The sequence below is a fragment of the Rhinatrema bivittatum genome, chromosome 9, assembly GCF_901001135.1.
Source record: "Rhinatrema bivittatum chromosome 9, aRhiBiv1.1, whole genome shotgun sequence".
Lineage (NCBI taxonomy): Eukaryota > Metazoa > Chordata > Amphibia > Gymnophiona > Rhinatrematidae > Rhinatrema > Rhinatrema bivittatum.
The window spans coordinates 32,407,517-32,517,590 of NC_042623.1; the positions used below are offsets into that span (position 1 = coordinate 32,407,517).

The window sequence follows — 110,074 nt, forward strand, 5'->3', positions numbered from 1 at the left end:
TGATCTTATTCGTTTCCTTTAGTTCTTCTGAACGGCGACTCCTCGGGTTGAAAAGTCTGAGGGTGGGAACCTGCTGACCCAGCCAGGCTCCCACTGAGGAGGGGGTGGCCAAAAAAGCTCCTCACAACAAAAGATAGGCTTTCTTCTATAAAAAATCTTGCTAGACTGGTGTTCGTGCTGTCACAGGTGCTTGCCACCTTCATGGGGTGAATGGGCTCCCTGGTCTTCGGCCCCTGTACTCGGAGTTCAGTCAGCAAGGATGACCTTCTTCAAAGGAGCAGGGTTACACACAGTCCCTTCTACATAAGAGCTCTCCCGGCCTTCACGCACCTCGCACAGCCCAGCCTGACACAGGTGCTTGCCACCTTCATGGGATGAATGGGCTCCCTGGTCTTCAGCCCCTGTACTCGGAGTTCAGTCAGCAAGGATGACCTTCTTCAAAGGAGCAGGGTTACACACAGTCCCTTCTACATAAGAGCTCTCCCGGCCTTCACGCACCTCGCACAGCCCAGCCTGACACAGGTGCTTGCCACCTTCATGGGATGAATGGGCTCCCTGGTCTTCAGCCCCTGTACTCGGAGTTCAGTCAGAAAGGATGACCTTCTTCAAAGGAGCAGGGTTACACACAGTCCCTTCTACATAAGAGCTCTCCCGGCCTTCACGCACCTTGCACAGCCCAGCCTGACACAGGTGCTTGCCACCTTCATGGGATGAATGGGCTCCCTGGTCTTCAGCCCCTGTACTCGGAGTTCAGTCAGCAAGGATGACCTTCTTCAAAGGAGCAGGGTTTAAACACAGTCCCTTCTACAAAAGAGCTCTCCCGGCCTTCACGCACCTCGCACAGCCCAGCCTGACACAGGTGCTTGCCACCTTCAGGGGGTGATGGGCTCACTGGTCTTCAGTCAAGGCGTGCAGGTCCAAAGGGTTCAGGCCAAAAAGATATCCTTATTGTAACTAAATACCTAGAACCCACTGGCAGGCTGTGCACAGCGAATTCCCCCTCTAAAAAGAGGACACTGGGGAGGCCTCACCAGGGAGGGGAAAAAAAATAAATCTTCATCCAGTCTCTCTGGGGTCTGCTGCTCTGATCTGACTCTAGCCACACCTCCTACTCCAAAATGGCGGTTATAAAGAGCCTGAGCAACCAATCCTGGCTCTCCTAGATGGGAGGAGGGCAAGAGGGGATGGAAAGCTCAGGCTGTTTAAGAGGGGTCCGGTCACACTTAGAAACATGACAGCAGAAAAAAAGACCACGTGGCCTGTCCAGCCTGCCCAACTTATCCAGTCCTTACAATTCCCATCCCTTCCTCAGAGGTAACCCCTGTTTTTATCCCCTGCTTTCTTGAATTCAGATACTGTTTTTGTCTCCATCACCTCCGCCAGGAAGCTGTTCCATGCATCCACCACCCTCTCTGTAAAGAAATATTTCCCAAGATTATTCCCGAGTCTACCCTCTTTCACCCTCATCCCATGACCCCTTGTTCTAAGAGCCTCCTTTCTGCTGACAGAGGCTCGCCTCCTGTGCATGGAAACCTTGGAGACATTTTAAATGTCTATATCTCCCCTTTCCTCTAGGATGAGATAAGATAGAGAGACTTCTCTGTTCTAAAACGTCTTCTCAACCAGCATAGAACGCCATCATGCAAACGGTCTTTAGCAGGAGTGTCTGTCTACTCAGCGGTTTTATTCTCCTGGATGTCACGTCCAACCCCTCCCTCTCTCTCTCAGGGCAGAGCTGTTCTGTGGAACTGCAATCGATCAGGGGAAGAACGGTGGCCCATGCAGGTCTGTGCTTCGCAGCTCGGAGAGGAAAGACCCCCGCTTGTTTGCGGGGTACTTCGTTGTCTCTGTGATCTATGCGGTCATCACATGTGGTCCTACAAGCCACAAGGAGTTTGAAAGTCACAATCTCTGTAAGAGCTCCAGTGTGTGGTGTGTGTCCAACTCTTTCTTCTGTGATCTACAGCACTCAACAGTAGACTCCAAAAAACATTCAGTATCCTTAATGAAAGAAAGCTTTTTTAATAAATTGCTTAAGGTTGATAAATGAGTTATTAATTGCATGCTCTTATTGCATTTCATGACTAATTACTATATGGATGACAATGAATTAAGTTATTTTAAGACAATTCTATTTTTATTAAACAGCAACACAAAGTCGAGAACAAGTCAACATGATACATAATCTTTCCTGTTACATACCAGATTACAAAAGCTACGACGTTCTAAACAAATCAAACCGTCCAATATTTCTCAACCCTCCCCACCCCAAGTCAGTAGCGAGTCAGAGACCATAAAACAAACTCAAGCTCAAAGTAAAACATATAGGGTAAAATAAAAAATCATTGAGAAGCAACCTCCAGTGACTCAAGATGATCTTCACAAGACTTTCCTAATCCATAATATCCGGAACTTACTTCCAGGTGGAACATAAGCTAAATAATCAAATAAAGCCGTGTCTGCAACCAGTTTCAGACAAAAACTCACCACCCTCTGAACAAAGTTAAAGATTCCTGATAAGATCCAAGATCCAAGATGGCGCACAAGGGAGAGGTCGGCGTTTGGTGAGCTCCTCGGTCTGACGATTTTACAAGCATGCCTCATAGGAAGAGGAAGGGCAGGGTGCGAATGGAAACCTCCATACCCACCGTACCTACCCCTTCCCAACCTACAATCGAGGGGTTTTTCACGCCAACAAATGTTTCCACCCCGGGAAAGGAGTCCGCGGAGGAGCCAACTACAGGACAAGGTCAGGCCCTCATGGACGAACAAGCTTCGCTAAGCCCGGGAGCACCTGAGACGCCCTCTCCTCCGTACCAAAGCAAACTTCCGGAGCAGAATCGAGAGCCGCGGCAGTTGCAGGCCGATGGGGGGGAATTGATGGTGGAGGCTGGTACCGGAGGTATGGCAGTGGACATTCTTTCCTCACCCGTGGGGGCCTCAGCAAGCAGTATGGGAGCTGTGATTACTGGAGATGTAGGAAAAATCGTGCCGGGCCCGAGCGGAGTATTCAACAAGCAGGAGAGGAGAGAGGACATGGCAGACAAATCCTCGTGGATAGAAGAAGTCTGTCGGCAAAGTGGGGTAAGATAGCGTCTAGCCTTGCCAAACTTATCCAGACCAAGTGTGATTACTCTTAATTCTATATGGAATGCGCTAGAAAAGTCTATTTCCTCTTTAGTTACTGTGGTGAATAGTACACAGCAGTCGATTCAGACTATGGAACCACAGATTAAGACCCAAGAGAATAAGATGACTGAGCAAATAACATATATAAAGGAAGTACAAACAAAATTGATTCAAGGGGAAGATATAGCAGCAAAAAGAATTGAAAATTTAGAAAACAAGCTAAGGTACTTGAACCTTAGAGTTTGAAATTTTCCTTCTATTAAACTGGTTCCGATTAGAGATCAATTTAAAAAAATACCTAGTTGAAATTCTATCAGTGCCTGCAGATGCGATACCACCAGTTTCCAAAATATTCTTTGCTGTAACACCAAGAAATATGAATGATTTACCCCCACCTTTGCAAGCTCATGATTTGGGAAGTGACCTTACCGCTTTTTTGGAAACTTCAATGGAAAATCAAATAGAGTTCTTAGGAACGTTACTAGGGTCTTTCATATTTCCAATGGATAGAGACATTGTTGCAGCCCCGGTCACCACCTTAGCGACCGGGTCCTTACCTCCACCGGGGTTCTCTCCGCACTGCCGTGAGCCGCGGGATTCGGGGCCGGCCTGGCCGCATGGCAGCGGCGTCTCCACAAGGGAGACGCTGCCGACGCTGCCAAGGCCCAATCACGACTCCTCCCCCTGCAAGGAACGCGCGCGCGCGAGGGCCGTCCTTTTACAGGTCCAGCACCCGGAAGTGCTGAACCGCCCTCTTCCTGACGTCAGCGCCGGCGGGGGATTTAAGTCTGCAGTGCTCCTTCCTGCTTTGCCTTGCAACGTGGTCGCTCCTGAGTGTTAGTTGCTGTTCCTGATCCTGCCTGCCAGTTTCAGCGTTCCTGTTCCTGTTCTTCTGACTTCTGCTGCCTGCCTTGACCCCAGTACGTCTCCACGCTTCTGACTTCTGCTGCCTGCCTTGACCCCAGTACGTCTCCACGCTTCTGACTTCTGCTGCCTGCCTTGACCCCAGTACGTCTCCACGCTTCTGACTTCTGCTGCCTGCCTTGACCCCAGTACGTCTCCACGCTTCTGACTTCTGCTGCCTGCTTTGACCTCGGCTCGTAGTCTCACCTAAGTCCCAGCGGTCAGGGTCCCTACGGGCTCCTCCTGGGGGGACCTCGGACTTCCAGGGCGAAGCCACCTAAGCCCTAGCGACCCGGGCGTCAACAGCTCCTCTGGGGGCGTCACGGGTTTCCAGGTGAAGATCCATCTTCGGCTGTGCGTGTTCTGCCTCCTGACCGTCTCTCTTCGCCGGTCGGCCTAAGGATCCACTTCCGGGACACAACAGACATGATATTAAGTTTATTCTTACGAAATAGGAATAAGCTATTTTTCGGACAAAAAGTCTGGATATATCCAGATTTGATCAGAGAGACACAGGTGCGGAGGAAACGTTTCCTTGGTATGAGTCAAGGGGTTAGAAATATAGGCGGACAATTTAATATTAGATATCCATGTAAATGTATATTAAAACTAGAGAATAATAAATATATTTTCTTTGAAGCAGTTAAATTAAGGCAATTGTTGGATAATCGCATTGGCGGAGGCTTGCATTACCTGTCAGGTGCTATAAGTAGGATAAGAAATGTTAGCCTCCCTATTTCTTTGAAGAATGTTGTAAAGATGTTTTTGTTCTGATAAAGTCTTGCATCTCCATATTACCTTATGACTTTACTTGCAGAAAAAGTTTGCAGATTGTGAAGTGTTAAACGGTAAAAAAATGTGTATTTTTCTTTTCTTTAAGCAATATATACCTTAATTGATGTGACGTGAGTTTATATACTCTGATACTTTTCTGTTTTGTAAAAATTGAAAAAGGGAATAAAGAATTGAAAAAAAAAAGTTAAAGATTCCCTTCCAAAAACCCTAGACTCCCCCCTTCACAGAACCAAAAGGAAGGTCTCAGGTTATCAATGTCTTTATTACATGTAATGCACCACTCAGATTATACAATTTTTGCTAAATAGGCTTGTCGTTGTGTACAATAAAATCAAGACAAATTTATATTGCGTCTCTTAAGAGGCAATAAATTTATCTAATGGTAATCATAGTTGTAGTTCCTGTGTTCATTGTTGCCAAATTATTTTATAAGCAAAGTCTCTAATAATGCTATAGATTTATGTAATGTAGAAATTTAATGTCTAGTCAAGTCTTCAAGATTAAAGAACCTTCATCTAAGTGCATTGATAAGTGAGGAATCCAAGAAAAGAGTATACTACTCAACCAAGTTGGAGGAACCCAAGAAAAGGTTATAATATCCAACCAAGTCAGAGGTACCCAAATAAATCTTTTGAGATGACAGAGAATCTACGTTGCACCGTGTCAATACAAGAACATGCCCCTGATCATCTAAAAGTTGCCCTACAATACATAAACCCAACCTAAAAAAATACTAGGATGCATTCTTGCTTGAAAATATTCATTACCCTTAATAGATAAGGAGAACATCTGTAATTCAGCTGCAGTCTCAGATATTACCATCTTCAGGTTTTGAACGGGGGACCAGTAGTGCGTGATTTCTAATGTGTGAATCAGCAATTTCACCATGGTAGCATGTCATATATAACATCAGTGCTTCAATTTCAACGGGAGAGTAAAAAACATTGTACTCGTTAGCCAATCTCCAACATGATGCAGGTTTGCTGCTAAATTATAAACCTTAAATTAGCTAGGCCCAAGCCTTAACTGAAGGGAAACACAGGCCTTCTTGACTTGCCATAAAAAAAAATGCCTAATCATTCTTTAGAGTATATCAAGATCTTTCCTCGCGAGGCAAATTGGGAGAAAGTTAAAAACTATATATCCAATGGGGGAGAATAATCATTTTCTAAAAATGTATTTTACCCCAAAGAAAAAAATAAGGTCCAGGCTCAAAGATTTTTTTCACTCAATCCATCAAAACAGAGAATATTCAGTTTTTATACGTTATATCTGAGAGGGATCGCTTGGCAAAATTATACCCATATATTTATCTGAGTTCTCAGCCCGTTTCAGAAGAGATGCTGAGGCCTACAGCACCTTACCCTAATCCCCAATAGGTAAAGCTTAAGATTTATCTAAAATGCAAAGCTGATACCTCCCCATATTGCCCTACTTCTAGTAAGAATACAGCCAATGATGTTTCTGGGTTAGTAAGATGTACCAGAATGACATCTGCAAATGCCGCTAATTTAAATTGCTGTCTACCCACCTGTACTCCAGTAATTCCCCCACCGAGACCAGTTTTCCTCAAAAGAGAGGTTCCACAGCACGAACAGAAAGGTAGAGGAAACAGAGGACGCCCTTGCCTGGTGCCTCGATGCAAGGTTATAAATGACTTATTTCAAGTACACTTGTCATATCATTAACAAGTTGTTGTTTTTTTTTAATACTGTATAAACTTGTAGTACTCTGCATTGATTGAATAGATATTGTTTTAAGTCACCTATTCCAAATATCTGTGCTGCTGGACTTGGAGCCTAGATCACCGCAACACTGGGCACAGGAGCTGGCCTGCATTTAGGGAATTGGCAAGCAACAAAAAAAAAAAAAATCAGGTAGACCTTAGATGTAGGGATACTTTTATTTGCTGTGCAGCTTAACAGGATAGAAGCACATGCGGCCACATTTACACGATAGAGTCACATATCCCTACATCTAAGGAGACCGGTCTACCTGGTTTTTGTTGTTTGCTCACTGGCTTTGTTAGATCGCCTTCCGTCTTGTTTTTTTAAGGAAATGGCTCCAGGGCCAAATTATTTTCATGCACCCAAGCATTGCTGCAGTGGCCATCTGGACCATAAGAACATAAGAAATTGCCATGCTGGGTCAGACCAAGGGTCCATCAAGCCCAGCATCCTGATTCCAACAGAGGCCAAACCAGGCCACAAGAACCTAGCAAGTACCCAACACTAAGAAGATCCCCTGCTACTGATGCCAGTAATAGCAGAGGCCATTCCCTAAGTTAACTTCATTAATAGCGGTTAAAGGACTTCTCCAAGAACTTATCCAAACCTTTTTTTAAACCCAGCTACACTAACTGCACTAACCACATCCTCTGGCAACAAATTCCAGAGCTTAATTGTGCATTGAGTGAAAGAATTTTCTTCAATTAGTCTTAAATGTGCTACTTGCTAACTTCATGGAGTGCCCCCTAGTCCTTCTATTATCTGAAAATGTAAATAACCGATTCATATCTACACATTCAAGATCTCTCATTATTTTAAAGACCTCTATCATATCCCCCCCATAGCCATCTTTTCTCCAAGCTGAACAGCCCTAACCTCTTCAGCCTTTCTTCATAGGGGAGCTGTTCCATCCCCTTTATCATTTTGGTTGCCCTTCTCTGTACCAAACCATCGCAACTATATCTTTTTTGAGATGCGGTGACCAGAATTGTACACAGTATTCAAGGTGCAGTCTCACCATGGAGCGATACAGAGGCATTATGACATTTTCTGTTTTATTCACCATTCCCTTTCTAATAATTCCCAACATTCTGTTTGCTTTTTTGACTGCTGCAGCACACTGAGCCAACGATTTCAAAGTATTATCCACTGTGATGCCTAGATCTTTTTCCTGGGTGGTAGCTCCTAATATGGAACCTAACATTGTGTAACTACAGCAAGGGTTATTTTTCCCTATATGCAACACCTTGCACTTGTCCACATTAAATTTCATCTGCCATTTGGGTGCCCAATCTTCTAGCCTCACAAGGTCCCTGGTATCTTATGTTTTTCACCTACCATACTTCCCTGGGACAAAACCAGCCTGATCTTCATGAATGAGTAAGGGTGCTACCTTTCCTAATCTCTAAGCCAAGACTTTAGAGGGAATTTTCAAATCCAAATTGATTGACATAGGCTGATAAAAACTACAAAGCGTAGAGTCACGGCCACCTTTTGCCAAAACTAATCCTCATTACATGCGCTCCTTGAGCGATATGCCCACTCTCCCCTCAGATAATTGAATATAGCTCCCAAAGGGCTAATGGGATAGTGTTTGAAGATCTTACAAAATTTGGCCTTAAACCCATCAACGCCCAGAGCTTTACCCATTTTTAACTCTGAAATCACCCCACCAAAACTTGGACAGTGATTTCCGCATTCAAGTGTTGACAAAATTCCAAGGGAGACATGGCAAAGTAACAGACTTAAGATACTGCTCAGTAGACACTGCAGTAATGTCATCAGGCTCAGTGAGCTCTTCATTAAATTGAACAAATCTGTTTGAGATCTGTGCTCTCCTGCAAGCAGTGACACTTACAGGCCCCTATGGTGCCCCATCCCTCACTTGGGTTTCCACGGTAACCGTGAAGCCCTTGTGGGAGCAGGGGACAGGACGCCCCAGGGCCCGTGAGAACGTGGCTGGCTCGCAGAGGCCTCGCGCTGAATTTGCTTTGCCCCCCCCCTCCCCGAGTTTGCTGCTGCCGTGGGAAGGCGCAGGTGAAGAGGGACACCCAGAGAGGGAATGATTTGGGCAGGAGCAAATTGTGAGGGAGAGGGTCCCACAAGCTTCGCATGACTTCCTTCCCCGGCTGTCTAGGTATGGGTGCCCACAGTTTAAATCCAGCCCTGCACAAGAGGAAAGAGGCAAGCGTTGCAAGTGACGGGGAGGGAGCAGGGGATTCCTGTGCTTGCCACACTGGGGGGTGGGGGTGACAGAACAGAGAAGAACCGGAGTGCTGGATATAGGGAAAGAGGGGAAGACTGCTGATGGGCACCGTTTCTGGGCTTTAGGGCACCTCCTTCGATCCCCGCCCTTCCTGTGAGTGAATATGGCCTAGGTCAGACATCGCTATGGGCTGCCCGCTGGCTCAGATCCTGGGTTCCATTCCCGGGTCAGGCTTTCCTCTCCCCTGGTCAGCCGGGGTTGGGGGGATACTGCAAAGGCAGCATATGTGGTCCCCGCAGGGTTAGTCCCAGTCATTGTGCAACGAGGGCTCCTCCTGGTCAGATCGCAGGGATCTGCAAGGAGCCCTGCTGTATGACCTCCCGGCTGGCAAGGACGGAGCAAATAAAAGACAGGGAAAAAAAATTCCTGCACCATTGTGAACGAGGGCTGCTGATGCCATAGCTCAAACCGAGACCAGTTCTGACTGAGCTGGAAGGTCAGAAAGATTTTAAAAATAAATAAAGTTGTACGTTATGTGTGTCAAGGTGGTTTATGACAAAGATCATCAGTGGAACGGTGTCCTTACAGTGACATGTGGCTATAAAGAAATAGTCTCCAAAGACATAAAAAGTGCCCCAGCTATTCTGGCAAATCTTGATGCAATACCATAGAACGTAGCTGGTCTGAGGCTGTATCCTTGCTCCCTGGTATTTAAAGATCCTCTCAATAACCCATAGATTCTGCAATTGTGTTTTTTTTACCACCTCCACTGGGAGGCTGTTCCGTGCATCCACCACTTCTTTCTGTGAAGAAATATTTGCTCTGCTCATGCCCGGGTCTATCCCTTTTCAGCCATCCTTGTACTGGAGCTTCTATTCCATTGAAAGCTGCTTGCTTTGTAGGCAGTAATGCCTCCAAGGTGATGGAAGGTCTCTCTCATAACCCCCCATATTTAAATATAAGTCATTATTACAGAACTTGGGGTGCAGAATCTGCACCATTCTGGTTGCCCTTTTCTGGAATGCCTCCAAGCCATCTCTGTGCTGATGAAGACACAGTACGCCACATGAGGGCTCACACTGACCTATGCCAAGGCATATCACCTCCTATTTCCACTGGCAGTACCACGCCCTATTCAAGTCATCATTTCCCCTTCAGATCATCAGGTATGATTACCCTGAGATACAGCTTAGATGCCATAAAAATGCCAAATAATGATCTCTCATATTGACCTCCCTCCCATCCAGGACCTCTCTTGTATTTCAGCGCCTGAATGCATGACACTGCAAATTGTTTGCATTAAAGTTTAGTTGCCAAACTCTTGATCACTCCTCAGACTTTCTTAAAATCACCCCTCGTTTGTTCTGTTCTACCTGGAATGCCAATGTCCGTCCTGTAACAGATCTTTGCATGATCTCCTAAAAAAGAAAAAAAAAAAAAAAAAAAAACCAACCTACAATATCACTAATGAAAATATTGAACAGATCCAGACTCGGGACTGATCCTGAGGTATTCCATGGATGATTACGGACCCTGCTCCCTTAGAGCAAACTCCCATTTGTCACTATCCTGAGTTACCTATTGCTCAAACCGATTTCTAACCCAGTTTCCCCCATTCCTAGGCTGCTCAGCTTGTTTATACAGTAACAAAGCAGATGACAGCAGTTATTCCTGGTTACAGTGCCAAGGCTATAGCCCAGCTGCCAGCCGCAAAGCACGACAGCCTGTAGATATTGCTGCTTTCTACCCAAGACAATTTTGTCATCTTCCTCCAGTGTACCTCTCCCTCCTGGGAAACTGAGCCTGCAAGATCCCATTTATAGCTCACACCTAGCAGCCCTCCCCTCCCATTTCCAACCACAAGGTCCCCTAAGAATCCAAACAGCCACCACACCAGCAGAGTTTTTACCCAAACATCTGGCCTCCCAAGTGCCCCATGGCCTTTCATGCCAGCACCCTGCCACTATCTGGCCTACCCTCTCTCCCATGCTGCGCTCGGCCACGTGGTACCATCCCCATCAGACAGACAGCCACCTGGATGGAAGCAGGCACCCTTCAGTCATGGCTGAGAGCGCGTCAAGAGAGTCCTCCCCCCTGTATCCTGGTGGTACCCTTTAGGGAGGCACAGAGCAGCTATCCCTAGAGCCAATCTGTCCATAGTCCCGAGATATTCAACAACCCTATCCCAGCACTAATTAGTTTTCAGACACTTTTCCATGCTTATCCACAGCTAGTCAGTTTCCAGCTGCCACTCCCTCATCCAATCTCCAGGCTCCCTCCACCACTCCACATCCAGCCAGTTTCTAGTTGCTCTCCTGTCACTGCGGCAGTCCCAGCTGCCTCTGTTGGTCTGAAAATCACCACCAAACCTCTGCCCCTTGCTCTAATCCGTGCTGCCTCCATAATGAGAAATTACTACTTACCTGATAATTTCATTTTCCTTAGCTCTGACAGATTGATTCAGAACCAGGGGATTATGCACCTCTACCAGCAGATGGAGACTGTGCAAAGCTGACATCACGGCATATATACCCCTGCAATGACATCAGTCCACCAGTATTCTCTGCAAAAGCCAACGGTGGACAGACTAGCAAAAACTTGATTAATAACAACCCTTTCAGTACTCAGCCAACAGGAAACACTGAGCTCAGACAAGAAATACATTAACAATAGTCTAGGGACTGGACTAACACTTACCAGTAACCCCTGCAACACGTAGCAACATCGGAGGACCATAACACAATTTATTTATTTATTTATTTAAAGGCATTTATATACCGTTTTATAAAAATAGATTTTTGTCAAAACGGTTTACAAGAAATAAAATAAAAAATAAAAATGAAGCAATCAAAAATAGAAATTAAATTTAAAAATATACATAAAATAGCAAGTAGCTAGATAAAATACTAGCATAAACAAAAAATCATATACTAAATAAAATAAATTCTTTGGCAGCCAAGGGTGGGAAGCTGAATTCATCTGTCAGGGCTAAGGAAAAACAAAATTATCAGCTAAGTAGTAATTTCTAATTGCCTAGCTCCCAGACAGATGAATTCAAAACCAGTGGGATGTACCCAAGCTACTTGTGAAGAGGGTGGGAGGCTGCCCACGGTCCTGTCAAAACCACACGTGAAAAGGCTGCGTCCTCCCGTGCCTGTACATCTTGGAAAAAAGTGAGTAAGGAGGACCACGTCGCAGCTCAGCAAATATCGATGGGAGACGACAATCTAACTTCTGCCCAGGACTCTGCCTGAGCCCTAGGGGAATGAGCCCTAACCTGACTGGGTAATGCCTTTTCAGCATCCACATATGCAGCTGAGACTGCCTCCTTATTCCAGCGAGCTATTGTAGCCAATGAAGCCGACTCGCCCTGCTTACCACCACTATGGAGGACAAACAGGCGATCCATCTTACGGATAGACTCAGAATCCTCCACATACCTCTCGACATGTCTCTTAACATCCAAGGGCCGCAACAGGCGATATTCCTCTGCATCTCTTTCCCTATCCAGGGTCAGCAGGGAAATGGACTGATTCAAGTGAAAATCTGAGACCACTTTTGGCAAAAAGGAAGGAACAGTACACAGCTGTATCGCCCCTGGATTCACGCGAAGGGAATGGCTCCCGACAAGACAAGGCCTGCAGCTCGGAAATTCTACAGGCAGAACAAATCGCCACAAGAAACACCATTTTCAAGGTCAATAACCACAAAGAAAGATTACGCATCAGCCTAAATATAGGTCCCGCTAAGAAATTCAACACCAAATTAAGACTCCACATGGGCACCGGTAACTGCAAGGGAGGACGAAGATGTTTCACTCCTTTCAAAAAATGGGACACATCTGGATGAGCTGACAAGAGACCACCATTCACCTGACCCCAGAAACAGACAAGAGCCGTTACTTGCATGTTTATGAAATTAATGGCCAGCCCTTTATTCAACCCATCCTGCAAAAATTCCAAAACAAGCAGGATCTTAACCGAACGAAGAAGAACACCCCAATCCTCAAACACTCGCCAAATCCGCACATAGGCTAAGGAAGTGGAGAATTTTTTCATTCTTAAAGTGGAAATCACTGCAGACGACTATCCATGCTTCAGCAAGCGAGCCTTCCTAAGGACCATGCCTTAAGGCAAAACCAAGTCGGATCTTCATAAAGAACAGGTCCCTGCCGCAACAGATTCCTGTGTGCCGGCAATCAGAGGGGGGGAGTCCACCAGGAGATGCCGCAAATCCGCATACCATGATCTCCTGGGCCAATCTGGTGCCACCAGAAGCACCATCCCTCTGTGATGTTCGACCCTTCAAATCATTCTGCCCAGCATTGGCCACAGAGGAAAGGCATATATCAACTTGTCTTCTGGCTATTCCTGCACGAGAGCATCGATGCCCAGTATCTTCAGATCACTCCTGCGACTGAAGAATTGAGGAACCTTTGAATTGCGAAAAGTCGCCAGCAGGTCTAGAAACGGAAGGCCCCAGTGATCTAGTATCAGCTGAAATGCCTCGATTGACAATACTAATTCTCCTGGATTCAGACTCTCCCTGCTAAAAAATAAGTCCACTCTCACATTGTCTTTTCCTGCTATGTGCAAGGCTGAGATCATCTGAAGATGCACTTCCACCCATTCCATAAGTTGATCTATTTCCTGCGACACTTGCTGGCTCTTGGTTCCTCCCTGCCGATTGAGGTAAGCCACTGTCATTACATTGTCTGACATTATCTAGACCGCTCAATCCTGCAATCTGCCTCCGAACTGCAAACATGCCAACTGCTGGCCTCCAGTCGATTGATGTTCCAGAGCATTCCACTCCACTCCAGAGCCTTTGTGCTGTCAGCTCCTGACAGTGAGTTCCCCAACCATGGAGGCTTGTATCTGTTGTGATGTTAGGGAAACTCCCTTCCTAGATGATCCACTTGTAGCCAACACTGCAGTTGGGAGGAGACTTCCATCGGCAGGGGGTGCCGAATTGAGTAGTCCTGAGAATGTGGATTCCACCAAGACAGCAGGGAACGTTGGAGCAGCATATGCGCCCTTGCCCATGGTACCTCATCCAGAGTTGCTGCCATTAAACCAAGCACTTGAAGATAAGTACGTCTCCATTGTATAATTTGATTATCCTATGTTTACAGGTTTTAATTGATATGTTATGTTTCATGCTAAATTCATTTGATTGTAAAGCTTGTTGCTGAATTATTGTTCATTGTAAACCGAGGTGATGTTTTCTTTAACGTGCCGCGGTATATAAAAAAACTCCATTTAAATAAATAAATAATAATAAATTATTTACATAGTTGGGCGAATAGTGTTCATCAGCAGATGCAGCCGTGCCAGCAACTTCTGAATAAGAACTTCTGCCAGGAAAACCTTACCCTGTTTCGTGTCGAACCAATCCCTGAGATACTCCAGCGACTGCTCTTGGCTAGATTCACCACCCAGCCAAGCTCCTGCAACAGGGAGATCACCTTGCAGGTCACCAGACAGCTCTCTTCCAGAGACTTGGCATGAATCAGCCAATCGTCCAGATATGGGTGTGCTAGGATCCTATCCTTTCTCAACTCTGCCACAACCACCACCATTACCTTGGAGAAGGTTCTGGGGGCAGTGGCCAGACCAAAAGGCAGCACCCAAAACCGATAATGGCATCCCAAAACTTTGAATCACAGAAAACGTTGGTGCTCTAGTTGAATGGAAATATGTAGATACGCTTCGGACAGGTCCAGGGAGGTCAGAAATTCCCCCGACTGCATGGTCATTATCACTGAGCACTGTTGTAAGGGGCGTGTTTAGTGTGCCCTTGGGCCTCAGCCCGGACCCAGACCTTCAGGGCCGGGCCGAGGGTTGACGGTGGCTCCGCATGGCTGACGGGCTGACCCTCTGCCAGGCCTGCAAGCTCCCACAGCAAACAATATATGATGTTGGTAGGGGAACGGTCCTCCGACTGTTCCGAGCCCTTTCGGACCTGCCGCTTGATTGGCATTGGAGCAGCAGGCCTGGCCTGAGGTTGAGGGCAGACGGAGGCCTTGACACGCAGACAGGACTATGGTCAATGCGACGGCATCCTTGATGTAGACACAGGGTTGATGCGACGGCATCACGGGCATGACGAGGAACTTGACATCCATACAGGCAAAACACAAGGCACGACATTGGCACTGTCTCTCAGGATGATGTCACTGCAGGAGTATACTGAGGGATACTGAGGGAGCTCAGAGATGTGCTGGTGGGTCCGCTGCATGACCTGTTTAATACATCCCTAGAAATGGGAGTGGTGCCGAGTGATTGGAGAAGAGCGGTGGTGGTCCCACTTTACAAGAGTGGGAGCAGAGAGGAGGCTGGAAACTACAGGTCAGTTAGCCTCACCACGGTGATGGGAAAAGTAATGGAGTCACTGCTGAAATAAAGAATAGTGAACTATCTACAGTTAGGAGGATTGCATGGATTCATTAGGGGAAGGTCCTGTCAGACAAATCTGATTGACTTTTTTGATTGGGTGACTAGGAAATTGGATCGAGGAAGAGCGCTCGATGTCATCTACTTGGATTTCAGCAAAGCTTTTGATATGGTCCTGCACAGGAGACTTGTAAATAAAATGAGAAGCTTAGGAGTGAGTGCCAAGGTGGTGACCTGGATTGCAAACTGGTTGACAGACAGAAGACAATGTGTGATGGCAAATAGAACTTACTCTGAAGAGAGAACGGTGTTAAGCGGAGTGCCAGTCCTTTCAATATCTTTGTAAGCGACATTGCGGATGGGATAGAAGGTAAGGTTTGCCTTTTTGCGGATGATACTAAGATCTGCAACAGAGTGGACACGCCAGAAGGAGTGGAGAGTGGAGAGAATGAGATGGGATTTAAGGAAGCTGGAAGAGTGGTCGAAGATATGGCAGCTGAGATTCAATGCCAAGAAGTGCAGAGTCATGCATGTTTATTTATTTATTTATTTATTTAACACTTTTTTATACCGACCTTCATAGTAATAACCATATCGGATCGGTTTACATAGAACAAGGGAATAACAAGAGCAATAAATAAAGTAAAAACCAATAGAGGAGAATAAGGCAAAGTTACATTTAACAAGGAGTAAAAACTTGGAAGCTTAAAAAGCTGGAAGAAAGGTAAGGCAAGTAGTTGTAGCATAATACGAAAAGAATATGGGTTAAAGCTTAAGGTGCTTTAACCTGGGAGAGCTTGAGTCCATCGTTCGAAGGGATAGGAGACCATTCGTCCATGTGTGAATAATGACGACTAGTGATTGTCTGGAGGATCAGAGAAGGCTTGGTGAAAGAGCCATGTCTTGAGTTTTTTCCTGAAAGTAATGAGGCAGGGTTCTAATCTGAGGCTTGAAGGGATGTTATTCCAGATAGATGGACCTGCTATTGAAAAAGCTCGGTCTTTGGTTGAGGAAAGGCGTGTGGCCTTGGTTGGGGGGAAATTCAGAGTACCTTTGTGGATATCTCTAATTGGTCTGTCAGAGGAGTGTAGTTTAAAGGGGATTTCAAGGTCGAGTTGGAGTTGATGATGGATGGATTTGTGTATTAAGGTGATTGATTTGTAAAGGATTCTAAAATACACTGGTAACCAATGTAGATTTCTGAGTATGGGGGAAATGTGATCGCCACGGCTAGTGTTGGTCAGTAATCTTGCTGCGGCATTTTGTATCATCTGCAGTGGTTTGGTGGTAGATTTGGGGAGGCCAAGGAGAAGGGCACTGCAGTAGTCTATCTTGGCAAATAGCAGCGCTTGGAGGACTGTCCTGAAGTCTTGAAAAAATAGTAGTGGTTTGAGTCGTTTTAGAACCTGGAGTCCATATGGGGTATGGAAATCCGAAAGAACTGTATTTGATGGGGGGCGAAGGGCTGATGTGCACGGAGCAGGAGAGAGACCTTGGGGTGATTGTATCTAACAATCTGAAGTCGGTGAAACAATGTGACAAGGCGATAGCTAAAGCCAGAAGAATGCTGGGCTGCATAGAGAGAGGAATATCTAGTAAGAGAAAGCAAGTGATGATCCCCTTGTACAGGGTCTTGGTGAGGCCTCACCTGGAGTACTGTGTTCAGTTCTGGAGACCGTATCTCCGAAGAGACCGAGACAAGATGGAGGCGGTCCAGAGAAGGGCGACCAAAAGGTGGAGGGTCTTCATCGAATGACTTATGAGGAAAGATTGAAGAACCTAAATATATATATCCTGGAGGAGAGGCGGAGCAGGGGTGATATGATACAGACTTTCAGATACTTGAAAGGTTTTAATGATCCATGGTCAACAACAAACTTTTTCCGTTGGAAAAAAATCAGTAGAACTAGGGGGTTACGATTTGAAACTCCAGGGAGGAAGACTCAGAACCAATGTCAGGAAGTATTTCTTCACGGAGATGGTGGTGGATGCCTAGAATGCCCTTCTGGAGGAAGCAGTGAAGACTAAAACTGTGAAGGATTTCAAAGGGGCATGGGATAAACACTGTGGATCCATAAAGAACAGAGGATGGAAATGAAGAGAAGAGCCATGGGGGTGGCTTGCTGGAATGGAGGCTACTACCTGATGATTACTACTCTTACTCAATAAACCTTCACACGGTTAATGCAACTCCAACATTGCTCTCTGCTTCAACGGCAAGGGGAATGGTGGAAAAGAGGATCTGCATTCAGATAACAACCAACAAGGACTGATAAGCGTGGGGGTAGCTTGCTTATTGCGGCGGTTACTACCCTAAACCAATTAAGTCTGATACATCACTTTGAATGCATATACAGCATTGCTCTCTGCTTCTACTGCAGGGAGAAATGTGGAAAGAGGATTTGCATTCAGACAACATCCAACAATGACTGAACCACACAGTCTGGGTAAACAAATAAGCATGGGGTAGCTTGCTTATTGCGGCGGTTACTACCCTAAACCCTAAGCCTGATACTTCACTTTGAATGCAGGGAGAAATGTGGAAAAGAGGATTTACATTCAGGCAACATCCAACAAGGCATTGATATGTGTAGTCTGGGTAAACAAGCATCAGGGTAACTTGCTTGATGCGGCGGTTACTACCCTTAACCATTAAGCCTTATGCTCACCTTTGATGCAACTCCAACATTACTCTCTGCATCAATGGCAGGGGGTGGCAGGAAATTGAATCAAACAGTTACCAACAAGGGCCCTGAACTTGGTGGTCGGTGAAACAGATAAGTATGGGAAACTATGTGTGGGAGCTTGCTGGGCAGACTGGATGGGCCGATTGGGTTTTTTTCTGCCGTCATTTCTATGAGTATATGTACTTTGATGTCAGCTTTGCTCCATCTTCATCTGCTGGTAGAGGTGCATAACCAACTGGTTCTGAATTGATCTCTCTGGGTGCTAGGAAACAGCTGTTGCTTTCTAGCAACAGGAGTGTGCATTTATTTTCAAATAAAATTAGTCATGAAAAACTCACTTTTTTTTTTTTTAAATATAAATGAACTGAAAAAAACGAAATTCAGGGATTTTTTTGGTTAATGTTTGTTTGGAAAGTCAGTGAAAAAAACATTAAATCAACCAACTCTAAGCGCTGCCACCACCCATCCCACATGCAAGTTCCCTAGGCCTGCCCCTAACTACCCACCCAAGACAGTAGCTTGCCCTAGCCATGGGGAGGGGGAGGGATCATAGCAAACAGGGCAGAAGCAATCCCCAATTGCTACTGCCCCACTGAGTCCCTGTTGCAAAGTGCTGTCGGCGCGAGGCTGGTGCCATTTTGTTGTATGGTAGTACAGAATGGGATTGCTCCTGCTCCAAGGAGCAGGAAAGTTACTGCCTATGAGAAAAGATGAAGGACTAAGGGTTTTTTTTTGGGAGGTGGGAGGTTTAATTACATCAGCAATGGGGGGGGGGAACTCTCCATATTTGTTTCTTTCTATTTTATGTTGCTGGTTTTTGTTTGTTTTTTTCGTTTTAAAGAAACAAAATTAACATAAAATGAAGAACTCCTACCCCCCAAAAAAATTGCAGAGGCATGTCTCTATCCAGCACCGTGCAGCTTTCAGCGACTTTGAGCCATGCAATATCTGAACTCCCAGCTGAAAATCAGGAACTGCAACACCTCAAACTCAGAAAACAAAGATCGACAGTGCTGGCAGGAAATGAGTAATCAGATTAGAGGCACTGGCAGAATCAGTACTTAGCAACGTCCCTGTTATATCGTAGATTGTATATTTAAGCAGCCACTTCAAAGCTGATTACAATAAATTGATTAAACTTTCTTTTTATTGGACTAGTTATCACCTACAATTTCTCCTAAAGTGTATTCCTGCTTTTAAAACAACCACAAAAAAAATTTAAAACGAAGGGCTCGTCCGGGATTTGAACCCGGGACCTCTCGCACCCAAAGCGAGAATCATACCCCTAGACCAACGAGCCAGTTGTTGAAAGAGCTCCTACATAAGTAGAAGTAGGAAATTGAATAGCTCGGGTTACACTGTGCTCTCTTTCGTAATGTTACCGAACACTGCTGCCAGAGACATCTGCACTTGTTTCTCTCCGAAACCACCGTGTTAAAAAAAAATGTGCAACAGGCACACTGTAAATAAGAAGGCTGTTGCCCAGGAGCTCCATCTGTCCCTTCCAAGGGGCAGCCCACATTCAGCTGTCACTTACGGTCTCAGAAAAGCAGACACACAAGCAGGGTAAAGAAGCCGTTCACAGAAAACACAAAGCCGCAGCTACGGTGTAGTGGGGAGCTGGATTAAGTGCCCGTAGAAAATGCCACCTCCACACCAAAACACCTCCTCTAAGCAATAGGCAAAAAAATAGAAATAAAATGAAGAGACGTCCCTAAACCAAAGAGTGCAGATAAAACAGAGATGCAAACTACTAGCACGAAGGAGCTGTTTTTCAAGGTGGCCTGTGGTAAACTACAAACCCCCAAGCACATCAAGCATTTAAAGAGGCACACGCAATCTTTACAGGGGCGATGCGGACCGAGGATTCCCTCAGGATATGTAGAAGTTCAAGACCACGTGAGAGAACAAAACAAAAAGTAATGTGGCAACTGCACTAAACTAAATATACATCCTAAAATAAATAAGCAACGAGTATGAATAAAATATTCAAAAGCAGGGGCCATGGAATGCTCCCATCAGCGGCAGCGGGAAGGGAGTGATGGCGCCTCACCCTCAGCCATGTCCTCCTCTGCTACCTGGTCCTGCTCAGCACTGCAGTGAGAAAGAGAGAGAGAGGAAGCCGCTGACGCAGAGCTGCTCTCCCCTTCCTGCTACTGCCTGCCCAAATCTGGATCGGGCCAAAAAAATTAGTAGTGTTAAAATAAGTTACTAAATCCTAAACAAAGAAATGATGTGATGATCATATATGTGGAGTAACAAATGTGAAGTTAGGATGATCAAGCACTTTGAAAAAAAATTTATTTATTTATTTATTTATTTAGAAACTTTTATATACCGGTATTTGTGGGGACATCATACCGGTTCACATAGTAACTGAAAAGATTGGAAAATACATTGCAACAGGGGAATGTAACTGGGCGGGGGGAAGAACAGAAAGGCAGTAGGAAGGATAGGAGAACAAGAAGGTAATAACCAAAACAATTTACAATGAAAGTCTCCTTAATATAAGGAGGTCACCTGAAAGGGGACTGCGAGGGGGAGTGGAAGGAGTTATTCTGTGTAAGCATGGTTGAATAGGAGAGTTTTTAATTTCTTTTTGAATTTAAATGCACAGGGTTCAAGTCGCATGTGGACAGGTAGTGTATTCCATGAGGACAGGTAGTGTATTCCATGAGTAAAAGGACTGAATAAGGATAGAGGTGCCCTCCCTCAGGACTTCTCCTAACTATCCTCCCATCCAAGACAGTAACTTTCCCCATCCGGATATCGTAGACCCCTTTCAATGCTACAAAGTTACTGTCTCTCCACCTCTGGCAGTGTACCCCCCCCCCGGGGCCGATGCTTCCATTAGGCAAATTAAGTGATTGCCTAGAGCACCAATATTTTGGGGGTCCTCAAAATCCTGCCAGAGGGGTGCTGCTGTGCCAGAGTCAATACCACCAAAGACGGGAGGGAGCACTGTGCTGGATCCATTGCCACCACGAGGAGAGAGCCCTGTGCTGGAGCTGCCACCAACAGTTACATCGAGGGGGGAGGGGTGCAAATGACCAAAAGTTCACCTAGGGTGGCAAATATGTTTGTAGCAGAGGCAGATAGTCTCAAACCTACCTGTCACTCTACTGTTTAAACCCAGTGTAACCCCACTGTTCCCTCCCCGACAGGAGGAACCAAAGCGCCTCACAGACGTATTAAATCAGTCCAATAAAAAGGCATCACCTATAACTTGTTTCTTGGACCTCTAATTCCATAAATCCTAAATGTAAATAAATAATAATACAAAAAAGACAATCCCCTAGGACGTCCAACAATTGCCCGATCTCTTATTAGAGACATATTCATCCACGAAAAATAGTGAGCTACTATAATAAATTAATAAATCCTCAATTAGATAAAAACTCAAAAGTCCATTTTAAGATTCTGAGGAGAAGCAGCTTTCTTCTATTCCGGCAGCCACTCCTCTCCGGCTAATAAATAGTTTAAACAGGGCTTTTTCCTCCCTGTTGCCACTGTTCTGCAATGAGCTGACATTAAAATTGAGGGAGGCAACTGCTGAACAGTGATATTATTCTGAGGAGGTGAAGAGGATTTCATGGCATTCTCATGGATGTCTTGTTGGACAAATTGTAAAACGTTTGCTATTTTATGTTGCACTTCGCTTAGAGTGATTTTATCAGTTAAGCGATAAACAAATGATTTTTCAATGAACGATCCTTTCAACGCCAGAGAAGCACGATGCACCCTTGTCCTCAGGTGCACCCAGATTCAGGCGCGCGGCGAGCCCGCAGCCAGGCTGCTTTAATGAGGGTGGGGGAGGGGAGTATTTAAAGTCACCGCGTACCGGAGCTCGAAAAAGAACGGGATGAGATCTCTTGGATTTCTTTCTTTCTTTCTTTCTTTCTTATACAAGGGCCGAATACAAATGAATAAGGCGGCCGAGAAAAATTTGCAGTAGAGGGGGAAGGGTGAAATCTGCAGGGATAGAAAACAGAAAGAGCGAAAGGCAAAACAATTTCAAAGTCAGGGACGGGTTTGCCTCTGCGTTTCCTGTTGTGTGCAGGGCTAGCCCACCCTCTCCCTCCATTGCTCTATTACAGAACAGCAAATCGCCGCTCCTCCCCCATCCCTCCTGCCCTGGCCTCTTGGTCCGGGTGCATGTTTTTTTTTAATTATTATTATTTTATTTTTCAATAAAGATATGAAAGGCTGTGCTTTCCAATCCCTGAAGCGCCCATGCCCTTGGCAGGGTGCTTTGGCAGTGCATGGATGAATTCCTCTTGATGGCAGCAGCAGTTTCTCTTGCTCTCAGTTTTCGTACTGCAGGAGTCTGGTGGACATCAGATAAGGAAGGGGGCGAGCACTGCTCTAGTTATGAAGGAGGAGCTCGGTCAGTTCAGTGGACAATGGCGTTGTTTATACGCACAACTCGGACAGCTCCTTCCTTCCCGGTTAGCTATAAACCTTCGGCGCCTCTTCCTTAATCAATGACATAGGCCAGTGTATGATTATTATTATTATTTTTTTTTTTTTTTTGCAAATTAAAAGTCATTTATCTTTTTCTCATGACAAGTGACAAGTGTTATCTCTTCTTATCTTGTCATGAGAAAAAGAGAAGTGACTTTTAATTTGCAAAAAAAGAAAACAATTCAAAAACATCGTAGGTTGGCCTCTGATTAAGGAAAAGGCACTGAAGGTATCTGGATAAACCTGGTGGCTACTGGCACTGGAAGGCAGGAGCTGTATCCGTTGCCTTCCACATTCTTCCTTCGGTGACTTTCACCAGTTCCGTTACCACTTCGTCGTTTGATTTACAGACAATATCCAGACAGACTTGTGCCTGAAGCCTTCCTAAATAAAGAATTAATCGTGTAACACATTACACAGCCTTCAGCAACACACAATCGTTCATCTTCCAACAGATTATATACACATTTCAGGGAAAACAAAAAAAAAAAAAAGATTTTTATCTGCAGGACAAAAATATGCCTTGGCCATCTGAGTGTAGGTGTTTAGAAAATGTAGATTTCAGTGTTTATTTTCCAGCTAATTCAGGATTTTTTTTTCCAGGATGCTTAAAATCGGTGTTATGGGGGGAGATTTGCATTGCGAGCACCTTCATTGGGTAGCTTTTTCTGTTATTTCACAGCAGCTCCCGCTTGTTCCCACATGGCCCCGGTTTATACTTAATTTATTTAACTCTTTTATATATCGACATTCACGAAACATATCATATCATATCGGTTCACCTGGAACAGGGGTATTATAAGATAACATTAAAGAAGAAGAAAAGTTACAATCAACAGGGGTCATGTGAACTAGGGTAACTGAGAGAGCAGAAGACAAAGGTTTAACAATATAAACTTAACAAGGTAAGTACTGGTTGTGCCATGGATCACATATGGAGCACTCTATAACTAAAATGTAGATATTATTTACAAGAAAATACGTGTGGCTACAATGCAATGCAGCAGCTGTACTGGAGGGGGATTAGCAAATGGATAAGGTTGTGACTTTCCACGGAGCACGGAATTAGGAGGGGGGGGATTATGGGAGAAAGGATCGGTTATGGGAAGGCTTGAAGTTCGCTTTTCCCAGAACTGTCCCCAACAATCCCGGTGCACTCTTTCCTCCACAGCACAACCCCAGCACACTTGTGGTTTATTCCACTCGGTGAATCGCTATTTCTTACAAATTGGATTTCAAAGCGATGTATGTAGCAGTAATGAAGAGGCATCAGGCAGCTTTCATGGCAGGCAGGTAAAAAAAGGGACCTGAGCACACCTCTGAGTCCTCCTTTATTGTACATTCATACAAAGGCAGATGATGTGTCATCACATGATTGGCTACTTTCCCCATAGCAACAGACATGTCTCTACACTATTGGCTTTGGCTCAGGGGGTGTGCACAGATCATCTCATTGGCTGCTGAATTCTATACCTTCTGACTTTGTCCTGCCTCTGTCTAGGGAACACCCAGCCCCTCCCCCAGGAATTCAGGGCCAAGCACAAGCCAGAGAAATACATGATAGTCAGGTATCCTTTCCCAGGCAGAGAGGCTTAAGCACAAGTGATGCTTTTATTCAGGCAAAGGTCAGGGAGAAGGGAAGTTAGTGTTTAAACCCTGATGAAATGGCTTGCTGGCAAAGCTTATAATTCCCACAATGTACAATCAGATTTTATACATTTGCCGCCTTCCGCCCCAAGCGCCCCTATATTGTATGCTTGTCAAATTAAATGTCCATTTGCAGAACGTTAATATCGTTCACATTTCGGAAAACCTTTATATTTTAGTGTCCAGGAATAAAAGAAATATTTCCCAGACGGTTAAAGAGAGTTCTCCAATACAGCGGATTCAAGGCTCAAAGGGTAATCACGCTCCATTAAAAAAAAACAAAAAAAAAAACCTCAATGACACACCCGCCGGGGTTTCTGACTCACTTCACGGGACGATATCTCGATTTATTTGGGAATATCGTCGAACGCGTATTAAACGTAGCCGGTTATGGCTTCCCAAAAAAAAAGGGGGAATGGCGCTTCCTTCCTTTAGGGTTTATTATTGGCTGCTCGATGTGGTATTCTTTACAGCAGCTGCAATCCGATGTGGTTGACTTTATCCCACGCACGTCCCCGTTAAAGACGTAGGGTGCCTAGAACCAGCTCTGTCTTAGCTCATACTCTCAAACGGGCCAATACAGTAAAAATCGCTGGAGAGCAGGCGAGCGCCCACTCTCCTGTGCGCGCGATACAATCATTTAATTTATTTAAATTAGGGCAGGAGTGGTGGCTGTCAGCGGGTTTGACAGCCGACGCTCAATTTTGCCGGCGTTGGTTCTCGAGCCCGCTGACAGCCACGGGTTCGGAAACCGGACGCCGGCAAAATTGAGCATCCAGTTTTCAACACGCGAGCCGCGGGCCTATTTCAAATTTATTTATTTATTTATTTATACTTTTGGTAACTTTCGGGACCTCCGATTTAATATCGCCATGATATTAAGTCAGAGGGTGCACAGAAAAGCAGTTTTTACTGCTTTTCTGTGCACTTCCCTTGCGCCGGCAGAAATTAACATCTACCTTTGGGTAGGCGCTAATTTCTTAAAGTAAAATGTGCGGCTTGGCTTACTTACTGAATCGCGCGGGAATACCTAATAGGGCCATCAACATGCATTTGCATGTTCCGGGCACTATTAGGTTCGGGGGGGTTGGACATGCGTTTTCGACGCGCTATTACCCCTTACTGACGGGCCGATACTGTTAACCCGCGATTGGACGTGTGTTTTGGACGCGCTAGCTTTACCCCTTATTCAGTAAGGGGTAATAGCGCGTCCAAAACGCATATCCAACCCCCCCCGAACCTAATAGCACCCGCAACATTCAAATGTATGCTGATGGCCCTATTAGGTATTCCCGCGCAATACAGAAAGTAAAATGTGCAGCCAAGCCGCACATTTTACTTTCAGGTAGGTGCTAATTTTTCCGGGCACCGGGAAAAGCAGTAAAAACTGCTTTTCTGTGCATCCTCCGACTTAATATCATGGCGATATTAAGTCGGAGGTCCCGAAAGTTAAAAAAAAGTAAAAAAATGAAAAAAAAAATTGAAATAGGCCTGCGGCTCGCAAACCGGATGCTCAATTTTGCCGTCATCTGGTTTCCGAACTCGTGGCTGTCAGCGGGCTCGAGAACCGACACCGGCAAAATTGAGCGTCGGCTGTCAAACCCACTGACAGCCGCCGCTCCTGTCAAAAAGGAGGCGCTAGGGACGCGCTAGTGTCCCTAGCGCCTCTTTTTACCGCCGGCCCTAATTAAAATAAATTAAAATACTGTATCGCGCACACAGGAGAATGGCCTGTGCGCGCGCTGGGAGAGAGGGCGCTGGCTCGCTCTCCTGCATTTTTACTGTATTGGCCCGTGAATAAAGGGGTAAAGCTAGCGCATTGAAAACGCACGTCCAATCGCGGGTTAACAGTGCGCTCCGCCAGAGCACACTGTACTGTATCGGCCTGAAAGTCTGGCAGCAAGCACTGAAATATCTGAAGCTGGATAATGTTTCCTTATCTTTGCTGGCCCCCTATCTGTGGGAAGTCTCGGGTCTCACGTCCTCTCCTGGTTTGAAGGAGTGGAGGGATCATGGCTTATAAGGCGTTGGTCCAGTTGTGGGAGGATAGGCGGTTCCAACCCCTTTGTTCTGAATATGAGCTTCCTGTGTCCACGCACACCCTTTACTTGCAGCTCCAGACTGTGCTTTCTGAACTATGGACTTAAATAGCCCTATACCAGAGCTTAACGGGAGGCAGGAATATCTCACCGATCCTGAAGCCTTTCCAATGGGCATAATGCTTCTATACTGGGGTATTTTACAAGGGAAAGTGGGCTGTGAGACCCCCCACAGGACCTAATAAATAACTGGAATGAGGAGCTGGGTACCTCTCTCATGGCCTAAACCTGGAAATCCATTTGGTCCAACACTCGTAGCAATTCTATATGTCAACGTCGGGTTGAATTTATGGCTCTTTTATTGCATATAACTTATCGCATGCCTGTCTTCTACTCAACTTTATTTCCTGCTTATAGTTCACAATGCTGGAGGGGCTGTGGGGATCGTGGCTCCTACATACACATGTGGTGGTATTATGAGGGGATTAAGCGATTTTGGCTTAAAGTGTCCGAAGAAATTGCGGATATAATTAATCTCCCTATTTATCTAACGCCTGTTTTGGGCCTCTTGGGTCACTGGGAGGGTTCACTGATACCTCAGAAGCATAGATGCCTAGTAGGTCAGTTTCTATTAGCGGCGCATGTTACTATCGCCACCTCTTGGAAGAGAAACCATTGCATTGCCCATTGGCGCGCACACGTATGGAATATTGCTGACATTGAGTGCTTAAGATATGCAATGAGGCACGAGCCGTTTAAGTACAATGCGATTTGGGCTCCCTACCATAAACATATTGCAGACACTGTAGCCTCTGTTTAAGCCCGTTGATAGAGTCATCTTTCCTTGTATTAGGCTCCTTACTCTTCTAATACGCTGATATTTTCTTCTCATCATGACCATGTGCCGTGATCTTACTTAATTTTGCTAAGTTGGATTGTGTTTTAGCTATATGTAACTGGCCTGTTTTGCTCTGTGTATCATGCAAAAAACATAAAAATAAAGAGTTAAAAAAAAACAAAACAATGACAAGCCCCGTCAGTGTTCTGAGGGTTAAAGTCTTCACAGGCATAGTGTGAGCATCAGCTGCAGCACTATCAGAGTTAAACCATCCACACTGCCCCTAGGAAAGAGATTTTTCCTTAAAACATCTGTGATGCTGTGTTTAAAATCAGAGTCCCCGGGTCTCTCTCGGTAGGCCCAAGACTTCTCACATTTTCCCCTATCGTCTTCCTCCTAAAATGTCCAGCCCTGCAGTGCAGGTAAGATAGGCCTCAAGGTCCTTCTCTGCAGTCAGGTTCCGTTTGTATGTCATGGATGAAGACACTTCTCGTTCCCTTGAGAATCCTCCCTCTCCAGCGCTGTCACCTGTCGGCCTGTATGTGAGTAGTAAAATTATTCTGATGCTGCCTCAGGAACTTTCATGCACTGATCCTATGGTGCATTCATTGAGTTGCCACTGAAGGAATTTATATAATGGGGGAGGAAGCAGAACTCCAAGCTGAAGCAGGGAAAGGGGCCAGGATGTTGGGAGAATATCTCCACGATGGGCCCCTGGGATGGACCTTGGCACGACACTGACCCAGGATGGGCCTTTTACTTGCACACTACCCCCATGGCATTGATTTTCTTTCTCAGGATGCCGTTTAGTGCCATCGTGCTGGTGCTCACCATGAAATCCAAGAAACTGTGGCAGCCGCTTAACTGCATCCCAGGGAACATCTCGCTGGTGGGTTTCACCTTCTGTATCTTGGTGTCCAGCTCCCAAGGTTATTTAATCTTCGGCAAGACTGCCTGTGCGCTGGCAGCCTTCTTGGGATTAATATTGGGAATCAATCCAGAATATCCCTCCTGCGGGTTCCCTTCCTTTCCTTTCTGTTTTGGAGGGAGGGTTTTGTTAGCACTTCTCAACGTGCCAGGCTCATTGTACTGGCATCGGCTTGATCAGTGCGTCTTCTGCCTGACATGAATGGTGCAATCTGAGGCTCTTCCCAGGCCTCTGTGTCTCTCAGGTTCATAACAGTTTTTACATGTTGCTGAAGGGATGTAGAGGTTCAACATTTATACCATTTATGGGGTGTATGCCATCCGGTCCAGGTGATTTACTACTCTTCAATTTGTCAATCAGGCCTACCACATCTTCCAGATTCACCTTGATTTGGTTCAGTTGATCTGAATCATCACCCATGAAAGCCTTCTTCAGAATGGGAATCTCTCCAACATCCTCTTCAGTAAACACCAAAGCAAAGAAATCATTTAATCTTTCCACGATGACCTTACCTGCCCCCTTGATCATCCAACAGTCCAACCGACTCCCTCACATGCTTTCTGCTTTGGATATATTTTTTAAAGCTTTTATTGTGAGTTTTTTCCACTATGGCTAACTTCTGTTCAAATTCTCTCTGAGCCTGCATTATCTATGTCTTACATTTAACTTGCCATTGCTTAATCTTTATGCTATTTTCTTCAGATGGATCCTTCTTCCAATTGTTTTGCCTTCCTTAATGCATGGAATTCAGTTGTGGGAGGATATTGTTTTGCCTTCCTTCCACCTTTCTTAATGCATGGAATTCATCTGGACTGTGCTTCTAGGATGTGTTTTGTTTTTTTTTAACAATGTCCATGTCCAGAGATCAGACTCATTCCAGGTTCCACAGCGCACATATTTTTAGCCCAGGGGTGGCCAACTCTGGTCCTCAAGAGCCACAAATACATCTGTTTTTCAAGATATCTTCAATGAACATGCATGAGAGAGATCTGCATGCACTCCCCTGACTGTATGCAAATCTATCTCATGCATATTCATTGGGGATATCCTGAAGATCTGGCCTGTTTGTGGCTCTGGAGGACTGCTTTAGTGGCTGAGTTTAGACCGGTGAAATAAAACAGGTTGGTATAGGCAATTTGAGGCTGTGTGTGTGTGTGTGTGCACAGTACATGGCCACGTTAGTGCACCTAGCACGCAGCTGCAACTTTTCAAAGGGAAACAACCCGGAGCTGGACTTAAAGGACCATCCACTTCCCTGGAAGAGACTCTGGTCAGGGCCAACCCTAGCTCCTTCTCCACTGGCTGACTACTGCTGGGAGTGCTCACAGTCCCTTGCATGTCTGTCTGAGGACACTCAGATGGCACTGCTGTGATACTTGATTTGCAGTTGCTGCCTTCCTTCTCTCCCCCAAACCCATATAACCTACATTTTGTCCCTCTCTCCCCCAGTTTTCCTATCCTTCTCCTCCACCCCCTACCTTTCTTCCTTCTTCTGCCATCCCCCTGGGCCCTGCTTTGAGTAAATACGAATGATTTCCTCCAGGACTGCCAGCCAGCACCACACGGCTTTTGAACATAACTTAGTTTTAGCCACTGCAGCTGGAAAATGTACCAAAGACCCAGACCAACAGCCACTAGAGGAGGGAACACAGGAGGCATCTGGTTCAAACCCAGCTTCTCCCTTCAATCAGATATTTTGTTCTAAATATGTTAAGTGGAAGTTAACAACACAGGAAAAGGAGGGTTTGAGAAGGGTCTTAGCTTGCATTTAAAAAAAACAAACCAAAAAACCCAACCACACACTACCTCAAAGAAATGTGTGGCCTATAGTGCCATTACTTACTATTCATACATTAAAATATTTGTTTGAGGTTTCTGTTTTTTAAATTCTTCTAAACTTGCTTTCCTGCAGATTTCCATGAAGCATTCAAGGCAGTACCTAGGTTTGGAAGAGTTCTGAAGTGTGCGGCCATGACCAATTGGGACCAAAGTGTGCATGGAAAATCATGACAATTCCCAAAATATGACTTCTTAAACTTGTTTGATACAACACTCTCAACTTTGAAAGGCAGCACAATGCTCCAGCACCTGTGCTTTCTGGAAATAAATAAATTAGCAAAAAAAACCCAAAAACCAGATATCCTGTCATTTTAAGCATGGCCGGAAGACAGGGCACAAATATCAGGAAGTTACATTCTGTGATTACAATTCATGCACATACATTGTCCTGCTCAGGGCAAGCCCAATAATAAATTCAAAAAATACAATTGCATCAAATCAAGGAAATACATTTTGAGGTGAAGTCAAATCCCTCGCTCAGCTGACTGTAAATGGGGTTGCAGTTGGCCATTTGAGCTAGTTTGAGCTAAGGAGGCACCTGTAGGTTCTGGGAAACCCAGTGATGCAGAGGAATGGCTCCTGCCCTCTTTGCCATGGGCAAATGGAATGTCTGCAGGGGCCAATGGCAATTGTCCGGGCATGTTCCATGCAGCAGGGGGCGAGCAATGAGCACTGACCAGGATAGTGACAGGGATGGGGTGGAGAAGTTTAAAAGCCAGCCCTATCCTCCCCGGCCTATGCACATCTGGTCAGCTGCAGCAAACTGAGTGGTTAAGTTCAAAACTTGTTGCACCGAGACTCTTTCAGCAGGGCCAGGGTTTTTGTGACCTGTGATCCTTTTCAAAGGCTCAACACTAACTATATAAACAAATGAGCTTTTGTGACCACAAAGGTCCCTTTTTCAGGTATGTCAAACAGCAGCATGACAGAAGCTGACCCCATTCATAGAAAAGGATTTGGGCATTCGTGTAATCAGTGGCACCTTAGGCTGGTGCTCAGGGCCAGCAGTTTGCGAGCCTCCACCCTGACCTTCCTTCATCTGCTGCTGTCCCTCCATCAAATCGAACCAAGATCCCCACCAGCACCCCACATTTCCTCACTCTGCCAAGGCAGCTGGGATGGCCCACGGCCCCACTATCTGTGCATAGCAGCAGCATCACTTCCTCTCTGGGTGCAGGGACTATAAGTTCAGGCGCATGACCCCTGTGGCAGCTCCGTGTCCTCCTGCCCAGGAATCCTGAGGAGGAAGAGGTGGGGGGTGGGGCTCCTGTAGGGACTGCGAGCATGCACTGGCACACAAGTCTTCTCATGCAGGAGGGTAGGAAGTGGGGTTGCTGCCACAGCATTCAGCCAGTGCTGGGGCCATCTCCACTGCTTTGGAAGAGCAAGGTGGTGCTGAGTTGGCAGCAGGCGCTTGCCAGTCAAGCAGATGCATAGCAGTGAATGGGTGGGGGAAGGAGGTGCCAAACTGCTGGTTCTTGTGTAGCCTCATCCCTTTTTCCCTTTATAATAAAGCTTTGTGAGGCATGTTGGTTTTAAATTCTGTGTTGAGGATTTCTCCTTGGACAAGCTACCGCTTCCTTTGAGAGTCCTTCCTCTTAGGGAGAGAATACCTACATTTTACAGAAACCAATGAGAAAGCAGCATGTCCCTGCCATCATCACCACACCACCACCACCACCATTAAAGCAGTAAACCTCAGGGGGGGAGGGGGGGGTAGAGTGCTGGGGGATGTTGCCATGATTGAGTTGTGTGGTGAGACACAAAGCCAAAGGATGAGTGCACTCAACCACACCCCAGCAATTATCCCATTACAATGTATAGGCCAAAGCACTTCATTTCAATTATAATTTCCAGTTCCAAGGATATGCTTTCATTATGAACACTCAAGACCAGGTTGGGCAGTGCCACTTCTTTCTTTACCATTGCGCTAGGTCCTGGCTTTAATTCTGTCTCACTGCATACCCTAAAAATAGAATCTTACCTTCTACCAACCTGGGGGCTTCCCTCAGCTGAAATGGGAAATTGCCATCAAAACATTCATTGCTAGCGACAGCTTTAGCACGGGGGTGCAGTTCAAAGAGATTTGTTCTGTCGACCTGATACAATACATAGCTCCCTGTAGTCTATGAGAAAAGTATTTGCTTTGCTGTGAGGGGTTAACAGTTTATTCATTAAAAGTCAGGCTCACACGCTGTCTAGTTCCATGCCTGCATCCTTGACAGCATGTGTGAGAAGCCCATGCCAGATGAGTCAGACACCGCCAGCGCCAAAATAACTCACTCCTGTCTCCTTCAGCCAAGTAAGCACCAGCTAAGCAGGCTGAGGGAGCAACCCAACCATTACCTTCATCAGAGACAGACACAGGAAAAAGATTTGCACAGGTACTTTGGCTCCCACCCACCCCAAAGCATTCGCTGCTCTTCTCGTTTCTCACTTCAAGGATGTCATAATGCCTCTTTATTATTTACTCTTTCGGATAACAGAAGGACCAGGGGGCATTCCATGAAGTTAGCATATGGCACATTTAAGACTAATCGGAGAAAATTCTTTTTCACTTAATGCACAATAAAGCTCTGGAATTTGTTGCCAGGGGATGTGGTTAGTGTAGCTGTGTTTAAAAAAGGTTTGGATAAGTTCTTGGAGAAGTCCATTACCTGCTATTAATTGTCTTAGAAAACAGACACTGCTATTACTAGCAACAGTAACATGGGATAGACTTAGTTTTTGGTAACTTGCCAGGTTCTTATGGCCGGGATTGGCCACTGTTGGAGACAGGATACTGGGCTTGATGGACCTTGGTCTGACCCACTATGGCTTATTCTTATGTTCTTACTACTTAAAATTTCTATAGCACTACATGGTATATGTAGCACAGTACAAACATACAAAAGACAGTCTCTGCTCAAAAGAGCTTACAATCTAATAAGTCAAACATGCTGGACAAGAGACTTGGAGTATTTCATATAGCAAGATAATGGTTAAAAAGGAAAGTTAGTTAACAAGATTAAAAGCAGATAATCAGACAGAAGATTTAAAAGCAGTTTCAAAAAGATGGGTTTTTAGATAGGATTTAAACATGGCAAGATGCAGCTGAACGCACCAGTTCAGGAAGACTACTCCAAGCACACGGTGCAGCCAGCTAGAAAGCACAGAGTCTGGTACTGGCAGTAGAGAAGGGCACAGATAGGAGTGACTTATCCGATGAGCAGAGTGCATGAGGTAGAGTGTAGAGAGAGAAAGAGAGGGTAGTGAGGTACTGCAGAGTGAAGGCATTTGTAGTTGAGAAGAAGAATAACGTCAGACAATGCAACTGTGGCTTACATCAAGCAGGGTAGAATCAAGAGTCAACAGCTGTTGGAAGAGATAGATGTGCTCATGGTGTGGGCAGAGTAACATGTTCTCGGCCTGTCCGCCTCTCATCTTGCCAGAAAGGACAATATCAGAGCAGAGTTCTTCAGCAGGAAAACTTAGACCCAGGGGAATGGGAACTGGAGGACAAAGCTTTTCAGCTCCTTGTGATCCGCTGGGGCCTACCAGACTTAGACCTGTTGGCAACCTTCAACAACACAAATGTTCCATGCTTTTTCAGTCACAGACAGGACCCAAACGTGCAGGGAAGCAACACTCATTTGGGTGAGGCCATGTGGCACCCTGCTGTATGTGTTTCTGCCCTGGCCTCTGATAGGAGGTTGTCTGGAGGATTGCAACTCGATCCAACACTGTCCTTTTAGTGGCTTCAGCTTGTGTTCAGAGGCTGATATAGGGGCAGGACTATCTGTGACATCAGTGTTTGCCGATTCCATCCATGGACAAACTGATTATACTTGAACATTATCATTATCAACCAACCACTCATGCTTCCAACAGTTCCCCAGAATTTCAACAGATGGAAAGTAATCCATCTAACACATCAGAATGGGGGTGTGATTTTGGTTGGATAGGTTAATTGCTGAAGTACAAAAAAAGATTTATAAGATAGGGGAATAAAATGCTTAAAGGCTTCCAGCTGAGATGTGCTTCTGCTGCAGTTAATTACCTGTTTCTCAGGGCAGTTACAAGGTGATGTTTGATTCATCTGCAAAAATAACACACTTGATTGTTCCTTCCTCCAGAGATCATTGAATATTAAATAGGAGCATTCCAAACAGCTGCCCTTTGTGGGAGCCGTAGTCACCATATTCTAACTGGATTATGTGCCATTATGGCCTACTGGTGCCTCTCCTTCTAGTTGTTCCTTGCTCATGATATCCATAAACCGCATCTTCCTTTATTTGAAAATCTGCCTTTCATGTGCTACCATAGCAAAAAAACAAAAAACCATAAGGTTTGCCCTATTGGGTCAGACTGAGGGTCCATCAAGCCCAGTATCCTGTTTCTAACAGTGGCCAAGCCAGGGCACAAGTAGCTGGCAGGATACCAAGACATAGATAGATTCCAAACTGCTTAACCCAAGAATAAGCAATGGTTTTCTGCAACTCTACCTTAATAATGGTTATTAGACTTTTCCACCAAGAACCTGTCCAAATCTTTTTTAAACACAGCTACACTAATAACTTTCACCACATCCTCTAGCCCCAAATTCCAGAGCTTAATTATACATGGAGTAAAATAATATTTTCTCATATTAGTTTAAAATGTATTACCTAGTAACTTCATTGTGGGTCCACTGGCCTTTGTACTTTTCAAAAGAGTAAATTGATTATGGTGTACTCCTTCCATCCACTCATTTTATAGACCTCCATCACATCTCCCCCTCAGCCATGTCTCCTACAAGCTGAAAAGTCCCACTCTCTTTCTTTCATCATGGAGGACTTGGTCCATCCCCTTTATCATTTTGGTCACCCTTCTAAATACCTTTTCTAATTCTGCTATCTCCTCCTTGAGACATGATGACCAGAACTGACCACAATACTCCAGCTGAGGACACACCATGGGAGCAAGAGAGGTAGGATGATGGTCTCTGCTTTATTTTCATTCTTTTCTTAATAATTCTTTGCTTTCTTGGCTGCTGCTGGATACGGAGCAGAATATTTCACTGCATTTTCAACACTGGCACCTAGATCCTTTTTCCTAAGTGGTGACTCCTAAGGTAGACCCTTGCTTTATGTAACAAGAACATATTGCTACATTATGTAACAGGACATTGGGGGGGGAGAGAAAGGCAAGTACTGCACCATATCAATTACATAGTAGCACAGCGTAGTGATAAGGATTGAAAGGCCATCAGCAAAAGACTAGATAAGTTCTTGAGTATACTCAATGTTCAAATCTCATTTGTAATATTTACAGATTGCTCTCACCCCACCTTTTAAACTTCTTTAATAATATGTTCAACCACCCTCAGTGAAATGCAGTGATGCTAGCATGTGTTTTATCAATCATGGCTAAAGCTGCTTTGCGATTGCTTGATCCTGCATTGGATGCTGACACATAACACTAACATAGCCCACAATGCACCAACTCACAATACCTGATCCTTCCCAACTAACTATATAACTAGATGTAGCACTCCCAGCCTTGTATGCAAATCTATCTCATGAATATCCTGAAATGGAGAAATTACCTGATAATTTCATTTTCCTTAGTGTAGACAGATGGACTCAGGACTAGTGGGTTATGCGCCCCTACCAGCATATGAAGTCAGGTTTCAAAGCTGACGTTATCCTATACAAACCCCTGCAGTGACCTCCAGTATTCTCTTCTAAAAGCATGGTAGACATACTAGTGCAAAAAGCTTGATTTAAAAATACTCAATCATAAACACTGAGCCTCAGTAAGAATATAGGGGCCCTGATGTAGGGACTGGATGAAGGCTTACCTGTAATCTCTTGGATTTGATAGCCACTCCATGGGCAAAGCCTCGGCACTGTTCTTGGGCAGCTGAGGGCGGGATGCTGAGTACATCTGTCTACACTAAGGAAAACAAAATTATCAGGTAACTTCTCCATTTGCTAGCATGTAGCCAGATAGACTCAGGCCCAAAGGGATGTACAAAAGCTACTGCCAAGTGGGACGGGAGGCTGCCCACAGTCCAGGCGATAGCACCTAGAAGGGTGAAGGAGGACCAAGTCACCACTTGGCCGATATCGACAAGGGACAGCAGTTTAACTTCTGCCCATGAGACTGCCTGAGCCCTGGTGAAATGAGCTTTAACTTGAGAAAGTAATGGCTTTCTTGCCTCCACACAGGCTCCCATGACCACTTCCCTTAATCCAGCTCGCGATGGTAGCCCGCAAAGCTGGTTCACCCTGCTTCCTTCCACCATGAAGGACAAACAGGCGGTCCATCATTCAGACCAGTTCTGAAACTTCCAAAATACCACACCAAAAAAGTCTGCCATCCAAATGACGGAGGAGGCGATATTCCTCCGTGTCCTTGTTTATCTAGGGATGGCAACGAAACTGATTCAAATGAAACTCCGAGATTACCTTTGGCAAGAAGGATGGAACGGTCCGAAGCTGCAAGATAGCGCCAATCAGGTTGACCACATGGTGTTCCTAAAGCAAGGCATAGCCCACAGGGGGCTGCTCAGTCCGCTCAGAGGTCCAATTCCCCTTACCTCCACAGGAGTGGTAATGACATTGGGACGGTGCGCTGAGCACAGAGACCAGAGGAAACCTACCGGAAATGCCTCCAATTGTCTCTGGATCTGTACATTTTTATTTATTTATTTTTTTAAACTTACCTGGATTCAGCGCTTACTGGCTGAGTACAGAGATGGTCTCCGGCTGTGGGGTGAGAGGGCTTTGGCCATCACCACCATGCTCGGCCTCCTGCACCCACTGCTTTTCAGCTACTTGAACAGCAAAGTCCACATCGGGAACCAGCAACCGGACCAATACACACCTCTGAGGGATCTCGGAAATCACCTTAGAATTCTCAACTGGGGAGGGACCTTTAGGTAACACCGCAGGAGAGTGGGGCTTAAATTGTCTTCAATTTAGAATGTAGAATTTCTCCTTCCAAAAAGTACAGCAATCCCTGAATGGAGATGTACATCCACCATCTGCTGGCGACAGAGAAATACTGGAAGGCTGAGGTCACTGCAGGGGTATGTATAGGGCGATGTCAGCTTTGAAATCTGACTCCATCTCCATCTGCTGGCAGGGGAACATAACCCATTGGTCCTGAGTCCATCTGGCCTGTTTTGTGGCTCTCAAGGACTGGAGTTGGCCACCCTTGGTATATACCTTAGGACATGTATAACAAAACAAGCCTGCTGTGACCACATGAGCACAGAGCTGAGCACTGGAGCCAAACATGCCAAGCCTACCTGAATGTAAACCGTTTTATTGAGAAATAAATCTGTTGTCCACCATACAGAATATAAAACTGTTTACACATTTATGCCTCCCACTTCTCCACCCCCTGCCCCCATAAAAAAAAAAAAAAAAATGAGACAAGGCCAGGGGGTGTTTAGAGGAAGGAAGGCTATATGTACAGAAGAGGGAGCCTGTCTGCATTAAACAAAGGGAAAAAAAAAAACCAGGAGGGTAGGCTGGTAAAATAAGCCATGCCTTAACACACCATGGCCCAGGGACCTGGGGATCTCCAACTGGTTTTTATTGGTTCATTCATCTCCCTAGCAAGAGCACCCAGTCATCCCTGCCTTGTAAATGTCATGCCAAAGTATGAATACCTGAACTCCAGGGGGGAACCATGATAGTAGAGGCAGAGGGACTGCATGGCATCTTACATATAACCCTGCAGGTAAATTTTACTGCAGGTAAAATTATAGTGTTATTTAAAAAAAAACTACATAAAGCAAGAGTTTGAGCTCTTGCAAGGGCTGAACACAGTGTCTGCTTACTAATGGATATAGTGATTGAGGAAAGTGATTTCCGGTGTAGAAAGATAGATGGTCAGATTTCCAAACCTCTACTGGAGGCACACGTAACCAAATCTTGAGTTTCAGAATAGCCATAAGAAATATGCGTGATATCTGCATACACTGGAGATCTAGTGTATGCAAATCTAGTTCATGCATATTCATTGAAAACTTGACTAGCTAGGTGTGCCTCCCAAAGTTTGGTAAGCTCTGTATTATAGATGAATGCCTAAGACTGGTGACAGCACAGCCAGTTGGCTTTTAAGGATAGCCACAATGAACAAGCATGAGATAAATCTGCATATATTGTATATGCAAATTTATCTAATGATTATTTAGTGTGGATTTTCTGAAAACCCAACTGGCTGTAGGGTCACAGGACAGGCACATGTAGTTACTAAAGCTCATCTAGAGGTCAAACTTTAGGAAACTGTCAGAAGTTCATTTGCACTTGTCCCAAAATAGGCTTATTCCAAGCACGTGCATTCATATCCCTCAGCGCCCCAGCGCACTTTACAGCTTTACCTCAGGATCATACACACGGTGAGCCCCAACGTGGATAGTCAAGCCACCAATTCTGGCACCTAACCTGTCTGACAGCTTCTAAAGGGAAGCGTGAAGAAACAAAGCTCTTAGTAGTAGTTATAGTTTGGGTAAACTGAGGGAAAGGAGACAAACTGACTCGCCCAATCATGCAGACTTACAACAAAAGCAGAACTTAAACTCAAGGTCTCACCGTTCAAGTATCTGAAGCCCTTACCAAGCCTTGCCTTCAGCATCCCCATTTTGCTCTGCTGTGCTTGGGTTAAACTGAAATCTTTGAGTAGCCCATATGGCCTTAGGCTGACTAAGGCTAGCGTTTTATTTTACTTAAATATCCCCCACCCTATCACCCTGATTGAAAAGATCACTGAACAGGGGAAGGTTGATAAAAATGATAAAATATGGGGGAGATATTTGAAGAATATGGAGACTGAGGGCTCATCCATAAAACTGTTCTATACATACCCTTTGGTTTTTACGTTATTTCATGGAGGATGTGTTGCTGTATCTATGCACACAGACTAAAGGTTGTTTAGTTAAATAAAAAGTTAAAAAAATTCCCCCTACTCTCACTTGTATATTTTGCTATTACACACAATAGCTTAGGAGTAAATATGCTTGTGACAACAAAACTGATGTCATGAGCAGAATGCACAGGTTTGACTGAAGGATGTTTTCAAGCTGAACTCAATGGCTCACAAATGTGCCAAGCTGCTCCAGGGTAGCTGATGACAGCAGTTGGTTTCCAGGCCATAACAAATTCAACATGTGCGCTCTTTCTGTGAAGGCCAAAGAGGCTTATTTGATTATGTTTCCCTCCTTACCACTATATGGCTGTGCACTTACAGAAAGAGAACCTTTCAAGGAACATGGACAGGGAGCATGAAACATTGGCCTAATGCGGTACAGTGAGCACATGAACTTGGAAATGCAGCGCAGTCCTATCTGCCAGCAGGGGCTCTCATTCACACAGCAGGTTTTTACCGATGAGCAGGACAGGCTAGCGTTTTCAGAAAAGGGACTGCCCCATAGCCTAGCCCAACCTTCTAAAGCCTTCGGGATGCTTTGAACAAGCAGCCCTGGAGCCAGATTTGACATTATGCTCACTGCTTTTGAAAGTCAATGGAAGACAACTGATTTAACAGTTCATACTCTTGTTTTTCAGAACCTCTTTTACAAGTGTTAGAAACAAACTCCAGACCAGTTAATGTAAAATCCTGATCCATATGTACACCTGGCTCTCTCTCTTCCTTGCAACCAAAGGAGGATAGTGCTAGTACTTTCATAACCCAGAGAAAGCCAGTGGGTTACAGTAAAAATGGGTGTGATGCAAGGTGCAGAAGCCCTGGCTCAGAAAGCCTTAGAGAGGCAGCTTGGCACTAAGTGGCAGTAAGCCCCAGTTGGAGGAGCTGGGTATTAATCCAGAAGTCGCCAGTATCATGGCTTTCACTCAGAGTCACTACCATAACTTTGCCTTCCTCTGCATTACCATACCAAGATGGTTGTAACATTTTTAGCACACACAGATGGACCTGAACTTCTGATCTCTAGTCAACCTAACCAACTATGCAACTCACTTAGGGAGGATAGAGAGATATTGTAATGTGTTTCTTATAACAATATTTGTTGTGCAAAGGGAGAATGGCTACCAGAATCTTTACTGCTCAAAGGTGGCCATGCAGAGAAATGTGCCTCCACCCTTACTGTGACCCTGAATCTGACTACTCCCATTCTTCTCATCTTCATTTTTGTAGGCAAAGGTACTTCAATGAATCATAATTTAAAAAAAAAAAAATCCATTTAAGAACCCACCAGTGTCTGGAAGGCTGGCCTTAGTTCCTGGCAACGGTTGGCATACACACAACCGGAAAGCCCACCCTTTGAAGAGGTGTTCAGGATTTAGTTTGCTCCCTCACTCCATTTCCTTGTAAAAGAAGGAAATTCCAACAGAGTAGCCCCTGGCATTGTAACCCTGGCTTGTGCATATCAGGGTCCCTCCTGCCCATGAGGAAAGTGACTGGTTGTCTTCCAGATAGGGAGGAACTGCCTGCACAGCACCGAGCCGTCCAAAATTAGAGAGGTCCATATTATTATGCCAACAGCTGCAGGCAGCAAGCTCACCTCCTTATGCCATGACAAACCCCATACTGTAATTAAAAGCCATAATACTGTGTGATTTACTACAGTGCAAACTGAGGACCCCCCCCCCCCCCCACCAGAAAACAAAGCATTATATCCTTCACAGGGAAGCATGTAAATCATATGAGCCAGACTAGCACTCTAGGCTTTAGGAAAAAGAAAAACATGCTTGTGGCTAGATTACACAAGGGCCTACTGCAGCTGCCTTTGGGAGCAGCAGAGTTTGTGCAAGGGCTCGAGCGAGGGTTAATCATCCCCACAGCTCTGAAACCTCCTTGTCAAATTGCTCCTCTAGCAAATCCAGCACAATGCACAAACTTCTATCAGGTCACTAAACTCTATATAAGACTCAGCTATAGCCTGGTGGCATTTATCATTCTCCTACTTTACCTAAAATTAAAAAAAAAACAAAAAAACAAAGTTATTAAAGGGACTAATGTTGGCTATGAGCTAAAGTGTAAGAATGTTCATTCTCCTTGTTACACTCAATCCTCCCCCCCCACACACAACATATATATATATATATATATATATACAAAAATAAACAGACGTGTGATACAAAACCCAAGAAGTGTAGATCTAAAAATAATTCCACGATGGTATCATGGCTGCATGATTTGTTTGTGAAACGCCGCCAGCTCCTGGGCCCCCGTGTGCAGGGAGAAAATGGAATGGGATCCACCCCCCCCCTACCCACCCACAGCGTTGGGAAGAGCAGTCTTGGGAGCAGTCTGGTGTTACGAACAGAAGCTGTAAAAAATAAATAAAGTGTTCCAAAGCAAGTGACGCCTCAGAACTCATCGTGCCGCACCAAGGCCTCGCCAAAGTCCGTGGCCTGGCTACCCACAAACAGATCGTACTTGTCCACTATCTCCTCTCGTGTCAGTTTGCCATCCTTTAAAAAAAAAAAAGAAAGAGCAAAGATAAGAAAAGATCAAGCCAGGACCCAAGAATCATCACAGCTCACGTAACAGCCCGTCAGCCAGAGGCTGAGGCACAAGGTCTAATTCACTCCCATGCACATCAGATAAACTTTCTTGCCTCCTTAATCTCCTGCAAATCTATTTCTATTTAACATCCTTCAAAGATCTCTCTTCCCCACTCCTTTTTAGATGGGACCCATCAATAATCACAATCTGATTTTAAGTAGAAGGTTGTCGCTGCCCGTTGACATTTGCACACTTATGTCTTCAGGGAGCTCATCCAGAACTTCACCACCCTTTTCTGTGAAAGCAAACAGCTGGCCCATCTGCTGCGATTCCTAATTTTTTGTTTCATGAAACCACTTAGTTCTTCCTACTTGAGTCAAACTGGAACCAGACTTGGGATCTGGCACCATTTGTGACTATCAGAGGATTTTTTCAAATATTTTTATCTCCCCTCCCAACTCACTGACCCCAGTCACTGCAGCGACAGTTCTCAGCTGTGGGCTATGCACCACAGTCCCTGAACTTGGCCAGCAGGTGGTGCTGTTTACAATGGCTCCCTCTTCCCCATGGGCTGTAAGCGCTGCCTCTGCAGCAATCCCAGTCCACCTGGAGAACAGAAGACTTGAGCCAGGACCTTCTGCATGGTAGCGCAGAGCACTGCAGTTAACAGGGCAGCTTTTACTTTTATTTTCTATTGACATTATGTTTCAATGATTTCTCAGGATGCTATTACGCTTTACAAGTTTCTGGCTAAATCACCTGCCACACATGCACTGCTCGGTTCCCCTTTTACCCTCCACTCAGTGTCTCCCAGATCCATAGTGTGATTAATAAGGTGTTAGCTAATATTAATGAGCCACTCTGACCAAAAGCCCTACCTTGTTCTGGTCAGACTCATAGACAAGGTGGCGGGCTTCAGCCTCAGCATGATCGTAGTCAGAGGGCAGGATCCAGTCCTTGGTCTCTTCCTTATCCATTTTTCCATCATGATTCTTGTCTCGAAACTCGACAAACTGCTCTCGTTCTGTCTTCACCCACTCAGGCTCCTCTGCATCACCATCATGGCTATACATGTCGCCTACAAAACCCCATTATCAGTAATTATCACTCTTATCCCCTCAGATTCACAACATGCTGTATGCACCAACATAGGGAGAACAACTCTCAAAGATCTAGGCTCCTAACCCCAGACCCCTGGGGTGGAAATTTGTCCCACGAAGTTGCACAGTGCGGCTATGTTTAGCTGCTTTTCAATTAGGGGAGCCAAGCTCGTATAACTGAAGTTTCAATTATCTGCGTGTAATTTCTCCCTTGGAATCCCAGCTGCAGGGTCAAAGTCCATGGACCTTCTTGAGAAGCTTCCTTTTGAACATTGGCTAAAGGCAATGCAGGTCCAAAGGCCCCAGGAGACTATACCGCTATGCAGCTTATTGATATTTTCTCTCAGTATCTACTACCATTGGTACCCACCAATCTCAAATGCCCCATCATACCGTATACAGTGCATACACCCAGTATACAAAACATTTAACGAAATGCAACACTGCTCAGCATTTTTTTGGGTAATCTTTGCCGCATCTTATCTTTCCTTTGATACATGCAAGGCTGGAATAACTACCATTAAACACAATCATTTCATCATTGTGAATTTCAAGAACATTTGAGTTAGTGTTTTACCTTCCTGGACCAGTAAAGGCAGGGACAGTGATTATGCTGATAAAAAAGCTAGGACCTGCTCACCAATGTATTCTTCTAAGTCTATGACTCCATCTCCATTCTTGTCAATATCTTCCATAGTTTCCTGGAGAGAAAAAAAAACAGTAGACAGGATTACAAATTAAATTTGGCAGCCCCTTCAAGAGAGAGTCATAATCACTGTTTAATAATTACATCTAATATCTGTATTTAGGGCTGAAGACGGTCGTTGCAATGACCTGAGCTGAATAATCTGGGAGGGGGGTATAAAATTGAAGGCTCATGGCACCAGATCCTAGACTGGGTTCCAGTTGAGCTGAACACTCATAGCAATAGGTTTCCAAGCCATAAAAAAAAAAAAAAAAAAAAAAAAGGAACGATGTAGGTCCTACAAATCTAATCACTCGTCACCTTTCCAGTTTCTCACGCCAACAAATCATTCCTCCCCCTCTGTCACCCCCATCCCTCTCCGCATACCATCTTGCCTTCCCTTGCCAAGTGCAACAGACTGTCATCCCTCTACCTGTTCTTCCTCCTCCCCTCTGAATAACCAACGGTATTTTCCTTGGATAGCAGGATGAATTAGCCAAACTGTCTGGGACGTCTGGGCGGCCAGGAGGTGAAGCTTCTCCAAGAACATATAGTTTTAGACTGTGCGCGCCTGCATATGGTTTCCCGCACGGCTCCCATCTTGCTTCAGTCTGTATCAAAGCTTGCATGGAATCAGAAGCAGAGACTGTCCGGGGAGACGGGCGGGTTCAGAATGGCTTAATTCATCCTACTATCTACGGAAAAGGAAAATTAGTTTCTTACCTGATAATTTTCGTTCCTGTAGTACCACGGATCAGTCCAGACACCTGGGTTGTGACTCCGCACCAGCAGATGGAGACAGAGCAAGACCTGTCGGGCACCCCTACATATAGTAAGGCGCCACCCACAGCCCCTCAGTCTTACGTAATGTCAAAGCAAAATTGAAAGAACCAAACTAACTATACCGCCCTAAACCAGGGCCGATTCAAGAAACCCCCAGCTGGATCAGAACTCCCAGAACCAGAGGACAAACAAATTACAATCAAAGTCAACCTTTAAGTCCAAACGAGCGGGCTCTCCTTTACTTCAGAAAAACAACACAGACTACTCGGGCGGGCTCCTGGACTGATCCGTGGTACTACAGGAACGAAAATTATCAGGTAAGAAACTAATTTTCCTTTCCCTGTACGTACCCGGACCAGTCCAGACACCTGGGATGTACCAGAGCCAAATTACTGAGGGTGGGAACCAGAGAGTCCCGCTTGAAGTACTCTCTCTCCGAAACCCCCCGAATCTAGGCCCTGAACATCCAGCCGGTAGTGTCTAGCAAAAGTATGCAATGACTTCCAAGACGCCGCTCTGCATATTTCCTGAGGCGACACTTGCGAAGATTCCGCCCACGAGGCGGCATGGGATCGCGTCGAGTGAGCCCGAAGGCCCACAGGAACTGTCTTCCCTTTCAGTATGTATGCCGAAGCAATGGCCTCCTTGAGCCAGCGTGCAATCGTGGTCCGGGAAGCTGCACCACCTCGCTTTGGGCCCGACCATAAAACAAAAAGGTGGTCCAAGACACGGAAAGGGTTCGTTACTTCCAGATAATGGAGCAGAACCCTGCGGACATCAAGTTTCCTCAAATCCTTAGCTTCAGGAACAGAACACTCCCCTTCCGGAAAAGAGGGAAGCTCAATCGACTGGTTCAGATGAAACGCCGATACCACCTTCGGTAGAAAGGAGGGAACCGTCCTTAGGGAAACACTGGAATCCGAGATGCGTAGGAATGGCTCCCTACAAGATAGCGCCTGTAATTCCGAGACTCGTCTCGCCGACACGATTGCAATGAGGAAAACCGCCTTAAGAGTACGATCTTTTAGCGTTGACCGCTTTATGGGCTCAAAAGGCGACGCGCACAGAGTGGAAAATACCCAATTGAGATTCCAGGACGGAAAAGGATGACGTAACGGGGGATGCAAATGCTTAGCTCCCTGAAGAAAACGCGCAACATCCTGATGATGTGCCAGAGACATGCCTTGCACCTTCCCCCTGAGGCACCCAAGTGCCGCTACCTGGACCCTAAGGGTACTACAAGATAGACCTTTCGCAAGCCCCGCCTGAAGAAAAGCGAGGACATCAGACACGGATGGTAACACGGGATTCACCTCCCGAGTTCTACACCAGTCCTCAAACAACACCCAAACTCGAACGTAGGCGAAGGACGTAGAACGCTTCCTAGAACTCAGCAAGGTGGCTACCACCGCATCCGAATACCCCTTATTCTTCAAACATTTCCTCTCAAAAGCCATGCCGTGAGACAGAAGTGATCCGCATCCTCCAAACAGACGGGTCCTTGATGGAGGAGCGCTACAGCCCCGCGAAACCGGAGGGGGCTCCCTTGCCAACTGCAGGAGGTCCGCGAACCAAGGCCGCCGTGGCCACTCCGGCGCCACCATGATCACATCAGACGGATGCATCTCTATCCGAAGGACCTTGCCTATCAGGGGCCAAGGAGGGAACACATACAGGAGCACGTCTGTGGGCCAATGGAGTACAAGCGCATCTACTCCTTCGGCCCCTCGCTCTCTCCGTCGGCTGAAGAACCGTGGAGCCCTGGCGTTCTGAGCGGTGGCCATCAGGTCCATGTGTGGCGTTCCCCACCTTTTGCAGATGAGGTGATAAGCGACCTCCGCCAGTTCCCACTCTCCCGGATCCAGCCGATGGCGACTGAGAAAGTCCGCTTGGAGATTGTCTACTCCGGCGATGTGGGACGTCGCGATGTTGCTGAGATTCCGTTCCGCCCAGTGCATTAACTGCTGCGTCTGCTCCGCGACAGACCGGCTCCTCGTACCTCCTTGGCGATTGATGTACGCCACTGTGGTTGCATTGTCCGACAACACTCTGACCGCTTTCCCTCGGATCAACGGGAGGAAAGAATGCAGCGCCAATGTGACCGCCCTGGTCTCCACGCAATTGATGGACCACTGTGACTGAGCCCTGGACCACTGTCCCTGCACAGAGCATCCCATGCAGACCGCCCCCCAGCCGGATAAGCTGGCGTCCGTGGTGACTACTGTCCAGTTGGGCATGATCAGGGACACTCCGCGTGTCAGATTGTCGGGCCTAAGCCACCACTGCAGACTGGACCTCACCTGATCCGTGAGCGGGAGGTGAAACTCTTCCAACACCGGCCACCATCGGGAGAGCAATGCGGATTGCATTGGACATAGATGAGCGAAAGCCCAGGGAACCAAAGCGAGCGTTGACGCCATCGAACCCAACACTATGAGATAATCGCATACCTGAGGACACCGTAGGGACAATAAATGTCGCACTTGACTCTGAAGCTTGCACACACACTCCTTGGACAGAAACACCCTGCCTCGCTTCGTGTCGAACAGCGCTCCCAGATACTCCAAGGCCTGGGTGGGAACCAACCGACTCTTGGCGAGATTGACCACCCATCCGAGGGAGCGCAAGAGCTGCAGGACTCTGTCGACCGCGACTTTCGGATTTGGCCTGGATGAGCCAATCGTCCAAGTAGGGGTGTACCAGAAACCCCTCCCTCCGGAGCTCGGCTGCCACCACCCACCATTACCTTCGTGAACGTGCGCGGAGCGGTGGCAAGGCCGAAGGGGAGAGCCCTGAACTGATAGTGTCTGCCCAGGATGCAAAACCGAAGAAACAGTTGATGATACGGCTGAATGCCGATGTGAAGGTACGCTTCCGTGAGGTCCAATGATGCCAAGAATTCGCCCGGTCGGATCGAGGCTATCACCAACTGAATCGTCTCCATTTTGAAGCGTGGAATGCGAAGACACCTGTTGACCCCTTTCAGGTCTAGGATGGGTCTGAATGTGCCCTCCTTCTTTGGCACGATGAAGTAAATGGAGTACCGGCCCCGGTGTTGCCCCGGGGGCCTGGGCACTATCGCGCCCAGGTCTTCTAGCCGCCGAAGCGTATCCCTGACCGCTACTCGCTTGCTTGGCCCCTTGCAATGGGAAACAAGAAATTTGTCTGCCGGAATCCGTGCAAAATCTAAAGCGTAACCTTGACTTATCACGCTGAGGACCCACTGGTCCGTAGTTATTCTGGTCCATTCCCTGTAAAAACACGCCAACCTGGCTCCTACATTTGGCACGACCGATGGAGCCAGCCGCGGGGAATGGACCCTCCGCGTTTCATTGAGATGCTTTTGGACCCGTTCCCGACGAGGGACCGCCTTGTCTCCCAAACTTTCTCCCTCGAAAGGACTGGGACCATGACGGCGATCTCGAGGAACCATATCTGTAAGAGGCCCCTGACGATCTCTGCGGCCGCGACTTTCTGGGCCCTCGAAAACGGGACCTATTGGAGAAAGATGTTCGAGTCTGGTGCCTGTCCTCCAGTAGCTTGAAAGCCTTGTTTTCTCCGAGCAATTGCATCAAGTCGTCCAGCTGTTTACCGAACAACAACTTCCCCTTAAATGGGAGCGAGCCAAGATGAGCCTTCGACGATCCATCTGCCGCCCAATTGCGGAGCCAAAGGAGACGGCGCGCGGAAACCGCCGAGACCATGGCCCTGGCCGAAGTCCGCAGGAGGTCATGCATAGCATCCGCGCTGTACGCGATCACCGCCTCCAGGTGGTCCGCCTGTGCAGACTCCTCTCCCGAGAGACCTGCATTGGCCTGAAGCACCTGAGCCCAGCGCAAGCTGGCCCGCAAAGCAAAGTTACTACAAATAGCCGCGCGGACCCCCAGAGCCGAAGCCTCAAACACCTTTTTAAGATGGACCTCCAGTTTTCGATCCTGAATATCCTTGAGAGCCGTGGCTCCTGTGACCGGTATCGTGGACCGTTTCGTGACCGCCGACACCGCTGCGTCCACTCTGGGAAAACGAAGGAGTTCCAGCATGTCATCCGGCAATGGATACAGCTTATCCATAGCCTTACTCACCTTCAGGCCCAATTCTGGTGTATCCCATTCCCAGAAGAGAATATCAGACGCCGAGAAGTGGAACGGGAAAGCCACCGCCGGCCCCGTAAGGCCCAACAGCACCGGGTCCATCTTGGAATCTGTTCGAGATCCCACCGGAGCGTCCACCCCCACTTCCCGAAGGATAGCCAGGATAAGCGGCGCCAGTTCCTCCTTCCGGAACAAGCGCACCACTTTGGGGTCGTCACCTTCCACCGCTGGCGTTCCCTTGCTGGTCCCAGGGTGTACCGCATCCTCTTCGGTGGGACCTCCGGGGCCCCTACGTCCGGATCCGCATCCACCGATGAGGCCGAATCGGAGTCGGTATCCTGGGGAATCCCCCGTAAAGGACGGCGCCGCAGGTCTCCGAAGACCCTCCCCCGCTTTCCTCTTCCGGGGTTCTGATCGACCGTCCGAACCCCCTTTAGCCGACGACCTTCCCCTTTTCCTTTTGGATCTTTTATACTTCAAAATCTTCTGGAGAAGCACTGCAAAATCGGAGGAAAAGGAGGCCTCCGAATCCGAGGAGGCCTCCTCTAGGCTCTGGTCCGTCGGCGAAGCAGCCCCCCCCCCCCCCCCCCCCGGGGGCCCGCTGCTGTGGAGAAAGCGCGGGAGGCAAGCAGGCATCTCCCGCGGCCTTCCCTCACAGTATCTAAAATGGCCGCCGTTCCCGCGCTAAGCGGAAACGGCTCAGCCCTGCCTTCCTCGTCGGGTGCGGCGGCAATCGCGCCGGCCGAGACCGGCCCCCCTGACCGACCTTGGACGGCCCCTCGCCGCCCGACACACAACTCGTGCAAACACCCTTGCGCAACACCCGCACGCGCGGCACGAAGCCCCCCTCAGCATGCGCCGCACTGCCCCGGCACATTGAAGAGAAAAGACAAGTAAGTTCAGCAGCCCTGCCCGGCGAACGGCGAAAAAAGGGCAGACAGCGAGGACGGCGAGCCGGCGAAAACAAAAGTAACATTTTTTTTTTTTTACTTGCCGCTGACCCTGGTCCTGATCCTTCTGCTCCAGCGGGGATGAGTGAACCGGGCTCCCCGGTGTCACCCCCGACGCTGCTGCCAGAGACAGGCCGGGTCCTCAACCCTCAGCAGCGGCCTCAACCAGGGGGGGGATGGTCCCCTCAGAACCTTGCAACCCCCCTGGGAGGCTCTCAGGACTAGGGAGAACTTTCTCTTCTTTATTGCTGTTTTCTTTTCTTTTTTTTAAACCAACAAATCCCTGACTAGCTAACCCAACTAACCAGGGACCATCAGAGACTGTGGGTGAACCTGCCCCATCTGTTGGAGACAGAGTAAGACTGAGGGGCTGTGGGTGGCGCCTTACTATATATGTAGGGGTGCCCGACAGGTCTTGCTCTGTCTCCAACTGCTGGTGCGGAGTCACAACCCAGGTGTCTGGACTGATCCAGGTACGTACAGGGAATACTGTTTTTTTCTACGCAGAAGTTAGTTTGTGACTTTTGCCAAGGGCTCCTGCAAGTGGGTTCCAGACTGCCTGTGCCGAGACACCAATGACAAGTCCGAAGAGACTCGCGAGGAGTGTGAAGACCCTGTGGATCCATATTTGGAATCCGGATCAACATCCGAGCAGACTGGTTCAATGACCGGATCAGAGGCTTCCTGTCGTCCTTCCAGCGAGAGGGGCAGCTGCGGAGATCTGTCAATAGTATGAGTGTGTGGAACTCCCATGCTCAGTGGGCCATTTAAGCATCGAGGCAGATAGTGATGAACCCTGCTTCGAGCCCCTCACTGGTGACATGCTGTGCGTCGATGTGTCGACCACCGAAGCCTTTGTGCTTGGATGAGGAAGCATGTGCTGGTGGCCTATCTGATGGGGTGCATACGGGTGCCGGAGCCAACCGGCGCTGGTGCCCTCTGAGGCAGAGGCAGCGCATCTCCCAATGCTCTATGCACTGGTGTGGCATGGGTGGGGCTTCGGCTGGACCCCAGGGTCACCTGAAGGACCCACCAAGGCAGCCCTTTTAGGTTTAGATGATGGATGGTCCCGGCTAGGTCTGGGAGATGACTGGGCCAATTCAGTGATGAGGGCGTAAAACCCCCAATGCTGCCTCTGAGCTGTGTGTTCTTTGCGGCCCATTGGCTTCGGCCCTGGGAGACATGCGGCTGCAGTCCCTGCATGCCATTAGATTGTGGTCCGGACTGAGGCAAAGGTAACATTGGAGGTGGTCATCGGTCAGAGACATGATTTTGCCGCACTGGCAAACAAAGCCAGGTGGCTGCGGCATTTTTCAGCTTTTTAGTCTTTTGGGTTTTTTTTAGGAGGAGAAGCGCTCCGCATGCGACCTGCAGCACGGAAGAAAAGACTGCAGCAAGATGGGAGCCACGTGGGAAACCACACGCAGGCGCACACAGTCTAAAACAGTGTTCTTGGAGAAGCTCCGCCACCTGGCCACTCAGAGGACATCCCAGACAGCAGGGCTAATTCATCCCTGCTTATCTACGGGAAAAACCATTACTTCAAGTCACCCCTTCCCCACCAAGTCTACCTGCCCAACTACTTCTGTCTTTAACCATGCCTTCTTCCTGCTGCCTAACCCACTACACATTCCAGCCCCTCCCTAGCAAAAAACTCCATATGTGGCACAATCACACATTTCAGCATTTAAAGCAGAAAGGGTTAATGGTGCACTCTGCATATACGCTCCCTTCACTACCACCAACTACAAGTTTGCCCTAGTGAGGCCGAAATTTCTTTATGTTTGTGGCAGAGCACGGATATTTGCTTTGCAGAGTATGAAGATAGTGCTAGACTGACCCTCAGGTCTTGTCTCTACAAAACCTACCAGGACCACAATATCCTTCATGTATTCAAACTCCTCTGGGTGTAGGAAAGCTGTAAATTCTTCCTTTGTAGCAATCTGGTCCCCGTCCTTGTCAGCCATTTTGAACCTCCGCTCATCTCTCATCATCATCTGCTTATAGTTAAAGCCATCATCAGGGTCAGGGTCATCTGTGCGGGACAAAAAACAAAAAAAGATTAATGGTTACATACACCACCACAATGGAAGAAAACCCATTTAAAAACACTGCCGCCCCCCCCCCCCCTTCAAGAAGCTCTCATTCCCTGAACAAAGGGAGCCTGCATGAACTATGCTGGCAGCATCCCATGTGTCCTAGTCCTGTCTTTGTAATACAACTCCACAAACTTTAGAAAGTGGAGTCCTCCCCTTTTGGCAGAATCTTCCTGCATGGAAACCAAGATGTCACCAGGTAAGAACCACTTGGTCCGCCTGTACCTGTCGGCTATGCTGTCAGAGAATCTATTTGATCACTGGCCCATTAAGGCCACACTGTCACCCCACTCATGCTTGAATTCTGCCGCTTTGTTGGAAGCCTGTTCCAGGTATCCACCATGCTCTCAGGGAAAATATATTTCCTTGCATTCCCTTTCAAGCTCCCTCCTGTCATCTTCATATGACAACCTCTTGCCTTTATACCTTTTAATGCTATGGAAAAAGCTTCTTTCTGGTATCTTACTGAGGCCTTCACTGAATCTGTATCATATCTCCCTTTTCCCTCACTTCTTTTAGAGAGTACATCTTAAGCTCCTTAGTTTCTCCAGGTAAGGCATGAATTTTGGTGGATCTATTGAACTGCCTCAGCCTCATCGATGCCCTTTTGTACACATAGTTTCCAGAATTGGACAAAATACACAAAGTGGGGTCCCACCAGAGATCTGGAAGCAACAGTGACAAGATGAGACCAGTTGCATATAGTGAAGGGAAACTTTTATTAAAAACAAATGCAAGTATAAGTTGTAGATGTTGTACTCCGGCACATGAATCAATGAAATTTGGCATCTTTTTTCATAATTAAGAATTAAGTTAATCATTTTTTGTTTCGATATTTAGAATAAGGCATGACGAAATGGTTAAATGAATGCCACGTATACAGCTATGATTGATTGGCAGGTTAGCTTTATATTTTTCATTCATTAGGGGAAGTGGGTAAAATACATATTTAAGAGTTCTAACATTTATCACTAAATTAGTAAGTAGTTTACTTAATACGGCATGCTTTATTATAAGTGCTGCCGCAGTGTAATTAACATACTGATTTTGGACATGTAGAGTTGTAACTCTTGCAATACTAAAATTATTTTTGCCCATGTGGATTTTAATGTTCTTAATATGCGATATGTTCTTTCCAATTAAGTAATACAGGAACAATACACTGAGTTAACATCGATATATGCTGTCCTTGCACGGGACAACTGAATAGAAATAATTTTTGGATATATAAGTTCAATTATTCATGATAAACATTGTTTACCTCTCTTCTGAGTAAGTAATGCCATGTACCAGATATTGCATGAAAGATACATTTTTTTTTTTAAATCTAATAGTTTTTTGATTAAAGTAGTAATGTGATGAACTACTTACTTTGAAGTACCCACTTTCCATTTTTTAGACAGTTCTAATGAAGGGGCCAATGCAATAATTGTGCGCTGAACAGTCAGCACCTGCTTTCCTAACATGTCCCCAGGCGCCCCTCCTGGGGGCGCCATGCAATAAGAACATGCCATACTGGGTCAGACCAAGGGTCCATCAAGCCCAGCATCCTGTTTCCAACAGAGGCCAAACCAGGCCACAAGAACCTGGCAAGTACTCAAACACCAAGAAGATCCCATGTTACTGATGCAATTAATAGCCTAAGTAAACTTGATTAATAGCAGTTAGTGGACTTCTCCTCTAAGAACTTATCCAAACCTTTTTTGAAACCAGCTACACTAACTGCACTAACCACATCCTCAGGCAACGAATTCCAGAGCTTAATTTTGCGTGGAGTGAAAAATAATTTTTTCCCCGATTAGTCTTAAATGTGCTACTTGCTAACTTCATGGAATGCTCCCTTGTCCTTCAATTATCCGAAAGTGTAAATAACCGATTCACATCTACTTGTTCAAGACCTCTTATGTTCTTAAAGACCTGTATCATATCCCCATCAGCTGTCTCTTCTCCAAGCTAAACAGCCCTAACCTATTCAGTCTTTCCTCATAGGGGAACTGTTCTATCCCCGGTGCATACATGACAGCAATGAGCATGCTGTTGTCCCCCCCAGGGAAGAACAGCTTTGATTTTTGATAACTGTGGAGCTGGAAATCCTACCATATCCCTCAACAGACAAAACTCTAGGAGCCAATTTTTTATTTCTGTAATATATAGCAGCACATCGTCCGGGTACAGCGATATCTTGTGTCTCCTGCCGTTAATCCCGAACTCTACGATCTCTGTATCCGACCAAATAACCTGTGCCAACACCTCCAAGGACAGGCTAAACAATGGGGATAAAGAGCACCCCTGCCTCATAAAAAATGCATCTGATATTCATTAGTGAGAAGCTGGCCATGGGATGCAAGTACAATGCCCTGATCTAGCCCACAAACTCCAGGTCCATGTTAAGTTTACTTAGCAACTCAAACAGAAAAGACCAGTACACTTTGTTAAAGGCCTTCTCGACATCCAGGGACAACAATAGGCCCTGGACCTTACTCCTACTAGCCATAGAGATAATATGAAAGGCCCTTCTAGTATCTGCCCGAGAAAGGTGCCCTTTTACAAATCCCGTCTGGACCTCTTGTACAAGCTGAGAGATAATCCCCTCCAGCCGCAGCACCTTATTTGAGTAATGAGATTGGTCTGTACGAACCTGGGTTCTTCCTCCTCCCAACCCGTCTTGTGAATTAGTACTATGGTGGCATCTGTCATTTTATTCTGGCAGGACAGATCCTACTGCAAATATTTGAACAAGCTTGCTAGGGGAAGGGCAAGATCCATAAAAAAAAAGGACTTATTAAAATCAAGCAGGAATCCATCTGGACCCGGACTCTTGCCCTTTGGAAGAAGCATGACCACCCTGTCCATCTCTTCTAGTGTAACTGGCACCCTTATGCACTTGCTGCTGCTCTGATATCCCAGGCAGTGTCACTTTACCTAAGTAATCTAGGATCTCCTCTTGCGTATACAGCTCCCTGCCTGCATATAGATCCGCACAGTAAGAGCAAAGTGTCAATTACTTTTAGGTTGCTAGACAGGCCCCCATTTGCAGCTCTAACTAACTTTGGTAATGAGCATGCCCCTTGCCTTGTTAGAACCCTCTGATTTTAGATCAGTGCTTCAAGCTCTGTTATTTGCTAATCTTGACTATTGTAACGCTTTAATGCTTGGTCTACCTCAGCCTACGATAAGACCTTTACAGGTTTTTCAAAATGCCGCAGCTCGGATCCTGACAGGAAAAAAGAAGTTTGAGCACACTACGCCAACCTTGATAGAATTACATTGGTTGCCTGTGCATTTTAGAATACATTATAAGGCAGCATGTATAATACATACTATAATTTATGGTGAAAGAACAGAGTGGCTTAATGCCGCTCGTCAATTGCATGTACCACAAAGAAGCCTTAGATCTGCTAACAAAGGTCTTATCAAGTCCTTCTATTAAATCTGCACACCTTAGTCAAATACGAGAGGGGGCACTATCTAATCGCAGGATCAAAGCTGTGGAATTCATTACCATCCCAATTAAGAATGCAACAGGAAAAAAATAAATTTAAAGCAGAGCTTAAAACTTGGCTATTCCATGCGGCTTACAGTGGAAATGAGAAATAAATATGCATGTAACTGTACAATCACAGGTAGCTTTGTGTTTTTATCCTTAAATACTGGAAGTATGTTTTATGCTTTTAGTATTTATTGGTTTAATATTTATGGCTTCTGATATTTTTAGTATGTCTTTATATCTTTTAAATTTTATCTTTTGTTATTTTAATTGTTTGTAATTTCTTTTATTGTATTTTATTATGTTAACCGCTGTGAAGGCTATGCTGAGACAACGGTATATAAGCAATAATAAAGCTTAAACCTTTTTCCTCAACAAGTTAGACAACAGCTTTCCCGCCTTGTTCCCATGTTCATAGAATTTCTGGAATGTAAAGTGCATGGATTTCTCAATCTGATCCGTCTGAAGCAGTTCCAGATCTCACCTCCTATCCATAAATTGTCTCCATACTCTTCTAGAACACCCCTGCTTGTGAAGCTGATCCAACTGTTCAATGACTTCTCCCTGGCCTCCCACATTTTTTTTTTTAGAGTAACTTATTATCCTGCCTTGAAGGACAGTCTTCATAAACCTCCCATAGGATTACTGGATAACTTTCGGCATTTGTGTGTATTTCCTCAAAACCCTCCCACCCCAAAACAGATCTGTTAAGCTACCATGAACGATTCCCCGGTAGTGTCTGCATGATATCCATCGCGATAGGGCTATGGGTCTGACTCCCAGCACCCTACTTAGCAAACTTTTGGCACACAGAAAAAAAGTTTATCCGACTAACAGGCCAATGCAATACCATGCGCTGCAGCTAGCACACGCCTTAACATGCGACTGAACGCATGTTTTGGATGGGCGTCCATTACCCCTGATGCAATATGGGGATTAGTGCGTCTAAACCACCGCGTAGCTAATAGTGCTCATCACATGTAGATTCCACTTCGATGAGGCTGTTAGCTAATACCCACAATTCAAACAATTTCCAGCGTGGCCAATGAGCCCATTGCAACGCGGCAAATTTTATGCCAGACCGAGGCTAGCGTAAAGGTATTCCACACACACAAGGGTCATAGAAAAAAAACCCAAAAAACAATCCTGCTTTCTCTGATTCCTCCTATTAGCACTGTCACAATACTAAGCAGGAGGGATCACAGAAAGCAAATTCAGGTTAAAAAAAAAAAAGTCTTGGGGGGAAAAAAGTCTGGTGAAAGGTATTTTGTGTGTATATATTGTACCGGTGGCAGGAGAAAAATCAGACGCTCGTACTAAGCATCTGTTTTCCCAACCCCACGCTGACAGCCACCTCTTCTGGGCGCCTGAAGCTGAGGCAGCGCTAGGGAAGCATAATTTTCCCTAGTGCCTCCTTTTTAGCACAACCCCTCATTTAAATAATGCATTGTGCGCCCAGGAGAGGTGGCTGGGCGCACATTAGGAAAACAGGCGCTCAACATCGAAGGGCCGCTTTCTACGCACAACTATCGCATCGGCCTGCGGGTTATGCACCATAGAAAATTAAGGGTAGTCTCTGCTTGTTGGATAGCTATTCCTCCAGACGTCTGGAAGTCGACCAGATCCGCCCCTTGTATGAAGGCACTGAGCCCTCTGTTGGATTCCGACCCCATCCCACCCCCTCGTGGGTTTGAGTCAGGCTTTCCAGTCACGCACTGTCACTACCAAGGGAGGAAAAAAGCCAGCCAGTTCTACCCTAATGTGTAGCTAGAAGGCGTGCTGCTGTTTATTAGGCCCACACACGCTAGCCACTACAATGCACTGTTCGTATAAAGAACTCTTAATAGACACATATCTGCCTTTCAGGGCCCTTCTAAACTGTGAACCTTGAACGGGAGGGCTTTATGTATCAGTATGCAGACCCCATGGCTCTTGGTGTTGTAGGATTTGTAAAAGACCTGCTCCACATAATCTCTCAAGCTTTTCAGGTTCTTCTGTGTCAGTTATATGCGTTTCTGTAGCAGAGCTGTGTTGAGCACTGCTTTAGGAAGTGAGAAATGCACTTTTGCTTGATGGGGAAGGAACACCATGGCCATTCCAGGACTCCAAGCCAATTTTTTAATTAGTCACTCTCAAAAGTCGGGTACCAACAGGTCTGATCAACCTGAGATTTCTACAGCACCAGGTGCCCCGTCTTGAGCATTCAGCCTTAGTAGTAAATGTCCTCTCCTTTTCTGCTGTGAGAACATTTTAAAAACCCCAAAACAGACCCTCTCTCCTAACCCCATATCCATTCAGGGTTTAGGGATGACAGACCCCCCCCCCCCCCCCCCCGGACAGTACTCTCAAGGCCAGAGTTCTGCCACCTCCCTCCAGACTGATCCATTCCCTCTTTTAACCTTCCTAATACCTCCCCCCCATACACATCCTTCCCTCCCCCAGTGAATACCCCCCAACGCACTGCACCTAATTCTGAAACAAACCCTCAAACATTACTCTTCCAGCCACTTTGACCCCTCCCCCCAGGCCCCTGCCCTTTAATATCCAGCCTCATCCCCACCCCCCACTACTTTGTAAACTCCCCGGGAAGCAGGGCCGCTTATGCAACCAACGTGGGTGTCTTTAGCTCCATTGTTATAAACCAAATATTTAAGCCCTGACCATGTTAAGTATACAAGCAGACAGTGTGCAAAAAATACATAACGCTATACAGTCTCCCACCCACACAACCGAGACAGCCTATACCAGGACGCTAGCAGCAAGGCCTACCGATGCCGTGCCCCCCCTGTATTTATTTGCTCCGTCTGTTTCTGCCTGCCAAGTTCTCCAATCTGGCACCGACCATCTCCAATTCCTCCAGGCTCGCGCGTTGCCACGTTCATGCTGCCATTTCCTCTTTGTTGGAAAAGCAACTTAAATTTTTGAACGTATATGTTTACATGCTACACAGTTCAACGTGATCAGAATAAGTACAATAGGACAAACACAAAGGCCAGGGCCGCTGAAAAGCTCGCCCCGATCCTCCCCCACCCCCCCCCCCCCACTGACCAACTGCACCATATAATGGGGGGGGGGGGGGGGAGGCAGCAGAAAAGAAAACCCCCAGGAGATCACCCCCAAACCAGTAAAACAATGAGAGCTCTTCAGAGTCTGCTCAGCTCCCGCTACCCAGTAATATAATCGCACCCTTTTAGGCATTTCTTAGTGATCGTCTCTCAGCTGCATTTCCAGCACAGCCTTGCTTCTGACTCTGTTGTTCCTCCCCAGGCTGTCCCAAATGGCGCTGGGCTTCTACCAGCGATTCAAAAATCTTGGGTTTATTAGGGAAGACGACCTTTACATGCACAGGATACTGGACGGTGTACGAACGTCCACAGTGCTGCAGTGTTTTGGGTTTTTTTTACTGCAGCAAAACTGGCCCTCTTTTGCAGAGCCACTGAGAAATCCTGGAAGAACATGACTTTACAGTTTTTATAAAGGATCTCACATTTGATCATGGGGCCTCCATAATTCTGTTAGCATCTGGAAAGGCATGGGGCTTGCATTAGGACAGTACAAGGCCGCCCGCCCGGGCCCAGTTTTGGTGCCAAAAGCGCTATGAGCAAGCTCCAGCCTAATGTGGCCCTCACTTGCTGATAAATCGAGCACCTCCAACAGCCCCAACACCGAGCACCATCTCCCTGATGCTGCAGCGGCAGCCCTGGTTTTCTAAGTCGTCGATTTTGTCTGTTGCCTCCGTAAAGACCATCTTGCGCCACGCCTCAGTCACAGAGACCTCTAGTTCCTCCATTTGCATCTCCGACTCCAGCCGCTCTGCATTCTCCTACACAGATGCCACAAACTCTGCTACCTTCTCCACTATGGCCGCAAACTTTGTTAATTGTCGAAGTAATTTTTAAAGAGATAGTTGAACATAATCTGAAGCTGCTTTGGCATATCTATAGGGGTTGTCAGCGCGAGCCACGTGTCATCCGAGGCCTGCTCCTCCGCCTGCACTCTTCCACCCCGTGAATTTTTGTTGCCAGATTTCAGCAGCTTGACCGTCCTTTCCGCTCACATATCAGGCAGTAACTTGGAAGGCACCTCGACATCTGGGCACAGATTGGGTAAGAAGTGCTTAGGATGTTATCAGATTTCAGTTCTGGGGGAGTGAGAGCCTCAGCTACAAGCGTCCTCTCACTTCAGCACGGTGACTGCCAATTCTTGCCACTTCCAAACAGTACACGAATCTTGGATTTCTGTATCCTAAATATGCAATTTTACATAGATTTGTATTAAAAGAAATGGTGCCCCTTAAAAATTCTTCGTGTTCTTAAGAACATAAGCAGTTTCCTTCTGCTCCTTTGGGCTTCTAGTTCAATCAGAAACAGGACTGGGATCTGGCACCAAGAGCTTTCACTCGCATCTACCTGGGGATTTTACATTTTATTTTACTACTAAGTGATCTAATGTAGATGATCTTGTATGTAAAAATGGTTAGTTGTCTAGGAATGGTTGATAAGTGCTTTATAAATTCTACAAATAAATCCCCTCCCAACACATCCAGCACATTCATCACAGTGAGAGTCATCAGGGCCAAGGGCTATGCACTGGTGCGCCATACAATACCCTGGAACTGTAAAAGCACGAAATCCAATCACTCGGCAAATCTCTAGGGGTTAAGAACATAAATTGCCATACTGGGTCAGACGACCAAGGGTCCATCAAGCCCAGCATCCTGTTTCCAACAGAGGGCAAACCAGGCCACAAGAACCTGGCAAGAACCCAAACACCATGAAGATCCCATGCTACTGATGCCAGTAATAGCAGAGGCCATTCCCTAAGTCAATTTGATTAATAGCAGTTAATGGACTTCTCCTCCAAGAACTTATCCAAACCTTTTTATTAACCCAGCTACACTAACTGTGCACTTCCTCTGGCAACAAATTCCATAGCTTAATTGTGCATTGAGTGAAACAGAATTTCCTTCGATTAGTCTTAAATGTGCTACATGCTAACTTAATAGAATGACTAGGGGGCACTCCATGATCTGAAAGAATAATAACCGATTCACATCTACCCATTCTAGACCTCTCATGATTTTAAAGACCTCTATCATATCCCCCCTCAGTCGTCTCTTCTCCAAGCTGAACAGCCCTAACTTCTTCAGCCTTTCCTCATAGGGAAGCTGTTCCATCCTCTTTATTTTGGTTGCCTCTCTGTACCTTCTCCATCGCAACTATTTTTTTTTTCAGATGCAGTGACCAGAACTGTACACAGTATTCAAGGTGCAGTCTCACCATGGAGCGATACAGAGGCATTATGACATTTTCCATTTTATTAACCATTCCCTTTCCCTGGTTTGAGGAAAGGCTTTTAAAACCATCTATTTTTTGATGATTTGACAGTCCCAATTCAGCCTGTAAGAATCTTGGAGTATTAATTAATTTAGACTTTTCATTTCGGGAACAGCTACGGGCAATAGTACGAACTGGCTTCTTTAAGCTTCACAAATTGTGACATTTAGACGGGGTTGATTTCAGAGCTGTAGTTCAGGCATTTTTCTTCTCTGCTTTGGACTATTGCAATGCCCTATATGCTGGCTTGCCTAATTGCCATCTGAGGGAATTGCAACTAGTCCTGAATGCGGCTACCCGCTTGCTTACAAGGTTCCCTCTCAGGGATCATATTACCCCCGTGCTGAAGTCCCTGTGCTGGCTTCCAGGTAGCCAAAGAACTAGATTTAAGTATTATCTTTGCCTCATTGCACAATCTATGGGGAAAGGCAAGAGTATATGAAAGTGAGTGGCTTGGTGTCTTCCATCTTGGTTGCTGAGTTCTGAGGGGGGCTCGATTATCTGTTCCTGGAGTAATTAAAATTAGATCACAGGAAACTAGGAAAAGGGGCCTTCTCTTGGGTGGTGCAGTCTTTATGGAATAGTCTCCTTGTGGACATTCGACACTTACCGGACCATATGGTTTTTCATAAGCAGGTGAAACCTTTGGTTGAGCTGCTAGTGTTTGTATCTGTTTTTATGCTGTTTTGCCTTTTTATGGGTATGTAAACTTGTAAGCTACCCAGATCAGATGTCTGGTAATTGGGTGGGTTAGAAATTACTATAAATATATTTCTGTTGTGCAATGACTGACTGCTTGCCCCCAGGGATGAATACTGCCTCCATGGCATCCAGCCCAAGAAGCAGAAGACCTAACCTGAGAAGCAAAGCCAAGCCTTTGGCATGGTAGTGCCCTGCATTTGCTACTTGACCAGCCTCTCCCACTTTTTGCTTGTCCTTTTTCATTATATTGGCAGAGGAAGAATCAATTAAAGTTACAATATGATTGATAGGTCACTAGGTGTGATGAAATCAACAATTGCCCATATTATAGTAGCAGTTAGGAACCCATAGGTCACACTTTCCCTAAAAATTACCGCACTTCTCTGGTATACAGTGAACTCAGTCTTTTGCCTTTACAGTGCTCAACTGGCATAATGCAACCATGAGGCAAAATGCTCCCTGTAGTATCTTAATGCTACATTACTTTAAAAGAAGCCAGTTAGGGTTGCTACCTCCTCACCCAGATCAACCCAAAAATGCTGATTCAGTCCTGATTTTGCTCCACTGTGCGCACAAAAGTATAGTCCTATACATATATATATATTTTTTTAAAGGAGCAGGACTGATCAACCTGGATGAGATGACAACCCAAACTACTGTTTGCAGGAACATGAGCAAACATCCCAACAATATGCAAAGGAAGAGTAGGGACTGCTGAGGAGCAAATGTCCACATGTACAAGGGCAAGAAACAGGGAGGGCATTTACAGGAACACCCATGAGTGAATATTGAAAAGTTTCACTCAGCTAAAAATCTGGTTTCAAGCAGGCAAATCTACCAGCATAAGAGTCTGGCTCTTTTAATCAGCCAACTCTGTTCAATTAAAAAGTCACAAGCTGTGCACATTTAGCTTGGTAAAAAAAAAGAGAGACCAGGTCAAAGGCATTCCTGGAGCTAGCTTTCAAATTTAGCCAGTTAGTAAAATATTCAACATTAGATACATTTAGCTGGGCAACCCTGGTCACATAAATGGTAGGCTTAAACTCCCGCTCAAATTGTAAACAGATTTAGCCGTATATTCAGTCATATGTAAAGTTAATTGGGTACATTTACCCAACTACCTTACCAATTCAGTGGGTTTATGACTATTGACCACGAAGTTTGCAAAGCTGTTTCATGTCTGCATGACATGCTGTAACTAATTGGGAAAGACCACACTGTCACTATTCTGAAGTTAAGTTTGGCTTAGTTTTTTTTCTTGATGAATTGAAACAAATGATTTTCCAATCTAGGTTAGTCCAAAAATCCAGATAGCTCAGCGTCTTGTCTCAAGCAGTGGTAAGCAAAGTACACTTAGACATATGTCGAGGTGACCATTTGCTGTCATAACCGTATGTAGCAGTAAGGTATGGGGTGCATCCCTAACTAATGTCAAACAGCCTATGAGTGAGTCATCCTGCTTTAAATGTGGTCAAGGAATAGAAGGCAGACCTTTCTGCAACACACACTTATTTTGTTTCCAGGATATGATATCATTAGAGCTTCACTCAGTTAAGAACATAAGAAAGTGCCATACTGGGTCAGACCAAGGGTCCATCAAGCCCAGCATCCTGTTTCCAACAGTGGCCAATCCAGGCCATAAGAACCTGGCAAGTACCCAAAAACCAAGTCCTACACATGCCAGCTCTTCCCACTCATCAGTTTAAAGAATACTTTGATAATAAACCTGTTATAAATTGTATTGCTGTAAATTGCTTCAAGGTGGGTGTATCCAATGCAATTCACAAATATGAAAAAAAGAAATAGAATTTGTCAGTATTTCACAGCAAACTAAAATTTCTATACTATAATTCATGATAAACATCTGCTGGCACACTGCCAACTGTCCCAAAGTTACATTTAACATTAAGCTCTACAAATGAAGCATCACCATAAGTTTGCACTAGATGAATATGGAAGCTGGTAAAGGGTTTATCATAGCTGTATTATATTATTTTTTGAAAGATACCATCTCCTACAATGCAATCTAGTTCTGTAGCATCAAAAAAGGTTGACATCTTCTTGAGCTATAAAACTTAATGTGTCATCGCAATAAATCCCCAGTTCCTCAGGAACCTCATTTCAGAAGACTTTTGCCATGGCACAAAATGGAAGAAAGCTGTAGTTCAGCCTTGGCCTGTCTCCAACCAAATTCTCCTGCACTTGCAGAAAAACAGGGGAAACGGCAGATAGAGAACTTGATAGAAGTAACTTAAAATAATCTGCATCTATAAAAAAAAAAAAATCTAGTTTCCTGTGCAGGATTGTTTTCTAAAAACATGATCCCTGATTGTAATTCATTACTTAGAAAACTGGAATTAGTTTCCTTAATGACCCTGGAAGAAAATAGATTCTTTGTGAGTTGCAACCCCATTCGCTGGACCCACATAAGAATTCTCCAGAAATGAGGAGGATGTACCTGAGCTCGCGAACACACATGGCCTGTCCACAAGACCTTTCAAGATTAGGCAGACCACTCATTCAGATGAACAGGGTAAGGATAAGAAAGAAAGGACCCATGTGGTCTCAAATACACATCTCTTAAGAATCCAGTTTAACAGATGAGGCCAACAGAAAAGATTCAAGCAGCAGCTTCTCTGTTGTGCTAAAAAGAGCGATACTGACTATCCTGGATCAGTTCTCAGGCTAGGCCATCACAATCTCCCCTCCCCGTCACATAACGTGCTGCTGACTTGAAAGCACTGTAATCTGTCAGTCAATCACTGTCCCCCTTACCCAAGTAAGTGCCATAGGTCACGTTTCTGTACTCATCCCAGGAGATGACGCCGTCTTGATTCAAGTCAAACTCGTGCCACTGGCGCTCCACATTGTCATATATGTACTTCTTCTGGGCCTTCTTAATCCAGGCTTTCAGCTCCCCCTCCGTCACAAACCCATCCTTATCCTCGTCTATTTTATCTACAATCATTCTACAAAGACAAAACAGCAGATTTCAAGGCACCGAGGAGGCAGAGCGGGGACCTACCTAAGATGTAGCCGTAGGTGACGTTTCTATACTCCTCCCAGGAGATGAGGCCGTCCTCATTGAGGTCGTGCCCCTTCCACTGGCGCTCTACGTCCTCATAAATCCAGCGCTTTTGGGCAAATTTTATCCAGTCTCTCAGCTCCTCCACAGTTACAAACCCGTCCTTGTCTTCATCTATTTTAATTACAATCTTTCTGTAGAAAATGCAGAAAAATCCAGCAAAAGGTTAAAAGAAAAAGAGCTCTACTACTAACCACTGGAGCTTGAGTATTCTCCCTATAGGCAGGGTGGCTGCTTTATGGACTCTTCCCAAAAAAAAAAAAAAAAAGTAGTCAAATCAATCTGATTGGCTGTGAGAATGTAAAAATGAGTTAATGGCTCAGATTTTTCATATATCAGCTTTGGCTCCATTACCGCTCTGCCACATGCCAGATTAGGTCAGCCTGATGGGCCTGGAATTCAGCACTCTACGGAGAAGTCAAATTGGAGACTAGGGCTTCATTCCCGACTCAGTATTCACAGCCCATAGATGGAAAGGACAGTGCAAAGTCTTGCTCCTGATATGGAAGCTGCATCCACTTGTCATTAAGAAGAGCCCCCAGATACTTGGCGTGGCTATGGGAAGGGACAGGGAGAAAAAGAGTGGACATACCGGGAGTCTTGAATGACAACTCTCTCAATACAGCTGTAGGAGAAGGTATAAGAGGCCATACATGACAGCGTCCTGATAAGAGCTGTCAGGCAGGCCCTCAAGTTGGAAGATGATAAAAATAATTTAAATGCTGAATCCTGGTAAAATCTGGGGAAGGAAAGATTTAGATGTATGACTTTGGAAATTCTAGTCTTAAGAAATGGAATCTAATTTTATTTTTCACGTATAGCAGCCTCCCTGCCTATAGCAGTCGTGCTTTTCCTAAGCATTCTTTGCGTTCACTGGTGCAACCTTACGACAATGTACGTGGAGGAAACTCTACATCTGCCTTAAACTTCTACTTAGCACTAAAATCAATGACAAATGCAGTGCTATTTACAAAATCAAGTTTGGGTTTTGTCTTTTTAAATTCCTGATTGTTAAGAACAGGACAGTTTTAGTCTGTATTTTGTGCTTTTTAAACGTTGCACCAGTAAAGGCATACAAGGAGAAGATACTCAGTCCAAGCGTCCTTCCAAGCTGAAGCCAAGCAACAAAGCAAAGACCCAGTAACAGCAGCAGAATGAACCCTGTGCCCGAGGGTGAGTGGAGAGGAAGAGGAGAACAGCTGGCAGCGTATGAAGGTCTCCTGGAGAGTCCCAGAGAGAGTCATTGTTCACCATCAGGCGAGAAGAAACGGAAAATTACTTCCAAAAATGCAAACCACTAGAAATTCTGACCCCCCCCACCCTGACATCGCTCAGTGACAGCAATGACCCTTGTAGCCAAACAGAAGGGGTGAGGGCACCGCAGTGATCACAATGCTGTTTCTAAAATAAGGCACAGCATGGTGGGGGGGGGGGGGGGGGGCACCTGTTCTGCCATTCTTTCCTGCAAGTTTTGGGATTGCTCCAATCTCTCCTACCCCACCTCTTTTTTCAATGCAGTACACATTAAAATCGGTCAAACTCAGAACACCATGAAGAAGGTAGCTCTTTTAAAATGTTTGCTCTTGGCTGAAGTAGGCCTGGCATTGTGGTATCCAGTTTCTGGATCCTCTCAGCAGCAGCAGTGTGCTTGTACATGGAAGTCTTTATAAAAAGCAATGCAAAAGCTGAAGAGCAAAGGACAGGCAGACAGAGGAGAAAAGGAGAGAAAGAAAGAACATTATGTGAGATTACTCAGCTCGGTCGCTACATGTGCAAAGACATACCCAGTTATACATTCTTGTGCCTTTAGACATGCGATCCAGTCCCCCCGTGCTGGCTTTACCAAAGCAACAGAACAGGAAAGAACTGAATTCTACAGTGAAAAATGGGGCACTTCAATCTATCGCATGACAGCTTCAGCGAGGAGAAGCGGAACCAAACAGCTCTGAAAAACAATTGGAGGTGACAGCAAGCGGAGGGGGGGGGATGTCATTTCGGTGGTAGCGCAGCAGGTGACCCTGAACCCTCCAGTGAAAGCGGGGTGTCTCTTCCCGCGTCTCGGCTTTTCCACCTCAAGAGCTGCTAACATCACTCAAATTAAGGCAGCAGCGTGGGCTGTCAGTTTGTCAGTCTTGGCAGCTCCTGGCTAGAGCACATGATTAGCTGCCACCCTAAATCCATTCTGAGAGGCTTTACATGGGGATGTAACCTTACAGCTGCCACAAATTAAATAAAATGATGGATTTTTTATAAAACTGCTGGTTCTCTCTTTAGGGGATCTTTTTTGCATACTAACAAGAAGCTTAAATGAAATGAAATCTTTTAGTCCTGCTCAGCTCCACTGGATCTCCCTTTTTACTGTTTAGTTATGTTATACTGTAGGTTTTTGCTTGCTTTTTTCTTATGTAAATTTATAGTGGTTTGTAAAAGTATTCCACCCCCTAAAACGTCAGCAGATTTCTATGGATTACAAATGACTCTTACACGAATACAAGATATGCCATACTGGATCAGACTAGACAGTATGTTTATTGCATACCAGCATGCTCTTTGAAAATGTACTAAGTCAAGTTATTTCTTTGTTTTTGTAAAAATTAAAAAAAAAAAAATGTTTAAATGCCGCTGCATGAGTATTTAACCCTTTCAGACTTCTACTTGGTAGAACCACCTTTTGCTGCAATAACAGCTTTAAGTCTGTTGGGGTAAGTTTCCACCAGCTTTGCACACTGTTGGGAGGGATTTTTGCCCCTTCTTCCTGGCAGATTTGCCCCAGGTTGGTTGGATGCAGCTTATGGACTGCAATTTTCAAATAGTGCCACAGATTCCTGATTGAATTGAGATCTGGACATTTGATTTGTCCATTAAGGAACATTTTTGTTGTTCAGCCACTCTCCTGTGTTGCTTTGGCCTTGTGCTCAGGATCACTGTCCTGCTGAAAGATGAAATTTCTCCCAAGTTTTAGATTTTTAGTAGTCTGAAGCAGGTTGTCTTGCAGTGTCTCCATCCGTCCTTCGATTTTAACAAGATGCCCAGTCCCCACTGGGGAAAAAGCATCCCCACAACATGATGCTGCCACCCCATACTTTACAGTAGGGATGGTGTTTGCTGAGGAATGGGCAGCTTTATGTTTGCACCCAAATAATGTTTTGAATTTGTCAAAAAGCTCCATTTTTTCGTCTCATCTGAGCACAAAACTGATCCCACAGTTTAGCCGAGTCACACTGATGCTTTCTGGCAAACTCCAGACGTGCTTTGATGTGGTTTTCTTCAGTAATGGCTTCTTTCTAGCCACTGCCCCATGGAGGCCAGGTGTATGCAGGGCTCTTGATATGGTTGACTGGTGCACCTCCACGCCAGTGTCAGCCACCGAGTGCTGTAGCTCCTTCAAAGTGATTGTTCTCCTCTCTGTGGCTTCCCTCACAAGTCTCCTCCTTGCTCTGACATTGAGTTTTGAGGGATGGCCTTGTCTAGAATGCTCTTTGGTCTTCATTTTCACAGCTTTCCTTCAGAATCCCAGTCTGACCAATGGTACTGAATTAGGGGTCTTTTATCTAGAACAGCTGACCTTTCTTAAAAATTCACAGGTAGTGGCCTATTGTAAGCCGGTTGTTAGGGCAATATCTTTACTTTATGTAAACTTGGAGCTTTTGACAGCTCGGGGCTGAATACTTATGCAAGCAGCATTTTTCAGCAGAGAAATAACGAATTGTGACTTTGAAAATTTACTTTAAGAGGATACTGGTTTGCAATAAACACTGTCTGGAACAATCTGTGTCATTTCTAATCCACTCAAATCTGCTGACCTTTTTTTTTTTTGGGGGGGGGGGGGGGGGGGGGGGGGTTCGAATAGTTTTGCAAGCCACTGTATATTATAAACTGTCTTGAATCTTTGACTAGGCCAGGGATGGCCAATGCCGGCCATTGAGAGCCATAAACAGGCCAGGTTTTCAGGCTATCCACAGTGAATATGCACGAGATAAACTTGCATACAATGGAAGCAGTGCATGCAAATCTCTCTCATGCTTATTCTTTTGAGTATCCTGAAAACCTGGCCCATTTATGGCTCTCAAGGATGGGAATTGGCCATCCCTAGACTAGGTGGTTTAAAAATCTTTAAAATAAGAAGTCTTTCTTTAGTCCAGGAAGGAGACAAACTCATAAGATTTCTTGTTTTTCAAAGCCCTAACTGTGAAAGGCAATTTAATAGGGAAAGACAAAAAATGTTTCCCAAAACATGGCTGGCAGGTTCTTTGGTCACTAGGTTTCGGAGAGTTTTTTTGGGGGGGGGGCTCAGCTTCCTGCTCTAATACTTTTTCAACTGCAACCAGAGCTGAGATCCATCATCATAAACCTACATTTGTAACTACCCCAGGCTTTCCCTCCTATTTTTACAGCCCCCTTCCAACTCAGCCCGGCCATCACAGCAATGGTCCTCAACCAGTGGCCACAGACCGTGGCTCCCTCTGAAACCCAGTGGATGTGGACCTAGGTCTGGCCACAGGATGTCACCACTGAGCAATGGCCAGAGGCTGCAAACTCTGCCTCCGTGGCAGCCCCAGCTAGTCTAGGGAAGAGAAGACCTGACCCGAGAATCAAACTCACATGGCAGTGTGCAGCCCTTGCCACCGGGCCTTGTCCTTCTGTAACTGGTCTTAAGGGGAAGAACCCACAACACAAACCTCTCTTTTAAAAACTGCACACCAGCAGGAAATAATTTACTCTTTATTAGAAAATTACTTCTTTTGTGCTGTAGCCTGCTTGCATGTTTTCTGGGGTTTTACCTCTTCCCAGTTTGCCATAGCCCTTGGGTGGGGCTAATTTATTTACAATTATTTTTTTGCTGTTTTATTTTTTTGCTCTGGTCATTTTCTATGTTTTTTTGTACCGCTAAACTTGATAGTGTAAACAAGTCTAAAACAATAATAAATGAGGATGTATGCAAATAATGTCAAACATCACCTACTGCATCCAATGAACTCCCCCCCCCCCCCCCCTCCCGATGCATATTTTGGCGACACTAGAATCCAGCAGGCTATAAACAAACACTGATGGCTAGCGGAGAGGTTGCCGACACTGTGACCTTACCCCAGCCTCTCCTTACTCTCCTCGGGCGTCAGCTGGTCGAAGGTTTTTGCCTCCTCAGCTCCAAGGAAGGCATCATGGTCATACTCAAAGTTCTGGCCATCCTCATGAACTTTATCGCTGAGCTGAGGGTCGTGGTGCACTCGCTCTTTCTTGTCAGTGGGTTTGCTCAGGGCACAAACTGCACAAAGGGACAGCCACACGAGAAACTGCCCCAAATCCATGACCAAGGTGAGCCCTGAGAGAGGAGAAGCAAACAGAAGAGAGAAATTCAGTCGCTGCAGAATTGGGGTTATTTCTGCTCTAATAAAGAAATAAAAATAGAGCAGTAAAGTCTAGGTAAAATCTGCTATAACAAAACAGGCACTTTTCTCAAGCACCTTATATATTTATTCATCAAAAATACAATGTAGTTAATTCATCACAAAAGATACATCTAACCTTACAGCATTTATCGATATATACAACCTATTAAAACAAACCACACCACTCAATCAACTCACACACCTCTTCACCACATAACACCACACATCACGCTTACATCATCATAACCAACCACAGAATCTAATCAATACCCTTCTAAGATTCTCAATACACAAAATAAGACCATAGGCACACTATCTTGAAGTCTTCAGTAATCTTCAGTATTCCAAGTAGGAACAGTAAAGTTTTCCCAAAATCTATATTGAAAGTTATGTGCACTTATACTTAACTTGTATCAGTCAACTGAACAGTCAAATGTCCATCCAATGAGCTCACCGATATAACAAGCTAAAAAACATTAGGCCACTCTCCAAGCCTTTGTTCCTCCTCATGGCAGAACGCCAGAGTCCTCAGGATGGATGGACAATGTTCCAAGACGCACCAACTTGCAGTCCAAATCCTCAAATCAAATTTGAAAATATATATCCCACTGTCGAGGCGCTCAGCTTCACATTATAGTAGTTGTAGAATTACCGTCTCCCGACGCTTTAGCATTTTGGCACACACTTGTGCCTGCATCAGGGGAATTCTTATTCCATTACCCAATGGCAGGGTCCATATCGCTGACGTCATGGCATAAAGTACTTATCTCCTAATACAACTGTGGACCTAAAAGAGGACTATCAAGTCATCTTCTTGAAGAATTACATGAATGTGTGGACCTGACAGAAAATCTCAGGGCCGACCATTCAACTCAGTACATACCTGCGATGGTCAGCCCTGAGATAGAAAACTATCTTTCAAGACAGATTTTGGGAAATTGGAAAACATTACTGTTCCTACTTGGAACATTAAAAATTACTAAAGATTTCAAGGTAGTGTGGCTATGGATTTCCTTTCCCCAGAGACTGCAAACTCTGCCTCCATGGCAGCCCCAGCCAGTCTAGACAAAGCCAAAGGAGAAACAATTGCAGTTCTTTAGTCAAAAGCTGAGGCATATCATGCATGCTTACCTTTTGAGCAAGCACTTTTAGACTGGCAACTAAGTCCACGAGCAGCTGGCTCACAATTCCACTAGCTGCTCAGTCTTTAACAGGCCAATTTTCAGCCACAGCCAAGCACATAATCTAAGTAGCCAGATGCTGGCCTACTAGATGTAAGATCAAATATCACACAGGAGCAAAGATGCACTTAACACATCTAATGTATACACCAAAGCGCAATACTGTGGTTCACTGAAAGGAGTTACCGTGGTGAAATAAAAACTTAAAATGCTACACTTGACCAAGTAAAGTTTGATTTGCGCTTTGGTGTATACAACTAGATGTAAGTACATTTTCAGCCAAGCTTCGATGCTTACATATAGGCCAACATCCTCAGCTAAATACTGGCACCTAGGCTCTACGCTTCTGCCTACCACAACTACGGTGCCCTCCACCTTCCTCAGTATTTTGAAAGTTAAGATGGGGACCCAATGGCCATCTTACATCCTCATCTCCCAACCGAGAAGGAGCAGAGGAGAACCTCTATCTTCGGTGAGCTCAGAGTTTGAGAGCTCCACGGGATCGAAGGGAGAGGAACACCTCAGCCATGACGGAGGGAAAGGCCTGACAGACGGGAATCAGAGAATCAGAGAAAGGTAATATGTAACCGACCTTTACAGAGACCTCCTAAGATTACCTTGGAGGAAATTTGGAATGTCCTTACCTCAATGAACAATTCTATAAACGTGTTGACTTCTATGGTTAAAGAAAGTATGAACAAATTGCAGTGCATGGATAAGAAAATAATTGCTGTTGAAACATCCGTAAAAGAAATGGAAGTCAAAATTGACAAGATGAAGGAAGTTCAAAATAGTTTGATTAAATTGGAGAATGTGGATAATAAAAAATTGGAGGTCGTGGAAAATGAATTAAGGAGAGCAAACTTAAGAATATTAAATTTTCCAAAGTCAAGTATGGTTACACCAAGGGACTTGTTCAAAAGTTATTTGGTCAACGTTCTTAAATTTCCTGAGCAAGCTATTCCTGCGATTTCAAGAATATTTTACATACCGTCCAGTAAAGAGGGAAAGAATGATTTACAAAAATCAATTGAACGAATCTCTGGTTTATCTGACTGCAATTTTGGAAATGTCACAGGAAATAATAAATTGATACTAGAGCCACACTCTTGGTTACGTTTATTTTTATCTCCAAGAGAAAGACTCTGTATTTATATTAGCTTTCCGAAATCAAAAGCAAGAATTTTATGGGCAACAAGTCCGTGTCTTTCCTGATATTACGAAACTTACCCAGGAAAGAAGAAAAATGTTCCTGGTCCTGGAAATGCTAAATATCTTCACTTTCCTTCAAAATGTTTGATTATACATCAAAATTTGATACACATTCACTCAACCGGAACAGCTACGTCTCTTTCTGGACACTCATTCATAAATATCTCTGTTCAGAGGTTGGCTATTAAAAGAAACTGAGTGTGGATACCATAGCAGCAATTTAATTGTTAGATTTTTCTTTTGTTCTGCTCTCTTTTTGATTTCTTGACTCCCAATATTCTTATTATAGTCTTGGACTGTATTTCTTTATAATAGTATGAGTACAATTACTTGTAATGTTTCAAAATGTATATGAAGTCGAATTTTTCTGAATAGTGAATACTATTGTAATATATGGAAATTCAATAAAAAAAAAAAAAAGAGAGAGAAATAAACTAAAGACAGGTTGCAGTTTCCACTTCCCTTTATCAAATCAGATAATTTGATCTCTCAGAGACGCATGCTACCAACCAGAATGAGGAAGTTGATCTGATCATATGTAGTTAAAATTCACTTGCATTCCTAGGATTATTTTGATATATCTATCCATAGAAGGTAAAGCAATTTAACAAATCAGTTCGCTATATCCATGTTCTCCAATATTAATAAAAAATATATTCATAAGGCACGCATTACTCATGTAGTGGTCAGCTTAAGCAGTAATCAACTTATCTATTACTATATATGGTGATTTTATCCTCTAACATATCTTGTCTTCCTAGCAATGCTAAGCTTTTTCATCTTTAGTTCCTAGCCTTAGGCTTACCAGTATGGCTGAAACAGCTTATTTGGGCAGTCCCTAATCTTTGGCAGCTACTGGCATCACTAATAAAAGATTTTAACTAGAAAATCCTGCAAATTACAGAACAGAGTCTTACCTCTGCCTGATTTGGTATTCTGTGCTGCCCTGATGCCAAGCTGGGAGGAGGTAAGATGTATCCTCCTCCTGGCTTTGGGAGATTTCAGGGAATTTTTGGTGGGTCAAGGTACAATTAGAGCTTACTTTTCTGCTTTGTTTTCCTCAAGTCTTGACAGGCCAGTCTTCACAGTGGGTTTTGTCCCGCTATCAGCAGATGGAGAGAGCTCCAGACCTCTTCCCTGAAGCTCTTTCCTATATAGGCCGATTCGGCCCAAGCTGATGCTATTTTTCAAGTTTGCCTTCCAATCCCTGCTGTTTCCTGAAGATTACCCTTCTCTTCCCCCTGGTCACCCAACCATGAAGGGACATGCTGGGTGGTAGTGGTCAGAGCAGGGGTCGGGAACCTTTTTGGCTGAGAGAGCCATGAACGCCACATATTTTAAAATGAAATTCCATGAGAGCCATACTAACTACAACCCCCTACTCTCCTGACGCCCCCCAAGACCGTCCAAATTAATTTACTACAACCCCCCACCCTCCTGACCCCCCCCCCCCCAAGACCTGCCAAAAGTCCCTGGTGGTCCAGCGGGGGTCCAGGGCTCGCAGACAAATCTTTAATAAAAAAGTAAAAATCTAACAAAACCCCCCACCCTCCTGACACCCCCCAAGAACTCCAAAATTAATTTACTACAACCCCCCCATAGACCTGCCAAAAGTCCCTGGTGGTCCAGCGGCGGTCCGGGAGCGATCTCCTGAACTTGGGCTGTCGGCTGCCAGTAGTCAAAATGGCACCGACGGCCCTTTGCCCTCACTGTCACTGGGCCATTGGTCGACCCCAGTGACAGTGAGGGCAAAGGGCCGTCTGTGCCATTTTGACTACTGGCAGCCGACAGCCCAAGTCCAGGAGATCGCTCCCGGACCGCCCTGGACCCCTGCTGAACCACCAGGGAATTTTGGCAGGTCTTGGGGGGGGTCAGGAGGGTGGGGGGGGTGTAGTAAATTAATTTTGGAGGGTCTTGGGGGGGCGTCAGGAGGGTGGGGGGTTGTTATATTTTTACTTTTTTATTAAAGATTTATCTGCGAGCCAGATGCAGCCATCAAAAGAGCCACATCTGGCTCGCGAGCCATAGGTTCCTGACCCTTGGGTCAGAGGGACCTCCTGGGAAGGCAAGCCACCAGCTCGCCTCCCTCCTCCCACCAAGATTTATCACTAATATTTTGGCTCCTAAGCCCAGAGGTAGCCCAAACAAAAAAATAAAATATGAGATTAAAGTATGCCCTGATTCTCGGCCAACGAACAAAAGACAAGGCCAGCTCTTGCCCCTCACCCAGAGGGAGCCACTCATTTGCAGGGGTGGTTGCAGTCTTTCCCCCACCCCCTTGGTTGCTTTGAGGTGATATTCCTTCTCTCCTTCTATACAGGTTCTCCTTTTTATATTTTTATTTATTTAAGGGTGGGAATTGGACCTAGTCTGTCAGAACTTACCTTCCTAATTTTTCCTCAAGTCCTAACTGTACCTTCCCTCTTCATCTTGCCAGACCAGTCTTCACAGTGGGATGTGCCTAAGCTATAGACATCCGGGTGATTAAGAATAGGGGACCAATCTCCTCAGGTCCACATACCATGGCCGTCTTGGCCAGTCTGGTGCTACCAGGTTTACCCACCTCTGATGGTACCCGATTCTGTACAGGACTCTCCCTATGACAGGCAAGAGGGGAAACACAGAAGGGCTTTGGTGGGTCATTCTGTGCTAATGCATCGATTCCTTTGGACCCTTGTTCTTCTCTTGCTGAAGAAATTGGCTGTCTTGGTATTGCTTCTCTTGGGCATCAGGTCCCAACTAGGGGCATCCCCATCGGGACACTATTTACTGAAATGCTTACTCCGACAACTCCCACTCTCCTGGATTCATCTTTTGTCAGTTTAGGTAGTCTGCTTGTATGGGTTTCTACACCTGATATGTGAGCCGCCGAGATGTCTTAGAAGTGGCCGTCTGCCCATGCCATCAGTGTGCAAACTCCAATGCCATCTATGGATTCCTGGTTCCTCCCTGCCTGTTTATGTAGGCTACTATAGTTGCATTGTCCAAGAGGATCCTGACTGGGCTAGGCAAGTGTAAGAAGATAATTTTAGGCAGCTTAGCTAGATCCTCAAGACACCATACTGCAAATTGAGAGCTACAGGCTCTAATGATTGATGAGTGTGGATGAATATATTGTATACTAGCTGTACCCGGCTACGCGTTGCCATGGCTCAGTCTGGTTTAATTTCACAATGCGCATTAGCTTCTGCTCCGGCCGTCCCAACTCCCTCCCCCCCCTTCCCCAGCGGTGGACGGACTGGCTTGGCGACTCTTCTACCCTTTCCTCCTTCTGCGTGTAACTGTCTGGCAGTTCCTACTCCCTCCCCCCTTCCCCAGCGGCAGAGGAACGAGCTGAACAGTTTCTCGGAGCGGCGACTCGTCTGCCTTTTCCTCCTCCTCCCCTGTGACACCCAGCACGTAGCGCAGAGCTCTATGGTCCGCACATGCACGGTAGAGCTGCTCTCTACTGCGCATTTGCGGTCCGGTCAGAACCCATTTATATTCTGTTGCTTTTACGTCCAAAGATGGAGCTGTTTTTCCCAAAAAGCGTGTTTTTACCTGTCACAGGTGTGACATCTATATAATATAGGTATATAAAAACACGCGCGTATTCGAAGGCAACGTTGTGTCAAAATTTCAAAGCAATCTGTGAAGAACTTTCGGAGATTTAAGATTTTGAACAAACGAACATTTACATTTTTATTTATATAGATAATTTAAGAACAAATATGGGATAAAGGCATGACACTATCACCATTTGTTCTTTTCATTCCTCAGGCTTCCTAGCACCAATGAGCAGATAGCGTGTTAAGCTAAGACATTTGGTATTTTAACACCTAGGAAGATCAAATGCTAAAGACCAGTACCAATACCAATGAGCTGATAATGAATTAAAACATTTGGTGTCTTTTACCAAATGGGAGATCAAAAGACTAGTACTGAAATGCCTTCCTGGGTAAAGTGCAAACTGAAACGCCTAACTTGCAGAGGGATATATATAAAGGCACTGCATTTGCTTAATTAGAGGTGAATTTGCCCTTAAAAATATTACAAATGACATTCTAGAGAAATTTATCAGACATTTTTCATGAGTTGGAAGTGATTTTAAGCGGATAAAGGCAATTTGAGGAAACCCCCTACTAACAATTGAAAATTAGGAGAACACAGTTTCTCTACTTTGGCTCTGATCCTGTATCTAAAGACATTTGGGTTTGGGAATCAAGAAAAGATCGTAACTGTGAAATTTCAGAGAAAACATATTTCTGATTTTGATGCAGTAGTTCACATCTACATGGGAATTTTAAGATCATTTTACCCCCCTTACTTTCCACTTCTTGTTTTACCGCTAGAAATTTCCTCCTCCTCACTTGTGTAACTCTAGAAAAGTCTGGGTATATCCAAACCTTTTCCCCATGAAAGAGTTCAGATCTATTTTTTTTTTTTGTATTTAAAGATTTTTATTATTGAAAAGGCATCCACGATACAACAGTACATAAACTGAAACAACACACAAATAACAAATGTGCTGGCGGAAGCAAATAGCAGTACAATTGGATAACCCTCCAGGTACATTTTTATAATAATAATAATAATCCCCGTATCCCCCCACCCCCCCTGGCGACGAGTATAAAAAGAAAAATAAAATAAAGTACAAGAGTAACAGTACAGCTAAAGAAATAAAAGAATGAGCGGAAGCATCCTATTATGTTGGTGCATGTAGCAGTCATCACAACGGCGAGAGAGAGAGCAATCAACAGCCAAGAGCCCCATTACTCCGGCCCGTGGGGTCAAGTATGGTAAGTAAATACACTGCTCACACTAGTGTCAATGAAAGGTCTCAAGCCACCGGATGTATGGACCCCATATGTTAGCAAAAACACCCAGTCGATTAGTGTGTACTGCCGTGAGTCTACCCAATTGATAGTAATTATGTACTCTAGATTGGACTTGAGCTAGACTGGGAAGGTGACGCCTGTTCCAGTGCTTGGCAAGCTCTGTCCGTGCTGCAATAAAAATCTGTTGGGTAAATCGTTGTTGGTCTTTGTTTAATTTCGTTAGGGGGAGATTCAATAAAGCATGCCATGGGTGCACCTGTAGCTCAATTTGTAACATGCTGGAGAGCCATTGTGTAATCACCGGCCAGAACTGAGTGAGTTGGGGACACTGCCACCAAACATGAAAGTATGTGCCAGTCTGCCCACATCCTCTCCAGCAAAGGTCGGATATAGAAGGAGCAAAACAGTGCAAGCGCACAGGGGAATAATGCCATCTATACAACATTTTATAACAATTCTCCTGGAGCCCTGCGGAAATAGAGCATTTGTAAGCATTTGCAAAGACACTGTCCCACTCCTCCTCTTCAAGAGGACGAGCAAAGTCCACATCCCATGCCTCTTGCTGTCGGAATGGACCCTGAGTTTTACCATTCAATAGTGCATAAATCTTAGTAATAACACCTTTCATGGAATGAGCGTTCATACAAAGATGTTCAAATAAAGAGCCAGTAAGCCGGACAGTGCCCTGCCTAGTGGAGCGGTGCAGAAAGTGATAAAGCTTTGCATAAAGGAGAAAGTCTACATGTGCCAGATGGTAGTGAGACTGTAAATCAATTGTAGACAGCATCACCCCCTGTGACTGAACATGCTCTAATCGGGAAATACCTGCTATATACCAGAGCTGAGAGGCCTTAGATGATGCGGCTGGTGGGAGAATGGCATTGGTGAACAGGTGAGTAAGTAAAGTGTATGTTCCAACCCCTACTAAGCAAGTTTTCCAGCAATGCCAGATTTTCAGGGTGACCTGTAAGGTCTGAGGGAAATAATGAAACAACCCCCAGGTAGAGCGAGGCTGCCAAGGCAATGCGGATAGCGGCATAGAGCCAATGAGGGCTTGTTCTAAAGAGACCCATCGTGGAACTGCCTGAGACTGATGCATAACCACCAAGGCACGTAACTGTGCAGCACAAAAGTACCAACTTAAGTTAGGCACACCAAGCCCTCCCCTGTTCTTGGGAAGATACAGAGTAGACCTAGCTACCCTGGGAGGCCTCTTACGCCAAAATGAACCCAAAAATCAATTGTTGCCACTGCGTTAAAATGCTAGCAGAGAGGTAAATGGGTATAGTGGTGAAAAAATAAAGCAAGCGGGGCAGGACGTTCATTTTAACTATGGCGATGCGGCCGAGCCACGTGTGTGTGTGGCGCGACCAATTGTCCAAGTTTCCTCTTATATTTTTAATGAGAGGCTCGTAATTTAACTGAAATAATTGCTGCGAGTTAGCTCCAATACGAACCCCTAAATATTTCAGAGCCACTGCTGCCCATTTGAAAGGGAAGACCGGAGTCAGAGATTCAACCTCGACCGGGTTGAGAGTGAGATTGAGTATCTCCGATTTGTCATAGTTAACCTTTAAACCTGAGACTGCAGCAAAACATTTGAGTTCACGCATGACTCCTTCCAAGGAAGAATGGGGGTCGGACAGAGTGAACATAATGTCGTCTGCGAACAAAGAAATTTTAAAATGGTGCCCACCACGTTGTATACCAATAATATCATCCGTTTCCCGGATACGGGTCGTGAAGGGCTCTAAAAATAAGGCGAAAAGCAAGGGCGACAACGGGCACCCCTGCCTCGTCCCCCTTTCAATAGCAAATGGGGACCCATAGCTGCCATTAGTCTTCACCCGCGCCTGTGGTTGGTGATATAACTTAATAATCCAATTTATAAATTGGGGGCCAAAGGACATATGAGACAGAACTTGAAATAAAAACGGCCAGTGAACTAAGTCAAACGCTTTTTCAGCGTCAAGTGAGAGTAATACCGCCGGTGTATGAGTATGCTGGACGAAATCAACAATATCTATAATACGTCTAACATTGTCCGCAGCAAGTCTTCCCGGTACGAAACCCACCTGGTCAGAGTGCACTAGTAAGGGAAGGAGCCCATTTAAACGAGCAGCCAGTACTCGAGCTAGGATTTTTAAATCAATATTGATTAGTGAGATTGGTCTATAAGACCCGCACTGAGTGGGATCTCGGCCAGGTTTAGCTATTACCGAAATACCAGCAGTGTTTGCGTGTAAAGCTATTTGGTCATCTCCCCTCAGTGAGTTAAACAGATCCGTAAGTGGGCTGGCTAGTGTCATGGAAAAACTACGGTAATAAGCTCCTGTTAGACCATCAAGTCCAGGTGCTTTCCCGGATTTTAGGGTTTTGATAGCTGCCAGCACTTCGGAGATCTCTATGGGACTGTCCAAATAGGCCTGCTGAACCGGCGTGAGGGCAGGGAGGGCTATTGAGGATAGGTAGTCAGTTATGTCAGAAGCGTGGATGTCCGGGTCTCCGCTATACAATTTAGCATAGAAATCCGAGAACACTTGTCTGATCTCTTTCGAGTTGGTAACTAGAGAACCTGCAGCGTCATGGATTTTAGACACAAGTGTCTGAGCGCGAGCCGTCCTCAGTTTCTGCGCTAAGTAGCGTCCCGCCTTGTTACCCCCCTCAAAGAATTTCTGCTTTAGGAGATTGAGGTGGTGACTAATTGCCGAATCATCCAAAGAGCGCAAGGAATCCCTAGCCTTCAGCAATTTGCGATAGATCTGGGGCGAGTTGGTGGACATATGCTGCTTGGACAGGGCGGCAATTTCTGCCAGCAAAGTGGTGCGGGTCCTATCACGCTCCTTATTACAGTAGGCTGAACGAGCAATAAATAAGCCCCGAACCACTGCCTTGGAACACTCCCAGATAGTAGAAGGCAGGGTGTCAGCGACCTGGTTATGGTGAAAATATTCCTGCAGTTGCTGTGTAATGCTGTCCAAGAAGGCTTTATCTTTTAATAGAGCGTCATTTAGTCGCCACGGTCGGAAACCCGTATCCAAATCCCCAAAACGTACTTCTAGCCAGATAGGAGCATGGTCAGACCAAGTTATAGGTTCTATACCAACTCGAGGAGCATGAATTTGAAGGGGGGAGGAAACAAACAGGTAATCGATACGGGAATATGTACCATGGGGAGCCGAGTAAAAGGTGTAAGAGCGTGAGTGTGGATAGCGTTGACGCCAAATGTCCACCAAGCTCCATCTGTCCAGAAAGGACTGCCACTCTCTCCCCACCCCAGTAATGCGCAGATTTCTGGATGAGCTATCTAATATGGGTTCCCTAATAAGGTTAAAATCCCCACCCAAAATTATTTCACCCTCACTATGGAGTAACAACATCTTATCCATATCCCGTAAAAATTGAGTTTGGGAGGTGTTAGGCAGATATACATTAAAGAGAGTATAAATACTAGAGCCAACTCTAATTTTAAGTAAAATATAGCGACCTAAAGGGTCCAAATGGTGACTCAATACGTCATGTACCAGATTGTTGGAAATAAGAATTCCTACGCCCGTGTACCGACATGATGTAGTACTGGCAGCCCAGTAAGCAGTGAAGGATGGGAATACCAAAAGGCGCTCGTGATGCTTACGGATGTGGGTCTCTTGGATAAATGCTATGGTGGCATGTTGGAATTGTAATTCTTTTTTCAGCATTTGGCGCTTGCGTGGGGTATTGAGTCCCTTAACATTAAGGGACATGAAACGGGTAGCCATTATAAGACATGCATGGTACAGGATCCCCCACCAAAAAATATCCAGCGAGCAGGCCACAAAATGGAGGAGCTACTGATCTGAACGCCCTCTACACCAACAGGACAAACAATGAACATAATAGTGTGAGCAAGTACTGTACAGCAAAAAGAACAGCAAAACCCGTCGCCACCCTTGTCAGTCCCACTATATCCCGTCTGGAGCCTGCGGGATACTAAATTCTTCGGGAGGTTGCACATCCGAACTGGGACAGACAGCACAAGCGCAAATAATATCTCCAGCCCCCTTATAACAAGAAACAAATAAGATGATTAAAACCCAAAGTTTTGTTGGCGGAAAACATATTATAACCATGTCGCCGAGGTATAAGAACAGTTTAAACAGTAGAGTTGAACCGAATATCAACACAAAGGGTCACCGTGTCTCACAAAAACTGATGAGAATCTTCAGGTCTCGCAGCAGGCAGTCTTAGAGCCCATCAGCCCTGTTCAGCTGAATGTGATTGAGGAGTAGACGGCTGTCGACGTAGACGCTTGCCTCCTTTTTCAGCACGCTGCCATCGCGGTGCGGTGTCAAGTTTAGCAGGGGACGTCGCCATCTTAGGGGTCCGGAAGGTGATAGGTAGTTGGGCCTGCTTGAAGGCCTCAGCGGCATCCGCTAGCGTTTTCATGCGGTATGTGGCCCCCTGATGTTGGAACTGAAGTGCAAAGGGAAAAAGCCACCTATAGCGAATGGAACAAGAGCGGAGATGGCCAGTCACCTCTCGCATCTCAAAGCGCTTCTGTAAAGTCACAGGCGCCAGATCCTGGAAGATGGCCAGAGCGTGATTGTGCCAGTGAATATCTTTAAGTTGGCGCGCTGCTTCATAGACCCTTGTTTTCAGTTGGAAACTATGAAAACAGATGACAAGGTCTCTGGGGCGTTGGTCCCTCCTGGGCCCTAGTGCTCTATGCGCCCTCTCTAAGCGAATCTCGTCCGGAGGTGGCGGCGAAGCTCCCGAACCCTCAGTGGGAGAAGACAGAATGAAAGAGCAAATTTGCTGGGCGACAGACATCGCGTCGGCGAATTCCGGCATGTCAGGCACTCCCCGGATGCGAAGATTGCAGCGGCGTCCACGATTTTCGAGATCCTCGAGTTTCTCGGATAACGATGAGATTTCCGTGGTAAGTGCCATTTGCTGAGTATGGAGCTGATTTATAGACTCCCCGTGCCCCTCCACTCGAATGTCTAGTTCATCCACCCTCGTGCCGACAGACGCGAGGTCGTCCTTCAGTTCGGCAACGGAGGCCATGATGTCAGCCCGAAATTGCCTCATATCTGACCTGATCTCAAGAAACCAGTTGCGGGCATCCGCCTTAGTAAGGAGCTCAGGGTCAGAGCTAGAGCGGGGCGCCATCTCTGTGGAGCCAGTGGGTGAGTCATCGGGCGGGCTGTCGGCATCTAAATTGAGCTCCGCCTGTTCCGTGCCGACTAGGCCCGAGTCCGGCGGCAGTTTTTCATAAGAAAATTGTTTAAGGTCCATTGTCTTGCGCTTCGCGGCCATAAGCAAGTAAGTAATACAGTAGCGATTAAAAGTCGCTGCAGTTTAGGCTGAAAATCCGGCAAAAACGGCTGAAATTTGAGGGTTTATAAGCTATGGAGGCGGGAGCTCTGCGCTCATGCGACTGCTTCCATACGCCGTGCAACAGCGCCCCTATTCCATACGCCGTGCAACAGCGCCCCTATCGAGTTCAGATCTATTTTGCATGTAGAGGCGAAAAACTGCATCTCTATCTGAAGCGAAAATGAAAGAAACATGTAACATGTTTTTAGTAGGAATATTGGTCTCAGAAGTAGCCTCAATTATAGCTGTTAAATTTAATGAGGCATCTCCTGGTTTACCTTCTGATATAACTTCTTTATATGCAATATAATATATTTTAGAGAAAGCAAGAAGAGCCTGCTGCGGCATTTTCAATATTTGACTCATATTCTTTAAACAATATGTTAAATTGTCAACCAGTTATACTGTTCCAGGTGGATGCCTGGAATGCAGGAGGAAGTGGTGAAGTGGTGAAGTCTAAAACTGTGAAAGACTTCAAAGGGGCGTGGGATAAACACTGTGGATCCATCAAGTCTAGTGGGCATAAATATAGAGGAGGTGGTAAAACACTGCACGGAGCGGCAGTAGCCACAGAGGCATTCACGGAGCGGGATGCCAGTGGCGAGTAGTTGTTCCACCTTCAGGCAGCAAAATACTGCACGGAGCGGCAGTAGCCACAGAGGCATTCACGGAGCGGGATGCCAGTGGTTTGTGTTCCACCTTCACGGAGCGGAAGGTTGGAGGGCTGCCATCTCCAAAAAAACAAAAAAACAAAAACAAAAAAACAAAAAAGCAAAACAGAGGTGGGTAAGAGTATGGGGCAGGGGTGTGGCCGTTTATTGCGGCAGTTGCTACCCCTGATTGAGCTGGATGTTCATTAGGATGCGGATATGGCACTGCTCTCTGCATTGGTGGAGGGGTGGAAGGGAATTGGGGCCGGAGGGTGCTGGAAGCCAATAGTGACGGGGGAGGGGGAGAAAAAAAAAGGGGTGGGGGGGGGGAAGATAAAAAAAAAAAAATGGATAAACTGCGTAGCTTGCTGGGCAGACTGGATGGGCCGTTTGGTCTTCTTCTGCCGTCATTTCTATGTTTCTATGTTTCTATGTTATACGGTTCCATGTAAAGCTCCGCTCTTTGTTGAGCAGTTCTTCGTTGTATGTAAACCGGAGTGATTTGTAGTCCCTACAAGAACTTCGGTATATAAAAATTAAAAATAAAAATAAAATAAATAAACAAACATATCTTGTGGTGTTATTAATGAATGTCTGTGAAAATTTAATACTCAGATTTAAATATTTCAATGAATTTTCAATAGATTCCAATCTCTTTTCGTAAAGAATCTCAGTCTTAGTAAGTCTTTGATGGCAACTTTCCAACTTAACCATGCTAGCTTCCATCTGTTCTTTTTCTCTATCCGAATTTGAAATATAAGTTTCAATATCCGAGAATCGCTGTTTTTTTTGTTAAATTGAGAATAGCCATCTCTAAAGATTTAATGGCAGACCAAAGAGATTCTAACGTTATTAGTTCAGGACTTTCCGATTGTAACAAAATGTTACTTCCTTCTCTCGTTTCCCCAATTCCTTCTTTAGCCAGGTCTCCTCCTCTCCTATCCCCTTGCTCAGTTTGTAATTTTAAGAAATCTGAAGGAATTAACTGAGGAGGAGGAGTTCTCGGAGCCCCGGGGCTTAAAGATGTTTCTGCTGGAAGAGCAGGCATCCGCTCTGTCTAACTCTTCAATAGTCCTTTCACCTGGTTCAGTACCATGTGTTGGAGTGAAAAAAGCAGGTATCTGCAATTGGGAAGGCTCTATCAAGGGAGATGTAGTCAACTCCCTTATTTTTGCTTTCCTTTTTGTATGAGGCATCCTATATTTATATAACAAAGTCCACAACTCTTTCTTCAGATCACACTCCAATCAACTTCTTTCCTAGGATTATCCATATATTTAACTAAGTTTTGCTTTACCAAATGGCCACCACGCACAGTGAGCTGCCCTGGTCTGCCACTTGTTTATGAAGAATTTTATCTCCTGCTGGGACCAAAGCCCTTGTAGTACTTGCCCCTCAGTCCTTGCTGCTGGCATCCATCATCAAAAGGGCCCACTGAGGGGGGGGGGGGGTCCAAGCTTGAGCCTTTGGCCAGGTTGCCTTGGTTCTGCTACCACAGGAGGCTTTCCTTTATGTGTGGAGGAAGCAAGAGATGCCAATTGAAATCTAGTTTCTGCAGAGCTCTGCTGGGTAGTAGGTACTCCTGCAGTGGTCTCATCTGGGTCTTTGCCCAAGGCACTGCCTCAATGGACACCGCTATTGATCCTAGTACTTGTAAGATAAGCCCTTGCCTTGGGCTTTCTGGAGGATAGTAGACTTTTTACCTGCTGCTGCAATTTGGATACTCTTTCTTCCTGAAGGATTAGTGTCAAGATACGCGTATCAAAGATACGCGTATCAAAGATACGCGTATCAAAGATACGCGTATCAAAGATACGCGTATCAAAGATACGCGTATCAAAGATACGCGTATCAAAGATACGCGTATCAAAGATACGCGTATCAAAGATACTTTAACGTCTCTGATGGGTCTAGATGGCTCTTGAGCCTGTTCACTATCCAACCCAAGCGTTCAAGTCATCTTAGGACTGTTGCCTTGAGTCTGCCCTTACCAAATCACTTATCTAGGTAGAAATGGACTCAGATTCCCTCCTTGTGCAAGGAGGCTGCTACTACCCTCAAAACCTTCGTGAAAGTTCGAGGTGCTGTTGCCAGCCCAAAACAGAGAACCTGAAACTGGTATTGATGGCCTAGGACAGCAAAGCGTAAGAACCTCTGGAAGCTCTCCCGCATGGATATGGTAGGTATGCTTCCGTTAGATCCAAAGAGGAGAGAAAGTCACCTCTTCACACTGCCTTGTTGACTGTTCCAATAACATAACATAAGATATGCCATACTGGGTCAGACCAAGGGTCCATCATCCTGTTTCCAGCATTGGCCAATCCAAGTCACAAGTACCTAGCAAATACCCAAACATTAAAAAGATCTGAAGCTACTATTGCTTATTAATTAATAGCAGTTTACGGATTTTTCCTCTAGAAACTTATCCAAACCTTTTATAAATCCATTTACACTAAGTGCCGTAAGCACCTCCTCTGGCAATGAATTCCAGAGCTTAACTATTCGCTAAATGAAAAATAATTTCTTCAATTTATTTTAAATGAGCTACTTACAAACTTCATGGACAGCCCCCTAGACCTATTGTCTGGGAGATTAAATAACCAATTTACATTAACCTGTTCAAGTCCTTTCATGATTTTGTAGACCTCATATTCCCTCAGTTGTCTCTTCTCCAAACTGAACAGCTCTAACTTCTTTAGCCTTTCCTCAAAGGGGAGCTGATCCATGCCCCTTATTTTGGTCACCCTTCTCTGCTCTCTCTCCAGTTTAACTATATCTTTCTTGAGATATGGTGACCAGAATGGCACATATTCAAGGTACGATCTCACCATGAAGCGATACAGAGGCATTATGACATCCTCCGTTTTATTAGCCACTTCCTTCCTAATAATTCCTTACATTGTTTGCTGTTTTGACCACCACAGCACACTCAGCAGACGATTTCAATGTATTATCCACTATGATGCCTCTCTCTCTTTCCTGGATAGTAGCTCCTAAGATAGAACCTAACATTGCATAACTACTCAAAGGTTTTTTCCCCTATATGCATCACCTTGCACTTGTCCACATTAAATCTCATCTGCCATTTGGAAGCCCAATCTTCCAGTCTCACAAGGTACTCCTGCAATTTATCACAATCTGCTTGAGATTTAACTACTATGCATAATTTTGTGTCATCCAGACATTTCATCACTTCACTTGTCGTACCCCTTTCCAGGTAATTTATAAATATATTAAAAAGCACCGGGCCAAGTTCAGATCCCAGAGGCACTTTACTGTTTACCTTTTTCTCCATTGTGTAAAGACTATATACATAGAAACCATCAAATGACAGCAGAAAATGACCAAACGGTCCATCCAGTCTGCCCAGCAAGCTTATGGTAGCATCAACTGAGCCATACAAGTCACCCTATAATGGTAGCGTCAAGAAGTGGCATCTGCTGCGTCTTACAAGTTACCCCCATACTAAGTTTCCCAATCTGTTAAAGTTAAGGCCTTTGTTGGTTGCTGTCTGATTCCAATTCTCAGTTATCTCTTTACCTCTTGCCGTTGAAGCAGAGAGCAATGCTGGAGTTACACCACAAGTATAAGGCTTAAGGGTAGTCACAGTTGCATCAGCAAGTTACCCCATGCTTATTTTCCCAGACTGTAAAATTCAAGGCCCTTGTTGGTTGTTGTCCAAAACTAATTCCCCTTTTCCTCCTGCTGTTAAAACAGAGAGCAATGAGTTGCATCAATAGTATGAAGGCTTATTGGTTAAGGGTAGTAACCGCCACACTAGCAAGTTACCCCCATGCACTCTTTTCCTCCTTTCCATCCTCTAGCCTTTAGGGATCCACAATGTTTATCCCATGTTCCTTTGAAATCTTTCACAGTTTTTGTTTTCACCACCTCCTCCGGAAGGGCACCCCAGGCATCCACCACCCTCTCGCTCTATGCAGCCCAGCATTCTTCTGGCTTTAGCTATCACCTTGTCACATTGCTTCTCTGTCTTCAGATCGCTAGACACTATCACTCCAAGGTCCCTCTTGCTCTATGCACAACAGTCCTTCACCCTCCCCATCACATACTGCTTTTTTGGATTACCACACCCCAGATGCATGACTCTGCACTTCTTGGTATTAAATCTCAGCTGCCATATCTTCGACCACCATTCAAGCTTCCTTAAATCCCATCTCATTCTCTTTACTCCTTCCAGCATGTCCACTCTGTTTCAGATCTTAGTATCATCCACAAAAAAAACAAACTTTTCCTTCTCTCTCTTCCACGTCACTCAAAGATGTTAAAGAGAACTGGTCCCAATACCGATCCTTGAAGCATATCGCTTAACAGGTCGTGCAGCGGACCCACCAGCACATCAAGGACGTCCCTCAGTATCCTGGGATGAACCTCATCAGGCTCCATGGCTTTGTCCACATTCAGTTTTCCTAGCTCTTCCAATAAATTTTCTGTAAACGGAGTTTTGCCGACTCCAGCCCCCTCCAATGGATTAGCTAGCGACGGTCCTTCGCCGGGGTTCTCTTTAGTGAACACTGAACTGAAGTATTTCTTTAATGTTTCTGCCATTTCTTTGTCTCTCCACACATTGATCCTTTGCACCTTTCAATTTTACCATATCACTTCAGACCTTTCTCTGATTATATCTGAAAATATTTTGCCACCTCGCTTTACCCCTTTGGCAATCCTTTCTTCTGCCTTTTTGCTTTCCTTATTACTTTCTTCTTCTCCATCAGTTTTACCAGATATTCTCTTTTCCTCTTTTTGGGATCCTTTATATTTCTTGAATGCTGTTCTTTTTGCTTTTATTTTATCAGCCACTTCCTTTGAGAACCAGATAAGTAAACAAAATCAAGAGAAATATGAAACCTTTCTAACATCTAGATTAATTACCTTTAAGTGCTCCTTTTAGATTGGCCCACTGTTGCTCCACCTCTTCCCCAAAACATTCCTTATTTACTTACAAAACTGAATCCCTCTTCCTTGCATCGTCTCATTCATGCATTGAGACTCCGGAGCTCTGGTTGCCTCTGGGGACCTGCGCGAGGAACAGGGAGCATTTCCGAGAATGCCACCCTGGAGGTTCTGGATTTCAGCTTTCTACCTAGGAGCCTAGATTTGGCTTCTAGAACCTCCCTCCCACATTTTCCTAGGTCATTGGTGCCCACATGTACCACGACAGCTGGCTCCTTTCCAGCACTGTCTAAAATCCTATCTAGGTGACACAAAGTCCACCACTTTCATTCCAGGTAGGCATGTTACCAAGTGATCCTCACTCCCACCAGCTGTCTACATTCCTAACAATCGAATCACCAACAATGAAGGCCCTGGGGACTCCATTCTGAAAGGCGAAATCCTCAGCGCCCGGTATACTTCCTTAGGTTCAGCACTGAGAAAACCCATCCTTTTTTGGCACTGTGAAGATGAAGTAAGTGCCCTTTCCTCTTTACTGACTGGGAAATGGGTAATGGCTTTGAGGGTCAGTAGTCTTGCAACTGCTTTTTGAACTACCTGTTTCTTCGCTCCACTACGTGTTTTTATACTTAAGAACATAAGAAAATGCCATACTGGGTCAGACCAAGGGTCCATCAAGCCCAGCATCCTGTTTCCAACAGTGGCCAATCCAGGCCATAAGAACCTGGCAAGTACCCAAAAACTAAGTCTATTCCATGTTACCATTGCTAACGGCAGTGGCTATTCTCTAAGTGAACTTAATAGCAGGTAATGGACTTCTCCTCCAAGAACTTATCCAATGCTTTTTTAAACACAGCTATACTAACTGCACTAACCACATCCTCTGGCAACAAATTCCAGAGTTTAATTGTGCGTTGAGTAAAAAAGAACTTTCTCCGATTAGTTTTAAATGTGCCACATGCTAACTTCATGGTGTGCCCCCTAGTCTATTATCCGAAAGAGTAAATAACCGATTCACATCTACCCGTTCTAGACCTCTCATGATTTTAAACATCTCTATCATATCCCTCCTCAGCCGTCTCTTCTCCAAGCAGAAAAGTCCTAACCTCTTTAGTCTTTCCTCATAGGGGAGCTGCTCCATTCCCCTTATTTTGGTAGCCCTTCTCTGTACCTTCTCCATCGCAATTATATCTTTTTTGAGATGCGGCGACCAGAATTGTACACAGTATTCAAGGTGTGGTCTCACCATGAAGCGATACAGTGGCATTATGACATTTTCCGTTTTGTTCACCATTCCCTTTCTAATAATTCCCAACATTCTGTTTGCTTTTTTTTGACTGCCACAGCACACTGAACCAACGATTTCAATGTGTTATCCACTATGGACACCTAGATCTCTTTCTTGGGTTGTAACACCTAATATGGAACCCAACATTGTGTAATTAGAGCATGGGTTATTTTTCTCTATATGCATCACCTTGCACTTATCCACATTAAATTTCATCTGCCATTTGGATGCCCAATTTTCCAGTCTCACAAGGTCTTCCAGCAATTTATCACAATCTGCTTGTGATTTAACTACTCTGAACAATTTTGTGTCATCTGCAAATTTGATTATCTAACTTGTCGTATTTCTTTCCAGATCATTTATAAATATATTGAAAAGTAAGGGCCCCAATACAGATCCCTGAGGCACTCTCCACTGTCCACTCCCTTCCACTGAGAAAATTGTCCATTTAATCCTACTCTCTGTTTCCTGTCTTTTAGCCAGTTTGCAATCCACGAAAGGACATAGCCACTTATCCCATGACTTTTTACTTTTCCTAGAAGCCTCTCATGAGGAACTTTGTCAAACGCCTTCTGAAAATCCAAGTATACTACATCTCCCGGTTCACCTTTATCCACGTTTATTAACTCCTTCAAAGAAGTGAAGCAGATTTGTGAGGCAAGACTTGCCCTGGGTAAAGCAATGCTGACTTTGTTCCATTAAACCATGTCTTTCTATATGTTCTGTGATTCTGATGTTTAGAACACTTTCCACTATTTTTCCTGGCACTGAAATCAGGCTAACCGGTCTGTAGTTTCCCGGATTGCCCCTGGAGCCCTTTTTAAATATTGGGTTACATTTGCTATCCTCCGGTCTTCAGGTACAATGGATGATTTTAATGATAGGTTACAAATTTTTACTAATAGGTCTCAAATTTCATTTTTTAGTTCCTTCAGAACTCTGGGGTGTATACCATCCAGTCCAGGTGATTTACTACTCTTCAGTTTGTCAATCAGGCCTACCACATCTTCTAGGTTCACCGTGATTTGATTAAGTTCATCTGAATCATTACCCATGAAAACCTTCTCTATTACGGGTACCTCCCCAACATCCTCTTCAGTAAACACCGAAGCAAAGAAATCATTTAATCTTTCCGCGATGGCCTTATCTTCTCTAAGTGCCCCTTTAACCCCTCGATCATCTAACGGTCCAACTGACTCCCTCACAGGCTTTCTGCTTCGGATATATTTTAAAAAGTTTTTACTGTGAGTTTTTGCCTCTATAGCCAACTTCTTTTCAAATTCTCTCTTAGCCTGTCTTATCAATGTCTTACATTTAACTTGCCAACGTTTATGCTTTATCCTATTTTCTTCTGTTGGATCCTTCTTCCAATTTTTGAATGAAGATCTTTTGGCTAAAATAGCTTCTTTCACCTCCCCTTTTAACCATGCAGGTAATCGTTTTGCCTTCTTTCCACCTTTCTTAATGTGTGGAATACATCTGGGACTGTGCTTCTAGAATGGGGTTTTTTTTGTTTGTTTGTTTTTTAACAATGACTACGCCTCTTGGACATTTTTTACTTTTGTAGCTGCTTTCAGTTTTTTTCTAACAATTTTTCTCATTTTATCAAAGTTTCCCTTTTGAAAGTTTAGCACGAGAGCCTTGGATTTGCACACTGTTCCTCTTCCAGTCATTAAATCAAATTTGATCATATTATGATCACTATTGCCAAGTGGCCCCACCACCATTATCTCTCTCACCAAGTCCTGTGCTCCACTGAGAAATAGATCTAAAATTGCTCCCTCTCTCGTCGGTTACTAAACCAATTGCTCCATAAAGCTATCATTTATTCCATCCAGGAACGTTCTCTCTCTAGCGTGTCCCAATGATACATTTACCCAGTCAATACTGGGGTAATTGAAGTCACCCATTATTACTGCACTACCAATTTGGTTAGCTTCCCTAATTTCTCTTAGCATTTCACTGTCAGTCTCACCATCTTGACCAGGTGGACGGTAGTATACCCCTATCACTATAGTCTTCCCCGACACACAAGGGATTTCTACCCACAAAGATTCAATTTTGTATTTAGTCTCATGCAGAATGTTTATCCTGTTGGACTCTATGCCATCCCGGACATAAAGCGCCACACCTCCTCCCGGGTGTTCCTCTGTCATTGCGACAGAGAGGAGCACCCGGGAGGAAGTGTACCTTCTTTTCTAATGTCTAGTACCCACTAGTCTGTAGTTACTAAGATCCACTCATGATAAAAGCCTCTTAGTCTGCCTCCCGCCTGTGGAAGCATAGAGTGGATCCTCACACCATCATTGCAATCCTTTGGGAACTTCTCGATTCTCTAAAACAGTGATGGCCCCTCAAAAGGGCTGCCCGCATGACTTGCCCTCTCCACTAGGCTGGAACCTTGTGCACGAAAGCTGCCTGGTATCCCTGGGGGCCTTGTCTGCCTTCATTCCCTCTCTGTGGTCTCCTGCTCTGATACTCTGGGAGCATTATTGGTTTGGTTTCCAGGCTCTTCATGAGAGACTTTAGGTCTTCTCCAAACAATTTTCCCTTGAAGAGAAATTTACTCAGCTTGGCCTTGGATGATGAATCTACTGCCCAGTTTGTTTGTTTTTTTTAACAGTAGGAGGCACCTAGCCATCACACCTGTCACAGCCTGCTTGGCCGAGATCCTAATCAAATCTTAGAGGGCATCGGCCACATAAGCTGCTACATCTCCTGGTTGCTGGCACCTTCTGCCATTCCTGCGGGTGGCTGTAAAGTACAGAGCCCTTGCTGTGTATCCCCCTGCAGATCGCTGAGCACACAGTTAGGCTACACAGCTCAAAGTCTTTCCTGAGAAGTGTTTCAATCCTTCTATCCTGCAGGTTCCTAAAGGCCGCACCTCCTTCATCTAGGATGGTAGTCTTCCTGGGGACCACTGACACTGCTGCATCCACCTTGGGGAGGGCCAGGAGGCTCTCTCTCCCTGTTTGATCCATTACACACAATCTTTCCATATTCTTTTTGCTTGGCCTACTCTGCTGAAATCATATCCTGGATTGCAGAATGTATGGGGGAAGGCCTTTGCTGGCTTTTTAATGCCCGTAAGGATAGGGTTACCTCTTTGTTTGCTGTCTCTGGACTGCTCCTCAGCAAGCCTAAGGACTTGGGAGACCTTGAAAATAAGGGTGCCCAACTCCTCTTCCCTAAATAGTCAGACCACTGAGTCATCCCGTTCTGGCCCTCAGTCCTCTTCCTCCTTGGTCTCTTCCAGGAAATCCCCCTGGGAAAAATCATCTGGTTCATCTGAAAAAGGCTCGGGCATGGGTCTGGGCCTCTCCTTTTCCTTGTATTCAAGCTTTCTTTTCTTCTCCCGGGGGGGGAGGGAGGGGGGATTCAGGGATTCTACCCTGAATCTACCCCTCCCTAATCCCTACCCCCCCCCTCTTTTCCCTCTCCCCTTCCCCCCCACCCAACCTCACCCTTTCCTTCTCCCACTGGACATACCATGCTAATAACTGCCTAGGATAAATCTATGTTTACGTATCTTATAGTTTTTGTTGATTATATATTTATCTCTCTCTAATTGTTTCTTAGTTTAAATTCTGTACTGTCTTCCATTGCCCAGGTTTTACGCTCCCTGTTTAATGTAACTTTACTTTCTACCTTGATGTTAATTGGTTTCCCCTCAGTTACATTGTAAACCGGTACGATAAGACCTAGTCTTGAGCATCGGTATAGTAAAAGAAATTAAATAAATAAATAAAATACCTTTGGGGGTCACCTGAGCCCATCTGTTTACCCTTCATTTCCCTGTAGGCCTTGTGCATTAAAAGCACAGTATATGAAGAACCCCCCCCCCCCCCCAAGGTTTCCTCCTCCGATGCAACTGGAGAGGAGGTGGGAGCTTGAGCAGTGGCAATGTCTGCTTCAGTCATGGGTGTTTTGGGGCTGGCTGGGGGAAAGGAACTCGACGGGCCTCCCCCGCTGCCTTGTCGGGCCCCCCTGATGGCATGCCATCGCAACTGTGGTAGAATGAGCCCGCCACCTTCTGGACACTGCGTGTGCCGCACAGCAGGCACTTCCTGCCTCTCTCCATCTTACCTGCTGACACGGGGGTTCAGGAGACTTTGGGCTGGGTTCTGCGGTCTTAGGCTCTAGGCCTTCTTACTGCCACTGCCTCCTTTCATTGCCAGAAAATGCAAGGCCAAGGGCCTGAATACCCTAGGAGGGCCATCATCCCAAGGAGGCGTTCCCCGATCTGGCCCAGGTGCTTCTCCGGGGAAGTGACCTCAGGGAGGTCATCGTCCCTGCCTATTACTCCTGCCGAACTAGCTCTCCCTACAGTCTGCTTAAGGCAGAGAACTACTGACTCCTTCCCTGCTGAACTAGCCTATATAGGATGGGGCCTCAGGGAAGAGGCCTGGAACTTTGCCTCCATCTGCTGGTAGGGGGACAAAACCCACTGTGAAGACTGATCTGACAGGACGAGGAGGAAAGAAGGATAGTGGTGCTGTCAATGGCCACTCCCCATCCCAACTTTGTTTTTCAAAGCAGTTGGGAGGAAAGGGGGATGTGGGGAGGAGCTGTAGAGCCCACTTCTCAATGCCACAGGAGAAAGGAAGGATCTTGATGATCAGATTTAGGGTGATCTCAACATCAGGTGCCTAACTTCCTTTCCCCATCCTGGCCATGCCCAATTTTTAGGTTCCTAAATTTGGTGCTCAACTCCAGTCAATTTTCAAAAAGGGCCAATTTAGGCACCTAAATCCTTTGAAAATTGAGCCTTAAGTGAAAGTAGTTTCTTCAGATGGCCTCTCAGAAGACATCAAAAACATTTTAAGCCCAATGTTTTAATCAACTGATCAGTCTGTCACCTTTCCAGAGGGGGAAAGAATTAATTTAAGCAATTACAATCAAAATTCATAGTAACAGCATAACATCATATGCTATTGTAAAAATTAGACAGTCGGTGCTTTAGCATGGAAGAAAGTCTGGGTCTATGTTACATTTCCTTCAGCTGGCTATTGTGGCTACCTAAAAACTAGGAGCCGCCTTATAATGCTAGAAAGCAGTAAAAGGCAGTTATATTTTATTCTTCTCAAAATATTATGGGCACCCCACGACATCAGGTATACAGATATGTATGTAAAATATATATATAGGTGTCATCTACGCCAAAGTATCCCGAACTACTCTACTTCGGTATGAAAGTTAAGATTTACAGATTATGTGAATGTTTACTATTAATGCTTTAAAGTTATCGTGCCAATGTTTATTTATTTATTTATTTATTTTTATATACCGAAGTTCTTGTAGGGACTACAAATCACTCCGGTTTACATAAAACAATGAACTGCCCAACAGAGAGCGGAGCTTTACATAGAACAGTAGAACATATGGAACAATATAACTAGATGACAATTTAACATAGTGATAAATAAATATTATAGTTTAACTGGTAATACTAGATGACAATTTAACTAGATGACAATTTAACATAGTGATAAAATAAATTATAGTTTAACTGGTAATACATAAAAATTATATTATTTAATATAAGCAGTATAACTATTTAATGTAGAATAAAGGCGTATTAACAGTGCCAAATATATATATAGAAATGAATTTTTTGAACTCAAAGATAGTTGTTCCGTTGCAGAGTCTTAAAAAAGGACTTGGTGTGGTGTCCATGATTAGGAGATACCTAATATATAGGATGTCTGTCCGTCAGAGTAGAATTAAGTGTCTGGGAAGGCTTGTTTGAAAAGAAAGGTCTTAAGTCTTTTTTTGAATTCTTGGTGACTAGTTTCTAATCTTAGATCTGGGGGAAGCGTGTTCCACTGGTGGGGGCCTGCTGAAGAAATCGCTCGTTTGCTCAATGAAGATTTTATTTGCGGAGCATGCAGTGTTCCTCTGTATGCGCTTCTGATTGGTCTGGAAGACGTGTGCGGTTGGAGTTGAGAGGTTAATGTGATGGGAGCTAGTTTGTTTGTCGCTTTGTGGATGATAGTGAGTACCTTATAGAGTATCCTTTGTTTAATGGGAAGCCAATGTAGATTACGAAGGATTGGGGTGATATGATCTTTTTTGTTAGTGCTTGTTAGTATTCTAGCCGCTGAATTCTGAACCATCTGTAATGATTTGATAGTGTTGGTGGGTATTCCTAGAAGCAGGGAGTTGCAATAGTCGAGCTTAGAAAGAATGATGGATTGTAGTACTAGCCTGAAGTCGGAGAAGTAAAGGAGGGGTTTAAGTTTTTTGAGGACTTGCAGTTTTTAAAAGCAGTCCTTTGTGGTATTATTTACAAACTTTTTTAGGTTTAGATGGTTGTCTAGCCATGCTCCAAGGTCTCTGACGTCAGGTGAGAACGTGTTATTTGCGTTTGGTAGAGAGAGGCTGGAAGAGATTGTGAGTGGATCCTGGGAGACAATGAGCATTTCGGTTTTATTAGCATTCAATACTAAGTTGAGGCTTGAGAGTAAATTTTTAATAGGCTGAAGGCATTCGTTCCAGTAAGTGATCGTTTTTTGAAGGGATTCTGTAATCGGAAGAAGGATTTGTATGTCGTCTGCATAAAGGTAATGAGTAAGCTTGAGGTTTGAGAGTAGATGGCAGAGAGGGAGGAGGTAGATATTGAAGAGGGTGGGTGAAAGTGAGGATCCTTGCGGGACTCCTTGCTCAGTAAGGATTGGATGCGATTCTTTGTTGTTTATCCTTACTTTGTAGAATCTGTTGCTTAAGAAGGAATGAAACCATCTGAGCGCTGTGCCTTTGATCCCTATGTTGGCTAGTTGGTCTATTAGAGTAGAGTGTTTTACCGTATCAAACGCAGCAGAAAGATCTAGAAGAACCAGCAGGTAGGATTGTTTTTTCTCCAGATTAACTAGTATTGTGTCCGTGAGAGATAGTAGGAGCGATTCGGTGTTTAGGCGTTTTCGGAAGCCATATTGAGCCGGGGATAGAATATTATGATCTTCCAAATAATCTGACAGTTGCTTATTGACAATTTTTTCCATCAGTTTGGCGATGAGTGGTAAGTTTGCGATGGGTCTGAAATTAGCTGGGTCTGATGGGGAAGCGTTTGGTTTCTTTAGTAGTGGTTTCAGGATTGCTAATTTTAACTGGTTAGGAACTAAACCTTGAGAAAGGGATGTGTTGATAATTTCTGCAATTGGTTTTGAGATGGTGTTTGGTATGGCGATGAGGAGATTTGTTGGTAATGGGTCTGATGGGTGGGAGGAAGGTTTGAGTTTTTTGAGTGTGTTTTCAATCTCCAGTGAAGAAGTGAGCTCGAATGAATCCAGGCTTGTGTTTAGTTGTGGCAAGGCTGTGAGATGGTGTGTAAGGGTAAGGCTGTTGGATGTGATTGATTGTGTAAGGTTGGTGATTTTTGTCTTGAAGTAGTTGGCTAGTTCGTTTGCTTTGTTGAGAGCTTGATGGTCTGGGATAGTAGGAGGAGATGGTTTAGTTAAAGAGGAGACGTACGAGAAGAGAGCCTTTGAGTCGAAAATGAAGTGGTGTATTTTTTTTGCATAGAATTCTTTCTTTGTTCTAAGGATGGTAGTCCTGTAGGTGTTGAGGAGGGATTTGTAGATGGCATGTGTTGAAGCGGTTGGGTTTTTTCTCCAGCATTGTTCTTTTTTTCTAAGAGATTGTTTTAGGGATTTAAGTTCGGGTGTAAACCAAGGTTTTCTATTGTCTAATGTAGGTTGTATTGTTTTGGTTGGGCAGATTTGATCTGCAATATTGTTGTTAATATTGATCCATGAGGTAGTTGCAGTTGTTGCGTCTGTGAGATCTAGTTGATTTAATGCTTCGGACATCTTTTCGCTGAGTATGTCTGGGGAGCATGGTTTCCTGAAGTGGATGGTGGATTTGGTAGTGGTTTGAGGAGGTGGGATGTTGATCCTGAGGGTTGTTTGGATGACTCTGTGGTCTGACCATGGAACTGGTGAGCAAGTGGGGTTGGTATGAATGTTAAAGGGTTCGTTAATAAAGATGAGGTCCAGAGTGTGGCCAGCCTTGTGGGTAGGACTGTTGATAATTTGAGTAAAGCCCAAATGGTTGAGTGAGGAAAGGAGTGTTTGGCAGTTGATGGATTGTGGAGCAGCATCTACGTGTAAATTAAAGTCTCCGAGGATTATAGCAGGTTTGTCCGCGTTTATGTGTTTGGCTATAAGTTCAATCAGTAGAGAGGGATCTAATTCTAAGGTTCCTGGTGGTGCGTAGACTAAAGCTATTTGGATTTGTTCGGATTTAAAGAGGGAGAATTCTATTTTATTGGAGGAGTTGGTAAGTTGTAGGGTTATATTAAGTCCTTTTTTTGCTGCAAGGAGGAGTCCCCCACCTCTTTTTTTGGGTCTGGGGACAGAGAATAAGTCGTAAGATTGTATGGGCAGCTGCTTTGTGAGTATAGTATCTGTGTGTTTTAGCCATGTCTCTGTAATTGCACAGATATCTGGATTGACTTCTATGAGGTAGTCACTGAGGATGTCCATTTTTTTGGAGAGAGACTGAGCGTTGAATAGTGTTAAGGTAAACAGAGAGAGTCCTAGGAATTGTGTTATCGGTGAGATCATTATTGGTAAAAGTCTTTGTTGTCGTGCGATGTGCTGAATTGCAGGTTTTGTGTGCTTTCTGATATTGTGCCAGATTTTAGGTATGGTGTAGAGGTGCATTATTGTGGCTCAATTGGTTGGGAATAATGATGCAATATTGAAAATTGTGTTCTAAGTTTTAGACAAGCTGGATGAATACTGTCGAGGCTAGTTGAAAGCTGGTGAGTTGAAAGCTGGTGAATTGAATGCTGGTGAGGCTGGAGGAATGCTGGTGAGGCAGGTTGAATGCTGGTGAGGCTAGAGGAATGCTGGTGAGGCTAGAGGAATGCTGGTGAGGCAGGTTGAATGCTTGCTGGTGAGGCAGGTTGAATGCTGGTGAGGCTGGAGGAATGCTGGTGAGGCTGGAGGAATGCTGGTGAGGCTGGAGGAATGCTTGCTGGTGAGGCAGGTTGAATGCTGGTGAGGCTGGAGGAATGCTGGTGAGGCTGGAGGAATGCTGGTGAGGCTGGAGGAATGCTGGTGAGGCAGGTTGAATGCTTGCTGGTGAGGCAGGTTGAATGCTTGCTGGTGAGGCAGGTTGAATGCTGGTGAGGCAGGTTGAATGCTTGCTGGTGAGGCAGGTTGAATGCTGGTGAGGCTGGATGAGTGCTGTCGAGGCAGGTTGATTGCTGGTGAGGCAGGTTGAATGCTTGCTGGTGAGGCAGGTTGAATGCTGGTGAGGCAGGTTGAATGCTTGCTGGTGAGGCAGGTTGAATGCTGGTGAGGCTGGATGAGTGCTGTCGAGGCAGGTTGATTGCTGGTGAGGCTAGTTGCATGCTGGAGTGGTTGAGTGAGTGTTGAGGAAGCAGGTATGTGTATGAGATCTGGAGAATGGGATCACTTGTCGCATGCTAGGGTGACGCTTATGTACCTTGCTCCGGTTGTAGGCAGAGATGCGTGACAGAGTCTTTTGGTGTGGGTGGATTCTGCTTGTGCTCCGGTTCACACGAAGGGGCACACAAAGGGGCAGGCCCCTTTGTCGTGCTCCTTCGGCGTGCGACGCCCGGCGTGCGACGCCTGGGATCGCTCAGGGCCTTTTAAATCTAGTTTTGTCGCGTCGAAGTGAGGTAGGTAGGCGGCGCGCCCTGCTGACGTGGGTTAGGCCTCTGGCGTGCCTCTCGCGGTGGGAAGGCTCGCAGTGGGGGGGCCTTTCGATGCGCTTGCGAGGGCGGCGGCGGGACGAACCAGCAGGAAGCGATCTAGTTTCCCCGCGTGGTCGGCGCGGGGGCTCACGGTGGTAGGGCGAGAGCAATGGCCTTACCCCGATGGGCTCAAGCGCCGAACGCGCGGGCCTCTCTCCCAGCTCTACCTTGCTTCTGGAGTTCTGGGCGTCCTCTTGGGTCCTGCTGCCGCTGTAAAGAGGGCGTCTGGGAGCGCTCAGGGCCTTTTAAATCTAGGATCCCTTTATGCTATATCTGTATTTGTCCATATGTTTGCATATTTATATTCTATTTTATTGTTTTATGTTAACGGATGTTCTATTGTATTATATTCTATCAGACGCTTTGTTTTAATGTAACGCCGTTGCCACGAATGTTCTGTTGTATTGTAAACAGATATGATTTGTATATTATACAAGAATGTCGGTATATAAGAATTCAAAATAAATAAATAAATGAGTATCACAGTGAAGGAAACACTGTCAGTAAGCAGTGTGTCTGACAATGCAAGCAGACTTTTTTGGCTGGCTGCCTTTTGTCTCTTTATAAAGAACATGGCTCTAAATTTCATAAACGAAGATGTGCCAATAACTGCAAGATTTAAGTCAGCAATGGTGAAGTCAACCTTTAATCTGGGAATTTTCAATTGATCCCTGAAAAATCAAGAAAAATGTCAAAGTTCTGAGCTCAAACTTAACTCTCATACATTAAAAGAGAGAGCCAAGCAAATACATTGAAATGGTGAAAGTGGGTTTGATTCCCACCTCAGGTCTTGCACGCCAGGTTCAGCAGGGGCTGTAGAGGCAGCGGTCACACCCCTTACATTTAAATTTGTGTAAGCAGGCAGTCACAGTCCTCATACACTGGAGACATCTAGTAGTGATATTTAGGGGCCATGACTGCAAGGTTCCTAAAGGAGCCCTGGTGCATGGATGGCCCCTGGCCCGGGACTGTCACTGCAGTGACTGAGCTAAGTGAGTTAGGAGGGGATATAAATAGTGGGGAAAGAACCTACAGCTAGTTGTGAATAAAAGGTTCATGGTACCAGATCCCAGTCCTGGCTCCGAATAAGCCCAGAGGAGCAGGAGGCATCTGCCAGGTTTCCCCCCCCCCCCCCCCCACCAAAAAAAAAAAAAAGCCACCACACGTTCTCCACATACACTATCACGTCCCTCCCTTCCTCCCTTGTGCACCAATTTGTTTTATTGTGGAAAGGGTTGTGGAGAACAGAGTGCTCACAAAGAGCAACACAGATAGTACCGGCACTATCATTTGAATGCTTCAGTAAGCACACCCCAATGAAGACAGTACAACTCTCCAAAGGTAGTCACAAAAATGTTAGTTTAGACCAATAAGACAGTATCATCTGCAACTTCTTTGATGTTTTAATCTCATGTACTTTAAAAAAAAAAAATGTAAAAAGCAAAATTGGGCTGAACTGCAGATCTTTAGTGTGTGGCAAACTGACAAGTTACATTCTCCAGCACATACTATCCTATCCATCTATAGCTCTGCCAAAACTATTCTCTCATTCTGATTGCTGGACAGGATTCAGATGCCCTGAGTCACACAGCCACAATCCCAGCCAAGACAAAAAGGCTGTCCAACTCTAGCCCGGAGGGGAAATATCTAAACTCAGCTTGCAGGTAATCCTGCTATTTGTTCATTATTTGCATGCCTAGAGGACACAAAGTTATAAGTCATTATGTCTTGGCTAAAGTACTTAAGTGCTCAGTTTAAGCAAAAGGTTTGCTTTTAGCTCTAAAACTTGTGGAAGGTACAAAAGGAAAATTAGTTTCTTACCTGATAATTTTCGTTCCTGTAGTACCAAGGATCAGTCCAGACACCTGGGTTGTGACTCCGCACCAGCAGATGGAGACAGAGCAAAACTTGTCGGGCATCCCTACATATAGTAAGGCGCCACCCACAGCTCGTCAGTCTTACGTAATGTCAAAGCACAAAATTGAACTCCAACTAACTAGACTGCCCGAAACCCGGGCCGATTCAACAAACCCCCAGCTGGATCAGAACTTCCAGAACCAGAGGCCCCAACAACATACAAGAAACAAACCGAGTGCCCACCGAGCGGACTCTCCTCTTCAGAACTCCAAACAGACTACACGGGCGGGATCCTGGACTGATCCTTGGTACTACAGGAACGAAAATTATCAGGTAAGAAACTAATTTTCCTTTCCCTGTACGTACCAGGATCAGTCCAGACACCTGGGATGTACCAGAGCTGAATTACCGAGGGTGGGATCCAGAAAGTCCCGCTCGCAGAACTCTCTCTCCGAAACCCCCTGAATCCAGGCCCTGAACATCCAATCTGTAGTGTCTAGCAAACGTATGCAGTGACTTCCAAGTCGCTGCTCTGCAAATCTCTTGTGGTGACACGTGCGAAGACTCCGCCCAAGAGGCGGCTTGTGCTCGCGTCGAGTGAGCCCGAAGACCCGCAGGAACAGACTTCCCTTTCAGTATGTACGCTGAAGCAATGGCTTCCTTGAGCCAGCGCGCAATCGTGGTCCGGGAGCTGCCCCACCACGTTTGGGCCCCGAGCACAAAACAAAGAGATGGTCCGAAACCCGAAAGGAATTCGTAACTTCCAGATAACGGAGCAGGACTCTGCGGACATCAAGTTTCTTCAACAGTCTAGCATCAGGATCAGAACGCTCCCCCTCTGGAAAAGCGGGCAGCTCAACCGTCTGGTTCAAATGAAAAGCTGACACCACCTTCGGGAGGAAGGAGGGAACCGTCCTTAACGAGACCCCCGCCTCAGAGAAGCGCAAGAAAGGCTCCCTGCAAGATAACGCCTGTAATTCGGAAACACGTCTAGCCGACGCGATTGCCACAAGAAACACCGTCTTGAGAGTAAGATCCTTAAGTGTCGCCCGCTTAAGAGGCTCAAAAGGGGACGAACACAGAGCGGAAAGAACACAATTGAGATTCCAAGAAGGACAAGGCTGACGTAAAGATGGCCGCAAATGTTTGGCTCCCCGAAGAAAACGCCCCACATCCGGGTGCTGCGCCAAGGACCTACCGTGCACCTTACCTCTGAGGCAACCAAGCGCTGCCACCTGGACTTTCAGAGTACTGCAAGACAGCCCCTTCGCAAGGCCAGCCTGAAGGAACGCAAGAACATCCGGTACGGAGGGCAGCACAGGATTCACCTCCCGAGCTCTACACCAATCCTCAAACACTGTCCACACCCGAACGTAGGCGAAGGACGTAGAACGCTTTCTAGAACTCAGCAATGTGGCTACTACCGCATCCGAATATCCCTTATTCTTCAAGCGTTTCCTCTCAAAAGCCAGGCCGCGAGACAGAAGTGATCCGCGTCCTCCAAACAGACAGGACCTTGCCGTAGAAGCGCCGTTTCCCCGCTGAATCGGAGAGGGGGCTCCCGTGCCAACTGTAGGAGGTCCGCGAACCAAGGACGCCGTGGCCACTCGGGCGCTACCATGACTACCTCTGCGGGATGCATCTCTATGCGCCGAAGAACCTTGCCTATCAGAGGCCAAGGAGGAAACACATACAGCAGAACGTTTGTGGGCCAGGGGAGGACCAGAGCATCCACCCCTTCGGCCCCCCATTCTCTTCTTCGACTGAAGAACCGCGGGGCTTTGGCGTTCTGAGCGGTGGCCATCAGATCCATGTGTGGCGTTCCCCACCGCTCGCAGAGGAGGTGGTAAGCTCCCTCCGACAGCTCCCATTCCCCCGGATCCAAGCGATGTCGGCTGAGAAAATCCGCTTGGACATTGTCTACTCCGGCGATATGGGACGCTGCGATGTCGCTGAGATTCCGTTCCGCCCAGGTCATCAGTTAGCGCGTCTGCTCCGCGACGGCTTGGCTCCTTGTCGCGTTGTCCGACAAGACTTGGACCGCCTTCCCGCGAATCCATGGGAGAAAAGCCTGCAGCGCCAGCAAGACCGCTCTGGTCTCCAAGCAATTGATGGACCACTGCGACTGAGCTTTGGACCACTGTCCTTGCACCGAGTGTCCCATGTGTCCTTGCACCGAGTATCCCATGCACACCGCCCCCCCAGCCGGAAAGACTGGCATCCGTAGTGACCACTGTCCAGGCGGGCATAAGCAGGGACACTCCGTGTGACAAATTGTCGGAGCTGAGCCACCACTGTAGGCTGGACCTCGCCTGAACTGATAGTGGAAGTGGCATGTGAAAATCCTCCGATACTGGCCGCCAGCGGGAGAGCAATGCGGATTGCAATGGCCGTAGATGAGCAAACGCCCAGGGAACCAAGGCCAGCGTCGACGCCATCGATCCCAACACCATGAGATGATCGCAGACCAATGGGCACCGCAGGGACATCAACCTGCGCACCTGGCCCTGAAGCTTGGACATCCGCTCCTGGGACAGAAACACTCTGCCCTGCTTCGTGTCGAATAGCGCTCCCAGGTAATGTAGTGTTTGGGTGGGGACGAGGCGACTTTTGGCGAGATTGACCACCCAGCCGAGGGAACGCAAAAGCTGCAGGACTCTTTCGACTGCCTGTCGGCACAGGCTCTCCGATTTGGCCCGGATGAGCCAGTCGCCCAAGTAGGGATGTACCAGGAACCCCTCCTTGCGAAGCTCGGCTGCCACCACCACCATTACCTTTGTAAACGTCCGCGGAGCGGTGGCAAGGCCGAAGGGGAGAGCCTTGAACTGATAATGCCGGCCCAGGATACAGAAGCGCAGAAACTGCCGATGGTCCGGCTGAATGCCTATATGAAGGTAAGCCTCCGTGAGGTCCAAGGACTCCAGGAACTCTCCTGGCCGCACTGAGGCGATCACCGACCGAATCGTTTCCATCTTGAAGCGTGGAACGCGAAGACATCTGTTGACCCCTTTCAGGTCTAAGATGGGTCTGAAGGTACCTTCCTTCTTTGGCACAATGAAGTAGATGGAGTACCTTCCCCGACGGAGTTGCCCCAGTGGAACGGGTATTATTGCCCCCAGGTCTTGTAGCCGCTCCAGCGTATCCCGGACGGCCGCTTGCTTGCCGCGACCCTTGCAAGGGGAGACCAAAAACTTGTCCGCTGGAATCCGTGCAAAATCTAAAGCGTAGCCTTGTCTTATCACGCTGAGGACCCACTGATCCGTCGTTATACTGGTCCATTCCCCGTAGAAGCGCTCCAACCTGGCTCCTACGTTCGGCACAGCCAGAGAAGCCGGCGGCAGGGAACGGACCAGCCGTACTTCATTGTGAGGCTTTCGGCCCCGACCCTGACCCGGGACCGTCTCGCCTCCCAAATTTTCTGCCACGAAAGGACTGAGACCACGACGACGTTCTCGAGGCTCCAGAGCCAGCCCGGTAGGAGGGCCCAGACGACCTCTGCGGCCGCGACTTTCGAGATCCCCGAAACCGGGCCCTACTGGAGAAAGACGTCCTGCTTCTGTGCCTGTCCTCAGGCAACTTGAAAGCCCTGTTCTCACCAAGCGACTGCATCAGGTCGTCCAGCTCCTTACCGAACAGCAGCTTCCCTTTGAACGGGAGGGCTCCTAGATGAGCCTTAGAGGACCCATCCGCCGCCCAATTCCTGAGCCACAGCAACCGACGTGCCGAAGCTGCCGAGACCATGGCCCTGGCGGACGTCCGCAGGAGATCATGCATAGCATCCGCGCTATACGCTATCACCGCTTCCAGCTGGTCCGCCTGCGCCGCCTCTTCTCCCGAGAGATCCGCATTGGCCTGAAGGACCTGCGCCCAGCGCAGCCCGGCTCGGAGCGCAAAATTACTGCAAATGGCCACGTGGACTCCCAGGGCCGACGCCTCGAACACCTTCTTCAGCTGACCTTCAAGCTTCCGGTCCTGAATATCCTTAAGGGCCGTGGCTCCTGTGACCGGAATGGTGAACCGCTTTGTAACCGCCGACACCGCTGCATCTACCCTGGGAAAACGCAGCATCTCCAGCGCGTCCTCCGGTAATGGGTACAGCTTATCCATCGCTTTACTGACCTTTAATCCCAATTCCGGAATATCCCATTCTCGGAATAGAATATCAGTCGCCGAGAAGTGGAACGGGAAGGCCACCGCTGGTCCTGTAAGACCCAGCAGCACCGGGTCCATCTTGGCATCTGTCCGAGACCCCACCGGTGGGGCATCCACTCCTACTTCTTGCAAGATGGCCGGGATTAATGGAGCTAGCTCCTCCTTCCGGAACAAGTGTACGACCTTAGGGTCATCACCTTCCACCGCTGGCGCTCCTTTAGCGCTCCCAGCTGGCACCGCATCCGGTTCGGCGTGAGCCCCAGCATCACCTGGTGGCTCCGCATCCACAACATCCTCCGCAGAGGAATCCGCATCGGACTCTGAATCTTGAGGGACCCCCCGTAAGGGTCGCCGCCCCCTGGGGGGATCCGCGGGTCGCCGCGGAGCTTCCCCCGACTTTTTCTTCCGGGGTACCGATTTGTCCGAACCCCCTTTAGCTGATCTTCTTTTCCTCTTTGATTGTTTGTACTTCACAAGTTTGTGCAGCAAACTTGCCAAATCGGAGGAGAAAGAGGCCTCCGAGTCCGAGGAGGCCCCCTGCAGACTCCGGTCATCTGGCGAATCATCCTCCCCCGGGGGGGCACCCCCGGAGGGTCGCTGCTGCGGGGAAAGTGGGGGGGGGCAATCCGGCATCCCCCACGGCCTTCCTCGTGGCTTCTCTAACCGAAGCCAAAATGGCCGCCGTTCCCGCGCTCAGCGGGAACGGCTCAGCACTGCCCCCTGCAACAGGCTCGTCGCGCAGCGGCGATCGCGTCTGCCGGGAACGGGCCCCTCGCCGCCCGAGACACAATTCGAGCAGACCCCCTCCCTAGAGACGCGCGCGCCCCTCGGCATGCGGCAGACTGGCTACGGCCCGTGGCCGGGCGGGAGGAAGGAGGGAAAGAACAACAAATTGCGCGATCCGGACGGTCCCTGAACGGCCCCGCTCCCCCCCCCCCCGCGACGAAAACGGAGCGAGAGGACGAGCCGCACGAACAAACAAAAACAAATACTTTTTTTTTTTTTTTCTTGTACTCGCCGCTGGCCCTGGTCCTGATTCCTCCTGTCCAGCGGGGGTGAGTGAACCGGGCTCCCCGGTGTCACCCCCGACGCTGCTGCCAGTCCTGGCCGGGTTCTCAACCCCAGCAGCTGCCTCAACCAGAGAGGGATGGTCCCCTCAGGACCTTGCAACCCCCCTGGGAGGCTTCCAGGACTCGGGCTTCCGCGGCTTACTGCAGATTTCTTTCTTCTTCACTTCTTCTTTTTATTATTTTTATTTATTTATTTATTTTTTCAAAATCCCCTGACTAGCTAACTAACCAGGATCAATCGAGACTGTGGGTGGACCTGCCCCATCTGCTGGAGACAGAGAAAGACTGACGAGCTGTGGGTGGCGCCTTACTATATGTAGGGATGCCCGACAAGTTTTGCTCTGTCTCCAACTGCTGGTGCGGAGTCACAACCCAGGTGTCTGGACTGATCCTGGTACGTACAGGGAACCATATTTGCAGGAGCTTCATCCATTTTTTTTTTTTAAATATAAAGTAAGACAGTGAGTCAAGTTCCCTCCTAATACCTACTCTAATGGAATGCTCCATGCATGAAACCAACGGGATCACATGTCCATCAACTGAGCAACTGTCTATTTTATGTGTTTGTTTAAATCCCATGGATAAGATAAGAGCTGATCTTAATTTCTTTGAAAACCCCGTAAATGTGCACAGACATACAGCCCAAGCAGAGTGAATACTTTCATTAGCTTACAAAAGTGGCTCTCTTCCTGCATGCACAGGATGAAAAACACAGTCTTATGTAATTGTAATGTTGCTATCATAAAACCCCTATATTAAGGACAAATTTAGCCAGTATCTGTGTACTCATCTCTATGCCTGCACAATGCTATGTAGAAAGGCAAGGTATACAACAAACAAAAGACAAAAAAGCAAAAAGCCCACAGCCAAACTCCACCATGAAAAGTGTCCCTCTTATGTGAAGACAATACTGATAGAGACAAGTCACATAATAGGGATATAAAGTAGGAGTTGGGTCAAAAAAAGTTATTTATATTCAGCTTTTCGGCAGATTACATTCAGATATTGTAGGTATTTCCCTGTCCCCAGAGGGCTCACAATCTAAGTTTGTACTTAAGGCAATAGAGGGCGAAGTGAATTGCCCAAGGTCACAAGGAACGTAGTCAGGATTTGAACAGTGGTGTGCAGCCCAATGTTGCAATCAAACAGAAGGTCTGGACTTTGATAAAATGCTTTAAAAAACACAAAATAGTGTTTTTTGGTTGTTTTTTTGAGGCAGAAACTGAAAGCAAAGAGAGGAGGCTTGGCAAACTGATGCATGGAATCCAGAGGTAAGGTGCAGCAAGGGAAGGAGATACAGAGAGAAGAAAGCTGAAATGAAGGGTGGAAAGGTGGACTGCATGACAATTAATGGGAGGAGTTTGAACTTAAATTGCAAAGAGTCATGGAGTAAGTGAAGGAACACAATAAGCTTTAGCACTAGAAGGTGGTTTGGGTAGCAAAGTCCTGGACTGACCGCTAGGAAAGATAGAAGCCAGAAAGGAGAAAGTTACAGTAATCAGAAATGAGGACTGTAGCAGAAAGAATAGAAAGGACTGAAGTTTAGACATACTGTGGGAAAAAGGTGGCACATTTTCTGTTTTCCTGCATTCAGGAACTGGTTTAAAAAAAAAAAAAAAAAAAAAAAAAAAGAGTCAAAGGTGATTCTAAAATAGCAGGTTGGAGAGAGAATGGAGACTGAACGCTGGGTGTGAGGGAGAGAAGACAGTTTAGTTCTGGAGACATTTATTTATTTAGAAGCTTTTATATACCGATGAACGTTGGGAACATCTCATCAGTTCACAATAAAACGAAATGCAGCTAAAAGAGCCTTACAGTGATTCAAAGAACAATGCGCATAAAATTGATCAAGTGAACTAGGGAACATAACATATAAGGAGAGGTAAACTAACAAGAGCAAAGAGAAAACTGCATAATTTACAAAATTGTGTGGCATAAAATATAACTAATTACAAGTAGGATTAAGTTTTAGACTACAGAGAAACACCCTGAAGGAGTACTTTTAAGTTTAGCTACACTTAAATACAGAAGTTCTATTGGAACTGGACATTTCAAGTTACAAAGCAAAGGGTTTTGCCTCCAGAACACTCTGCTGATGGATATGTGCCGTAGCTTTAGTTAGCAAAAGAAAATCACATCCTGCAAGCAAACCATATTTACCATTTCTCCTTAAAGCAGCGGCACCAACTGACCCTTATGGCTCACTTATAACATTCTGTGCTGTGGTGCAGCAGACTTGCATGAGTCTCTTGTTCTAAAGGAATTGGGCATATCACAGAAAATGTGCTCGAGTTCTGGGGTGGAGGAAAGAAATTAGGAGCGATTTTATGTTTGCTTGGATTAGTACATTTGGACACTACTTGGGTAAATGTTGCTCATGGTAAATTATAATGCTGATGCATTTTTTTTTTTAATTATTTTCATTTCTCACCTCTCTATTACTCTTAAATCTGCCCTTTTCAAAAGGAATGTTTGTCTGACCTCCTTCCTTCATTGACTGAAAGTGTCCTGTAAGAGTGAATACCTCAGCACCATTCTTTGCTGCCAGGAGTCAATACCAGTAGCAACAGATGCTTTTATTTTCCCCTCAGATTTCTGGAGGAAAAAACACATATCTACCTTTTTTAATTCTTTTTTGACCAATCTTAGTTTATTGCATACAAGTCTACTTTGAAAATGTAAATGGGTCCCCAGTTCACAAGCCAACATGAAGTTACATCTACTTGGGAGCAAGTTAACTTTCAAAAACTGAAAAGGATGCATGAATACTCTTCCCCTCCCTCCCAGAACATCTCTGGCGAATGTGCATGGAATAAAGTTGCACGTCTAGTTTTACACACACTAGCCCTTGATTGATTTTCAAAAGTGATTTATGCACAAACTGTTTTATATCTGTAAATCAACCCTTAATGTGCATATATATAGAACACATGGTAACAGACACAAAAAAGGTTTGAATCAGCACAAATTTGAAATCTGAAAGCAGTAATGTCAATATGGGCTGAAACTTTGACAGCTGGTGTCCCTGCTCACAGGTTTCAAACTTGTGCCAATTCAAATTACCTTCTTTAGGGGAGACAAGGATTGGGCACTTTTTTTGGACAGATAAGAGAACATATGGAGTGGTCAGCAGTCCTGATTTGAGCATAACACCACATTCTGGTAATTGGACAATTAGAACTGGAAGACTGAAAATGGAATAGCAAGACTAAGAAGAAGCAAGAAGAAACTTAAGCTTGGTTTGGGGAGGGGTTTCAGGTACAAGCTCAGACTGTAAACCATCAGGGGATAGGGAAATACACCCAGTAACTAAATGTAATCTGCTTTGAAGTGTTAAAAAGCAGAATTTAAAAGAGTCAGTAGTTAGGCTGAGATCAGATGGGCATTCATGAAAATAGATTAATGACGTTTTTCTTTTAATGAAAGATGGTTTACAAAAAATGTTTAAGTCTTTTTTCCAACTACAGTTTATAGAAATCACTGTGGTCAGGCATTTCTACTCTTCTTCCTTCCCTAGTTTCTCTAGCTTCCTGTTCGCTCAGGAAAGAGGTTGTTTCTCATCCTACAATACAGAAGTCTTACCTTCTGATAAAGCACCACACTGAATACTTCACCCTCAATCTGACCCCTCTTAAAGCTGTATGATCTCCAAGTCAGATCGAGTGAGAGTAAGCTGTCACTCTTCTTTCTTGAACCGAGAAATGCCACATTACGTAAATCACCTCTTCTTCCCCCAAGACCTAGCTCTTGGATATATAGCACCATATAAAAAACCAAAGATAACAATACAGTGATCTAATACATGCTAAATACAAGTCACATAGATATAATAGGTAAGGACGCGCTGTGCCCAAAAGAGCTTAAATGGCGATGAACAACTATTATAAAGATGAGCTGACTTACAGGAGCGATTCGGTGGCCTTTCTAGGGACTTGAGGAAAACCTATCTGAAAATAAGAACAGAGAAATGACTTGTACGACATGGAAGTGAACTTAGATGGTAAGCCAGCTAGGAACTTGCTTTGTCGGAGAAAGTATGGTAGAGAAGAGAGAGGTGTGTACTGGAACAAGCCTAAATGAGTACTGAGATGTAGAAAGGTGAGGTTGGGATTTACTATGGAGGAAGACACGGAGTAATAAATAGACTCAGCAGAAACCGATCTGTATATTCTGACTTAACGCTATATCCCACGGATTTTAAAAGGCAAAGCGGGAAGGGAGGGGCCCGAGAGAGAATTCAAACCAAGGCGGGAAATAATCAGAGAATGGATTAAAGAAGGGGATCGAAACTAAATTCTGGATGAAGATTTACTAATGAAACTCACGAGGGTGTTCCGAATTTCCCGAGGCCCAGCAGTTAACGACGACGACTGAGTCTCAGGCGCAGGTCAGGAACAGTTACCAAGAGACCTCCTCGGGGACAGGGCAACAGAAGACCGGAATATTATTAATATTATTATTATTATAATAAGGAATCCAGAGCCGCAACCCCGTTACTTACCCGCTCTAAGTTCTGACTTCTCTCTGCCGCTCCCGTCCGAGTCCAGCCGACTACCTCACCGGAAACCGCCGACTGGCGTGCCGGGCGCGGGGAAAACACGCCACGCCTACCACAGCCAATGGAGGAACAGCTCACACTGCTCCTTGCTTTCTCATTGGTCCACATTGGCTTGCGCTAATTGGGCCGCCTCACACATCCAGCGGCTAAAGCCGATTGGTTAGAAATCGCCACGTCCTCAGGAGCGCGCTCGGTCAGCCGCCCGCGTTAGACCTGGGTTGCTGAAATCGGGTACGAGCTCACTTTTAGCTGCTGTTTTGGCATGCGCGTGCGCAAGAGAGTCGGAGAGCTCGAGCGCCGTTTGTCCAAACTATTTGAAGATTCGCGCTACAGGGTTGTAGCGCAGGTAGCACGTGCTGCGGGAGGAAACGGCCGCGTGGTTGGATTGGAGCCGTAAGTTAAGAGGCTCGTGCTGGCCCTATGACCGAGAGGAGGCCTGGCCGGCGCAAGCTCCGTCACTTGAATGGGCCCGGAATTTCGGAAGGTTTCATTTCTATTCCTTCTTCAGTCGTGCCCCGCCCTGCTCTGCAGAAACCATATTGGAGGAGAACAGCA

At 45.8% G+C, this 110,074-nt stretch overlaps 1 protein-coding gene and 1 non-coding gene across 5 annotated transcripts; both read right to left on the reverse strand.

Annotated features, from left to right (window-relative positions):
• Positions 1-19,070: 19,070 nt before the first annotated feature.
• On the reverse strand, positions 19,071-19,142 carry TRNAP-UGG. The gene has a single exon. It is a non-coding gene; the product is annotated as a tRNA-Pro (tRNA).
• Positions 19,143-36,873: 17,731 nt separating this feature from the next.
• CALU (calumenin) lies at positions 36,874-109,612 on the reverse strand. Of its 4 annotated transcripts, XM_029615337.1 has the most exons (8): positions 109,463-109,534; positions 108,865-108,908; positions 68,440-68,674; positions 63,295-63,488; positions 50,517-50,683; positions 42,780-42,840; positions 41,918-42,117; positions 36,874-41,005 (listed from the first exon to the last, which is right to left on the reverse strand). In XM_029615337.1, exons 3-8 carry the CDS (start codon positions 68,658-68,660, stop codon positions 40,901-40,903), a joined length of 948 nt encoding a protein of 315 aa, XP_029471197.1. In that variant the 5' UTR covers positions 68,661-68,674; positions 108,865-108,908; positions 109,463-109,534; the 3' UTR covers positions 36,874-40,900. The 4 variants fall into 4 exon arrangements, with proteins under 4 accessions (XP_029471197.1, XP_029471198.1, XP_029471196.1 ...); XM_029615338.1 differs by lacking the exons at positions 63,295-63,488; positions 108,865-108,908 and adding an exon at positions 63,045-63,238 and having other exon boundaries at positions 109,463-109,612; XM_029615336.1 differs by lacking the exon at positions 108,865-108,908 and having other exon boundaries at positions 109,463-109,612.
• Between the last annotated feature and the right edge of the window lie 462 nt (positions 109,613-110,074).

Coding starts and splice junctions, on each gene's coding strand:
- CALU (XM_029615338.1), bottom strand. CDS start 68,660: ATGGATTTGGGGCAGTTTCTCGTGTGGCTGTCCCTTTGTGCAGTTTGT. Junction 42,841..50,516: donor TGAAGGATATTGTGGTCCTG/GTAGGTTTTGTA, acceptor TTTTCTCTCCAG/GAAACTATGGAAGATATTGA. Junction 41,006..41,917: donor ATGAGTCTGACCAGAACAAG/GTAGGGCTTTTG, acceptor TTTTTTTTAAAG/GATGGCAAACTGACACGAGA.